Source organism: Scleropages formosus, chromosome 13 (genome assembly GCF_900964775.1).
Source record: "Scleropages formosus chromosome 13, fSclFor1.1, whole genome shotgun sequence".
Classification (NCBI taxonomy): domain Eukaryota; kingdom Metazoa; phylum Chordata; class Actinopteri; order Osteoglossiformes; family Osteoglossidae; genus Scleropages; species Scleropages formosus.
This window is the reverse complement of record NC_041818.1, coordinates 20,824,804-20,941,302: the sequence shown is the minus strand read 5'-3', so window position 1 is coordinate 20,941,302 and position 116,499 is coordinate 20,824,804. Positions and strand designations below refer to the sequence as shown.

Genomic DNA, 116,499 nt, shown 5'->3' with positions numbered 1-116,499 from the left:
GTGCATATTTATAGATAGCGAAGCAAATCGGCGCCAGTTTCCAATTTCGCTTACGTTCTGTATTTCTCTGTCTCACCAGTCTTCCCTGTCTTGGCAAGTGTGTTTTTGTGTGTTTGTGCACATGCACACATGTGTTTGTGTGTAAGTCCCAGTCCCAGGATTTTTTTTCGATGTTACTTTGGATCAAAACCATGTATCTGACAATGCAAACAGTACCCGAGGCGTCCCAAATGGCTGTGTACTTGGTCCAGTTCATTTCTCCATGTTTCCTACTGATTACTGTACAAAACTGAAAACAGACAACATCTATATAAATCATGTTGACAGTGTAGACAACATCTATACACGAGCACAAAACTTACTTGCACACACTGACTGAAACCGCTTTTCCCAAGTGGGATCACGGCAAACTGGAGCCTAGCCCGGCAACAAAGGATGTAAGGCTAGAAGGGGAGAGGACACATCCGGGACGGGATGTCAGTCCATCACAAAGCACCCCGAGCAGGACTTGGACCCCAGAACTGCCAAACAGCAGGACACAGTCAAACCTGCTGCACCACCGTGCCCCCCAAGCACAAAACTGACTCACAATTTGCTTTTTAAATAATACAATTGTTTAGTCACTGACAGTCATGAACTAACCAAAGCTTAGGTTTGATAAATCAGAATTATTAGTTGCTGGAGTCAATATAGTACTGAAAAAATATTATGAACTTCACATTAAGGACAGCGTTGAGGCGGCTAATTTCCATTTATACAACATTGACAGGATCAGACCGTCTCAATGATCTGGATTCAGTCATTGCCTGGTCTCGCTACTCTTAGGTGTTCATTCGAAATATCAGCAAAACCGCCAAAAAGTTTTCCGCAGTCTGAATTTTGGCTACTTGTGAAGTGTGGAGTTGCACTGACTTCATCTTAAAAAAGTGTAAACACTAAAAAAAAAAGTTTAAAAAACCGATTCCCAATTAAAGTGAGAATTTTTACAGTTTTTTTCATGTTTACAGATCTTTGCAAGGTCATCCTACCGCTCCAAACTTCGACATCTCTACCAAATACGGACACACTCAAGATATAAAAAAGTGTGTTGAAAACAAGTCTTTCTGTTTTGGCGATAAAGTGTTTAGTTACCAGTCGCCCACTTTTGAAATTTGCACCATCTTTATGTATTTCCTGCTTAGATTTATTCTCTTTTATGTGATTTTTTTAAAAACTTATTCTGTGTTTTATTTTCATTTCCTTATTTAATTGCTTGACTTACTGCTCTCTTGCTTCTAAATCACAGCATATCACTCAATTTTTTTTCAACAACTGTGCTTCTTTATAAAGAAAGCTTGGGTTTGAGGGAATGTTATGTCGTTAAGAAGAGCAGACACACAACTGCTATCTTTCCACTTAGACTCGGGCGAAGAATGACCAGAGGAGTTGCGTGTGCAGCCCCGCCGTGATGGTGTGAGAAAAACCAGACTTCCTTCTTTTGCTCCCATTCTAATTCACGCCTCTCTCCAACCCTCTCATGCTTCCCCTTCACTCCCTTCCTCTCTGCTGAGTAACACATTCACCTCTGGAACACCCAAACCTGGTCTTTTAGGTTATATTTCACAAATTCACTGGTTGCTTGAGAAGGCCCCTAATTTTATAAATAAATGGTTGTTCTATAAACAGCAGGAAAAAGTAAAATGAGGCCCCGATATGAGAGTGTGCAACTGTCGCCATCAGCATGACCCCGTCTCTCTACCTCACTCTGCTTCCCTCCTCCTCTCGTACCCCTTCTCACGCTTTCCCCTTCCCATTCCCTACGGCACAGCCACTGATGGGGGGTTGTTTGTCATGTCGTCCCCAGAGAGGGGGAGCGCTAGCGTTCACTGGGAGGTGGTTGACACCACACACACTCACCAAATGCACTACCAGACGCCTGGCCCAGCTCTCCCAAAGGAATGCAATAAAAGTGGAGGGGATGAGCAGGAGGCTGGGAAAGGGATGCTCTTAGAAGAATTGTTATTTCACATTAATGCAGGGAATAAATAAACTGCACTCATCTTTCTCTCTGTCTAGTGATGAGCGGTATCAATCTACGCTTGGGCTAATGAAATAACCACACTTATCATATTTCACTGCAGTTCCCTGGCCAATTTGATTACGGTCAACCCAAATATTGTTACTTACAGAGATACAATACACAGACATATGGCCTACAGGGGAGGGGGTGGGAGGAACCGAGCGTTGCTTGGTGGGTGATGGAAGACTTGATACATGCCAACCCAAAGGCCTTGGAGCAAACCAGGAGTAGTCTTTGTGGAGCCTGGGATAAGAGAAAAATTCGGGAGGGAGGGAGGGAGGAAGGGAGGGAGGTGCACGAAAAGGGAGCTCCATTAGCGCGGACGTGCCGTGGTTGACCCCAGCACAGGCCACTTCGGGCCAGGGAGAGGGAAAGCACAAAGCGAGACACGATTCCCCCCTCCCCCTTGCAGAGGCATTCAGAGTAGAGGCAGAGCAGGGGGGTGCAACCAGGGGACACCACTGACACCATGGCCACAACCTGGAGCTTAATTATCACCGCTGCGCTCCCTAGCAACCACCGAATTCTCAAAAGGAAGACCGCCCGCGCGCACACACACACACACACACACACACACACACACACACACATTTCACAGACAGAAGATAGGCAGCGCTTGCCTTATTAGTAGGTGGCCGTGTTATTGCCAAAGCGTCTACAGCAGCAGGCAGAGGGAAGTGGCTAAGGAACCGGAATCGTGAGTGGGAAGCCGCAGGTTCGAGTCCCAGAAACGGCCTTTGAAAAAAGCCTCTTAACCTGAAAGCTACTTAACCTGAGTTACCGTGGTAACAAACATCCATCTGCATAAACAGATAAAAAGTGTAATTGCAAGCCATGCAGGTTTCTCAGGATAAAAGTGTGTGTTAAGCAGCTGAGAAATAAATAATAACTATGGTAATAATATGCTATAAAATAACCATTAAGCCATTTTTAGATTTCCAATAGACTTTTGGCACACGGGGCTGGGAGAGCATCGTCTCGGGGCACGTCAGGCGGCGAGTCATTAGAAGGGATCCATCTCCGATGGTCTCCTGTGCTAATGCGTTCCCCTGTGTTAATGACAATGCTAATGACACTGGGTGGTCCACTTTAGGTGATGAAGTCATTGTCACTGCTGTGCTGCTGTGCACTGTAATGTCACCGCCTAATATACCTGTCCCCACACACCCACACACAAAGACACCCCCCGCCCCCCGAAATGCCACTTCCTAAGCAATCCGGTCGCCGCATACCATAGGAAACGGCTGAATTCTTTCATTATTATTATTCATCTGTATTTAACTGAGGCCCTTGTCCAAGCTGACGTACAACGGCGGGTATGCGACACCAAGCTACTTACGATCACCCACCGGTGCACACAAGAGAGCAGCGTAACCTACACGCTCACACGTTCACATGCTACGAGCAGCATAGAGTCGCCAGGTCACCCGAGACACGTCTTTGGAGCGCGGAAGGAAACCAGAGCACCTTGCAGGACCCCACAAGAACACGGGGAGAACATGCAAACTCCACACAGACCGGGCCGGATTCAACCCGCACCTGAAAACACGCCGCGGGAGCTGTGCGGCACCAGCGCTACCCGCTGTGCCGCCGAGCCGCTCCAGTACTTCTCACAGAAGCCACGAAAGACAGGGTCCTGCGACTTCAGCCGGCTTCAGCCCTCCAGTGTGTGTGCGTGCGCGCGCGTGTGCGGTGCGTGCAGCTCTCCCATAGCACCATTCCATCCCTGCGTGGAACAGATGTAAATGACCGGAGCTGGGTCTGTTTACATCTCAGCGATAAGTAATAAGCGGAATTAAACTGCAGAGCGGTATTTATCCAGCTACACAAATTACACAGAAACATGAAGTGCTTTCCATTACAGTATGAGAGGGCCTGGGGGGGGTGGGGGCGGGGGGTGTGGCCCGCACAAAAAGAAAACAAAACCGCTTTATGTTTTGGAATTAAAATGGTTTGGGTCGATGTTTACTGTCAGTCTGTTCTGAAGCCAGTTGCTGTCTGGCTATTAAAATCTCAGTAAAACAATAGTTTGTGCATTGCAGAGTCCTCGTCTTTAACATGCACCATTAGTCAGCATTTCTAAGATGGCTTTCAGTGCTGTTTAAAATGTATAATATTCCACAGCCCGCGTCCCTCTCTCTCCTTCCCTCTCCCCCCTCTCTGTCTCCGCTGTGAAATACAGACACGGCCGCCTCCTTTCTTTCAATTTCCTTCATTTCCTTTTATTCAACGGGGAGATGAAATGTCATGAAAAACAGAGCTGTTTCTGAGTGTTAGTAGCGTTTAATGTTTATTTCATTGTCTTCGGGGAAAATTAAATTTGAAGAGGAAAAAAAAGGACAAATCCCAGTGGTGTGTGCCGAAGATTTAATCAGGCCGAATTTGCGTGTGTTTATGTGTGTGTATGACTCCGTGTGTGTGTGTGTGTGTGTATGTGTGTGTGTGTGTGTGTGTGTGTGTGTACGTGTGTGTGCCTGTCCAGCGGTCTGGATGTTACTAAGCGGCACAGACAAGAACAAGCCTGGTCCGACTCAAATACTTCACACGAGTAAAACTATACGCACACACACACACACAGACACGTTTAATTTTGTTTTCCTGACGATTAATGCTTTTAAACCCCCATCTGAGCCAAAATCTGAGCAACACAAAAGTGTGCAACAACCAAAAAAGTTTTTTTCATTTATAGTTTTACCCCTAAGCTGACTAAACTTATTAAAAGCCATTTTGTGAGGGTTTCCCTTCCATATCTATTTTTCAGGGTTTCTTTACTTTTGATTGTGTGAGCTCTGCCCTTAAGGTATGAGAAAAATGTGCCAACACACACACACTCACACACACACTGCAGACCTGATGCTTTCCAGGCAGGAAAACAGTGTATATCACAGTAAGCACACAGAACAGCACCAAATATAGTACAGAAATAGACAGGCACATCCACTCTTATAACCTGCTCATATGTCGGCAGTGTCTGTGTGTGTGTGCATGAGCGTGTACCATCACCACAGACCTGTCCTGTAGCAGACCGATTTCCCTCGCCTCTCATGCCGTGCAACAACACACGCAGCTCAGGCGCACAGGGACCTTGATGCATCCCAAGAGCAATTGAAAAAATATTAAAGGGCAGCGGTGGCATTAGGCTCATTTGGCCTCCGCCGCACGTGCACAAAATTGTGTGTCTTCATTTACAGGTACAACACTGTTGCCTTGCGGACTACGGAAAACCATTAGAGCCGCAGTAATTACAGCAGGTACTGCGAATCTAGTGCGTCCGACGTGTGCGCATTAACACAGCTTCGGGGCCAAGGTGTCTGCAGAAGGCTATGGAGACGAGAAAGTCGAGCACAGAGAAAAGCATGGGGGGACAAGAAAGAGAGAGAGAGAGAGAGAGAGAGAGAAAGAGAAAAGAGATTTCGGAAATCGAGTAAGAATTTTAATAATCCCCGAAATCAATACTGCGAGCTGCCAACTAAAGGAAAAATGAGATTTCCATTGAAAGGCAATCTAGGGGGCTTTATTGTTGTTATTATTTATAAAGGCCTTTAACTTTATTACAGCATGTTTTGGTGTAAAATAAATGCAGCGATCGATTGAGGGGAATGTCCGTGGGACACACATTGCTCCTGATGCTCTCACCTTCCTGGTCCTGGACCTCACAGAGTTGCATCTATTGTGATATTGGACCACTGGTGTTGCGTGGGGGTTCTTCGCAAAAAAGAGGGGGAAAAAAATGCCGGTTTCCTTCCGATGCTGTGCTTTGCGCTTTGCAAAAGGATGGGGCTGAAGAGGCGAGGCTGCCTTTAAACCCTGTGTCTCCGATGCTGATGCTCCCCACTGAGGCTCCAGCCATCCCAAAAGGAAAGCGAAGCATTTATTTTACTGCACTTGCACTTCAGGACACGTGGGGGGGGGGGGGGGGGGAATGGCTTCTATGGTTTAACCCTTTTGCTCATTTAAATGCACGTAGCTGAGTGAATGCGTGTCTGTGTACGTGCGTGTGAACGCACTGCTCTTTATTGCACTCTTTAGTGGGCCTTACAGGAATGCCTATAATTTATTCATTCGGCAGACCCCTTTACCCAAGCTGGTATACAGAGGCATAGACTTAAGGGCAGCGTAGAGCACGCAGGCCAAAAGAACAATTACCAAGCGCACGCTGTGTAATGTGTGTGTGTGTGCGTGCGCATCTGCTGAACAGAGAGAAAGACGCAGAGATGGCGAGGAAGAGCAAAGGGGGCTCCCTGCAGAAGAGAGCTGGATTTAGTACTGTAAAGCCTCTGGCTCCAGCCCTCCGCATTCCCTCTCTCCAGCCCATCCCTTCATCCGCCTTGGCCGGCCTCTAATCCCTGGAATGTAAGTCAGCTCCCCGCAGGCCCCACGCACCACGGGCCCAGGGCCACGTCCATTAGAGGGACATTACAGTGCATCACCAACAGTCTGCTTCCCCGCACACTCGGAGGGTGGGAAGAACTCCACCGACCTTTCCTCGAAGCGACGAGGCCCGGCTCATCCCTCGCCCCTCGCCCACCCTGGTCACGTAAGGGCGGCCGTCGCACGCTGTGCTGCTCCTGCGGTGCTGCGGACCCACCTGGCATACAGACCCAGAGACGGAGAGAGACAGGCAGATAGATGGAGAGTGAGACCAGCAGCCAGGCAGCGGCACGCAGAGCCAGCGCGTCGACAGCTGCACCGCCGCAGCGTGTCGGAGGATCTCCAACAACCGCTTGGATTATTAATGCCACTAATTACCGAAGATGACATGGCACAGAATGAAAAAATAAATTAGTTTGGAAAATGTTGAAAATCTGCATTTTTAAAATTAGGTTTATGGCAAAAATGACCCTGACACAGATTCGAGGGCCTTCGGAAAGCTCTGGAAATTGACGGCACTGGAACGAACTTTAAAAGTAATAGATGGAGCCACATTTTTTTTTTTTTTTTTTTGGTGCACCTCATCAATACAACAATCCACTGCAAGCCAAGCTGCGAAACAACCTTCAATGAATTTATTTGGCCCTTTGTCTGCGGTACATACAATATGAGGAACACACACACACATATACGGAGATTTACGGAGTCAGCGACATGGTCTGATTGCCGTCGAGCACCTCGGCAGATTAAATGGCATTTTTCAGCGCACGGTGCCCCAGTACGCATGTCCACTGCATTCGGGGAGCATTACTTCCAAGACCCAAACACATGACTGCTAAAGTCATAAACCCCACCTCTACCAAAAGAAAAAGCTTAAAAAAGCCATTGTAGAGAAAAGTTCCCACAAAGGCAATGTCAGCAAGCCGCATGCTAATTAGCTCATTAAAGAGTAATTAGACAAATATGAGACTAATAAACGTAAACATTCTGCGAGATTTAATGGATCTTTTTCTTTCGAGTCTGTTTATTGGTGGTGAAAACACCAGTAGATCCCTTTATATTTATATATATATATATATATATATATAAAACATACACACATTAGTGCCTCCTATGTGCATGGGAAGGTTGGAGATTTGTGTGTTTGCATGTGTGTGTGAACTGTGGTCGTTTAGAGACGGGTCTAAGCAAACGGACAGTCAACTCAGATACATCACCATCACTTTAGCGGTGTCCACCCCATCGTGAGTGACAGGCCCCTGCTTCCCATGGGCAGCGGCTCATCCATCACCCAGGGAGAGGTGGAGAGAGGAGGACAGGGACTGGGACAGCGCCGGGGAAGACACGGAAATGACAGGAACCGGGCCAGATTTTGTGCACGGGCCGAGCCAGTAATCGATGTGTCGTTTAATCGGGGTCTCGACGGAAATGAATGAAACCGAGTCATAGTGAGAGCAGATTGAATGTTCCCGATGAGCGTCGGCCGCAAGGAAACAGTTCAATGTTAATTAAAGAAAACAGCGCTCTGTATCTAGTGCACTTATGTTTTGATTATCTCACAGTTTCGAAAGCTTTGCCAACAAACAGGAGGCCCAGAAGTCTGGTTACACCAATAAGACCAAATTCAGTGGAAATGCGATGGGCCAAACAGAGTGCCAAAAAAAAACACTGGGGCACAACTGCACAGGGTTTGGTCCCATCTGCTCTGTGTGTCTCTCTCTGTGTGTGTGTGTGTGTGTGTGTGTGTGTGTGTGTTACAGCATCGTGCAGCCTCGCTGACCCACGTAAAAAAAGAGAGAAAGAGGAGTAGCCTGGACACTTTTAGAGGAGTGGAGCAAGACAAGACAAGAAATAAGGCGGTAATAAAAAAGAGTGATGACCTGGGTAGAGAAAGAGAGAGGAGTTTTTTATTAATTATTTACATGGATTAAGGAGCAGACGGTCAATGTACAACATGTCAGCTTGTTTGAATATCGACCATCTCTCTGGCCCGATTATCTGCAAAGCCAGGAGTTTCTAAAACGAAAAGGAGGTCAGAAAACGATGGAAGAAAATGATCTATGATGCTGGAACGCAGATCTCCCTATCAAAGCTCCCGAATTCCCTCGTGTCCACGGATTACGATAATGGGGGAAAGCAGGAAAGGAGAGGCCCTGTTTCACTTAAAGCCTGGCTGATGGATAACTACGGCTATTTTGAAGTAACGTGGTTTAATGTATTAGGGGTACTTTGGCAACGGGAACTGGCACGCCTTTCGGTGCGACAATAAAGTGCATCTGATGTGAACTGAATTGGACAGAGCAGCAGGGGGAGAGAGAGAGAGTAAAATGCTGAGATTATTTTGTAAAACAGGTTCCATCAAAACTGTAATGTCAAAAGCACATCAGTGAAAAAACGTTCACTCCCCCCCATTAGGAAAGGGAATTCATCCCGTGAGTGTAAATAAAGGGAACAAAGGGGTAGAAAGCTGGATGGGAAAGTGGGAAAGGACGACAGGAGCAAAGTGTAGCCCCTGGAAGTTAGCGGTCCAAACAGAGGTGCTCAGTAATTCAGAGGGACAGAATGGAGGCCAAGAGCAAACGGAAAGGGGAAAGGAAAGCGAGGGGCCGGCGAAGCGAGGAGACGTGAATGGAGCAGAGAATGGACAAGCTGAAAAGGGGAAATGAGCGATGGATGAGGAGGACGGAGGAAGAAGCAGGAGGTGTAGATGCTGTGGAGAGGGGGGATGCGAGCGGAGAGAGCAGTGGACGATGCAGAACGACGAGGACAATGGACAGATCTGCAAAGGCGTGCCGAGAGAAAGAGAGGAAAAACACCAGAAGGAGTGCCGGGGGGGGAATAAGAGGGAGAGCGCTGACGCAGTGAGCGACAAATTTCAGCGACTGTTAGTCATGCCACCGACACACCTTGGTGTTGGAACGGGAGTCGAAGAGGGGGTGCGATGCGTGAGGGAGGAGGGAGCGACGGAGGAAACCGAGGGAGAGAGAGGAGCTGACAGATGGAGAGACAGAGCCAGAGGCCTAAGAGAAAGGTGACCCCCCATGCCCCCACCCCTAGAGGAAAGGAGGATAAAGCAGCGAGATGCCAACCGAGAACGAAAACAGAGTTAACAAGATGGAGGAAGGGCGTATACACGGAGACTGAGGCACGGAGAGATAAACAAAAGGAACGGGAAAAGATACGAGGGAGATTTTGACAGATTTATGGGGCGAGCGAGCGCGTCTCAGACGGGGAGAGAGTCGGCAGGGGACACATATGGACGAACGCAGGCCGTGCTGCAGCCAGGTGTATTAAACATGGCCGTATCTCTATAAAAGACAGACATTGTAAATAAGCACGCCACGACCGGGTGTCGCTAATAAAGCCGGCGGGGGGATGATTTTGGGTGGTTCCGGCAGCACCGAGCAGCGCCGCCGGACCCATACTAACGCGGCTGCCGACGCTGAACCACGTGGATGGGAAAGGGGGGGATGGACAAGGTGCCATTAGGCAGCAAACTAACCGTGAGAAAGGTGCAGTTCACACTGCGGCAAGCGGCTGATGTTTCATAATTGGACAGGGACGCAGAGGCAGAGAAAAAAAATAAATCACATGATCCGGCTGTCTGATCTGTAAAGGAAGCTAAGGTGCGGGCACTGGCGCCGTGAGGACACACCTGCGAGACGGGCACTAGGCTGGCTGCTGACAGCAGAGATGGGAAACGCGCCGAACGTGCGGCAGTCGGCCGGGTGGGCTGCGCGGGCAGAGGGCCAAGGGGGGCCAAGGGGGGCCAAGGGGAGCCAGAGAGGGCCCCGCAGCCTCAGAGTACCCAACCTCAGGGCCGTTTCATTCTAATGAAACCGCAGAGCACCGAGCGGATGGATGGGGGGTATAATGGAAGGCATTCTGTACTGCAGTAAACGCACTGCTGACAGCAATACGCAGGCTAATGCACAGAATTTATGAACAACGATAAAATAATGCAGTCCAAACGATACGACTGATGAGGGTGAAAAAAAAACACGGAAATATTAAAAATCGAAAAGAGTCGTATAACGGGCTGCGCGCGCACGTACAGTGCTTTAAAAAGTAACGCGCCGACAGGCAGAAGATGAGGATCCTGCATGTAAATGAACATCGGCGATAACAGCAGCCCCTCCGTTAATCCTGGAGTGGCTCGACATGCTGCTCAGCCGGAGATAACCGCAGTCCTGCGACACCAAGGAGTCCAGGACCAAACAGCACCGAAAGGTCGCGGGGCCTAATCTCAAATTTCACAATCCCCGGTGCAGTCACTCGCACACATTTTAAAGTGTGTTTTCTTTTCTCATGGTGAAGCGATACCTCCCTGTGAATAAACTGAGCTGGATCTGGAGTTTTCAGGGGTCATGGCTCATGCTTCAATTCCAGGGACGGCAATCTCTCCACTTCCAGCACACAGCGTTCATAATGTTTCTTTGTTGGAGAAGTTTGGGACTGGGGTCAAAAGTGGACAGAACTGCATGGCAAAGCGTTACTGCTGGCCTGCGAAGGTTGTCCAGAGCGGCCCTCGATTATTATTATTATTATTTGTTCATGTAGCTGACGAGACTTACAATGTTAGGTCTGTACACTAAGCTACTTATGGTGATTTACCCATTTATACATGTGGGTAGTTTTTACCTGAGCAATTCAGGGTAAGTACCCAGGGTGTGACAACAGGATGTGGAAATCAAACCTGGGTCTTTCAATCGCAAGGAGACGCCTCAAAGCACTATGTGAAGTGCTGATGGATTACTTCTCTATGAAACAATACAAAAATATACCCATAACGTTACACATAAATGTTGTATATGGTCACTCCATGAAGTGTTGAAACAGCCGAGTGGCTGATGCACCAATCTGGGAGCGTGAATATGGTTTTGGGCGTGTGTGTGTGTGTGTGTGCGCGTGTGTTTATGCCTGTTTGTGTCTCTGTACAAGGGTTCATGGGCGATGATGGCTCCCCCATCACATACCCCTGCATCCATATCCATTCCCATATCCTCCCCTGTAACCCCCCCCACCCACCCCCCCCCAGGAGGCCTTCAGATCAAGGCAGCGGTGCAGACTCAGTGCCGCGAGGGTTAAGTATCTCCTTCAGTATCTTCTCCTCCAGAGCCCCAGGGCTTTATCTGCTCCCTCTAAAGTTAAGCTGTCTGCTGTCGCCCTTATTTATTTATTTATTTACGACTGCACCTGTCGACGAATTTAATTTCTTCCAGTTTTTTTTTTTTTTATCTGTTTACGTTATTTGACTTTAGAGACAGAGGAAGAGGGAGCAGCGTTTAGGATCTGCAGGCAGAGATAACCGAGTTGTAGACCTCTTTCTGAGCAACCACACGCACACACACACAGACATTCTCACACACACACACATACACACTCACTGATATCCTCACACAGTAACACACAAGAGTGCAGAAGACAACCCATTCCACTCTCAGACACACACACACATACAGATGCACACATACTAAAACACACACTGACACACTTGGGCACACACACAACGAGTGCACACTGTAAGGACAAGACACACAGTCAGTCTGCAAATACACACATCTTGTCTGATGAGTTTCCTCGACTTTGTGGATTTAAGGAATTAATTAATTTGCATTGTGTTTTATGCAAAGCGCAATATTATCGAATTATAATAAGCATATCTTTTTATGAGCGTGCAGCATTATCAGGATTAAAATTTTATTAGCGCAAATTATGGCCATTGTGATGTAGGCCCCGAATTGGAACTCGCCTGTTTTGAAGGCACCACGTGGTTCGATTTCATTTGACAATTCTGAAAATTCGCACTTTTCTTTTCTCCCGTCAAACCTACGAGTTTATTCCTTAGACGGAGTGAAAAACACCTGAAATCACAGGTTCGTTTCCAGTGGAGTCTGAGCACAGCGACACAGATGTTTTCAATAATGTTCTCAAAACGGCACTCGACCTCTGAAATTCTGCAGCGACGATATTAGCGATTCATTCATAATCTGGGTGTTAATATTTAATGTTCACAATAACAAAAGCCTATTTATCCACGCAGTGTTATAACATTTTAATGAGGAACTTTCTCTTCCAAGCAAGTCAAATGGAGCCTAAGATGGTTTTGTCTGATAGGTGTTTTTTTTGTCAGAACACATTTTAATTAAGTTTACTTTACTCTTTTACCCCAGTTTTACCTCAGATTAACTTTCCTCGGCCCTCTTCCTCTTGTCATTTCCGAAATTTACGTTGCGTTCATTTCTCAGACGCCTACTTTTCAGTGTACTACATACTGTAGTACATTCACTTGTAAAATGGCTGCCTCTGAAGGGGCCAACAAAGATTTCAGTAATAAATCCCACTCAAACTGAGAAAATTTTACACAAACTGGTTGAAGGGTAAAGAGCATTTGTGTTCAGTTGTGCTGTTATTCTTTTAGCACAGTGCTAAGGGTAAAACACTTCCTTCAGCGCTCGCCCACTTGTAACTGTATGTATGCGTATACTAGCCTATATATATATATACAGAAAATATATATGACATATGTACTTGTTTTTTTTATTCTTATAAAAGCTTGCTGGTGCTATTTGGACATGAAATTGTTTCTATTCAATTGCACTTAACGCCTCCTGACTGTTCTGCATTGTTTCATTCCCTGTCACGGTGTTCGTAATTATGTGGAGACTTTGCGCGCGCAGACAAAGCGCTGCCGGAGTGACTCTTACACACACCTCCATTAACAGATTAAAAGCTTTGAGACGTTTTAAGTCGCCGTGAGGCCGTCATCCTTTCAAACCGGCGGAGAGGAGACGATGCAGAAGATGGATTCCCACCGGGGGAAGCAGGGAAGGAACCGGGGGAGAATCAGAAAGCTTTATCTCTGCGATAATAACTCCGGCAGACAGACAGCCGCTGAATCGGCTCTCGCGCGGCGACGAAACGTCCCAGGTGCGCGAGTCTTCCCGCCCGCCGAATTACCATGATAAGTACTTTATCGAGCACTTCTGCTCGAGCGGGTCCCCGGGCGCGCGCGCGCGCACACGCACGCACGCACGCTCGCTCGCGCCGTCGTCATCGTTGAGATGCTGCGTACGCTGGGGCTTTTTTTTTTTTTTTTTTTCCTTTTTGTGGAATGCTGAGCACGAGAATAAAAATCCACCTGCTCTGCATTCTCGCGCACAAGGTGCACATCCAGCCGCTCGGGGACCGTAACGGATTCGATTCACAGGGCTTTTGTTTTTATTTTTTGGCGTCTGTCAGGCCGCCTCTGTGTGTGCGCGCGCGCGCGCGCGCGTGTGTGTATGTATGGGTGCGCACGCTCTTCATCTGAGCCGCAGTGCACTCAGTTACGTTACGTTAACTAAGCACTAAAAATTTACAGATTGAAAATGCAGCTCTGCGTGTATGCGCCCACTAAAAAAAAAAAAAAAATAAATAAGTAAGGCAAAGAAGAACACACTGTAGACGAGCTCCGGCACAGCCAACTGAAACGTTAAGTGACTCGCGCGCACATGAAAGACCATTACAAGTCCGGCCAACGGGGGCGACTCGATTATATTTGTGTGTAATTACTCTTCTCAAATATAGAGGGCAGCAAAATCTCACCTTAAAATACATCGATAACATTCCCAACGGAAGACGAGTGATATTTAAAAAAAAAAAAAAAAACAGCTATGTTATTGTAGCATGTTTTCCCTTCCGAGCACCGTAAATACTTAGATATTAAACAGCTTCTACAGTTGCACATGAGAGAGGAAAGGGAGATTTCTTTGACACAGAAGCTCGATAAATATCACTATGTGCTTTTCACCTTTGAAAAAGGGTCTGGCAGGTCATGACAAACAAATGAAAGATTAAAGGTCTTCTTTAGCATCTCCCGTCCCTGTCGAAGCGTTTCTCTGTCATGCCGTAATGACACAAGATCAATACCGCATTACAGTGGCTGCTGTGACCAAATGACAGGCCGTCCTCCCATTGCAGGGGTGACACTGACAGCTCTGAAGCTTCCCCAGAAGCTATCAAACAGCCGATGACCTTAAAAGTTGCTCCCAGGAATTAAAAATGAATGTGATTAAAAGCAGCACAGTTTAAACTGGGATATTTAGGTCGGAGAATAAACATAACTTTTTAAAAATTCATTTTGCTACTCTTCACACCTTCCGGTTTTAAACGATTTAACCGACAACTTACAATCTGAATTTTTTCATTTCTAGTCCTTTCTGTCTTTTCTACCAGTGAAAAAGTCGCGACTCTATTAAATGTATCTTTGCACATTGCACGGTGAGGCATGAATGCTTGTAACTGTCTGATGTCCCTGAATTAACAGAATCAAATTGGAACGCCTTCAATAAGTAATTAAAATTTGTATGGGGACACTGAATTGTGTTTAACAAAATAAATCTTAAGCTGATACCTATGTCAGCTAATGAATGTAATATAATGTGAAGTAATTTCACATAAAAATGCCCCCCAGCAAAGGCAGGGGAGAGATGCAGGAAAGTGGCAGGAGTCCCAGCAGTGTGTTGGACAAATATCCCTCTCGTTCGTCGAGAGAAACCTAAACCTGGCCTTTGCGGAGACCGAGAAATACAGTGGATCGGAGGTTCTTAACTGTCTCCAGGCCACGGACTTCGTCAACAATCCAATGAAAGCTAAGGCCTCGCCTAGAAAAATGCCCATAAATAATTTCAGAGAAAACTCCATCGAGTTGACACTTCCCTCCACGGCAACTTACCCATTTACACAGGGGGTAATTTTTACTGGAGCAGTTTAAGCGAAGTACAGTGGCCGAGAGCACTACAGCAGCCGTGGGATTTGAAACCAGTGACACTGAGAGCTGAAGGCAACATCGCTAACCACTATACCACTTATTTATGTATCGAACTTATTGCACTGAAACTTGATTACCGTCACAAAGAATTATGTCAGAGTAAGAGCAGAGTAATATATTCATTTCATTTTTATTTTGTTAGTTATATTCAAAGGCAGTCCGTGTTTCACAGACCCCACAAAGCCCCTCCGTGGATATCCAAGGGGTGAATGGACCTCAAGTTAAGAACCCTACGCTGTAGATAATGAAGCACAAAGTCGGCATTCAAAAAGACAAATTTTATTGCGGAGCACTGATGCTACATTCCTAGATTTGCGTGGCTGATTAATGTATTGTATTTATTCACAACCTAATACAGCTGGACTTGGCAAAATTGTCAGACAAAGTGTTTTTAGAGGAATTTCATGCCCCGAGAGAAAACGACTGGGGGTGTTGCATTTAATTAACGGGGCCCGTTCATTTATCTTTCTTGCAGAAAATTGTATTCCGCCAGACATCTCTGTTGATGTGGAGACTGAATTATTTGTACTAATTAAGAAAGTGTACCATAGCTAATTAATGACAGAAGTGAAGAAGCCACAATTCTCCCGTATATAGGAATAGTTTTCAAGCTTTTGAAATGTGTCTCTTAGTTACTACTGAGGAAATCATTCCTTTGTACATCTCGTACCTCCACAGTGCTGCACAGATTTTGTGTGAAACGGCCGGGCTCCAGACGGGGTTTCACGCCTGCGTTGCGTTTAGCTGTGCTCTATTACGTCCGCGCAGAGATGCTTTCTCTGCGTCTGACCTCTGCGTCTGACCTTTTCTTGTCGTTTGTTTACACGAGTCCCATGCTCTCGCGTCAAAGTCCAAGGCATAAAGCGAACTGAAGATGCCGTAGGCAGCCGAACTCTGAAAAGTACCCTTTTCACTTCCTAAGAACCATCCCTCTGATTCACCCCTATTACCGCTCTATTCACGGGGCCCATTTAGCAGTGTCTCTCAATCTCACAGCTTTGTCTCATGCTCCCACACGTCTTTATGTAAATGGTGAACACCCTGTGCCTTCTGGGTAATTTAGGACACCGTGCCAGTTAGTCCACTGCGGTAAGTTTACTCTATTAGGCTGTCAGAGTGAGACCATAGTGTACCGAGACGATATTACCTCTGGATTATTCGCTGCAGGTAAAAGGAGATGTACAGTAGATGTTCCTGCTAAAATTTGAATGTGGATATGAATTCTTTATTTAGGGTAATGCTGTCCCATTGAGGAGTTCATCCTGACTTGCGAGGGTGACCCTGTGCTGAATACATACAATATAAATACATAAATAAAACCACAAGAGATAAAATACACATTATTAAAATATGAGCAAAACTATTAGTGAATACGTGTGGGTACGAGCCATGTGTGAATCCAGCAAGCTTCTGAAGGCCAATGCTCACCAGCGTTTTTAATACATTGGTCATTTCAGAACCGCAAGCCATAAAACAAGAATGAATGCGTTCCTCATCCTGACCTTAGTTAAAAAACATATCATTTATACACTGCATGTAGAGTAAAATGTGTTAAATCATGTATTAGTATATTTTACCTGATTATTTTCATGGCCTTGGAACAATTTAAACTGTTCATATGCTCACCTGTAAACCAAAGTGACTGTGTTCGTGTACTAATATATTTTTTCTGCAGCAGGTTTCCTTCAATCGTAAGAAACAATTATATAGTACCAGTAATATCTGGGAGTGTACATTTTTATAAGCAGCCAGCCGGACTGGAATTGTTACCCGGTCTTGCTGTGAATCTCCGAATTTCCCTGTACCTGGGTCAGTATGTTTCCCCTTTCGGACTTCGGCTGTGAACTGGACCAAGGCTAATTGTTCGCCTTCCCTATTACGAGCACGTGCCCCGAGAGCTCTCTTCTTTCCTTTCATGGACACGAAACTGTAGGGAAAAAAAAGGGATGGAATTCAATCTCGCGTCTTAAAATATAATCCTTAAATGTAATTCAATTCAACAGTTGAGGTCAAACCACTGATCAATTCTCGGATGGAAACGTAACAGGCATATTATTAGTTTTGTATGTTGAAACACAACATTTGCGAAACTGGGGGGAGGAAACATGTTTATTAACTTTGGTTTCTGTTGTTGAATGTTTTATGAATGTGGTGGTTGGGAGTCCAGCATCTGGTGTCTGCCTTCCAGTAATCACTGGCTGGCAGCACAGGGAGTTTCGAGATGCTTAAAAAGATGTTTACAGTGCGGAGGAGAATGTCACAAAGGAACAGATGGGCAGGTATAATCAGAAGGAGCGAGATTAGAGTGCAGCCTAATTGACTGTAATTCAATTCCACAATATGCACTAAAGACTTATAATAATTAGATATTCGGGTAACAAATCATATTTAAGATTAGAAACTAATAATGAACAAATTAATCTGTGCCGTGGAAGTCATTTGTATCCAGGGTCCTCGTGGTCGCACACGGTGCACCGTCGTAATTGTCTTGACAACTGCACGCACGACATCGGGTGTATTGAGGTCCGGTTCCTCTGGGAAGCAGCACAAGCAGGACTTTGGTTCATCTCACAACAGAAAACTGAAAATGCGCCCCTGTAAACGGCAAGGACGTGTGTTTTTTCTGAATTCTCCAAAGTTGTCGCAATTTACATTTGAAATTTAAAAAAAAAAAACAAATTAAATTTGCTCCATTTCTAACACCCCCAAGGAAGGAACTTACCCTGAATTGCTCCAGCAAAAATGACCCTGCTGTATGAAAGGGTAAATAATTACAAGCAGCTAATTATACCAACACTGGAAATCACTTTGAGCAAGTGTCAGCAAAATGTATTATTATTATTTAGTAGTAATAATACAAATAATAATCATCATCATTCAATTATGAGGACACTGCTGCCCAAAGGATGAGGAAGATGGGGAAAATTTCAGTACCCTGGCGAGTATTTTCCGGTGATATTTTCTCTATTATTGTTGCTATTTAGGCTGCTTTGGAGCCTGTGGGTGACCTGCTCCCATCACGAATCCCACGTTTCCATTTGAAAGGCGCTGAATACACACAGAGACCAGACACGATGCACAAGTAAGGAAATGTGAGGTTGCACTTCTTTATTGTCTCTTTCATTTCACACAGTGTTGTAGTTTTTTTTTTTCTACACCCGATAGAAAACGACACAGAACAATACCTGAATGCAAACTGACATCGAAGGGCACGAGGAGCCCCGCGGGCCGAGGCGCAGGAGACCTGCCGGACCCAAATGGACCGGGCGGCACGGCGCGATTCCAGGGAGCAGTCACCAGGGACGGCTGTCGCCGCCGCAATTTTAATTTTTCCCCCTCCGTGACTGTGGGCTTTAGTTACTACGTGTGCTTATTTCTACAATTTCGAAAGGTTCGCGTTATCAGAATTTTTTTTCTTACACGGATATGGATGTATAGCTCCAAACCATTTGCATCCAGCAACATGTATATGCATATTTATGTCAAGTAGAATATCTGCAATTTCTTTGTACACCTCAGCCCTCAGAACACCTCGCCCTTCGCAATTTTCGAGATCCGGGGAGGAAGTCGCTCCCGCAATTTGCAAGATGGCCACAATTTTGATCCCACACGGGTCAGAGACGGGGTTTGCAACACTTAAAACTTCCTTGCAGCCGTTTGAATGTCACCGTAAACAGCAAGAATGAGAGAAAATCCGTCAGGTACCGGACAGCGGCACTGCTTCCTTAGGATGGGCGTGGCTGGAGTCTGTACACAATATACACTCGAGAGAAACAGGTAGAAAAGGCCCCCCGGAGATGGAGATTCCCACAACTTCAGCCGTGATCATGGCAATAACCATAATAAAATAATGGAAATTATACATTTGTACTTTAATGTGTACACACAATATTGAAAAAATATATTTAAATATGTAATATACAATGTCGGGGGTTATTTTTCTACACAGTCACATTGGAAAAGCAAACAGGGGAAGAAAAACAAAAGTAATAGCAACGTGTACTCTGAAGCCGACTGATGTCAACACAGTTCGGCACCCAGCGACGGACCTTAAAGCGCCGGAGTAATGCGGCGGAACAGAGACCTGGCTCTCGGCTCCGGGCACGAAAAACCATCCGAAAGGCCCGAGTACAACGCTAATGGTACCCGGGACCCCCTCCTTCCCTCTCTCTCCGTACACAGAGACTGCTGATCACGCCACAGTGTTGCTGCAATAAGACGAGCTCAAGCGCGGAGAGCAGGAGACAATATTGGAAATTTCATAAAGAAATAGCATGGGGGAGCCAGGCCAGGCCACACCGCGGCGCTTTCCCAAAAAAGTGGCAATAAAAAAAGATTTATGCCCAACAAGCTCGCTCTCCGCGTCTCCTCCGCCGCGTGTTTATTTAACGCATGGCTTCGTAGCTTATTTCTAATGATTTCGAAAATATTCTAATATAAATCAGAGGCGCCGAGGCCCCTCCCTCCCCGCCAGCCGTCACTCACTGCCACGCTCCCGCCGCGGAGGGGTGTCAGGCGACGACAAACGACCGCAATAACAATTAAAAATAACAACAGCCATCATAAACATGGGTTTGCAAATTCGACAGAAGCATCAATCTCCCGCCGGGTCCTCAGCGAACTTAATTAACCCGTAGACTGTCTGCCCCGATCCAGCCGCTGACCCTGCAGGCCAGCACCTCAACCGCACTGTGACGGAACTGTGGCAGAAACGTTTTCTTAATTCTTTTTAAAAAAACCCATATCAATGAATTGAGGGTGAGAGGTCCCTTCGGAGAGCGCACGGCTCAGGGGAGTGGGGGATGGGATGGGATGGGATGGGATGGGAGGGGAGGGGATGGGATGGGAGGGGAGGGGGCATCACCTATGATTCCCCAGTTTTACACATCGCAGCCAGGGCTTAACAACAGACGGGGGGGGGGGGGGGGGGGGGGGGGTATGGGTGGCACCACGAACACCCACCCCCTCACCTCCCAGCCCCGCCTCCAACTCATCCCAGACACAGGACCAACCCCCCCCCCCCAACTCTCACCTCCATCCCCTCCAGATGGAAGTTAATTTTGCAAGTTCCAAAGAAGAAGAAAAAGCACAAGAGCAAGAAAACATTAGCGTCAGCAAAAGATTGATCAGGCGGGGGGAAGAGCGAGGGGAGTGTCTGGCGCTCCGCGGCCTTGTTTGTGCTTCAGGGTCTCCCGCCTCCACCGTTTCGCCGCTCCTTCTTCCGCCTCTCGTGCCATTTCTGCCTCTCGCTCTCTCGCACATGCACACGCGTGCACGCACGCACGGACGCACGCGCTCCCCTCGCGCCGGCCCTTCCAACACCGCGGAAGATAAATGTTTTGCTCCGCGGTCCTATTATCTGTCCGAAACTAAAACAACATCCCGAAAAGGGGACCGGACGCATCCAAATTGGTTCCTCCTCCCCGCCGGTGGAAACCCTGCCTCGCTCGCCCCTCTTTTGTTTTATTACTCATATTGTTTCTGCTTTTGTTGTTATTAAGTTTTCTCCTACTTATTGATGCCTGTGGTTAAACTCTCAGACCCGTGCAGTGCCGAAATTAAAGAGAGCGGCGGATAAAGCGATAAAAGGGAAGGTTGCCGTATCTGATGTTTAATAGCTGGGGGTCGGAGGTGCGCGCCAGCCGGGAGAACGGGGACTGGGGGGTGGTGGTGGTGGGGGGGGTCCAGTTTATCAGCGTTACGGGCTCAGCTCTGCCTCGCTCTCTGCCCCCTGCTCCCTTCCTTAACTCGACTCGGCCCGACGTTGTATATTTAAGCCATTGTCCTACAAACTTCAAGGCAACGTCCCAACTGGAGCAGCAGAGCTCGGAGGCCGGGAGCGTTAGCCGCGGCGGTGGAATCGGTGCCCTTCGTCTTTGAACGCGAATCGCAGCATGAAATGTGCGGTGGGCTTTGAGTCGACGGGCTCTCCCAGAAATGATGCCGGCAGAAAAAGAGACGGACCGTCCCGAAAAGAAAGTGTGTCCGAAGGGCAGGGGACGCGGAGAAGTAGAAAGAGCGAAGAGGGGAAATCTGTGTTGAAGAATAACGCCTCCCGCTTCCAGGACTCTTACGCAGCCAGAATAACGTAATGCGGATTAAACGCTGAAATTAGTCATTCATTCCAAACAAAAATATGTCGTCTTGTTTTTCAGCAGCCATTATTACCATTTAGCAATGTTTTTTTTCTTACTCCTACAAGCGTGACGGGATGTGAGGATGCTGGAGGGATCTGCGTCAGACACGCGTGTGTGTGTGCATGTGTGTGTGCGTGTGTGTGTGTGTGCGTGCGTGCGTGTGTGTGTGAGACACACCGATTCACCCTGACCACACGTGACCTTATCTACTCTTACTTTGCTACGCAGCAGTGTGTTTGACTGTTTGCTCATCCATGTCCTGCTGATTACAGCCTTCTGAGCGCCGGGAGAAAAGGCGGTTAATGACAGGTTTACACACTACGGACGATTTGTACGGGAGGAGGAAAAACAACGAAGGGGGGAGGGTGGTTCCCAGTCCCTCGGATCGCTCATCCTCTCTTTCCCAACTTCTCTGCTCTGCATCCTGCAGCCCCCTTTCTCCACTCCTTGTTCACCATCTCTGTGTGTGTGTGTGTGTGTGTGTGTGTGTGTGTGTGTGTGGCAAGGTGGAGGTGGTGAGGTGCAGAGGGGGGTCCAGGTGACCACCACAACCCTTAGCTCAGCATGATGGTGAGGGGAAGCAGCAGCAGCAGAGGCAACATGGACACAGCGGTGCCGGCGCCCCCCCCGGTGGACTCCCCGGGCTCCCGAAGGCTCGTTGGACTCGGTGGCCTTCTCCGAGTAGAGCGGTATCACGTTGAACTCGCCGCCGTCCTCCTCCCCCTCCTCCTGCGGCTCCACTTCCTCCTCTTCCACTTCTTCGCTCTTTTCCACCTGTTGGACAGAGACAGACACTTGGGAAACAGACACACACACATCGTATGTACATCTCACAAAGCAAGACTCAAGCATCGAAAGACTGGCACAGGGAGACACACACACACCATAGACAGAGACGCACGCATCACAGAGAGCCGGACGCTCGCACCTGAGAAAGACAGACACAAGCCATAGAAAAGCAGAGATACACACATCCGAAAGAGACACACGCACTCATATACACACAAAACAAAGGGAGACTAACACCATATAAAAATCGAAGGGACACGCGCTTTGGATAGAGAGACAAAGCGAGACGCGCACACACACACACACACACACACTGCAAACAATCCAAACAGAGACAGAGAGAGAGACAAACACACACCGTGTGCACAGGAGACAGAGACACACACTTTACGCAAAGCAGAAAAGGACCTTCACATCACACACTCCGCAGGCAGACCGAGAAGCAGAGAGAGACGGACAGGTATAAGGGGCCCGACGGCAACAGAGAGAGTGTGTGAGGAGGAGTGACAGAGAGGACAGCGGGGGCCAAAGAACGCAGGATTGGGTGACAGACGGAAATGAAAGAACGGCGGCGAGTGAAGATGAGTGGAGCGGACGGAAGGGGGTGGCAGGGGATGAATGGGGCCACGTACTGTGGAGGGAACCAGGCTGAGGAGAGAGGGAGAGTCGGACGGATTAAGACAGAGAGAGAGAGGGAAAGAGAGAGAGAGAGAGAGAGAGAGAGAGAGAGAGACAGATGGGCATGAATAAATGAATATTAATACAGGCTGATTGATGCACTGCCTCCTGCAAACACCTTTAGCTAATCCTCTCACATGGAGGGAGAGTTGGATGGTACAGGGTACGAGAAGGAGGTAGGCAAGGAGGAATCGAGGGAGGTGGGTTGGGGGGGGGGGGTCTCAGTCCTGCATTCACAAAACGGCACGGGAGACTGAAACTCCCTCCGGTTGCGGGGCGTCTACACGCTATACAGCGTTCACAGCGCAGTGTCACGCGCCACATTCCTTCCTGCATCCCGATTGGCTGATTCCACTTTTTGGTTGGAGAGATGGGTCCTGCTCACGATCCGAAAATCACTTTGAGTTTGTGTGTCCCACCGCAAGCGCCGGCACCGCGAGGCCTCCGTTCTCCTGCAGCTCAATATCATTATCGCCATCATCACCTTTTTACATGTATTGACAGCTGAGGCCACCTCACACTGAAGACCCCCCTCCCCCCCCCAAATACGTGTGAGATCAGGTGAGCTGCTGACTCTAAATTGCCTTTAGTGTGTGTTTGTGAGTCAATGCGTGTGTGTGATGGCCCTGCAATGGACCGGTGTCCCAGTCAGGGTGTGTCCTGTGTCTCGCCCTGCCTTTCCAGGATTGGTTCTGGACCTTGCATTGCTAATCCTTTCACAGCCTGAATGAATGATGATGATGATGATGATGATGATGATGATATTCCAACTGCTTTCGCAGAATGGGAATTCCCAGCCTTTTGATAAATGGGGTGCTTTCCATCCTCAGTCTCTTTGTTCTGCTCATCACAGCGCTTTATGAATAAGAAGATGTTGCCGTCAGACACGAGCGTGAGCCGGGCCGGGTTTACGAGGGCCGGCGCCGCGCTCCACGCGGCACCGAGTCACGCTGTGCTGTGCGCGGCGCTCTGCTCCGAACTCGGCAGGATCAGCGTCCCGTGTTGGGATACCCCGGCGGGGCGCTGAAAACTCACCGTGCTGAGCTCCGGGAGAGCGTTGCCGTTCACGTCCTCCTGCTGGATGCGAGGGGACGGCCGGGGGGGCGGGGGCGGGGTGCTTTCCACCGGCCGGGGGGGCAAGCTGCCCAATGCACTGATGGCGTTTCCTGACGGTTGGACACACGACAGCCGCCGTCAGACACAAGGGAAGGAACACGCGCCCATGCGACGCAGAAAGTTCAACGGGGCTTTAACGTGTGTCTCTGAACGGATCTTCTGGTCTCAAGAAGAGCAAGTGTGTGTGTGTGTGTGTGTGTGTGTGTGTGTGTGTCAGCCCGGGCCCGTGACTACGAACACACCCGGTGCACGCGGACACTCACGCAGGCAGCCGTTGTTGTTGAACATGTGCAGGATGCGGAAACAGTCCTGCCACTGGTTCCCGCTGCCCTCGCAGTTGCACCACTGTGACACCTCCACGCTGCTGTTGCTCACATAGTTGGGTGTCATGATGGTGCCTTATGGGGAAGGGGGGGGGGGGGGAGACAGCGGACACACGTCAGCGACACACGGCCGTTCCTCTCGCCCACGCTCCTCCTCCTCTCCTCGCCTCTCCCCGCATCCGCAGCGCTCCCGCGGCACCGAGACCCCGTGAGACGGCCGAACCCTCCGCCCTCCTCACCTATGAGTCCGGCGTAGGCCTTCAGACACACAGCGCCGCTCTCTCTCAGACAGCCCGAGGGCGACAGCGTGGAGGGTTGGCAGTTATGCTGGAAATCGGCCAGCCTCGACCTGTAAAACAGACCCACGCACGCACACGCGCACACACACAGAGTGAGAACACAGAGACACACAAACACACCACATTGCAATTACCATTTAGGAGCAATTTACAAAGCGCGAGACAATGATTACAATCGCAAATTAAATGGAGACAAAATATCTGCAGTGAAAAATTACATTTGAATTAAAAAATTCAAGGACAACACAATTAATGCGAAGACGGAAACGCGCCTCGTACGGCACAATTTAAGCGGGGGGAAAAAAAAAAAGGGGGCCCGACAACAATAATTGCGGTTGGGAAAATTCATGGGCTGTTGGAAGAAAAATCATATGGCCAATTAGAAAGATACAAGAGTCAAGTTAATTTAAGGCCTCAAATGAGGCGTGAATAGCGGAGAAATTAGAGAGCGGGGGAATCACAGAGGTGTCGTGGGACTGGGCCGCGACGACGCGAAAAGCTCAGAGGAGAAGGTGAGAGCGCCACGCGGCGGAGGGAGACCGCGAAGACGCGAGACGAGACGAGACGCGGAACGAAGAGGCGGATAGCGGTGGGCGGCGAGCGCCGTCCTCGACTCCTCGGCGAGTTCGAGAGCGACGAACGGAAGAGCAAACAGTCCCGAGCAAAGGGCGAGGGCTCCCGAAAGGGGTTCCAGTTTGGTTTAGTTTAGCAAACGGGAGGAAACGAAGGGCGCCGGGTGACGCCAAGGTCTGAGCGAGCCGGCAGAAGAGAGGAGTCGGGCAGAAGATATACGGAAATAGACGTCCGAGAGGCCCGCGCCCAGCAAGCGAAGGATCGCTCACGGGGGGAGATGGATGGAGGAGAGCGCCGCTGTGACTTAACGTTACAGTCCGCCAGCAGCGATCAAGTGGGCTGTAATGGAGATGATGGAGCCCGTCCACGCAAACAATACTTCTCCTCGGACGACTATATAAATTCATGGATTTTACGGCCCCCAAATCAAAGGCCTGTTCCTGGCTCCCACCTGCCCTCCCCTCCCTTACAATAAACATGGTGAAGAGGACCATTAAAGTGAGTAAACAGTGAGAAGACATGAGGTAATTCCCATGCTTCTTCTTCAGACTGTCTCCTTTAGTCCTTTTTCCCCCCTGTTGCATTGTGGGTAATAACGCTGAGCCACCTGTTATTGTGCTAAATATCTCTACTGACGCGTCTCTTTTTAAAGCACCCACAGCGATCCGCAGCCCTCACTTCCTTTTTTCTTTTCCTACGTTTTCCCCCTCTTTCCTTCCTTTCCACTTTCAAGACTAAGCAGGATTTTCCTCCGCATTCAGTTCGGGTTTTCAAAGAAGGTGGAGGGGGGCGGATCGGAGGCTCTTAAACCGCGGTCCATGGACTCATTAGGGTTCCGTGGATGGACTTCAGGGGGTCCGTGAATCCCAGGACTGCGCCGAAAGTAACCGAATAAAAGCCAGGTATAAAAGAAGAAACATCACCGCGATTTTACTCTCTATGACGTAATTCGGTGACGGTAACTAAATTTCACCGCTGTCGATTCGCCGAAATTTCCTCCAAATTTATGGACGTTTTTCTAGAAGGGTGCTGAGCTTTTATCGCATTCTTAAAGGCGCCCGTGGCCCTGAAAAGGTCAAGAACCTCCGGGACGGATGCAGACACTGGGGCACACGGGAAGGGAAAAGGTGCCGAAGGTTCCCCGTGTCCACGTCTACGAGAAAGGGCCCGCGGCCCGAGCGCGAGATGCGTCCTCCTCCGCGCGCGTCCGTCACGGAAGCGCACGCTCCCCCTTTCGGCGTCCATCGCCGGCCGCTGACCTGCACAGCTCGTCCTTCAGGCAGAAGCTCTGCAGGCTCAGGCAGTTGGGCTTTCCGTTGCGTTCCTCGTAGGAGCAGGAGGGCACGATGGTCTTGCGGCGTCGCTCGCCGCACAGCGTGTCGGTGCAGGGGCAGAAGAGCACGCCGAAGCTGTACTCCTCGGGCACGCGCTCCAGGAAGCGCCGCAGGGCCCGGTGGCACTTCTGCCGGTTGCAGTGGTCGGAGCCGGGCGCCCTCTTGGTGCAGGCGAGGACGTACTCGGAGCGCAGCGAGCCGCACTTCTCGTACAGGCCGCAGTCCTGCGCCGCCTTCAAGCACTGGTTCTGCCCGTTCGGGGGGAGAGAGGAGGCTGGGGGCGGGAGACGTGGCAGAAAACAGCAGCGCGTGAGCATGGCTACCGTGATGGAGGATTATCAATCACTCTGCAGAAACACTAATAGAGAAATCTGCTAACAAGCAAAAAATGCTTTCCATTATTAATACTCAGGAAATATAATGAGTCAGTACGACTCATTAGCCCAGAGCTGGTTCTCCTGCAAAACGACGCTCTCGCGATGCGGGAGTGGTTAACCCTCGGAGTACAGCGCTCGCGAGCCAGCGATGAGACATCAACGAAGGAAAACGCAAACGATTCTTCCGAGCCAAGAGCCTTTTAAAGACTCGTCGCACCAAAGACGATCGGAGTGAAAACAGCAGTAAAAAATCGCGTGTCCTTGTGGTTGGACTGCTGATGTGACCGAAGCGAGTTGCTGCGCCTTTGGACGCCGTGCGGTTGCGTTTGGGGGGGGGGGGCGTCACAACCGTGGTAGGAGCTTCTCGATTCGTTTGGAACAGCTCGGCGCGGCTGCGGTCGGAGGATTTTTGCCTCGATGCGGTTGGACCGTCTCTCCAACGTGACCATGGTCGTCGGGGTGTGACGGTGTGTGTGTGCGTGGATGGAGCGTGAGAGTATGATGGGAAAGTACCTGCCACAATGGATGCCATGCGTGACATTTCAATGTGTCTCACCAGCTCCAGTTCAAAGTCCTCGTATGGAGACGAATCGTACTCATCAAAGCCTGGAAGAGGCGTATGGGGAAGACGACAAACACACACACACACAAAAGAAGCATTGTAAAGCCTCACATGTACACATATGGGCAACAAACACAGCATTAAAATACACACACACTTCACACCAGCGGATATAAACATCCCCTTCGACAGCCCGCCGCTCGTTTCCGCGCCGAAATCGCCGTTTGCGGTTTTCCGAGAACTACAGGCCGTGCGAACATTAATCAGGCGGCGCGGGGAGCTCCGACTTATGGAGGAGAGCAATTGAGTAATCGGTCAGTCGTGCAGCAGTTCAAGTGTAACAATTCGCTGGAGGAGGCATTTTCATACGTGAGAGGAAGTGTAAAAATTAACCGAAACCCCATCCGAGCGCACGCAGGCTGCATTTTTTCATTTATGTTTTAGTGCCACTCTTCCTGTCCGCTGCGCGAAGACAGCAGAGCGGCGTCACCAGAACATCCGTTCAATCCGCACCGTTCCTTCGCTGTCCCTCTTCTCCAAAGCGACTAATAACGATTATCCTATTTTCACGGCAGGGTAAATTTTACCGTACCGATTCTGGGAAAGCGCCTCGATCACGGACGTGACGGCGGGATTCGAACCCGAGTCCTAGGCGGCAGCTCAACCGCTGCGCCACCTGCTGTTAATTGAATACATCTGTATGTGATGCCTGAACGAGTCCGAAGACGTGCACTTCAAGTGAAACTGAGAATGTGATTTGCACTTTATGTGTGTGAGCGCAGCACTCCTCTCCTATATGGTGAATTCAGGGAATTTACTACGGCGCATTAACCACTGTAAGTCATCATAAAAGAAGGTTTCAGCTAAATACGAGTTGATGACATGCAGCTTTAGAGAACAGCATTGAGCTGATGATTTTCTCCAAAGCGACTTACACTGTTAAGGTACTTGTAACTAATTACCCTTTTATACAGCAGGGTAATTTTGTTTTACTGGAGCAATGTAGGGTAAGCACCTTCCTCAAGGATACTTCGGGAGGAGGTAAGATTCGAACCTGCAACCTTTGGGTCCAAAGGCAGCAGCGCTAACCGCTACAGTAGCGGCTATCCCGACCAGTTAACCCAATAAATATAAAAATGAACATGAAGTGTGTGAGGTGGGCTGATGGACTGCAGCCAGGACATCCAGCACAGCGGAATACAGAGAGTTCAACGACCCCCCCAGCGGCGCTTGAACCGCCGCCTCTCCGACAGGAGGAAGGGGGATGTCTCACCCTGCGAGAACCTCACGTTCCAGTAGACCCTGAGGCACGCCTCCTCCATGCGTGAGCCACGGTGGCACTTGCAGGACAGCAGGGGGCGGTACTGCTGCAGGGAGTTCCGGGCCTCCAGGCACTCGCGCCCGGCGTCGGGCCCCAGGGGGGACACGGCCTCCTCGGAGGCGCAGTACTCCAGCACCCGGTACAGGGCCTCGCACCCGGGGTCCGAGGCGCAGCCCGCCACCGCATCCAGGCAGTCGATGACAGGCGCGGAGAAGGGTGCGGAGGCCTGTGCGCTGCCTGCAGGGGGAGCCAGGGAAGAGCGAGGGTCAGACACGGCCCCCAAAGGTCAAAGGTCACAGAGCAGGTCGGAGGTTAAACATAGAAAGTTCAAACTCATTGACTCATTTTTTTAAGTTAAGGCTTGTAATGCACTTTTCACATTGTTTGCCAAGACACAACACTCTGCTTCCATAAGGGGAAAAAAAAAAAAAAATTCTTTTAATGTTTTAAACCTTTGATTGCCATCCCGTACGAGGCAAAATGAAACACTCCCCTCGGGGGAAACAAGCGCTTATGAAATTGGCACACAGATGTTAGATTGACTGAAATGATACAGGCGGCAGCGGGAACACCTACCGCAACGGCGCACGCGGCGCCTAACCAACTGCCATCGTGATGGAAGGGGCGAGCTCTCCAATTAAGCCCACGCTGGCTCCGAACACACAGTGTGGTTAAAGTCCCATCGAGGCCCAGCGTGTGCACAATCTACAACGCCCCACGGGGCCGCATGCGTCTGGTTCGCAGCGTCACGGAGACGTACGCGCGCCCTAACGTGGCCCGGCCCGTCCGCCCAACGGCAGAGGGGAACGACGCCGGGATGCGGGATCGGGAGGGAGGGAGGGAGCAGGCGGCCGAGGGACGACTCCGTACAAGAGGAACGCGCCAACGCACATACATCTTAATGAAACCATTTACCGCAGTGCAGAATCGCGCAGAAACGCTCTAAAAAGTAGAGGCTCCGGAACTAATGGGACATGAACTCGCTCTGCAGAAGGGCCCGTGAGTGATTGAACGTTTAACGCACACGCGCCCGCCACTCGAGGGCTTTCGAACGCGTTCCAATCGAAGGTATATTTCGACAATAAAAAAGAAAGATCTGGGCGGATTGGGACGGGTGACAAATAGTGCCTCCTGCGTGATGCCCCCTCCATCCCCATCAATTCCACTGACTGATACACAGAATTCCACTCCGTGCAATATTACACATCTCGCTGTTGATTGTTCAGCCTCAAAGGCAGCTGCTTTTCTTTTACATACCATGTTTTTTTTTTTTAAACACTATTTCATTTAGCAGACACTTTTCTCCCAAGCGACTTTCAATGAACTCTGTGTAGTGTTATGAGACCACACACCTTATTCACCGAGGTGACTTACACTGCTAGATACACTACTTACACTGGGTCACTGGAACATACACTCTCTCTCTCTGTGTGTCACTCACACACTATGGGTGAGTTAGAGTCACCAATGAACATTTATTAATTTAGTTGCTACTTACAATTATTTATACTGCTGGGTAATTATTCTGGAGCAATTCAGGATTAATACCTTGTTCAAGGGTAGAACTACTGGAGGTGGGACTTAAACCTGCATCCTTCAGAGCCGAAGGCAGCAGCTCTAACCACTACGGTACTACCTGCCCCAATCACCATGTCTTTGGACAGTGGGAGGAAACCAGAGCACCTGGAAGTAATCCACGCAGACACGGGGAGAACATGCGAAACTCCACACAGACTGAGTGGGGCTCCAACCCACGTACTCTCACACCACCCACCCCCTCTGAGACAGCATCGCTACTCACTATGCCACCGTGCCGCCCGTATGTTTCTCCTACACATATGTACTTACTGATCCGCTCGACAGATGTCCCCATCCGCAGCTCCTTCCGTTACTTCCTTTTTACTCTACTATACAGCTGCGTGTTTACAGAGGCAATTCTGGTCGTAAAGAGACAGGCCCCCTGCGGCGTGAACCTGTAACCTTTCGGCCACCGGTCAGATTCCCGGGGCACAGTACCACCTGCTGCTGTCGAGAGCGAGGCCTGTCCTTCCTGCCTGCATCATTAACTCGACTTTTTTAGAAACTGATCAACTATTAACAGAAGGCCGATAATAAAACGGTTCAAACGGCAGCAAAGCTGAACCCAAACAATGTCATGTGACTACGTCCTGCTTTTGAGATCTTTGCAGAAGGTCACTGCTCCTGGACTGCTAAAGGAACTTAGCTAGACACCTCTGTGTGTGTGTGTGTGTGTGTGTGTGAGAGAGAGAGTGAGTACATCATTCTGTGGCTCTCTCACCGAGTGGAACAACGGAAATGAGGCGACAGTCTAAGGAATGTGTTTCCCATCAATAATCGACACCCTTAAGTCCATTAACTACCACACATTAAACTAAACATGGGAAACCAGTGTTTAAATAACAATCCTGTATCGAAAATCCAGTCACGTTTACCCTTAAAAAACATTCCAGGCCCAAATCTACCTAACATTAATTATCTTGGTATCATTTAAATATTTTGTCACATATAATGTAAATATTGCAACCGGGTATTCGGTGAAAGCGTTCAAGTTCAAAACTGGACTTTTATACACCCGCCTGTAAAAGATACCTTTGCTTTCATTTCGTGTTTATGAGGAGAGAAGGAAACGCCTTGTGCAGCGATGTGCCTGTAAGACAGGTGAATGTGGAGAACAAATGTTCCCAAACTTTTCCGTAAACACCGACGGTACCGCGGTACAGCTAATATTCGCGCAGCTTGGAGGCACGGTACTGGTTCGGGTTACACGCCAAGGCTGCTCGCGTGCGAGATCACCGTAGCCGGCCCACCGCAAGCTGTATGAAACACACATTCTTCCGATACAGCCTTTCCTTATTTACCCCCGCGGCCTTTCGACGCGTACCGCGGTCCGCCACGGCACCGCTGACCTCCGCTAAGCCCTCCATTGGGCTGGGGGCACCGAATGGAGTCAGAGGGATATTAAATGAGATTCAGCGAAGCGAATATCTCAGTGAAAATGCTGCGCGTCTCGGGAGAGATGTGACAAGCTTACATTGGCCCGCCTGCGATAGTAGCGTCATAGTAGAGCGTTCATCTCTGTCCCCTTGACTCAAAAGTTCATAATTAATACATTTTAGCCATTTCTTTTTCTTTTTTTTTTTTACGTGGGGGGTGGGTGGGGGACTTTTTTTTCGTAATCAACCGTGGGTCAGGATTTCAGGCCGAAGGACAAAGAGCAGAGGGGAGCTGGCGACAGACATCTCAGGACAGAGGGGTAAGAGGCTTGGGAAACCAGGGGGGTACAAGGTCAGCTCCAGATAAGGTTTCAAACGCTGCTGTTGCGCGGGGGGAATTCGGGGAGGACAGACACTGAGGGAGAGAGAAGCCACGGGGCTCCCGCTAACACGCTCTTATCTGACACATAAAACCCGTTCTGTGAAGAACCTGGCCTGAGGTGCATTGTGAAACATGGTAAAGAGCTTTTCCAAGACCACCACTTTTTCAAAGACCCCCCCACTGGATTGAACAGATTGAAGTAAATTTGCAGAATGTGAAATGTAAGCGGCGTAAGTGGTTCGTGAAAACAGCGTCTGCTGAATGAATAAATAATGCCAGGTAAGATAATGCAATGTACTGTGATAAATGAACCCTGATGTACCGTGGAAGCTGGCTTCCCATACACACACATACATCACGCACACACATACTGGGCAATTCTCCCAGCCAGCTCCGGAGCTCAGCGCCATCTGCTCAAATGTGTGCGTTCCAAACCAGGGTTATCGACAAAATACACACAAACACACACGCATACACACGTATGAGGCACAGGCGTCCATATGGCTCCCTCTTAACCCATTTGGCTTCATTTCTGCTGAACTCACTTGACAGCAAACAGTCTCCTTCTGACTGTGGATCTTACTCATTGCCATTATCTCATCTCCCGACTCTCCAGCTGAGGTCATGCAGCAAAATCTAAATAAAAAAATAAATAAATAAATAAATAAAGAATAAGCAAGCACGTGCAGGGTGAAGAGGTTGGCCTGCTTTGGTCTGCTGGTAAGTTAAACAATCATTCCTCCTTTTCTGTTTTCCACTCATTTTAGATCCAGCAAAACTGAGCTCGGCATAATAAAAAAACTAAACACAGGTTCAAACTTTTAATTCTGTTTTCCTTTCTTTTTTTTTCTCCCCACATTAAAGCGTATAGATTAGTCCACCTGACCGCACACCCGGGCCGCCTCGTACCTGCCTTTCAAACACGTGCTGGACCGCCGAGCGTCGCGCCGGCACAGACGCCCCCTAGAGGCAGAATGTGGTAACGCAGCACGGCGCAGTCTTGATCACAGTTCATACTGTTTAATGCGACTCGTTCTGGTCTCTAAGACCGACATTTAAATAAGACCCGCGGCTAGAATTACATTTTCCCCAGAAAAAAACATCTTTCAACCAGAGGAAAAAATGACAGCGCAGTGGGCGGAAAACGTCACAGAAAAATCCAGTGTTTATCGCTTAAATAAAAAAAAAAATAAAAATTCCCTACGGAATTATTCAAAGTAAACCTCGCACACAAGACAAGTTGATCTTCACATCACAAACCGCATGTCTGTTATGTCAGTATATTTCCTATAATCTCTAGCGTTATGTTCTTGCTATAATACCATTGCACCCTATTGATTTTCTGTGTCTGATCTAGGGCGCAATTTGCTCTGTTTTACTGATTTTTCCATTTACCATTTAAGAAATCCATATCAAACAGGCTGAGCGGTTTGATGCCCGGAGACTCGCTTCCTTCTGCTCACTGTCCGTTAACTTAAATACCGCTCCGGAGCACATTTTTAAAAGTTGAAAAATTATTTTCTTCATTTTCTATCTTTGCATCTTGGGAAGGATGACTCGGGGATTCATAGCAGGATCCCCGCTGATAAATAACAGGACCCCTGGGGGGGCGGGACGGGGGGACACAAATCTGCAATCATTAACACAGCTAATAAATATGTCCTGTCGATCCGGCGAACCATTACAGGGTGTAACTCCGTCGGGCTCCCCTTAACGACGCAAATCCTGGCCTTGCAAACATAAAAGAAAGCAAAAAAAAAAAAAAAATCAATAAAATAAATTGTGAAGCGCTCCGCTTCAGTGACAGTGACGCATCTGAACGACGCGGGAGTGTTTTTCTGGTTCTGCTCTGCAACGCATCGCCCAGACGCACCTGCACGAGCCGATCGTCCACGGCGCGCTCCAAGTGCAATCAGAGAGGGGAAATTAAAATAATTGGCCTGTACGAGATGAGCTCTCCGAGTCGCTATAAAGATGAATGATAACACCTCCTCCCAAACACACTCACACACACTCCCCGCCCGTACGGATCTACAGCCCCATTATGATTAAGGCGCTCTGTGTGTGTGTGTGGGGTATAGGTCGGACAGCGGCGAGGGGAGCTCAGCCCGCGATACTGCGAGAGGTCAGCATCACGGGGAAAGTTTGACAGCACGCGTCATAGCAGCGCAAATGTAAATATGACCATAGGTGCGCGTGGCTGAGTGAGCACGCGCTCTTCACTTCGATCACACCGAACCGTGACTCATGTTTCGGGCAATAAAAGGACGACGGCCGTAGTGTGTAAGACCTTGAGAAATGATGTCATCGCGGGTATCGGGAGTCATAATCACCATATCTCCGGCAGTAGATCACCGCTACGCGCGTGCCCGTATCCAGACAAAGACACGCGTTTATCACAGGGAACCTCCAATTAACCCCCCACCCCCCAATTAAAATAACAGAAACTTCATTTTAAATAGCCGATCCTCGTCTACAGATCATACACAGCACATTACTACTAGTGTCTGCGATCACAGGGCAGAATTTACGAATAAAATAAAATAAATCTGAAATGTTGCTAATAACTCTCGCCTTCTATTATGAATGAATTGGATGCTTTTCCACGGGGTGCTGAAGGAGACGCGGAGAGCGTAATTCCTGGGATTTACAAACACTACTTGGACACTTTGTGTGTGCCCCCCCCCCCCCCCCCCCCGCAATGCTGAGCCGCACGAGCGGAATTACACGGGGAAACTCGGTGGTGCGGATGAAAGCGGGAGATCGCGGACACGGAAAAGTTCAGAACCACGCTGTGCGACGACTCGACTGTGCGGCGGCGAAACGTTACATTATCTTGAGCTCTCACTTAACCCTATTAATATGAGAAAAATGTCAGACGCGGAGCCCATGATGAAGCACGTCACCATAACATGAAATTGTCTCGATTTCACGTTTTAAAACTTCAACATTAATTAAATATCCGATCAAAACAGCTGTAGTTCTACCGGCCGCGGTTCTGTGTCACGTGGAGACACGTCCCATCCTCCACTCATTCATTCATTGCGACTGAAAATAAGTTTAAAAACGCTCCGGCCGGGCCACAGTAATTTGTAAATGTTCAATTTTCGCGAAACGGACTTACCGCAATAGGAGCACGAGATCAAGGCACGAGATCGTGGGAAACAGAACATGCGAGGCGTGGACAAGTCACTTGTTCTCACATAAAACTACCGCAACCACAAGCAGACTTCAATCAATGTAACATATGTTACAAATGTGAACTACGGCGATGTTGGTGGTGGGGGGGGGGGGGGGACCAGTCTAGTCTAGTGGTGTCCTGGTGACTCCGCGGACGATCGGAGCTTCGGAACTCACCACGGACGAAAACGCTGAGCAGCAGCCCGACGATGATCATGATGATGAGCGTGGAGGAGCGCTGCGAAGGAGCCACGCGCTGGATGAGTGGAGCCCACGGCGTGGAGTTCGCGGCACCTCAGTGGCCCCCGAGCTGAGAGCGGCCACCCGGGACGACCATCCAGCCCCCCCCCGGCGGCGGATTTGCCCTGGACACCCTGCCTCGTCTCTCAGTCGGAGGCGAAGCCCACGCCGCCCGGAGATGCGCCAGGGAACAGAAGGATCGCGAGCCGCCGCGACCAAGTTTCTCTCGCGCTGTGCGTCGCTCCAGGCGCCTCGCGCTAGCGCGTATTGGAGAACATCAGGAATCCCGAGTCATCCGAACATCACATCGTCACCTTTCTCCGCTCCGCCCGCAATAAGTCAGCTTGTGCTCGAGTAAAAAAAAAAAAAAAAAAAAAAAAAAAAAAAAAAAAAAGAAAAAACTGCAAGCTGGTTCTTCCAAAACTTATTATATTGTTGTTGTTATTCACGGCGCTTGGCTCGCGCGGCTGCACAAGCCCATCGCATCGCTCCTTGCGCTCGCGCGGTACAAATCGCGACGATTATCCACGGCGTCTCCGTGGGGTCATTCCACACTGAGGAGGAGGAGGAGGAGGAGGACCGCTCGTGCGCCACTGCGCGATCGTCAGTGACGGACTGCGCGCGTTCAAACTGCACGGCGCATTTCACACCGGTGAGGGCGCGCGCCCATTGGTTCCCCGGGCAGCACGCAGGGAGCGCGCCGCGCAGACCAGGGAGGGAGGGAGTGAGGGAGGAGGGAGTGTTGGCGGAGACTCGCCGGTTCTGTACATGTTTGGAGCGGGAGGAGGGGACAGAAATGTCCATCAGGGCGGGGTGCGGCTGGAATACAGCGCTTTTGGCGGAGGGCGACTCGATTCCAGTTGACTAATTGTGTTTAAAATGTGGACGCAAAGTTCCGATCATCCGAGAGGCCGCATTCCCGTTGCCTGCGCTCATTCACTGCAAGAAGGGTACTTACAGACAGCACTCTGGTCACCCCCCCCCCTCAGAACTCACTGTAAATACCGCTCACTAATGTACCGTTATCTCACTGCATGTCTCAGTGTGTTTGTGTGTGTGTGTGTGTGTGTGTGTGTGTATCACACTGACTGTCACACACTGCGCGACTTGCTCTTGATCGGCGCGGATGTATCAGAATACAAACAACCGAAATGCTATAAAATACACAAAACACAAAATTATACCTGACTTGAGGACAAACTTGTGGAGAGAGTATGGGTATGAGCAAAGATAGAAACAAATACTCACGTATATATATATATATATAAAGCAATTGCGTAATAAATTAATCTAAACGTAGAAAAATTTCTATGTGCGGCAAATACTCAGGGTATACACTATATATATATATATATATATATATATATATATATATATATATTTGTATGTGGGTCCCCTCCTTGTCTATATATATGTATATAGATGTATGGATGAGTGACCCAGTGTAAGTAGTGTATATAGCAGTGTAAGTCACCGCGGGGAAGGTGTGTGGGATGATAACACTACATAGAGTTCATTGGAAGTCACTTTTGAGAAAAGCATCTGGTAAATAAATAAATGCAAATAAATAAACACACACACACACACACACACACACACACACACACACACACACACACACACACACACGGCAGTACTGTGTTAGAGGGAACCCTGCTGTGCCCAACCTTGGGAAAAGTCAATCAAAGTAGTCTGCTGGATGGGCCTCAACAATAAATGGTTATTTAGCTGGCAAGCAATATTTTGAACTGTAATTTTAAAGGGTCAATGACACAGAGGCATAGTGCTGCCAAAATGCTACACCAAATCCTTTCAGGCTGAATTACCCCAAATCTACGCACCCCCCGAACTCCGAATTTAGCGCCCCCCAGACAGCTGTCAGCGTCACAAGAATTGTACAGTAATCAGTAAAGTGCCACTCTAAGTCATCCCATGGTTGCCGTTTCATCCGGTGACCAGTTCTCCACGTGGTTTGGACTGACCCCCCTAGATGACCATGGGCACGGACACACACACACACACACACACACACACACACACTCCCCCATGCCCACCGCACCCCCCAGCCACCCAGCACTCCCTCTCTTTGTCCCCATTCTTTCCTTTCCTGCTCAGATTATGTCCAGCCCCACTTTCTCTCCATTATCACCCAGTTCTTTGTCTGTGCTGCCTCATATTTTTCCAGCCTTTTGTCCTTCCCTTCCTGCTCTGCTTCTGTCCACTCTCAGTCGTTATGCACGATCATGCAGTCCTTTCTCTGCGCTGCTTCATCTCTTCACACCCCCTCCCCACGTACCCCGCTCTTCAGGCCACACTTGGTTTATGACGCAAAGGGAGCCTTTTAGCAGCACTCGACTAATTACTCTAACGGCCGCGTTCATCTCAGCCTGCGGGAGAGGGTCACCTCGCGTCTCTTGCCACGGCACGTCCCATAATCCCCTGCACCATCACATTGTTTCCAAAACGCACGCGTCCCACCCCAAAAATACCTCCTCCCCACTCATCCCTACATGGGGATTACTTTTACGCTACACTTATTCATTTGGCACACGCTTCCCTCCAACGCGACACACAGCTCACCGAAAGCAAAAGTGTCATTTTGTCATTTCACAACAGACAGAGTTTTAGGTACAGACACACGATTACCGACGCACAGTCTGTTGGTCTGATACCGCCGTGTCTTTGTATGCAGATGTTTGTTCCAGATCTGTGGTTCCCCAAACCTTTATATAGTGTGTTTGCTCATCGTCTCATTGTTATTCTAAAGACTCTTAGAGGACAGAAAGAAGAGATTGATTGACACAGTGACACACACACACACACACACACACACACACACACTCCTCCTTAACCTTACTTTTTGGCTTGCTTGTTAGTTCCATTTGAAAATCCCTCATGGCCCAAATGAGAAGTACCCTGTTCATGGTGCGGGAGACTTGCAGCAGCGCTTTCCAAAACATCGGAGTGCAATTACCGCAATTCACACAGCTGGCTGAAAGCAAACACGCACACAAATACACACAGATAAAGAAAATACACGTATGCAAGTTAACACACACACACACGCACGCACACACACACACTGCCGGTCCATCTGCTACCGTTTTTATGCAAAACAAATATTTCTACCCAACAGGCAAAAGAGTCTGCAGTTACTGATATCGGAGCGATTTCTTGATGGCTTAGTAGCCGCCGCCGACGAAAACGCAACGCAACTTGCCACGCAAGGTGGAAACAAACAAGCCAGTGCACAAATAAACTGGCTAATAAATTAATAAGCAAATAGATTATAATTTATTAACTGAAACAGAAAAAGAGAAAAACAGGCTGGCGCCGAACTCGGGCCTCCAGGCGAGGCAGTTTTCCCATATGCCCCACACACACACACACACACACACACACACACACACACACAAATTCTCTCTTGCCAATAGCTGAATGTGTTTGTTGTTGTATACAGATATGGAAAAAAACAGCTAACATGCTGTATATCATCAGCCAAAACACACAAACACACAGATACACACACAGACAATAAATGAAAAGGTACACAGAGGCAGCGAAGCGGGAGCTGGGTGTGCAGTCAGGGTGGCAGTCACATCCACGCAGGATACCGCGGTGTGTAACCATACGAGCTCAAACAAGCAGCTTAATTGTTAACCACACAGGAGCCGCACGCACAAATAGCGGCTGGCGCTCGGGGTGCCGGTAACACGCTCCCCCTCGGGACAACACGCTCCAGGCTCCGCTGGGAAGCCGTGAGGACTGGCACTTGTGTGGAGGTTACTATGGTGCATCTCTCTAAACGTGGGGTTGGCACCAGGGAAATACATAAATTCCACTTTCAAAGAAGCTGAACAGTTTTGAGAATGGAGCTGTCAGAAATCCAAGTGACGTGATTTATGCGGTGAAGCTTCATCCTGGGTGCCAGTGCTGCCATCGCAGTGTCATTATCAACGTATCTAAGGATAAAACCTTGTGAGCTGGAGGCCAAGGAGGGGCTCTTGTGCAGTACCAAGGTATTTAACATGAAACGCTTCTCTATTAATTCGTACAAATTAATTCAAAAATTAATTTCAATTAAATTAAATTCTGAAAAACCTCCAAATAAAACAAATAAAAAGAACCGCAGCAAAATAATGAAGGATGCACCGAACAGGACAGGTTACCCTTTGGAGTTTCAGGACAATGAAAAAAAAAAAAAAAACCAAACAAACAAAGAAGGGACGGCCAGAAGATCTGAGAAGGGTATCTCTGCATTCTCTTTAACTCCTGGTCAATAAAGTCCCTTATCTGAAGTGACGCAGGGAGATAAGACCACAGATTTATGCATTTATTTATTTGTGGCCAAAGTCATTGTGGGCCCTTGCAAATGTACCCACATGCTCAATATCCTACCTCCACGCGCACAAACAGAAAAGTAAGTTCCAAAAAAATCGGTTCTGACTGTTTCCAGCGTGGAGCCGTCGCAGCGGTAAAGAAGGAGCGGGGCGCCGAGAACGGCGGAGGAACAAGGATGACGGCGACCCCCTCGCGCCTGAGCAAACATAATCTCTTAGAGAAAGGCCAATATTTACCCCCAAACGGAGCCGTACAAATTGGTCACAATAATGACACCGGGACAAAGAGCCAGCGGCACATTTTATCACCTGCCCGAATTAAGGCCACCTGTTTGCTGAGTGCCTGTGTTCATCATAAAAGGATAGTTTGACACGAAAGCCCCTCAACAGGCGCCCGCGCGCGCGCACACACACACACACACACACACACGCGCGCTGCACCGCTACATGCGGAAAAGCAGGCGGGAGCTGCAGTGATGGGGTATTTTTCACGCTGTTTTGAAGTGTGTTGAAAAATTTCCTCCCAGTACATATAAAGGAGGAGGTACAAAAAGAGGCACAAAACATCCTCCAGAACAGGAGGACTGTAATACGTGCAGTTTGGCAGGCGGGGAGCCCCTGGTGCACTTACCACGTTACCACGCTACTAGGGCACTTATTTGGACAAGGAGGAACGAAAAGGTGGGTGACTCAGGGCCATTTACATTTATTTATTTGGCAGATGTTTTTCTCCAAACCGACTTCCAATGAACTCTATGTAGTGTTATCAGGCCACACACCTTATTCACCACAGTGACTTATACTGCTAAGATACACTACTTACACTGGGTCACTCATCCATACATCAGTGGAACACACACGTATACACACACACACACACACTCTGTCACTCACACACTATGCGTGAACCAGACCAGCATGTCTTTGGATGGTGGGGGGAAACCAGAGCACCCAGAGGAAACCCACACAGACACAGGGAGAACATGCAAACTCCACACAGACTGAGCGGGGATCGGACCCACGTCCTCTTGCACCATCCGGGCGCCGTGAGACAGTGGCGCGACTCGCCGTGCCGCCGCGGTTCACCCATAGTGTGTGAGTGACAGAAGCTGTTACACCGTTTGCGTCACAAAGATCTTTAATTGTGTCCCAAGATTCGGGTCTCTTTTCATTATCTTTTCATTCAGCCGATGCTTTTCTGCAAAGCAACTTGCAGTATTGAGCTACTTATAGTTATCTACCCATTTATAGCTGCGAGGTATTTTTTACTGGGGCAATTCTGGCTAAGCACCTTGATCAAGGGTATTACTGTTGGAGGTGAGATTTGAACCCAGGCCATTTGAGAGCAAAGCAACAGCTCTAACCACTTTGAACCAAATCCCATCTTTCTCCTTATCATTCTAGGAGCTAATTTCTCCTGTAAGGCAATACTTTAAGTGACTCCAGCGGTGCCATTTTGACCGGGCAGCCCGAATCCCGAACCCGCACCCAACCGGAGACCGGAGAGTCGAAGGTACGACACACGTAAGGTATGGGTTGCAGGAATGGGAACAAATGTGGATGGGAGGGAAAAGTTTTGACTTACACAACTTCCCCCGAGTCGTGGGCGTGCTGGACGAAGATATGCGATGTGACAGCAAACAGATTGCGGCTCGTCATTCCCCCGTCGGGCGAGGGTGCGAGGCGCACGCACCCACCTCCCCCTCGGGCAGACGAGAGCTGCGGCGGGCACACAGCTGTGCTGCGCCCTCGGGGCCGGGCTGCTGTCGCCACACGGTCTCCTCAGCAGCAATAATGTCATTACGTGCTAAAAACTTGGCATACGCGTGGACCCCGGCAGGGTCCGATACCACGCTGACCCGTGTGGGTGTGGCGAACGCCAATTTTTTACTCCATTTAGCTGATGCTTTTCTCCAAAGTGACTTACAAAGTTAAGATATTTACACATTTATCCATCTGGGTAATTTCTACTGGAGCAATTTCATGGTATGCACCTTGCTCAAGGGTACTAGAGCGCAAGATGAGACTCGAACCTGCGACCTTTGCGTCGAAACGGAACGACTCTAACCACTACATCACCGGTCGCCGCTTTTTATCGAGCGGGCCTGTGTCTGGGCACCGTGGAAAACGGCCCTTTAAGGTCCCTTCGTGCCACCGAGCCGCCGCTTCTTCGGCGACGAACCGAAAAAAACTAATGAGAGGAAACGAGGGCATGTCGACGCTCCTTAAAGTCGCCGAAATTACCACAATAAATTGTGTGAATATACAAATTAAGTGCGCTGGCGAGTAAGAGGGAGCGCGGCTGACAGCACCCCCGCCCCTTTCTGCCGCTGCACCGGAGCACGACGTGGTGTTCAGCAGACATTACAGTAATTACAGGCCGGGCGAGCGAATGCATGGCTGAGCCGCGTGTGTCACGGAGAACCGCTGAGCGGCACAAAGGTAAAATGGCCGGAGCGCCACAGCGGGGTCCACGGCGAAGAGCGATGCAAAGGCCGGGCGTGTGGCCGGGCGCGTGTCCGGGTGCGTTTCCCGCACCTGTTCCACAGCTCTTCCCAACAGTCCCGGCGAAACCGCCCCAGTGACCTTCGCCCCGCTCACATCGGGTTTCTTCCATCGCGCAACCGTGTGTCAAGTCACGGCGACACTGACGCTCTTCAAAAACATTTACAACGATGCATTTACTTCTTACTTGGTCCTTTCTTTGCAGCACAAAACAAGGTACAGTCCTTTTTTCATAGGAAAAAATAATAATCCATCCACTTTTATTAACCATTTATCCTGATCAGGGTTGCGGTGGTCCGGAGCCTATTCCGGAATCAGTGGGCGCAAGGCTGCAGGTGGCGGGGGGAGGGGGCACACCCGTGGGATAGGATGCCAGTCCATCGTAGGGTAGCCCCCCCCCCCCCCCCCCCACACACACACACACACACACACACACACACTCACACTCATTCACCCGTTCACACACTATAGGCAATTTAGTGCCACCGATCTGCCTGAACTGCATGTCCGTGGAGTGTGAGAGGAAACCAGAGTACCTGGAGGAAACCCATGCAGACATGAGGACAACATGCAAACTCCACACAGACTGGGCTGAATGTGAACCTCTGCCCAAACGGCTCAGGCGCTGACTGTGTTTGGTCCCCAGGTTCAGCTGTTTGCCCTCAGTCTCCCTCCTCCTGCCCCTTACACACCCTTCCTGCCTGCTCTCCCAGAGGGTACGTTACACCTGCACTCTGTGTACAGTGTGCTGACAGACAGCGTACAGTGCCCCTCAATTACCAGGCAGCTGATACACCCACAGCGAGCAGGACGAAGGCGCCGTTGCCGCTGCGGCACATCTGGTCCCGACCCATCTGGAGCGCGAAGACTGTTCCGTCAGAAGGCTGCTTGTAGACTTCAGCTCCGCATCGGTACCATCATCCTCCATCGTGCTGGGGCCGCGAGGACCCACAGCGACACCTCCCGTACCGTTCCTCCGAACGGCGCCGCGCCGCAGGGTCGTGCGCTCGGCCCACGGCCGTACGGCCCGCTGACTCACGAGCGCGCCGCCAAATACACCAGCAAGTAATCATGCTATCGAGTATGCCGATGACACCGCATCCGTGGGCCTCGTCTCCAACACTGATGAGTCAGCTTGCAGAGGTGAAGCGGGGGACAGCGATCCGTCTCTCTGTCCACAAAACAAAGGAAATTATTGTTGACTTGAGACCGACCCGAGCCGCCTACGCTCGCTGCTCTTTGTATCGATCCTTTCGGACGCGGAGTTTGTGCGCAGCTTCGAGTTTCGGGGAGGGTGCGTCACTGGAGTCTTCCGCACGAAGCGCCTCGTCAGAAAGGCAGAGCGGTGTCTCCGTTTCTTGAGGAGACTGAAAAGAGATGGACTTCCACCCCATCGAGACCATCGAGAGCATCCCGCCATACTGGTCCACTGTCTGTAGTGGGATCTGCATTGTCTCTGACCAAGGAGCCCTGCAGCACATGGAGACGGTGGCCCAGTCCATCACCAGGACTCTACTGCCCACCATCCAGGGCATCTACAATGAGCTTTGTGTTCAGAGTGCTCATCATCATCATCATCATCATCACCAGGGGTTCGAGTCCTGATTGGGGTGCCTTGCAGCGGGCTGGTGCCCCCCCCCCCCTCGGCCTTGCGCCCTGTGTTGCCAGGTTAGACTCTGGCTCCCTGTGACCCCATGTAGGATGAGAGGTTCAGCCAGTGTGTGTGTGTGTGTGTGTGTGTGTGTGTGTGTGTGTGTGTGTGTGTGAATCCATGCAGACTCCCCACATCCTGGCGCAGCGAGACAGCAGCGCTGCTATAAAGACCTCTATATTACCCTACTTTTTACCCTGTTCCTATCCATACACCACATAGTTAGGGAGCTATAGCGCCTCGGTCTTGCGTTACTCCAGCTGCCATCCGACGACGACGGACCGCTCGGTTGCCCCCTTTGCTCTTGTGTGACGTCACGCTGCCTCATTATTCATAATGTCTGTACTTCTGTCTGAATTTGCACTTTTGCCAAAGTGTGCCGTAGCAATAACGAGAACTTTGAATTCGAACCCGAAGTAGTCGTTTCACTCTCTGCTTTCTTAACTCCTCAGCCTTAAGATTTTAATTCCAGAAATTTAAACTTCGGTTCCCAACATGACAATAATAAACTTCGAGAAGCGGAGACGGCCTCTGAGCTCACAGCCCTGCGAGGAGCTTCACGCCTTTAGCGGCCAGTCGGGTCCCGTGTCTCTTCAGTCCGGTGATCACGGCAAAACCGAGCATCTGTCCGCTCAACAGAACACACCAAGTTCCCGTCTCTGCTCAACAAAACGGTTCTGTTCTCCGGAGTCCTTTTAGAGCCCATTACAACTTCTCTCTCTCAATGCCTCTCCAGCTCTCTGCCCAAAGATTCATTTTCATTTGTGAAAAATCACAGCAACGGGACAGCGTTTACTTCTAACGGCAACTGTGCTCCTGTAACTTTTGCCTCTTCATTAATTCATTACCTGGTGCTTATATTACATTTACGTCTCACTTTTCTCCGAAGCGACTTACAGTATTAAGGCACTTACAATTATCACGCAATTTTACCGCAGCAACTCGGGGTATGTACCTTGCTAAGCTGGGAGTGGGATTCAAACCTTCAGCCTTTGGGTCAGAAGGTAGCAGCTCTAACTACTATACTACCAGCTGCCCACAGGGCAAGTACATTGCACAAAGGTACTACAGAAAGAGCAGGGATTCGAACCCATGTCCTTTGAAAGGTGACAGCTGTGATCACGTTGCCACTTGCTCTCCAACTGTTTTTGTTGCTTTATTTTAATTTTTAAAATAAAAATCTCTTTCCCGTAGAGACGCTTTCTCTCGTTTCTCCATGGCTCCGGGGTTCGGGGCTGGGGGGGAGTTCCCCGGTAACAGTACAGTGTGCAGGGAAGAACATACCATGTTTGGGTACTGCGATACACCCTTCGCTCCCCCCGTACCCCCCACCAGGAGGAAGGCAGGCAGGCAGGCCCTGGCGCACTGCTGTTCTCACCTCCTCATCCCACAATGGACCTGGTCTCGCTCTCCGCCCTCAGCCCGTCACTCAGCCGTGCGCCGCCGCTTCCTGGTCCCGGGTTGGAAGAAGCGGCGCTCGATTTGAGAGGATGCAGCTGCACGCACTTTGCACACCTGCACCGCTGACAGCAGGACCAGAGCAAACACAGTATGCAGGGAAACAGGAAGAGACCGCTCCCCACCAGTCTCTCTCTCTCTCTCACACACACACCCCCAACACACACACACACACACACACACACACAGAGGCAATTGCAAGGGTGCAGGGCCACAGAGGCAGCAGATAGGACCGAAATGCTGCAGATATCGCGACCGCTGCCGAGCGCCACATCCAGCTGCTCGCGCTCCGAGGACCTTCTAAGTATGCAGATGATCACAAGTGGAGCGCAAGCTGTCAGAACATCAGGTCACGGGCTGTCGGGAGCTTCTGAAACTCGATCTTGTGTCTTTGAGCTGCTCTAATTGGGAAAAGCGAGTTTTTCCACCAGCACCTCAGACAAGACGCACGAGTCACCAGGCGGCATCCAGTCAAATTAAAGAGCCCTTTAAACGGCCTTCACCTCGCAGCTCTCGCACATCTGGGCCTCCGAAAGCAGCTGGATCTGCTGCAGGTGCTCCCCTATAACATATTCCAGACACGGGCCAAGGAAATTCTCCCCGGAAATTACGGAATTGGATTAAGGGGAGGCGTCCGTCTGTGGATTTATTTCTGTGTCTCCGCGTGTTTGCATAAGTTTTGGAGCGTGGGCCGTCGCCATGGAGACGGCAGCGAGAAAGCTGACAGATTATGTCACTGCATCAAAGTCCCCTTCTTTTCATTGTTTTGTTTACACTCTTTCGCTCTGTTTGTTTTGTGCGACGCTCAGTTAGCCAATTACCAGGGGAGCTCTTCATGGGAGACGACCGACTGTAGAACTTCCCATCATGCCCTGCATCAGACATCCCTGCGTATCGGTGCTCCGGGTCCCTGCCTCTCCATCCTCCGTGTTTCCCTTTGGTTACTGTATACACCCCCTCCTCCTTCGTTCCCCCACCCCCGCCTCTGGTTGCCACCGTTGGTTCGGGTTCCTCCTTATGCTAAACTCTCTCTCCTTCAGCATCCAGACGGGCGCCTGCGACACGTTTCCCAGCATCAGATCACACGGCGACTCTCCATATTTTCTCCCTCCTTTTCCAGCAATCACACTTTTCCAAGCGCTTAATTAAGGGCAGTTTGGGCTCCTCGTGCTGCTCTGGACATGCACAGTTTTCCCAAACAAAAGATTCGGGGGACACTTAAATGCGATTTCCTCAACGAAACAAGAAAACATTAAGCGGGAGCCTTTCTTGGAATCCAGATGTGCAGTAATACGCATTCACATTAAACACAGCGAAGGAGGCTCCTCCGTACGGTGCCCCGAACCCCCCCCCCCCCGCTGCCAGTCTCATCTCAGAGAAAAGCCCGAGAGGGGAAGGGACAGATGCAACTATAAAACTACAAGTTTGTGTAACGTCAGCTTGTTTGCAAACGCTGAACGAATATTCAGCATGTAGGTGGAGCAGCGAGCAACTGCGCAACTGTCGTCTCCCCATTTATTGCGGCGCAGGTTAATATTCAACAGGTCCCCGAAACACGGGGTGAAGTCCATGCGGCCACACGCCGGCGTCTTCTGATGACAAGCCCATCGTCGATGTGAGCGTTAATCGCTGCAGGAAAGGAACACATTCGAGGAGATCCAACATATGCAACTGTCTGTCCTGACGTGCCATTTCTGGGCATGGCGGCGAAGCAAGGTTGCTATGGCAGCACGGCATTCACCCGAACCTAAGGAACTCTGCATGAACATCATTGCCTTTTAATGTAAAATATTTATCAAAAGAAAAAAGAAAGATCAAATGAGCACTTTTTTTCATGCTGGTCATTTTTAATATCCATACCGCAGCAACAGTGATTAGGCCCCGTCTGATAACTTCAGAGAACATCCCTGCACCGTCTGCAGCCTCTTGGATCATCATGCAGGAAACTCTTGGATCATCACGTAGGGGCAGCAGAGACGACGTGCCCGGCCTGTAGGGCAGAGCCGTGTGACACCTGACAACGTTCTGGTCATCGGTCCGCATAATCGCAACGAAGTATGATTTCCACATTTGCAGCATGGCCAGAACATTTTCCTTTATTATTATTATTATTATTATTATTATTATTATTATAACTTATAGCTCTATAAAAGCATTGTATTATGCTAGTCGGTACTCAGCTATGATGCGTTTGTTTTTCTTGCCTTATGCCTGTGTTAAAGTGCTCTGTGTCACTGGGTGAGAAGAGCGCTCTATAAAAATACACACAACACACACATTTTCTGAACCGCTTGTCCCATAAATTTATTATTAATTATTATTATTATTATTATTATTATTATTACTGCTACTAGGCCAGCCCACGTGGCTCCTTCAGCGAAATGTAAAATGCTACTATATTTAAAACAGATCAATGCAGCACCTGTTCCGCACGTGCCGACACAGCTTTAACGTTTAGACAAAGACGCATGAAAAAAAGAAAAGTCTGTGGCGCCACCCGATGGCCGGTACCGTAACTACATGCACAGTTTACAGTTTTGTGTGTGTGCGTAACAGTGTAAAATACACCGGTTTTACTCCTTGTGCTGCTGGTCAAAGAAAGGGAAAAATAAAGTAAATAAACGCTGGCGACTCTGTGGAGAAATGACAAATGTCTCAGTCAGGAGCATAAAAGTAAAAACGGTGATTTTTCTACATGCCCGATGGCCAACTTGACTTACAACGTTACAGAAGCAGCCACACGCACAAACTATGGGCTGTTGAGAGTCACCACTCCACCTGAAATAGGCGTATTTGAACTGTGGGAAGAAGCCCACGCAAAGCCCACAGAGACATGCAGAGCGGGATTGGACCCCGAGTTAGAAGCCGCAGCGAAGGAGATGCGAGGCATCAGCTCTACCCGCTGCACCACTGTGCATTTACATTTATTTAGCCAACACTTTTCTCCAAAGGGACTTCCAATATTAAGGTACAATTATTTACCCATCTTTACAGATGGGTAACTTTACCAGAGCAAAGTTAGGGTAAACACCTTACTCAAGGGTACTACAGCTACAGGTGAGCCTCAAACCTGCAACCTGTGGATCCAAAGGCAGCGGCTGTCCCAACCACCTGAATGGATAAATATAAATATGAAGCAGGGTGCCGATGGGGTTCCACCACAAAAGTCCCCTTTATTTATTTAGCAAAATGCTGGACTCCAAAGCAACTTCCAATGAACTCTATGTAGTGTTATCAGCACCCACCTTATTCACCGCAGTGACTTACACTGCTAGATACACTGCTTACACTGGGTCACTCATCCATACATCAGTGAAACACTCTCTCTGTCACTCACACACTATGGGGGAACCTGAACAGCATGTCTTTGGAGTGTGGGGGGAAACCAGAGCACCCAGAGGAGAACAAACAAACTCCACACAGACTGAGTGGGGTTCGAACCCACGTCCTCTCGCGCCACCAAGGAGCTGTGAGTCAGCAGCGCTACTAGCTGGGCCACCATGTTGCCCAACATTTATCAATATGTGACACTGTATGCTTTGGATTAAGGCCTCCGATGCCGAAGCCAATGAAACACTTCCTACTCAGTAGTTCTGAACAGTCTCCCTACTGGTTCTAGAAGCGTTTGCTGCAAACCGGCAACAGCCTTGGTGTCGCACCACTTGAGACTCAAGTTGAGTTTCAACATCGGGCCTCATGATCCCATCTGCCGTCGCCTCCGGAATCCGCCTCCGTGCCAATCGGTCACCCAATCGCTGATTGATGGATGAGGTCACGGGGCAGGAATAAGAGGCACGGAGTTAATAAAAAAGACACAAAAGTAGCGTCGGGAGCGCAGAACCTGGACGACATGGAGTCTGAGAAGGTCGGGGATGTTCAGGTGCGTAAAAGTGTCCCACCTCGCAGTAGGGTGTGGCGTAAAACATTTCCGCGGGCAGCTTCCATTGTGCCGGTGGCGCCGTGCGGCGATACGGACTGAAATATTAATGTGCGACGCGCACGTGTTTGGAGGGAGACCGATGACCGAAACACCCCGTTAATTGGGCGCGTGAGACGAAGCACCTGCGGCGCGCGTCGCTGCGGTGCTCGCGGGCTGGTCGCGCTCACTTTCTTTCACACCAGGCTCGTGGTGCTTTAACCACTTGAAAAAAAGAGTTGAGCTTTTTTTCTTTGGATGTCTGTGTGCTTGATTGATGGTGGCATTATTTTAAACTGTAAAAGCCTTGTCCTTCGTTTTCAGCGGAGTACGGGAGTGCCGAGTGGTTGTTGGCGCAGCGCGAGGAGCTGAAAACTTTTTTTTTTTTTTTTTTTCTTCCTCTCCCCTTTAAGTAAATTTTGTGTTTTAATAGTTTTTATCATACTCATAGCGCGAGCGTTTGGGGCGCCCCTCGCTTCCAGAGCCGCGTGTTAAGCGCGTCGTGTCTCGTTTCTGAAAATGCGCGCAGAGAAAGTTCTCCACAAAAAAAAAAAGTGGAGTGGAACCGTAATCGGAGTACAGAACAGTGTCAGCGACGTTTGGGAAAAAAAGAAAAGCTGGCGGTAAATGCGCGAATAATGTAAAACGCGGTATTGATCCCGAAATAATGTAACCGTTATGCTCCACGGTAATCTGATCTCCTGCACTGTTAAATATTCCTTTATCGTCACATAAAACTGCATTAATTTAATGTGTGTAAAAGGTCCGTCTTTACTGCAGCCCTGCTATATGGCTGCTGAAACTTTTTTTTCCCTTTTGCTTTTCCCCCCGCATGATAAGGCTTTGAAGCAATTTTTAAAATGTCTTAAGAGCTCAGTTAATAAAGTGTGTTTTGTGGGAGTGAAACTTGGTTGCTTGAGACCTGCTCTGCATGAGCAGGTAAATGCTGCCACATCTAGTTATTTCACTGTTTACTACAGTGGTGCACAGCTGTACCCCTAACCCCCTTCACAGATCTTCCCTTTCAGAAAGAAGCATCCAGAATGTTTGCGTCACTCCTACTCTGATCTGTTGTCTGCTTTTTCCCTCATGCCATGAATGTTTTGAGTTATGAATTTTTGGAAAAATTAAAATTTTCTCCAATTTTTTTTAATAAAACTGTGCTTTCTTGTCAAATTTCCAAAAATTCAGTCTTGCAGTGTGAACCTACTGATGCCCCCAGCAAAACGCATTCAAAAAGAATGGGTGGGGTACTTGATTCAACTCACTTCCACAGTTCTTACCGCTCGTCTGTGTTGCTGAGAGATGGTAACGAGAGAACATTGTACATGTTTATGGGATGGGTCAGTCAAAAATCCACATTGAATAGGAGTATGAAGCAAGCAGTCTTTATTTACCTTAATTCTAAATTAAAGTTGTAGTAATAGTTTTGAATTTAAAAAAAAAAAAAAAAAAAAAAAACAGTTGAAATTTGCCAAACACTGGACCAATTTATGGGATGGATCAGTTGTCAGCATTGATTAGGGGGTTATGGAAAAGGCACATTTTATTTCCAGTAAATTTGTATTAGTGTTAATGTTTTCATCAACTTGAAACAACAAACATATTACTTAAAAAAAAAAAAAAAAAAAATTACCTGAGGTTCATTTGCAGAATGTAACCAAGTAAATTGGGGCATCTGTATGAATAAACTTTGATAAACTGTGATTTGAGGGGTACCTCCCTCCCACCTTGTGCCTGTTGCTTCTGGGATAGGCCCCAGATAACTGTGACCCTTCTCAGGACAAGTAGCTCTTGAAATTGGATGGATGGAAATTAACTTTGAATTTATACACGGGTGGAGTTCTAGACAAAGTATTGATTATGGTAAGAGCAGTAGCCACTCTATTTTGGGTGGGGGGGGGAGATTAGGGAAAATATGTAATCATAAGTTATGAGAAATGCACTGATTAAAATGCTTTGCTTCCTCAATAAAACATCTTAGACTTGTATGCCCGAAAACATCAGACAAACCGTAATATGAATTTTCTTTTGGTGGATGGGGGGGAGTAAACTGATAATATGTACATGTTGAGTGTTTAATTTTTATATTGTACATAATTTAAAAATATTTGTTCTATGAAGATCCTGAACCCGAAGAGTCTTTCTTCATTAGAAGCCTGGGTCCAGAAGACATCCATAAAACTGGTCCAGGTCAATGGTCAGCGGAAGTACGGAGGTCCACCTCCTGGTCAGTGCTCTATCCATGTGCGTCTGTGTGTGTCTCTCCATGTATTGCTACTAGTAGCAGTACTGCTTGCATATTGTTTCAAAATTTCCCTCAAAGAAAATGATTTAGGTCATTTATGACATTATATGCACTTTGAGAGAAGTGTCTGCCAGATGCATAAATCTGATATACAGGAATATCAGATGGGTACAGGCTAGTCATGGTAGTGGTTCAGCTGAGATTTGGGCAAGATCTGAAATGAGACTGGTGCTGTAATATCTGCAGCCCAGAATATGGGCAGAAGTGTAAAGGCACAAGAGACCTGTATGGAGGAGCAGTGTATGGCAGCCTTGGGAAGGGGCTTCTTGACAGTGCTGGAGATGAACTAGTGATGGCTTTGCAGGTTGGAATGGACCAGCACCAGGGTCCGGCTGTGAGGTCTACATCAGCCGGATCCCGCGGGATGTGTACGAGGACCGGCTCATCCCCCTCTTCCAGGCGGTGGCCCCCCTCTATGAGTTTCGCCTAATGATGAACTTCAGCGGGCAGAACAGGGGCTTCGCCTACGCAAAGTACGGCGACCCCCAGAGCGCCGGCGCGGCCGTATGCTCCCTGCACGGCCACGAGCTGCAGGAGGGCGTGCACCTGGTGGTGCGCCACAGCACCGAGAAACGGCAGCTGTGCCTGGAGGAGCTGCCCACCGGCATGAAGCGGGAGCAGTTGCTCCAGGTGCTGCGTGCTCTTTCTGAGGGAGTGGAGTCAGTCACCCTGAAGGCCACCAGGGATGAGAAGAGCATTGCTGCGGTGGTTCTCTACGCCTCTCACTATGCCGCCTCCATGGCCAAGAAGGTGCTGTGCGAAGGTAGGAATGTGTGATCATGAGATGAACCGCTGAGTATTATGACTGGGTGGGTTGCAAAAACCCTTTCGCTGCTGCTTTCCTCAGAATTCAAGAGGAGGTTTGGAATCGCCATCGGCGTGAAGTGGCTCACGTTCGCAGGGAAGCCCAAGAAGGAGAGCGAGGGTATGGGGAAAGCTCTGGTATCTCCTCCACCAGGTTTTGCCAAGAAGGCTCCCAAGCCTTGCCCTCTACCCCATAGTCACAGAGTGGATGGCGAGTTGCTGCCCGTGAGATCCTTGCCCTTCTCCGCTGTTGGCCACCCCTTACCTCCGAAGCAAGCAGCCCCTCCAGGTAGAGAGATACCAGGGCTGGATGCTGTGTCCTTGCTCCAGGGTGTGTGCGATCTCTTCAACTTGGGCCCACCCAGGTACGACGTTCGGTATAGCCACGCGGAGCCGGGGGGCTTCCTCTGCTTCGTGTACCAAGTGGTGGTCCCGGGTGCTGCGCTTCCCATCACCGGCACAGCTCACATCCTGCCGGGCAGCAGCCCTGGTGCCATGCGAGAAGAGGTGTGCTGCATTGCTGCGGAACATGTTCTAACATCACTCAAAGCCTGAGTGGCCCTGATTTTACTCTTTTAATCTTATTTATGGAAGTTCTGATTTCTTTAACTTTGTTTAAATTTAATATTTTGCTTTTTCTACTTTTGGTTTGACTTAATGCACTGTAAAATATGAACAATTGAAAGTAGAGGAATGGTGTTTGATTTGAGTATTTGGATGTTTTTGTAAATAGTTTGGGTTTTTGCTTTTAATGTTTTTGTTTGTTTGCACTTAGTGGAGGAATGTGTGTACACTAAGATCAATGGTTCCTTTTTTACTTTGCTTATTAAAAGTTGAAACCAAACTAAAAGTGTGCAAATAGTGATTGAGGAAAGCTAAAATAGTTTGAAGTCCACCAGATAATGCAACAATTTTGGTTATATTGATTTTTCATGTGGATTATTAGTGTACTCATTAGATATACCACTAGGGCCTTCATAGGGACAGTTTAATTTACAACTGTTGGAAGATTTCTAAAAGGCACCAGAACATTCTAGAAAGTATCAGATGCTAAAATGTACTGGACTGTTTGCTTTGAACCCAGTGCCAAGATTTGCCAATTTCTAGAATGTGGGTTTTTTTTCTAAACTGATGGCACACACTGCCATGTATAATCTAAAGTGCAGAAATTAACAATTGTATAAGCAAAGGACTTGTATGTACCCTTCTGCTGAATCCTATGAAATATTTTCTCAGTAAATGCTTGTTCCATGCTTTGGCCACTAAAGCTGAAACATTTGTGAACTCAGTCCTCAAAACAGCAATGAAACTGCTGCAGCACCTTGGGAAAGGCTCCCCTTAGCAGGCTTAACTATACGCTAAGGCTGTTGCACTGGATAGTAAGTGGTAATTTCACTTTTGACAGCAGGTACCTATTCACTGCCTGCTGAGTTTTCCTCCGCAGAGCTGGTAGAGGCCATGTGTCTTCCATAAAAAAATATATTGCATTTACCACTATCTCACTGAATCTCAGTCATAGCCCTTAATGAAATAAACTCACTACTTTTTCCATTACCTAGTGCTTTTCCACAAATCAAAAATTACTGCAGCAATTCAGTTTGGTTACTGTGTTCAGGGGCACTACAGCACAAGGTGGGATTTGAACCTGCAACCAAGTCCAGATGTGATTACTAACCACTACTGCCTAAATTACCCCATTAGGTAAGAAGATGGTGTACCTATATTTCACAAACAGCAACAAGTGACAAAAACAGAAGTTGCTGAAATATGAACTGTACTCTAGAGGGAGTCAAGATAATAGTTCCTTTCAAGACAAATAACAGCAATGTCTGTGGTGTAAAAACCCTGAACACATCTGACTTACAGGCGAAACATCACTTTCAAAAACAACACAGAGCAAATGGGCCAGAAAGGAATAAGAAACTGGCACTGAAAGGGGTATTAATGAGACACAAAATTTTATTTGTTGGATGAACTGCACAAGTGAGCTTGTGGACGGTTGGTGAGCTGTGAAAGTACATTTCAGCCGGAATGGAAAGTTTTGGGGATCCGGTTCCCTTTACTAAGAGCATACAGACTTTGACAGGCCCGACATACAGGTAGATGGATGCGCCATGATTCCGGATGCTGAGAAATGGAGAACTTCCTTTTAATTGCCCAGGTCAGCTCACCAGTAAGGCAGATTCAGAGTCTATAACTGTTGACACCGCTTCTTTACTTCTTCCACCAACTCAGCTCGTGACACGTCGACCTACGAAAGTTAACATTGGCGTTATTGAACCACCACTCGGGCAGATCGCAGTTACAGCACACAGCTTAAGAGGCCACATTATTCTACACTCGCTCAATAGGCTATTTTATAGCCGAGCGCTTTAACCGTTCTTCCATTCAGTGTCAAATCACAGGGTGTCGGTATGATGTAGCCTGTGTCTAAATGGCCCATGTTAGTGGTGCCGCATTAAGTGTGTGAAACAAAGTGACTGATGGTTGCGTGTCTGTGCGTGCACGTGTTTGGAGCGGCAAGGTAACCAGAGGTGGCAGTGTACACGAGCGGACGCACCTCCTCTCGAGTGGCCACAGTCCGCAGCTTCACCACTCCATCCTTGATCTCTTGCTCGCCGAGGATGGCTACCAGGGGGATCCCAGTCTCCTCACAGTGCTGCAGCTGGCTCAGGAGCTTGGGGTTCTTCTTGTACAGCACCTCAGCCTGGCGAATAGAGGGGAACACGACATTGTCGGTAAACTAAGACAAGTGACTGCCTCGCTAAAAGGCAGCTGACCAGCCCAGAGTTTCCTGCTCAGTACCTTGATCCCAGCATCCCACAGCTCTGCGGTCAACTTCAGCCGCTCCTCCAGGAGGTTCTTCTGCGCAGAGGCCACCAGCACCTGCGTCTCCGTGGTGCGGATCTTTTCGGCCTGAGCCTGTGGATATTGTGGAGACATGCTGAGTGCTCCCATCTTTGCCTTGACTTGATAAATCAGTCACGTACCTCGTCATTTGTACAAAATGTGCTGCAGGGAAAGTGAAATACCTGCATAGCTGTGCAGTGCTTGCAGTTTGCCCCAGATTTTAGTAACAGTGCATAACTTTTGATTACCTCCAGAGTTCCAGATTTTACCAAAACCTGGAGGTAAACTAAGAGAAAGCAGGGAAGCGGTCTTACCTCTGCTTTCTGCTCCATGATGGAAAAGACCCGCTCGATCCCGATGCTAACGCCAATGCAGGGAACCTTGCGGCCCTTCAGGTCAAACATGCCCACCAGGCCATCATAGCGGCCACCCCCGGCCACACTGCCCACGCTGACGCCCTCCTCTCCGGCAGGCCCGTTGCGCTCCTGGGTGGCCGGCGCTGAGGTGGTTTGGGTCAACACTGCCTCGCAGATCACTCCTGTGTAATAGTCCAGACCGCGAGCCAGGCTGAGGTCAAACACCACCTGGAGACGGGAATATGAGCAGGGCCAATCAAAGGCGTGATGCTGTGCCAATCACGAAAGATCAGCTGCAGCAGAGATAGTCCAACAGTGCACTATTGACGCACAAGGCATTTCATACATCCCAGTCTTCCCCGGCACAGATTCCCCTCAGTTATCACAAATCGATCTTTTAACTACTCTTTCTTCATTCCTCTCATCTGCTTACTCCTTTGTAATTTGCAGTCTGTTACCTCGACAGTCAGCAGTTTTGTCCTGAAGCATTCGCCAAATAATTATGATGATAATGTAAGTGTACGGCATCGATCGCTCTACCTGAATATGAATCACGAGTAGTAACTGGGAAACTCGATGCACAAACATCACACTTCCATGAAGGTGGAAGGGGGTGGAAGGGGATGGAGGAGGATGACATTGTGTGACATTCAGAAACCCACCTTGTCTGTCACATTGAACAGTTCCAGGTAGCTGAAGAGCAGCTTCATATCGGCAAGCCCAGCACATGCCTGCTTGCTCTGGGACAGCTTGGGGTCCTGCAGCAGCTTCTCAGCCATGTCCTTCCCTCCTGAAAGGAGAAACACGTTGCTGATGCCATGGTCACATCTGACCTGCTCTTGAGGGACAGATCTGTCCATTCAGAAGTGACACTTAACAAAAACATACCTTACACCTCAAAATAATATCAATAATACAGATAACAGTACCCAAATGGTATCTAAAAAAAAAAGAAATAAACAATTTCGCAATTTTAATTTAAACCAAAATGGTTGAAATACAAACAATATCCCAGAAAATGTTTTCTGGGAAACAGGTGTGTTCTGCATTTCTTATCTGAACCATAGGCAATCTGAACTTTTCATCTCAGCCAAAGTGGTGTCTGAAAAACCTTATCTGATGCAAGCTCTTGTTACCATGGCAACAAGATTAGGGAACAGAAACTGAAGAACAAGCAGCCTATGCGAACCCTCATAAATCATGACTTATCAGGGTGACCCGAGTCATCTCTACATCAACAGGGGTCTAACGAAAGACAAGGAGCCCCAATAGTAATAGTAGTGTGTAACGGTACACACACTTCAATTAAATGAGATTACTTCATTAGATGAAGACCAACCAATTTCAAACATAACATTAAAAGACAAGCTATAAATATTTTAAGCAGCTCACCAATAAGCAGCTGTGGTCCTATGCAAGGATGTAGTGATCTGGATTTTTTAGGATATTTTAAGCATGATTTGAAGACCAATTAAAATAGCAACTGCAGAGCTTTTCTCCTTTTTTTTTCTGCATTTACATTGACTCATTTAGCTGCCCCTTCTCTCCAAAGCAACTTACAATGTTAAGGTACTTACAATTATTTACCCACTAAATTTTATTGGGTAAGTACCTTGCTCAAAGGTGCCACAGCTGGTAGTGGGATTCCAACTTGTGACCTCTGGGTTTAAAGGTAGCAGCGCTAATCACTACCAACTGTCTTAAGTGTCAAAGTGTCTTTTTATATTTTATCTAAATTTATATCTTATTGTGTTTTGAAAAAACGCTGTTTTAAACTACCTGGACAGCTTAGCCTGAAATCTTAGCAGCAATTGCGCTGCCCATGGAATGACTTATTTTTGCAAAAACTACCGGGCGAAATAATGCATTGTTGTCCACAATTTTTATGATCGGTTTTCTGTTATGTATCATTGTGTAAAGTAGCTAAATGGCGCTGCACTGGGACTTAACAGGACATTACAGTAATTTAAAATACCTGCTACTGGCTCAATTGACACAGCAGCAAAAGCAACTGGCATTCTTATATGAACTCCTTTCCCAGCTATTTTGGAAGTAAAATGACAGCTTAATGAACAAAAAGGCTACCACACTAAATTATAAACCTGTTTAAAAAAAAGTGTATGTATACAGAAGTCGCTGAGGCACAGAACATTCTTATACAAGGGCTGAGTGTACAAAAGAATTCTCCAGCAAAGATGCCGAGTGTTGAATCAGGTTTACCCTGCATGCTGACGTACTCCCCAATCTGGTCTGCGACCTCGGAAGCAAGTCCTTTCTCATTCACCATCTCGTTTTTTACATCCTCCCATGACATCTGTATTGGCAGGAGACGCTGGGCGTCATTCTTACTCGCACAAACACATGTTGTTCACTTTATATTTGCTTTTGACAGATTAAAAAATAAAAACTGCTAGTCAACAGAATTAACACACAAATAAGAGAGTCTACCTGGTGTTATGTAAACTGGTAAAATCACAGAAGTTCAGAAGCACAAAGTAATCAGTCGTTCTGCTGGCGCACTTGTGTGTGCATGCATGTGTGTGTACAGCCAGAGCACCTTGTCCAGTTTGTCCACCGTTGAGCAGATGGTACGAAACTTGTCGTCAGGAACACCGCATACTTCAAACATTCCATCGAGGATGCGTCTGTCATTGACCTGCACAGGAGGGCATAGAAAAGAAAAGACTGACGCACCTGCTGTGGTACACCCATACATCACATGTCCTTTCTCTCGCAGACTGCATGTATACAGAAGGAGAACTAGGAACATAAAAGCGTGGTTGCTTTTGCACTCGAACCTTGATGCGGAAGTCTCCGAGGTCCAGCTCACTCAGGATCTCGTGGACTATCTTCAAACACTCGGCATCAGGAATCATTGGGTCATACTGCCCCGCAATGTCAAAATCCTGAAGGTGGGAAAGGCGCATAAAACAAGGTGTCGTTACCATTTGGTAACAAAACAGACAAAAGAAAAACTCAGATGTGAAGGAAGACTTGGAAGCAAACTTTATGATCTGGGGTCAGCCTGGCTGTTGTCCTTTAAGTGCTAAATTACTTTCGGCAGTGGGTGTAAACTTGTGTTCCATGGAATTAGAATTGTTTAGAAATGCATATCAGCTCTATGTTTACAGACGATACAACCTTAAAAGAAAAAAAGAAAAAAAAAAAAAAAAAAAAAAACACACCCTCCCAAAAGTCCAACATAAAGAAAGTCCCATAATGCTGCAGGGTTGTTTATCTGCCTCTGGTGCAGAGGGTCTTTATTGTGTACAAGACATGATGAAGATTATCGATGCATTACGGAGTGGAGTGTCCAACCCGGTGTTTTCAAACTGGATCTCAGTGAAAAGGTACAGGGTCCACCAGCAAGGTAATGATGCAAAACAAATTCAAAACCCAGGAAGGATCCTACAAGAAGTTGTGCAACTAGGTACTGATTCTTGAGTTCCAACGACTTGCCACAGTCTTTTTTCCTACACAAAAATGCCAAGCTTTGAAATGTTTTTTTTTTGCCCCCATGAATCTTAGTTCTACCTTGTCAGTGAAGCTAATAAAATAACATTCTGCTTCTTTTCTTTTAAAATAAATGGCTGAAATCACTAGGGTGCCAATAAATTTGATGACACTTTAGCATATCCTGGATCAAAAAAAACCTCAAATGGATTTGCATAAGTAAATTGGTCGGAACCTTTGATCTTCAGTGTTTCTGAGGGACATTTATTTCCCACCCAGCACACTTTAAACGATAGCTTGTGAAGACACTCGATTTAAAACTTTTATTACTACTTTTATTTCCTTTTATGAGATCTCAGACAGTGATAAGCTTTTTGTCTCCTTGGGACCCAAAAAAAAAAAAAAAACTTTGACTGAAGTGCATCATAAAAATTCAGAAGGGTCCTCTGAACACATCTTTAGGGTATCTAAAACCAAGATACCATGGATCCAGCCATGGAGAATTCCAGAAGAACTTGAGAGAAACATTATTCTGTATAGCCACTCTTATAACAACACTAAAAAAAAAAAGTTGCAATGCTTTCAATATGTGTTGAGAGTTATAAAAACAAATTTAATGCATTAAATCATTGTTGTGTGGACATAAAAATATCATTCAGACAGTACAATGATGAAAATATACAATGGCAACTAATAAAATCTGAAAAAATTGTTTTAGATTAATAAATACTGTAAAGGCTGACTTAACATGTTCGTAAGTAGCATAGAAATGTCCAAATTAAGGTGTATGACATTTATTAAAATACATGGCAGAACAGCATCATTAACAGTGATCATGAACAAAAGGTCTGTTACACGGGTCAGAAGCAAAATCATTACACTCAAATCCACCAGGTGAAGCCTCCTCGAGCATGTTTAATCATCATAAATTGTTCTCTTGAGAGTTTCATGAGGCAAATAAAATGGCAAGTGATTTTAACTTACACACTGATAGAACTCCCTGTAGCGACCCCGAGTCATTGCCGGATTGTCTCGTCGGTACACTTTTGCAATGTGGTATCGCTTAATGTTGGTGATCTTGTTCATGGCCAGGTAGCGTGCAAAGGGAACCTGTGTGACATCTGGTTAAGGAGAAACACTATGGCAACTTTCGTTGAGCCCCCCCCCAGTGTTTCAGCCACGAGAACATATTCTGACAGCACAATGATAAAGCCACTAGTTGATAGAAGTACGGTGCACTTCAGTCTTTGTTATAGGCATGGAAACTTTGCATCTCAAACCCAAGGATCTACACAGACCTGAAGACATCTCTTGTTAGAGGTGAGGGGGTTCGTAATGGGACTGTAAGGATACAGTGAGGTCGTAACGCAGTGACAGCAGCTCCCCACCTTGGTCCTTCAGGTCATAGATGAGTTTGGAGTCTTCACCATATTTCCCTGTCAATGTTTCCTGCAGCAGAACAGGAAGACAAATATTTCATCTGTGGTTCAGGGTCTCCTTCCTTGGAGCCAAGAGCAGGACTTTCTCCTTGTCGTCATTCCTTGATTCTGCAAGCTATACCTTCAGCTCGAACACAGGTGTGTCAATAGTCTCAGCTCCATGGCGTTTAAAGCATCTGATAATGGTGTCAAAGACTTTCTCCCTAATGGCCATCTGCTTGGGATTATAGTCTCTGGTGCCCTGTTGGGAAAGTAGGATAAATTCAACTTCTAGATATAGCGCCTTAGAGAACCCCTACCTGGAGCTTCAGGTGCATGCTAACTTCAGACCATTCCCCTCCAATCAGCCCCTTCCCTCCCAATCCCAAATTTCACTAAACCCACCTTGGCTGTCTTGAGCACAAAGGTATGTTTGTCTTCATCTCCTCCCAGCTGTGCCTTGAGCTGCAGGAGCTTGGAGACCTCCTCATCAATCTGTTGGGCACACAGACAAAAATACATGCAGCAATCAGATGCCTGCCGTATCATTACATACTCATTATTTATTAGTTGATTACATCTATGCTCAGAGTGTGAGTTTTGAGAATGACCTGTATTAAAACTGAAGTAATTACCAAATGTCTGAACACCTGTTCTACTACACATTTGACATTGGACTTAGGGAGGCTAATATAAAATATACTGCATGCTAATACCATACTTAACAGCACATAAAGCCAAAACCGAGAGCACAGTCACACTATGACTGGTGGGGTCCTTCTGTAGCACCACACAAGAACCTACCTGTGAGATGGTCATCCCAGAGAAGGACCGCCATGACCGCAGGCACAGCGCATTCCGTTGAGCAACAAGTCCAGCAATGAGACGCATAGATATCATTCCCATTTTATTCATGTTGCCCACAGTAAAAGATCAGTGAAAGTCCAAAAAAAAAAAAAAAAAAAAAAGAAAAAAGAATAAATTTTCAGTATTAGGAGGATATATCCAAAGTATTCAGATGAGTCAGTGAATACAAAAATAGTCCAAAATACAAAGGTAGATCCACGGTGTAGATACAGCAGATGGACGTTGATGCATGATGAAATCCCCCCCAGGTGGTGATGGCGGTGTCGCACCGAGCAGGAAGAACAGGAGAAAAGTGGTCAGCGACCCTAGCAGTAGAGGGCACAAGCGAGGCATCACCGCACCACATGGAGGCAAAACATGGAAGGGAGTCAAATCAGCTGGTCAGAAATAATGAAGGGGACACAGAGGCTGAAGCCATTGTCTCCTTATTAGAACTGCCTCTGGACCACCAGTGACACATAGCTGTCCTGGCTGCTCACGGGGTAATTCTATTTCGAGTCAATGGCACCAACCCCCCTTAAGTAACTCAATCAAATGATGAGATGGACCATTAATACGGAGGTAATAAACAGAGCTGAGACTCTCTCAAAAGAATAAAATTTTCACAATTAATGATGTCTCTAACTTTTGCCTTTAACATCAGTCACAGTATATGAATTTGACAATTTACTGAAAAATTAATATTAAAGTGAGACAACATTTTTACATATGGGTTTCCACTTTTGCATAGCCGAATTTAATTAATTGGCCCATTCATAAAAGTTATCAGTCAATAGATACCCCAGGTACTAGATACTACCATACAGAGGTCTTGTATTTACATTTCAGAAAATTTTATGCAGCCACTGACTGTAACATATACATGTCGGGACACTGCACAGATATTGTTTGCCTTTCACAGTTTTCTTGGAAATACATTACTGCTATAAAATGTATCACCACGTCGACATCACAATACATGGACAGTTTCAGCCATCATTACCTTAAAATGTTTTTTAACGGTAATGTCATTTATTTGGTAATGTAGATACTACATGGACATTTCAGCTGTCACTGTCACACTTTAATTTAAAAAAAAAAAAAAAAAAAAATCAAAGGCAACTTTCTCATTCCACCTATAGGTGAGTTTCACTGGAAATTTCGTTTCTCTTTGGAACTCTGCCTGTGCCAGATTATATAGGACATAAACTATAGTGCAAGGCAAGCGCACATAATTTATATTACGACAGTGCCGCGGGTATTGGTGCTGCTGTCAATTATCTCTACCTGTCAGTGTTTATAACAGAACTTGTCATTCGTATCAATGATACCGCTCAGGTGTCAATATGTTTCCCCCCAACGGCACTCGTATCGCGACAGTGACGTCACACTAGATCACATGCCTGCATCTGCTGTCGTCACTGTCCTTACGTATCCAGTATACGTATAACGCACGGTGTACTAAAACGTAACACACCCCGACAGTGACGTCACACTACACTGGGATGTTGTTTCCGCTGACAGCTACCTACAAGTACTGTGATTCGGGTCATTGTACCGACAACATGGTACAACAGCAATATACTTCGTTCAGCTATCAGTTGGCTTTATGTTCTACGTTACTTTTGGTATCGTAACCAACGACACAATGAATGAGTCGCAATCAATGTTGTAGAGATGTTGCGTCAGCTGTGTGTGTGTCTCACAAACGAGCTGCTGGTAACACAGCGAAAATGCAATGTGATGTCCGGATTACCAGTGCAGTGCTGTGTATGTAATAATTATGTTGCTCTGGTTAGGCACCATGCTGCACACCTCAAAAAATTAATAATAATAATAATAATAATAATAATAATAATAATAATAATATGACATGATGATAACGGAAGAGCACACATGATGATGATGATGATGATGACACTGTGTGTGGCTACAGCGCACTGCAGCATGAGAGCTCGCCGACAGTGTGCAGCAGCAGACACAGTCAGTGCACCGCGGTGGGCAGGACCAGGATACGGCCGACCTCGCTCATGTAAAACGCTTTAAAACACTCCAAATATGACCATTTTCATTATTACGTGGATGCCGACAATGCGGGGCCTCCGGCGCGCTCCTCGCTGACTGCGGAAGCTAGACCCCGGCCGGGCCTCTCGAAAGAGCGACGTCGTGACGACAGTAGCCACATCTGACAGCGGCACTCTCTCAAACTGACCTGCTCTTTCGCAGCCTTCTCGGCCTTCAGTTTCCTGACCAGCTCCCCTTGTGTTTTGATCGCTAGCTGCAACTGCGCCTTTTCCGCCATTGTGCCACCGCAAGCCGTGCCGGTGTTCCCGAGCGAGCGAGTCCTGTCCTATGCGTACTCGCGTACATTGACGTTGCACGCAGATCACGTCATGACGTACTCCTTGCTATGCCTGTCCGGACCAGTCATTGGTTGCGCTGCTACTGCCACACTTCTATGTGAAGTGCTATGTTCGGTTTATGTTGAAGATTAAACGGCGAATGATAAAATGCTCATTTATAAACTAAGCTAATTTGACCCATTGAATGTAAACATATTTATTTAAGGTAAACCGTCTCCGTGTTATACTTTCTTTAAACTTGGTACACAGAATACAAGTTTTTTAAGCTTTGACACCATGATCAGATCACAGTGACTTAATTCGAAAAACTCTACATCTGTATTGTATTAAGAAATGTATTTAAAATATTCCTCATAGAGGTGTGTTTGTATGATCTGGTGCATGAATGGGCTGTGTCAGTTAAGATTGTGTACAGTTTATGTTGCAAAAACTGTTTTTATCTAAATTGACTTAATCTTTAACATGTTTTTAATTTATTTTTAAAACGTTACGTTAGTGTGGGATGTTCTGCTTCAGTTCTAATTCAGGATTACGTTAATAATAAATTAAGTTGGGCAATGTGATTGGGGTTGTTGGGAAGTAGGAAGCAGATAGTTGATTTGGGAAGAAGTACGACGTAAAGGACTGTTTGTCTTCAGCAGTGACTGTATAGAAATACAAGACACAGCATTTGATTTGAACTCTACTTGTAGATATTTTTCTATGCCCTTGTGCACACTCCCTCATGGTAATAGTGTTTGCAAAGCCATCCATATGGCATATGTAATGTTTTCAAACCAAAAACTGAGCCGTTACTTTGTAACTACAAACCTCAAACACTCCACTCATCTCTGCACTTATATTTTAAACTTGAAATGATACTCAGCTCCTTCTCAGTTACGCCAAAACAGTATGGAATCCCACCCACTTGTGTCTTCAGGGTTAAAAGGAGTATGTCCATTGTTGCTGTGACCGAGCCCATTAAACGTGGTGATAATGTAAGAAAGAGCTTAAAAATGTACAACTTTTTAGATGTGTTTTAGTGAAATGAAAGCACTGCTGATCATGTGGACACTTGAGGTCATTTTTTAACTGAAAGCATTTCATTTACACATTTAGCTGATGCTTTTCTCCAAAGTGACTTACAATGATAAACTACCTACAATTATTTACCTATTTATACAACTGGGTAATTTTACTGGAGAAGATAGCACCTTGCTTAGGGGCAAAACAGGGGGGATTTGAGCCTATAACCATTGGGTCCAAAGGCAACATCTTTACCCCCCCACTCTACCAGATGCCCTCAATCTCCACTTCATCCCATTTCTGCTGCACAGCCAAATAAACTAGTTTCCTCTATGGCCCTAACAGTACAGATTCCCCCACCCCATTTGAATTAATGGATCTGCTCACAGTTTTCTGCTTTCTTTCATAAAATTATGAAGAATGGAGATAGTGTGGTTGAGTTTACCTACTGTGCGCAAGCTGGTATCTTGCTGAGGTTGATGAGCTAGAAGTACATACTTATTCCCATAAACAGAGCCAGAGTGTAACTCTTAACACCAGGGTTAAAGTTACTAAGCAGGCTACTCTATGTTACCCTATAATGTCTGTATTTGGGGGTGATGGGGAAGGATGTATTTCACATGATTAAGCATTGTTAGTGCATTGGTTAGGAGACAGTCATTTCTGTAAAAAAAAAAAAAAAACACACAGTCATTAGAAAAGAAATAAATAGAAGGTCCCAAAGCTCAAAGAGAAGGGTGTTCCCAGTTACTTCACTTCCCATGTCATATTTGTGATGACCCACCAGACCACCACACCCCATCATTTCATTGCATGTCTGAGGTCTCCCTGTGAGGCACACACATCAGTGGGGTTTGTTATTTAGCAACTAACACATGGCATCATCTTCTGGCAAGGGTTTCTTGTGGGTATTAAAAGGAACAAGATGGCAGGGCCCTTGTGCCTACTAACAGTTGTGAAATGTGTTGTTTCATCTCACAAGGCATTCTTTTTGTCCCATGTTGCCATTAATTTCTCTGTTGTTTGGCTTTAAAAATAAACAGATTCACTGTTGTCAATGGTAATTTGCAGTGGTATGTTTCACTGAATTAAAAAAAATCCATTAATACAATTTACTATTTCTCATCATACAAACCTAGCTGACAACAGGCTTCTGTCCCATCGATGGATAACCCTCTTGTGCCAGACAAATGTAATGATTTCTTGCTGATCATTAAGAGCTGTCAGAGACCCAAAGCCAGAAATTATTAATTACACCTGGCTCTTTCATGCTGCATTTGGCAGCCACCCAAAAGAATCAGAATAATAAGTCATAGGTCTTAGACATAAAGTAAATGCAATCATGCTTGAGCAGTGCTACAGATAAATTGCTTAAGGGCTGTATTGAAAAAAATACCACAGATGAATTCTGTTTCTTGCCCAGTAGGCAGAAGAATTTTATGATTACATATGAAAATGATGGGTCATCTCAATGGACTCTGAGGGACTAGACATTCCACCTAAGCAGGACTCAATCATGTGGAAGTCATCCATGTTCACACACCTCTTGATCAAGTCATCTTATAAGAATCAATGAGCTCTGACTGCATCTCAGTGTGTGAATCCAGAATGAATATTAACCCTAAAAATGTTACATAAGACATTTTAATTTAAACCTACAGCTGAGTTATGTCAGCCATTCACACCCCTGCATCAAAGGATTTTAAAAAATTATGACCACCAACAGACCATTAAGTGACTATGCTTTGTCATAGTCATTTCAGGAAGAGGTATGAGAGCTATGCCAAGGTGAAAATGTTTTATGCACTACTGCCCGAGAAAAATTCCACTTGCTTTCAAAACAGTTCTTTGTTGTCATGCAAGGCTACCCTCTAACAGAAAGGCCTTGATAAGATTTCAGTTTATCTAGGCCACTCATTTCAACGTGATGGTGAAAAATGTGAATGGTTTCTCTTTCAACTTTGGCAGAAGGTACTGTTCCTTTCCAATCTTAAAAGACATATTTGCTTGAAAGGTTGAGGACATGGCAGGGTAGACAAGTGCTGGAACTTTCAGGAACCTATTCGATGGGCAGCTGGATGTCAAGATCCAGCAACAACCCAGGGCTCAAAACGGTTTGCAAAATCATAACTTGCAGAGACCAAGGGGCAAAATGTGTCAGCTGTGAGGACAGCAAGGACACTGAAAAAACCAGAATGTGTGCCAGGGCTATCAATTCGCCCCATCCACCCATTAAGCAGCAATGAGGAAAGGACCAGAAGCATCACTCATAAAAATATTTAAGAACTTTCAGTATGCATGCCATTCATAACAAAGGTTTTTCAAAGATTTTATAAGTACCAAGGACAAATTCTGTGGACACCATCTGTAGTGTGATGTTTTCTGGAGCAATCAGAGCTCCATCTGTCTGCCTGGCTTCGAGTCCAAATCGCTATAAACTGCAGTCCAAGCGGAATTAGTTCGAGCCTTACAGCTGTATGTCTGTGTATTTCCAGCCAGCCAGGTCTCAGTCACCTACACACCTCTGATGGTTTTTTCACTGACTATTGTAGGGGAAAAAAAAAGACACAAAAGTAAATATACAAAAGATACATTATAGTATGTATGTAAAACATTTGTTTAGTTTACATATACATCCTTCACAGTTTTATGAAAATAGATATTGCTGGGTTGCAAACTTTTACACTCAACCCCAAAACACGTACTGGATGGGGGAAGGTCTTGGATTGAAATATAATAAGCTTTATCAGCAAAATAGAGAATCCACACATACTTATTTGAACATCATAATCCAGTTATATGAATTTAAAATACTAAATTTAAAAACCAACATATTTACATTGAAACAGTGGGTGGAGAGATGTCACTTGACAGCCAGTTTGAACAATACAGGTCAACAAGCACAACATAAGTAAGATACCACCCCAGAGGGGGGGGAAGAAAAAAAAAAAAAAAAAAAGTATGCATTAAAACTTTTGGTGTTTAAAAACTGGTCCTTAAAAAAAGTGAAGAGGTTAAGCTATTTATGAAACTCTGATGAATGGGCATCTTTGGGAAAACAAAGACCTGGGTGTACAAAAAAAATAAAATAAATTATGATGCTATGACAAAAGCTAATAATGAACCTCCTGGAAAGCGACACCATATTTTTTCCCAGCGGACAACAATTCCTTTGCTTGAAGAGATCACCTGGAAACAGCTCATAATTTGATTTTCTTGGGAGGGGGCTGTTGGTCTGATTTTGAGACATCATTACTTGCAGTGAAGGGAATCCTCTGGCTTACCCTCTTGCCAATGGTCTCCACCTGCAGGATAACACAGATCACTTTAATGGGAATGTTCTTAATGGACAAGAACTCATGCTTCAGGCTTCAGTAGCAAGCTCAGGAGGCTGCTGAAGGACCCCAGTGCTAGATGTGGTACCTGGAAGCCAAGATGTTGGAGCTGGTCATGAAGGCTGTCAAGGATCCTTCGGCCATCGAAGATGAAGGCTGGTTTCAGCATGGCCTTGTAGATTCGCTCATAGTCCAGCTCCTGTTGTACATACATCATTAGAGGACTGAAGATTTTGGGTTATAATGTCACAGTCAGCAAAACATTGCTCAAAGTCCACTATGTTGCACCTGAGCACCCAAGTGGAGACCAACAAGTCTGATCTTGTTTCACTTAGAAACAGTCCTTTTCCAACCCAAGTAAACCCCAAAACCACACACCTTGAACATGTCCCACTCTGTACAGATCACAATGGCATGGGCATTTTCACAGGCAGCATATGGGTCTGTGGCAATGGTGACCAGCTGTGACACTGAGGAGAGGCAATGACAATGGACAACATGCACCAGGTAAGTTCAACTGCTAGCAGAGTCTGTGGCAATGTAATTATAGTCCATTTCAAGGTTCTCCAGCATTCCTGGGACAGCAAAACACCCAGCACTTCTCCACCCAGAACTCTCTGTAGCTACTGGCTGAATGGGAAACATTTCTTTGGGACATTCTGGATGAAATGACAGTTTGTATTTTATCTTTGCTCATTAAGATCTTTTTTATTAGCAGGGAGAAAAAAGAAAACAGCTGACCCTACCTCTGTGGGCATTGTCTCTGTCAGATACCGTGGACTGTGAAAGATCTTGAATGATCTGCTCCTTCTTTACTTTTGGGTCATAGATGTGCAGCCGGGCACCTTCATCCATCAGGTACCGACTGATATAGATGCTGGACGACTCCCTAGAAGACAGAAATGCGAGCAACAGATTGTGTAACACCAGCTCAGTCCCAACACTGGACACAAAATGCAACTGCCATCACCACCCAGCCATTGTCAGTGAGCAGAATGACAGTGATGAGAAGGTATAAGATGGGATGGAGTCCTACCTGGTGTCACCGGTGTTCTTCTTGAAGGCAAAGCCCAGCAGTGCTATCTTCTTGTCTGTTACTGTGTTGAAGAGACACCCGATTATTCTTGAGGAGAAGCGCTGTCGTTGGTAGTCATTGATTTCGATAACCTGTAGCAAAACAGAGGAAAACTTTATTCGCCCAGTAGTATACATACATAAGCACATATTTACACAACTCAAAAGGTTATGGGATTCCACACATTTAAAATGATATAGATGCTATAAGTTTAGCTACTAAATCCAGATAAACAAAAGTTGGATCTTTTTATTGTGTTATTCATAAATTCCAAATCAAACAGAGGTGGGGCTGGGTAATCCATCCAAAACTCAAAAATATTAACCGGACAAACTGCTTTGTTCTTGCTCACCTGTTGCCAATATCTGGCCACCTCAGGTAGGTTCAGAGCCTCGCACAGGTACACCAGGTTAAGAACATCTTTCTGAAAACAGCTGCCACCAAACCCTGTCAAAGATGCAATGAACTCAGCTGAACAGAAATGGTCTGCTTTGGGCACATCTGTTTGCCAACACCATTTGTTGCTCCTTTAGAGAAATAGCAAAATTATGAAATACAGTTTTAACAAAAGACAATCAGCACAAAGTTCACAAAACACTGATGAAACCCCTTACACTGCACATCTTGTTTCTTGTTTTTAGCACCACTAAAAGTCACTGTTAAATGGGACTTGAGGTTCAGTAAGAGCTCAGACCATGAATCCACTGAATGTTTTACAGCTGCACAGCAGACAAACTGCCGAGCCTGACATTTAACTGAACTGTGATTTAATTTTGTACATAAAGACAATGAACACACTGAACTATATTATAATACTTTCATTAACATTAGAAATAAACTGTTACTGAAACATTTACGGTCAGACAATGAAAAACTCATGAGGCTATATTACTAGCATACAACATAATACCTAAATGTAAGCACCCTGCTTTGAGGAACTACAAGAGTTTCTTTTCTGGTTCTTGTTAAGTTCAGGGCATAAATTAACAGCAGCACCACTGGATGCCCCACTGTAGAAATATGCAACAAGGTATTAGCAGCTTTGGCTACCTTTATTCATGACTGACTCACTCACCCACACTGGCTTTCAGGAAGCAGCTTCCAATCCTCTGGTCTGTGCCAATGGCATGTGCCACTTCCTCAACGTCTGCCCCCGTAACCTCGCACAGGGCACTGATGGAGTTTATGCTACTGATCCTTTGGGCCAGGAAGGCATTTGCTGCCTACAAGGGGACAGGCCATGCAAAGAAACAAAAGAGGAGGGTAAGATGAGCTGAAGTGTGGAAAAGAAAAAAGTTCAATATCTAAGTAAAAACATGTCAAAGCTAATAAGTAGGCTTCCAAAAGATAAAATAAAGGGATAGTAAAAATGTAGCACTGTTTACTAGGCGTAAAGCTGGAGAGGAAGGCGAAAAGTCAACTACGGTACATCCATCCCTGAAACAAGGGGTAATTTGTTCTAGGAATCACCCCTGTGAATCAATGCAGTGAGAGGGAGTCAAATTACCATTATTTCTTATGAGAAAAAAATTGGTTTACAGGCAATAAATGTCACCTAAAATAAATTAAAATAGTAAAATGGTATTTTATGTTTGCTACCGATAACACATATTTAATATTATGTTGTAATCGTTGTGTGCATTTTAGTGTTATATTTTCATTTATTCAATATCAGTTACCACTTGTCCAAAGCAGGACTGAGGTATTCTGGAACTATGCTGCTTTTCTCCATTGGTGAAAGCAGTGCAAGTCTTTTTATATCTCATTGTGTCCTGAATAAAACTGTTGTTTTAACCTATGTCTGGATAGCTCTGCGTTTTCACTATTTTTTTTTATTGAGCTGTCCTTATACTGGCTCGCAGGCAGCCTTAAAACTGAGCAACAACTGTGCTGCCCACCAAGTTACTTGTTTTATATAAGAACTACTGGTTGAAATAGTGCCATTAGAACTACTGGCTATGTTTACCAATTCTTGTTTCCCAATTTTGTATTGTGTTCCCACAGTGTGTAACGTAGCCTGAGTGCCATGCAGCAACTAAACTGGATAGGGACTGAATTATTCCTTTGAAAAACTTCATATGACAACTTTCACCTGTTGTGAATGTAAAATGACCACATAAAAGGCAAAAGTGTTGATGTACTGAATCGAAAGCAATTTATTGTACAAACTTGTATTTTATTACAAAAGGTATATATTTTCATTACACTTTAAAGCAGTTTATCAAAGATTATTCAGAACACACCTAGTTTGAAACTTGGATTAATACTTCTTAAGACTGTGTGGTGGCGCAGCAGGTTTGGCCAGGTACTGCTCTATGGCAGGTCTGGGGTTTGAGTCCTGCTTGGGGTGCCTTGTGATGGACTGGCATCCCATCCTGGGTGTCCCCTCCCCCTCCAGCCTTACACTCTGTGTTGCTGGGTCAGGCTCAAGCTTGCTGTGATTCCGATTGGGATAAGTGGTTTCTCTGTGTGTGTGTGTGTGTGTGTGTGTGTGTGTGTGTGTTCTTGAGACCACAGGGGTACAGTGTGTCTTACCAGCTTGGACAGCTCAGAGGACCAAGTGTTGGTGGTGATGATCTTTTCCTTGGGGACCCAGTGCTCATAGATGCTACGCAAAGCCTCAATGGCTCGTTGGCCTTCAGGAGTTTCATCCCCTCCAATAAGCACCCGGTCTGGGTTTTTAAGGTCTGAGATGGCTGTTCCTTCTGCCAAGAACTCTGGGTTAGAGAGAACCTGAGGGGAACAATTTGGATCTTAAATTAAGTCAAAAACTCAATCCCATGCTATTTTATGACCAAGGTTTTAGAAATGATATTAAGGTACTGCAAGTTAATGAGTGACTGACCACATCTGTTATAACTTCAACAAATACAATGCAAGATATGTAGCATGAAGGCAAGGATATTAAGACCTACAGGAATATGGCTTCACAAAAACCACTTTTAGTCACCTGAAAGCTCAAGGTGCTCTTTGTGTTGGCATTGAAGATGCGGCGAATGCTCTCGGCGGCCCTTACGGGCACCGTGCTCTTCTCCACCACAATTTTACAACCATTGGAGACATCAGCAATGCGGCGTGCACATGCCTCAATGTATTTCAAGTCTGCTGCCCTTCCCTTTCCGATGCCGAAGGTCTTGGTAGGGGTGTTCACCTAGCATATCATTAACAGTTGAATGCAATGCAGTAGAAATATTGGCCAAGGGAAAATCAAGAAGTCCACTACTAAAGTGCTGCAGATTTTCAATCACTTCACAAAGTGAATGGTGAGCTGCACATAGTACATATGAAATGGATATAACAGGGTTCCCAGTTAAAGGTCAGCAGGTAAAATTTAATCTGTTAGACAGCAGTGAGAGAGTTTTAGAGCATTTACCGATATGAATACCAGGTCTGCCTCCTGGATTGCACTGTCTATGTCCGTGGAGAAGAAAAGGTTAACTCCACGACATGACTCCACCACTTCCTGGAGCCCAGGCTGCAAATGGAAGGAGGAGGAGACGGAGGGGCATGTAATTGAATACACCTGAACAGATGAGCTGCTTTTAACAACCTTTAAACTAGGCAGGAAAATAACTGATGGCAACAGTGATATATTCATATTTTATATGGCTTGAGCGCAAAAAGTAGGTGCAGTTAAAACATTCAACATTACTACCTTAACTGTAAGTGAAACAGTTTATACTTAATTTTAAGCAAATGAAAAAATAATACGAGCATACCACTCCTAACCAAATTAGACGCGAGGCTCACCTCAAAGATGGGGAGGTTTTCCGAATTCCAGGCTCGTATTCGCTCCTCATTCACATCCACAACTGTGACCGTTACCTCTGGGCACATCTGGGCAATGACGCTGCAGGTTGGTCCACCCACATACCCCGCCCCAATGCAGCAAATCCTCCTCACCTGCACCATGCTTGCTATGAGGGTGAAAAAGAAGACAAATTCGGAAGGGAAGGCAGCACAGATAGAAGAAACAGTATGGATCAATTGGTGATCCTAATGCTCTTCCTATGAGAACACACAGCATGTGCTGGCTGTTCCCCCAACCTCAAATCAAAGCTATTTTACATTTACTAGTTTTCCAAGACGGGGTGCAGTGGCACAGCAGGTTTGGCTGGGGCCTGCACTGTGGTGGGTCTGGGGTTTGAGTCCTGCTTGGGGTGCCTTACAGTGGACTGGGGTCCCATCCTGGGTGTGTCCCCTCCCCTTTCAGCCTTGTGCCCTGTGTTACCGGGCTAGGCTCTGGCTTGCCGCGACCCCTCTCGAGACAAGCGGTTTCAGACAGTGTGTGTGTGTGTGTGTGTGTGTGTGTGTGTGTGTGTGTGGGGTTTCCCAAGTATAAAGTGCCAGCTGAACTGCCCCTGCATTTCAGACAACCAACAAGAGGCAGACCATCATTAGATTTTTAATACTACAAAGGATTTTACCATGAAATGTTGTTTCTAGTGCAGTATATCTACAGTGTACACCATTTGTAAATGTTCCACTTATGCACCAACTATAAGTAAGCTTTTATTTATTCACTCATTATCAATAGCCTCTTGTCCAATGCAGAGCTGCATTTGAACCTGCACTCAAACAGCCCAGGCACTGTAAGGAGGCAGAGATACCTGCTGGGTCAACATTTCAGATTCATAATTTTACTTTAATTCCAATACGCTCTCACCCAGAATAAAAAAAGATACATATTCTTAAACATTTTAGACATGACTGGTCTAAGTTATTTCAGAGATGCTGTAACAATACCTCAACAGAAGAAGGTACAAACAAATCTACAGTAACATTCCATAAAAAAATTTACTTTCCTAAAAATGAAAAAAAAAAAAAAGCTTCCGAGCCACATCATCCTCAAAACCACAAATTCCTGTATATTATAATCACCACCTTCTCTCAAACTCATGTGCTCTATCCATTTCATTCTATGTAGAAATTTTAAAAGTGACAAAGAGAAAACAGTTTAGGATGATGTTTAAGTCTGTCTCCTTTAAAAGTTTTTCTCTGTATGTTAAATCCCTAAAGGACTATTTAATCCCATCTGCAGGATCCCCCCCACAAGTGGTGCATTTGGAAACCTCTGACAGAGAGCTAAACCATCTGTTCTACGTGTCCTGGGGCATCTCTCTGTTCTTAGAAGATAATTTAAAAAAAAAAAAAAAAAACACAGCAAGCATCTTTGGTTACTTCTTCTGTATTTAACCCCCCCACTCTGTTCCTATGTACTTACCAGCCCTTTAGAGACTCCCTGCAGGTATCCAACCTTATTTATTTACTCTAGCTCTCTGGTTTGTCAGTCACTGTTGATGAGAAAATTACACCTTATTTGCTCAGTTGGGCCTTATGAACACACCATATGTTGTTAAACTAAAAATACACTGATCCTAAACTCAAGTCTCCTTGTCCTTCCACGTACACAGAGATCTCCTACCTATCCACATCCCCCATTCCACCACCCATCCTTCAGCACACCGCAATCCCACATTTTACTGCACAAAGTTTCTCTCCTGGGCACACAAGCCACAGTGAGTGTGTGTTCACAAAGCCATCCCATTCCACAGGTCTCTCAGCACACACAAGCAATTCATTATTCCAGTCTCTCACATTAATATGAAGGCTGGTCCTGAAAGAAGCAGTCTGTCCAGGCTTTGGCAGCTCAGTGGACAATAAGTCTCCAGAGCTGAAGTGGCAGTCTGTCCAAGAAAAACACCTCCTGACAAGCCATCTGAGCTCAAATCCACCAATACACTTTAAATGGAAGAAGAGATGTGAATTGGTCCCATTGACTTTAAAGTGTACAGTTTCATGTTGAGCTCATCAGATTAGTTATGGAGTAAATTATGAATATTACTAACTGAATCTTGTAGACTGAAGGTGAAATCTCGTAGATTAATTATACCATCTTAACATAAATCAGAGTTACCTGCTCATCTGGGTTCCAGTAATCTTACCATATTGCCTCACTGAGGTACTTTCTCATCAACAGACAAGTTTGGACACCTTACCAGATTTACCCTTTGGCAACTGATCAAACTTCATGGTTTGTTTAAAAAAAAAAAAAAAAAAGACGACACCACGCATGTGTTACTAGACGGCACAAGTTGTCCATTTAGTGTAAAACGTAACAGAGGTAAGGCAACACAAGGTAGTACAGTATTATACACTCCCTCCTCAACACCACGGTGCTACTGAAAATGATCAACACAGCTAGAGAATGGAAATATTAATATTACGTTCGTTCGGTAACAGTAATTTAAAGATGAGCCGCGACGTAACAACGGAACGCCTTCCAATCTGCCGAACACAGAAACGGAAAGTTAAAAGTAATTTAATAAGTGTTTCCCAAAAGCTGTATCATACGCGAGCTGTGCACTAGAACAGCGGGAGAAGTGGTTTTTGAGGTGTGAGGCGAAGAAAAAAGAACAACTCTACCGTCTCACTGAGGCAAATTCGCGGAGTTAGTCAAGCCGCTCCGGCAAACCACTTTTCACAGTGAAACTGTACAAATACTCGTCTAAACAACAAAGTTAACGGTCACGAGCAGCCAAGAGACACAAACGATTTAGTTTGTTCGTTTTGAACTACTATTTATACTGACTACGGCTGGCAGGAGACTCTCGACGTCGGTCGTCCCAACATTCGATTCTTACCGTTACCCGCTTCTACTTCTGGTGGCTGGGTCGCGGTGAAAACGGCTCTCGAACTGCTACAGAACCCACTCAACAACATCATCATGCCTCTGACTGCTTTGTGTGGGTAAAACTAACCAGGATTATCCGACTGAAACCTTCAACTGATGTGTCCGAGGAAACCGCAGGAGGAGCTCAGGAAAACGTGGCGAGCGCTGCGCTTCCCTGGACGGAGAGAAGATGCCCGTACGCGTGTCTGTTCTGGAGCCGCTGCGCTGCGTTCCGCACCGGCACGGAAGGGGGGATGGGAGGGGTGTCTCGTTCGCTGACATCATTTCCTCACGCGGCCCCGTCCCGGGACGAGCCAGTGCTTGAAGCCGCCTAAATGAATAAATAAATAAATGAATGAATGAATGAATGAATACCTCTCACACTATCTTATCGTGTCATATAACTTCGCGTCTTAGTGCGGTTGACGGACGTGTTGAGGTTGTTGGCAAATTAAAACCGTGTTCCTCTGTAAACTAGCTGAAGCGCCATATACGCACGAGAGAAAAGTTATCACCCTTGCCTCAGGTAAAACTGACGTGCATAATTTTTCCCAGACAAAGTAAATAAAAGTATTTAGCGAATTTGGCATTTGGGTGTATCTAGATATACACAATGGCCTGCCAAAACTCGAAGAATCACAGACGGGCCTCAGGAAAGAGCTAATCTCTTCCAGAAGGGCCTGTAATCTGTGTTGCCATGATTCTGTCCTCCATACCCCTCCACCCCCCAGTCATTCACCTACTTCTTCTTTTCACTGAGCTTTTTATCCCTCCATTTGTCACCTCCTATCCTCAGAATGCAGCGTGTCTTTCTGTGAAAATTTATTTTTACAAACCCGAGTTATCGTTTCATTTCTTCCCCCCTCATCCATCTTACTTTTGCCGCACATCTCCGTTCTTCTTTTTCACTCTCGAGCGACACACTTCCTGTCACCATTCAGCGACCTTTGTCTCCATTTCCTCCCTTCTTTTTCTTTACCAGCAGTTCTTTACAGCTCAAGTATGAAATGATCTGAAAAGCAACCCCAGCCCCTCTTGGGGGTGACCATTAAACTCAAGCGAAGGAGTGCGATCACAACTTAGCGCATTTGATCTTTGGCCAGGAAGTTGAACACCTAGGGCACCAAACCCTTTACACCTTTATCCAGCTCTGCTGAAGATCTACTTCAGGTTTCAAGTTTCAAGTTTATTGTCATAGGTACAAGTACTGTGTACAAGTATCGTGAAATTCTTCTTGAACGCTTCCCCACAGACTATGAACAAAAAACAATAGAAATACTGCACAAAACAATAACAATGACAATGAGTAATGCTAATAAACAATAACAATAAATAACAGTACTTCACGTGAAAGCTCCAATGTCAGGGCTTGGATCTGAGATGCCAGTGTAACAATTTGGCTATTCTTTATGCCCTTCGGGTCCAATTTAACACAAGATTACCATCTTCAGAGTTCAGATCCAGTCACTTATGAAAATCACATTGCTTCCCAAAAAGCCGTGCCCAGTGAGGCAGGATTAGTGTTAGTGTAATAAAGAGTACTCACATCACAGAATGTGTTTTAATAGATTAAAAGAAAATACTTGTCCTGTGGTTATAAAGTACGTAGAAAAAAAGAAACGGGGACGCTCCCATAAGTTATTCACAGTTTGTCATTGGTAACGTAATGCAAGAATAGCATCACATTCAAGACTGTTAATTGATTCAGCTCGAAAGGAAGCTTAACAAGCCCCCAACAGTAAGAACAAAAAATACATGAGAAAATATTTAGTTTGTCCCAGTTTCCATGGCTTTCGCGGCATTGCTGATGGATGGAGTGAGTGTGCCGACCTCGGCCCCATTAGAGGCTCTGATTCAGCAGTGTGTGTCCCTCTGGGTGGGGGGAGGTTGTGCCGAACAACGGGGCAGACTCAGCTCGACTGATGAGAAACAGAAGGCGAAGAACATACCCCATGCAGAGGTTTAGACCCGGGGCTTGCGTCACTTAAACCCCTGCCGACGTTAACGGGGACGCTTTTTTTATGGCTGTGATTTGGAGTTTCAGAGAGGAACATGGCCTGGTTAAAGAGCTGGAATTGTGAGGCAGGTATTTAAATTGGGCACAACATCACAAATGACATTATTTGGAATATAAAAAGAAATTGTGTGAGTTTCACATTTGTATGATGCTTCATTCACTTAGACCAAGCGCCTCAAAGGTGTCGATGAGAAGCAGTACTGCTCAGCTTGAACATCAACGGAGAGGAGTGCATGCAGGGTTTAAGCTCTGCTCCACTGTGTCCATTTCAGCCCCTCTATTTAGGCCTCATCCCTAATTTTTAGGTCTGGTTACTATGGCAGCTCAGCAGTGGGGCCTTTAGAGAAGCTTTGGAGGCTTGCTTTACAAATTATTCAAACAACCACCCTTCTTGATCCTCCTGCTCCGCTACACAGTGGGAGAGAAGGAGAGCCGAGGGAATTAGACAAGTTTTTGCTAGAGCAAAATGAACTTTGTCGAGGAATTTCCTCCTCCCAGCTTTGGCTGTTTATAACCACTCTTGAATGGCACCAACATAATGAGCCTTTCTCAGACTTTAAACACACAGCACTGGTGCAACAGCTGTTCTTCCTCTCAGTGTGGCTACACCCCCCTGCAGTTAAGGTTTCGAGATGGGGAAAAGTGAAGTCCCAGGAAGAACCTCAAAGATCATATTTACAGGCCGTTGTCATTCAAGTTTTACAGCCATAAATTGAATGACTGAAGCACATTCACTATATAAACTTGCATTACATTGTATTGATAAATATCTTCAATTTGATGAATTAGAAAAAGCAGAAAACACATTTTGGATCACAATTATCTTTTTGGGGGCTAGGTAACTCAAGGACATGGTGCTGTATCAGGTAATGTTGGTCCCTCACAGTGCCTTGGGTGTAGCCTTTGAATGTTCACAACCAAACAACTTCTGTACCCTCCTTTACTAAGAAAACCATGTGAGTAGTTACCATGAGTCAAATTTGACTCAGTGGCACTCACCCTGCTCAAGGGGCCTCATAGTTATATATCTGCATATGAACACACTGGTTAATAAAAAAATTCTATCATCTGATTCTTTCAGATTATGTATCTTGATAAAATAGGTCCAAACAGTATCAAATTTGTCTCCCCATTTTTTTTTGTATCCATACTGGTCTCAACAGCTCTGTGACCCACCGTTTTGTTCCATCCACTACTTTCCTGCGTAGAAATAGCCCACCTATGTTCTCCACAAAGTTTGTATCAATGCTTCCTCTTTACTGAGCATCACAACAGTCATATTTATAGGATCAATGACAGGGATGAGCTCACATTCTGCCTGTCTGTGATGTGTCCTTTCTGACCGAACGTCTAGCCTCAGGATTTTCTTCAAGCATTTCACAGGTCCAGGGAGGACACAGAACTTGTGTGCAGCCTACCATGCTTGGAAATTACAGTTTTGCGCAAGAAAGCAAATGCAGCAGATGAAATACATTTTTTAAATGTCTGTGGAGGAATGCCATTATATGTAGTCATTTAAAACCAAACCAAGTACAGAGTCCACGCCATAACTTAATTTTGCAACTTGTGGTTGTTACAAAGCAGGACTACTGTGTGAAAAATTTTGGGCTACCTTTAGATTTCAGGCTATAGACCCTACCCTGCTAAGACATGAATTATGAGGCTGAAAACGCTGAAGCAGTACTTAAACAGTTTTGGGGCAAAGAAACTAAATGATGTAGATACTGGAGACTGAAACAAGCCCTGACACGACCTGGACCCCCATCACAGTTGGAGTGCTGATCACTTGACCACCTAATTAACATCAGATGTACTCCTAATCTTGTTTGCTCACAGCAGTCCTTGTCCTTCCCTTTGGCTGCACATCCAGAATTCTTTAGACCTTATCTATAATTACTATTAAAAACCCTTTCTTGTAACATCATTCTTTCATTTGTGCTAGGATTAACCATGAATTTCCGATTAGTAATTATTAATCTACCAGAAACCAGACAGGCTTATCTTGGAACCACAATACAAACCATATGTACTGATTCAGTACTGCAAAAGACTGATAAATGCATTTCAGATTGCACAATATGCATGTATTTTTCTGGAGAAACTATTATTTATATGTTCAGCCAAATGCAATCGTATTGCATGACTGTATGAGTCAACAAAATTACAACGTTACTACCACAACTACTGCTAATTCATGTCTTCAACCTAAGTAGTCGTCAACAGAGGTTCTTGTCATTGCTGCCCTTTTTCTACTTGTGAAAGGAAAGGTTGCTGTTGAAAAACTGTGAGGCAGTTGGTAGTATAGTAGTTGGAGCTGTTGCCTTTATCCCTGAAGGTTGCAGGTTTGAATCTCACTTATTTCTCTAATACCCTTAAGCAAGGAACTTACTATGAATTTCTCCACTAAATAACTACCCAGCTGTATAAATGGGAAAGAAGTTGTATACTTCTTTAACCTTGGTTATTGTCTCCAACTGCATCAACAGGACTGCTCTCAACTATTTACAAGACTTGATCAACCGCTACACGCCAACCAGACCCCTTCGCTCATCTACTTCTGCTCGCTTGGTGGTCCCCTGCATGAAAAGTAAAGCACAGAGGTTCTCGGTTCTGGCTCCGTTGTGGTGTAATGATCTCCCCCTCTCACTCAGAACTGCCTAAATGCTGTCTACATTCAAGAAGGGTCTGAAAACTCACCTTTTCCAGACTCACTTCGCCCAAGATCTTTCCAGCTCATGTATGATGTAAATGTTCATGCACGTTACGATCAACCCCAGATAAGCCTATAAAGCTGCTACTCCGGCACTGTATGTGAATGTTTGTGTACCTTATTAAAAAAATGTAGGAAGGTTATCAGGATTCATCTATCCTTCGTTTTATGCACCTACTTGAAGAATGAACATCGGTAGGTTTACTTGAGAATCACATGTCTGCCGCCATGTCTCTTTCTCTTAATATAATGCATACATTTGTATTTCTGCTGAGATGTATGTCGCTTTGGAGAAAGGCATCTGCTAAATGAATAAATGTAATGTAATGTAATGCTTTGGAGAAAAGCATCAGCTAAATGGACGATACTATATGTAAGATTAGCTCTTTTATGCAAGATGTCCTACTCAACAGAGAACATCTCCAAGAGTGGAAAATGCCCTCATGATACAGACTCACTGCTGCACAATATGAAAAGCTGCGTATGCGGTTCTTTACTATAGTAAGGTGGTGTTGCAGCACTTTGACAGTGCTCAGGGGGCTGGATCAGAAGGTATTGAACCTATTAATAGTCAACAGTTTTATAATAATATTATATATATAATGTAATATTTATTATTAAAACGGTTTAAAAAGGGTATAAAAGAAACCACAGTACAGTACTATGATGTGTTGAGGGACAGATTCAGATTTGCTGTTTGGGGAACGCGCCCTCTAAAGGCAGACAGAGGTACTACACTGTACACCAGGTCTTGAAAACTGTGTGTGCGTGTGCGTGCGTGTGCGCGTGCGCGCGCGGTCTGTAAGTCAAAGGTGAGACTGTTCTCCGCTCCCCAGAGAAAAGACCGGCGTGTTCTCTCCCGACCCGAGGCTGCAAAGCAGATGCCAGAGAAAAAGTTCCACACAGTTTCCTTGGGAAAACAGCTCAGCTGTCCCTCTCGGCCCGCTCCGCGTTTTCACCTCTTATGATCGACAGTCGCGTTCTTCTCCAGAAAACCGTTCGAAAATATTTGAGAGCTCTCGCCACGTGACTCATTTCTGAATGAGTATTATCGCTTTCAAATCAAATGACTGCAGCAAAGAACAGTCCGAACGACACAGTCCCCGCGTGGACACCGCGAGACACATTTCCACGTGTTGCGTCCTATCCAGATCGCACGTGGGCCGTTTTTAAAATATATGTGCACTGCTGTAGTGTAGTGTGGCGTCCGGTCCCCCGCCTAACGCGCATGCTTTCGGGAGCGGCTCCGCACCACAGTGACCCTGCAGTGTAGACGTGGCTGATAAAAAATAAAAAAATACATACATCAACTTCTATATATATGAAAGTAAAATTTTAAAAATATGTTTAAAAATTTTGGAGGGAAATAAAAGTCTGTGCCCCGTGTGAGGCTCGAACTCACGACCTTCAGATTATGAGACTGACGCGCTGCCTACTGCGCCAACGAGGCATCTGACGAGAAAATGGGACATCGATCTTATATTACACTCCAAACTATATAAAATAAACACGCAACAGAATAAAATATTTTAAAAATTCAGATAAGATCAATGGACTTAGTATATAAAAATTATAAAAGCACACACACACACACATTTTCAGAACCGCTCGTCCCATACGGGGTCACGGGGGAACCGGAGCCTACCCGGTAACACAGGGCGTATTAAAAGCATATTTTCGCAATAATAATTAATAAATATTTTATTCGGTAAAATCGGGCCTGGGTAATTATATAAACTGGTAAGAAATTTCATCCTCTGAGTGACTTTGCCGTTGAAAGCCTATTATTACTATTATTAATATAATTTTATTTTTTATTTTATCCTACCGTTAACCCACATAATTTGTATCAATATCGCCGATGTCAGTAAAATAACTTTAAAAGTAAATAAAATCCATTCAAAAGCAAAGACCAGCACAACAGATTATTATTTGTATTTAACACATATTAATATTACACAATTCTCATTATTATAAAACATACAGTAAATAGCAAACAACTGAGAACTGCTGCAGAACTGCACTAAACCTAAGTAGGGCCAGTGTTTTTGTCTTTGCCGAATGAGTATTTTGCTTTCTTACCCAGACTAGGCAAAATCTACCCCGACCCCGTCTCTCCACCCCGCCCTCCCGGAAACAGCAGCCTCGGTTTGGGTGCGTTGCCATGGCGACGACGGCACGAGAACTCGCAGGCTTTTTTGATAAGGGCGCTGTAACAAAAGTGTGAAAACAAGGTGTCTGTAAATCGGGTGTCCGGTTCCTCGTTACTGATGACTGCTCAGTCTTTTGCTGGGCTATATGGAGACCATAAGGTTTACAGCTTTAAATGTGAAAAAATTGTCCATAAACCAACAGGTTTCAGCTAGTTGCTTCTATCACTGACCATAATATATTGATTTTTTTTTTCTAAAGAAATATACACTCACTCAGCACTTTATGGGCTGGTCTGAGTATTTCTGTAACTGCATGATCTCCTGGGAGTTTCACACACAACAGCCTGTTAACTCAGAATGGTGTGAAAAACAAAAATTATCCAGTGAGCGGTAGTTCTGCGAACGGAAATGCCTTGTTGAGGAGAGGTCAGACGAGAATGGCCAGACTGGTTCGAGCTGACAGAAAGGCTACGGTAACTTGGAAAACCACTCTTTACAACTCTGGTGAGCAGAAAAGCATCTCAGAATGTAAAACACATCAAATCTTGAGGCAGAGGGGCTACAACAGCAGATGATCACATCAGGTTCCACTGTCAACCAAGAACAGAAAACTGAGGCTGCAGTGGACATAGGCTCACCAAAACTGGACAGTTTAAGACTGGAAAAACTAAGCCTGGTGTGATGAATCTTGATTTCAGCTGAGGCACACAGATGGTAGGGTCAGAATTTGGTGTCAACAACATGAACCCATAGACCCAACCTGCCCTATGTCAACAGTCCTGGATGGTGGTGGTGGTGTAATGATGTGGGGATGTTTTCTTGGCCCGTTAATACTAATCAGTCATCAGTTGAATGCTGAAGCCTGAGTATTGTTGCTGACCATACACATCCTTTTATGGCCACAATTTACCCATCTTCTAATGGCTACTTCCAGCATGTCACAAAGCAAGTCATCTCAATCTGGTTTCATGAACATGACAATGAGTTCAGTGTTCTTCAATGGCCTTCCCAGTCACTGGACCTGAATCCAATAGAACACTTTTGGGATGTGGTAGAACAGGAGATTCGCAACATGACTGTGCAGCTGACAGATCTGCAGAAATTGCGTGACACAATCATGTCAACATGGACCAGAATATCAAAGAAATATTTAAAACATCTTGTGGAATCCATGCCATGAAGAATTGAGGCTGTTTTGAAAGTAAAGGGAGGCCCTACCCAGTATTAGTATAGTGCTCCCAATGAAGTGCTCAGTGAGTGTATTTAGCTTGAAGTTATACCAAAGATATCACTTGCTTAAATTTGGATTGTTCGTAAAAGTTGAAACAGGAGCTATTTTGTAATAAGCAATGATACTTAGAAAGCATTTTACATACATCCAAACTGTGTACTTACATCACTAATTAATTAAATGTTCATGTTGATAAATATTTGCGAAAAAACAGAGATTGCAATACTCTGGACTTGGGGGGTGTGGTGGCACAGTGGGTTTGGCTGGGGCCTGCTGGGTGGTGGTTCCAGGGTTCAAGCCCTGTGTGGGGTGCCTTGCTGCAGACTGGCCTCCTGTCCGGGGTGTGTCCCATGCTGCCGGGTTAGGCTCCAGTTTGCTGCAAGCCTGCTTGGGACAAGCGGTTTCAGACAGCGTGTGTACACTCTGGACTTTAGTGTAGAATTTCTCTTTGGTTTAATAAATAGCTAGTCTTCTGGTTAAGGTACTTTACCTGTAATGTGCTAACAGTCTAAAAGCTACAGCAACAAAACCAGTGATAGGCTATGAATGTTAATAAGCCAAGTGGCTTGTTATTCTTCACTGCTTTCTTTTACCAAGTTTCATGAATTTACAATATGAATTTTGAGCTGACAATGATGCTGAAACCTAGGAAACCACCATTTGTTAAAAAAAAGTGGTGATGAGTAACTGAATTTCTCATAATTTTTGTAACACCCCATCTGAATGATTACTTTTGATTCAAAATAATCTTTTCTTGCAACATTTCAACGGTGACGGGATCACAGCTATGGCCCTTAAGATGTGTACTTCTCAAATCTCAGCGAGTGCAGTCTGTCTGAATGACTTCCATTCTATTACCACGGAGCAAAAGCGGGCTGCATTATGTTTAATGCCCTCCACCTAAGCCTCAAGACTGACTAAGCTTCCCCTTCTGTGCTGCAGGTTTTGGCAAGAAAAGAAACGTTTCTCTGGGAAACACAAATGATGATCAAGTGACAGAGTCTGCAAGCAGTGGATGAAGCCAAATGCGAGGTCTCTCACTGCACTCAGAACATTATTCAGTTTTAAGAGTACTTTTGGTGTCTCAACATTATTGGTGTGTGTCTAATATATCAGCATCTATCATTACTCAATTGTTTCAGTAAGTACTTCTACTATATAATGAATCAAAATAATGTGCGCCTTTACTGAATATAAATCCATGAAAAATCTGAAACAGCTCTCTCAGTGTATTTAAGCTTCTCTCCAAACTCAAGGGCTTTGTCAAAAAGCTTATCGCTGAATTTTCAAAGACACAGTTAGGAGCACACTGTCAATGCCTCATTGTCCTCTTTTCTGTTTTAAATTCTGACTCATGATGTTGCTGTATCCACCTTTAAAATGGAAAACACAAATTAAACACGTGACAGACATCAGACTATACATGTTCTGACTAGATAAACATTTCCTCACTCAAAGAGACTATGAACACATGATGCTGTTTTGTATGATTTTGAGATAGGGATACATTTACAAGTCAAGTTTTATTGTTACAGAAGTAATTTAATGAAAAGGTTTAAATATGACAACTTTGTCTTTGTTAGAAACTTTTCTTCTTAAACCCAACAAACACATAGTTATTCACATGTGGCCATGAGTAGAGAGAAGATGGTCAAGAAGGTATGAAGCCCTGAGCCGCATTTCAGTTAGGCTGTTATACTGGATAGCTTCCAGAACTGCTGGGCCCCTCAGTTTCATAAACTCCTCCGCAGCCTGAAGACAAAGAACCACAAATTCACAGGTTATGAAGTGAGGATAAACCAGAACAAAGGATACAGTGAAATGCGTGAGCTGCCTTACAGCAAACAGATGGCAACAGAATCGGCTCCTCAGTGCAGGATTTACGCTTTATATTTGGACCTGAAACAGCAGCTCTTGGATGTGTGGCTGTTTGATTGCTGTTCTTCAACCACGTGGCCTTGTCTGTTTCTATTATTTACATCCATGTACTTGTTAATGATATTCTACTGCACACTAGCACAGGGTGTTAGGCTGGGTTCACCCTGGACAGGATGCCAGTCCATTGCAAGGCAATCACACACACACATACATTTACATTTATTCATATAGCTGATGCTTTTCTTCTAAGGGTCTTAGAATGTTAAGCTACCTACAACAATTATTTACTTATTTATACATTACATACATTTACATTTATTCATTTAGCAGACTAATCAGTGACTAATCTACCTGATACACATCTTTGGACTGTAGGAGGAAACCAATGTGAAAACAGAGTGAACGCGCAATATCCATAGACCCCAGAAGATAAACCCAGGTTTTAATCCATAGCCCAGGAGACGTGACACTACTCTCGGTGACTTGATGCTGCCACACTTATTTGCAGACAGAAACATTTGCTTCTGCCGTGCAGTTTTATCTGCAAAAGATCCCATACCTGTGAAGTGCTGAACAGCGCAATGTAGAGCACTTCCAGGCTGAGTGTCACCACATCTGGGTCGGCCATTTTGAGAGTGGCACACAATGCGGGAAGAAGGCCTCTGTGGACCAGCTGAGAGCAGTATTCGGTCCCCTGATGTGCAATGTTAGCCAGGATCCGTAGGACCTAGACAATTGGAGCAGAGAGATTTGCACATCTGTGTCACCTCCTCAAAGCTTCATCTTGAAAAAACACTACTGTCTCGGATTCCAGTGCTAACCATGGTGTTAATCCCCAGCGAGAAAGGCAGGAGCTGGATTAACACTGGGACCAAATTGAGGAAGAGTACAGCTGAGCAGAAAACACTGGAATCCGCTGTGGGAGAGGACAGGAGTGATGGGTCAGGTCATTCTACTTCATTGTCATTGCAATGCATCATCTCAGCAGTTCATTCTCATACCTGGAAGAATTTAATCCTTTTTGCCTTCAAAGATTTTAAAGACTGGTAAAATGAGCAAGTTTTGTGTACATAGATTTTTATGTTTTCTGTTTAGGAGATCATTTTCCTAATAATATTTTATAATACATGTCACTTGTACTTTTCAGAGTTGTTAGGAACCCTTACTTGCCAGACTCCCTGTTACCTGTGAGATTGTTTAACACCCAGAGACATTCCTTGGCCAGGGAAGGATGGGAGTGCAGGAAGGCCTGGGCCAGCACACAGAGCGCAGCCAGCAGCCGGCTGTCCCCAAGCTGTGGCCCAAGGCCGTCCAAACCATTGCCTGCCAGAAGATTCCCAACGCAGCGCAGCAGGGGCCAGATCAGCTGTGGAGAGGTGGGGGTACATTCACTGCAGGAAATTATGTGATGTACTCAGCAGGTTTAAATCTCCACACCTTGACAACTTACCAGCTCAATGCCTTCCTCAGTATTACCTTTGGCCACAGCACCACCCAGTGTAATCAGCAGGGAACTGCACTTTGATACAGTGCCCATGTCGACCAATGTTCCATCACCCCTGTTGCTATAATACAGGAGAAGGAGTAGCGATCACACAGCTGAGTGAGAATTTGTCACTTTTGTCACTGTACATGGTGGATCAAATGACCCTCTAACCTGCAAGTCAGGTAATGCAGACACCATGCACATTCGATGGCTGCGCCCATTCCAAACTGGGGGTCAGGCTGCAGAGTGGCCACCAGGTGAGGAATTATCCCAGAAGCCATGATGATCCTGTCAAGTGCACCACACTGCTGCTATAGACCAAGTTCTTTCTCGACTACAAGACTGCCACAATACTGATGACTATGTAGATGCTGGCAATTGTTTCATGTTCTAAAGACTCAACATTTGTATAGATTACATTTATTTATTAATTCAGCTGATGCTTTTCTCTAAAGTGACTTACACTGTTAAGCTACTTACAGTTATTTACTGGGTAATTTTACCAGAGCAATTTAGGGTAAGTACCTTCCTCAAGGGTTATTACACCATTAGATTTGAACTGTAAACCTTTGGATCCAAAGGATCCAGTGCTAACCACTATACTATCAGCTGCCCCAAGGGATTGATGACAGAATGTGTTTTACAATGATGTTAGTATGAGAACAGTGTAAAGGTTATGCTGGGGGCATACAAAAATGTATGATGGTGGAAGGAACTTGTTACACTCACGGGACAATTTTATCTGGAGCATCTTTCGTCTGGAGCAGCTGGGAGACTGTGAAACCAGCTGCTTCCACCACTGCAAAACTGGGTCTCTGAGTCCGCAGAAAAAGAGGCAAAGGTCATTTCTTTCACATGGAGCTTTGAGCACGCACACACCCATCTGTCAGACACAAAGTGCCCTTGAAAAAGATGACAGCTGGTTGGCCCTTAATGAGCAGTGGTCCAGAACGGTGTCACACCCAGAGAAAATGGACCTAGACACACATGGGCTGAACAACAAGTGGGCTCACCTGCATACAGATGGCTAGCGCTGGGACAATCCCCTGGGCCAGGAGCTTGTCTCTCACTGCCACACTCTCTGCACACAGATTCCCCAATGTGTACAAACACAGCTCCTGCAAACACACACTGCAGGAGTTAATTATACACAAAGACGCATAAGCTCTATCTGACCTTCATGGTATGTGGCTGTGTTGCTTACCGTGAACTTGGCACTCTGTCCAGACAGGTAAGTGATCAAGTAGGGTGTGGCAGGCAGGCAGACAGGGGCCACTGTGGGTTCTGGGGAATGAGAAAGCTCGTGCAGACAGTGTGCTGCCTCCATCTGACACTGAGCATCAGAGCTGCTTAAAAGACCCACCATCACATGGATGCTGTTCTCCAACCTGAAACACATGTGCTGATCTTACTCCAATTAACTTTCTTTTGCCATCTCTTTAACTGATACCATGTGTGTTACAATCTCAGACTGATAAAATAATGGAATGAAAAGCATAACCTAAATATCTATGTCTGTGGTTGTTTATGGTGACAGTCTAAGGTAGGCTAATCACTGTGCAGGCAGTGGTCTTTACTGTACTTCGTGAAGACGAGCTGGGCCTCTGGACTTCGCAGGGCCTTCCTCAGGGTTTGCAGGTAGTCCAGCTTTCTCGCCCCACCGTGCTGCAGTCCCTGAAACAGTTCCACAACCTAGTGCAGAAGGACAGCATTAATCAGCTGATCTCATATCACAGAAGACAAAAAAAAGAACACCACTGCACATGCATGTGTGATGACAGTACTTGACACAAAACACTGTCTGAACCCTCATACTTGCTCCTTCGACAGAACATGGCCTGCAGTGTCCATGGCTCCTTCCTCTTCAGCTTCATCATTATCCTCTTGAACTCGTCTTTTACTCACAAGCTGTTGGTCCCTTCGTGCCTGTCTCAGAACTATAGAGAAGGATGACATTTATAAAAATTCTCAGAGATCATTTTGTTATACAAGGTAAACAGCCTTACTCACGAAGACGGGAATGCACCAAAGACGAGTCATCCTTATTGATGATTAAGTACCGATGATGACTGAACTCATGTGTAAAAGTCTATCCTGAAGATGAGGAGTTTATTCAGAAATGCAACATGACGAGTCTGGAGTGATGACAGTAAGTACTGATGACAAGTCTGTACTGATCATGAGGAGTCTGCTTTCAAGTGTAAAAGTTTTTACCCACGACAAGTCTGGAGTGATGACTGTAAGTACTGGTGATGTGTTAATACTCAATGTAAAAGTCTGTACTGAAGATAAGGAGTTCTGTCAGAAGTGTAAATTTTCTTATACCGAGGAGACTGCACTGAAGTATAAAAATGTTTACTAATGATGACTGGAGTGGAGTGATGACAGAAAGTACTGATAATAACTGTACTCAAGTAAAAAGTGTGTTCTGAAGATAAGGAGTCTGTTCTGAAGTGCAAAAGTGTTAATGATGAGTCTGGACCTATCAGTACGGAGACGTCATCATCAGTACTTACTGTCATCACTCCATGACGGTAAGTACTGATGATCATGATGACGAGTCTGTACTGATCAGTGATAGGTCAGAGTGTGCACTGATGAGCAAGAGTCTGTACTAATCAGAAGGGCCTGATGACGACCTTTCTCGCGCTGCCGTCTCGCGGATCGGAGTTCCTCTCCATCGTTGGGCTCTTGAGGACGCGCTTTGTGTCGAACAGCCTTCAACCTCCACATTCGATTCGTCCAGAAACACACTCAGTGAGTGACTCACACTCTGCCACCTGTCTCAGCTTTCTCTCCCCATTTCTTCCGTCACTTTAACTTAAGAAAACACGATGCCTAAAGCAGCTATACACTTTCATTTATTGCGACGGCAAGTCATCGTAATTTTACCTCATCATTACTAGTATTACTTAAGTTACTTACTCACTCTCTGCCTTGCTTTTAGTTTTTTCCACTGCACTCGGCTCGCATACCGACGAATACACACAGCGCATAGAAACTACGAAATCGGACCATAAGTTAAGTGTCCCTATCAAATTTATGTAACTTAAAACAGGGATTGTATAGTCAGATTTTTTTTCTGTATTTACGGAGCCTACTCTCACATATTATCACTTACAGTTCTGAAGCTGTACGTACTAGTGTCGCAGGATTATTACGTCAGTAGCAATACACGAGTAACGCCCTCTTACAGCGGTTATGAGCGTCGCAGGAACATGACGCAGAAAACACCGAACGAATTAAAAAGCACCGCTGGTGGAAGTTTTTTCTGACCATTCATTCATTAATTTATTCATTCATTCACGCTTGTGAAAATAGCGGATCGCTTCCTTTAGGCGATGCCTAAGGTGACTCAAAATGCTAAGTTTGTACACTGAGGTTCTTAAAATGATTTACCCATTTAGGGTATTTGTGCTGCTGCGCAGTATATGTACTTCCCACACTACCCCTTACATTTGTTCATTTAGCTTTCTTCCAAATCTTATCATTTTCCCCCTTTATACAAGTGGGCAATTTATTTACTGGAGCACTTGCACAAGGGTATTAGTAGCTGGAGGTGGGATTAAAACCTACAACAGGTGGGCCAAAAGGCAGCAGCTATAACCACTACCCTACCAGCTGTACAATGCATTGTGAGCTCAGTACAGTACTGTTCAGTTCTCGCTGGATACATTTTGCTTTTGACTACAACTTTTCCTTTTACAACACAATTTCAAATTAATATTCATTACACCTTTTCACTGTTAAATATGAAAATATTTAATTCTACAAAAAAGTTTAAACAAATGAAGTACAAACATTTTACAGATGTTTACAAACCTGAAAACTGAACACTTCAAAAACCATTTGTTTCCTTGAGCTTCAGTGCTTTTTCACATTTTTATACAAAGTGGAACTTCCCCCCCCCCAAGAGTATTTGCACAGTAACGTCATTGAAGAAGTAGTAGTCCAGATTTCCCCATGGAGCAGTATATCAGCGACATATGAACTTTGTTTAGACAAAGCTGAAAATCAACACAAAATCAAAATTTAGGTCCACATTAATCGTCCGAACTACCCATACAAAAATAAAAACTTTAAGCAAAATATACAGTAAAAAAAAATTGACACTCATGGACAAACAAGAATGTTAGTAGCAAGATAAACACTAATTTTCATAATCCATTATTAAAAAGCCACAGAAGTATTTTCAGGAGATACAAAATTAGAATATCAGTTGTTTCCTTCTTTTGTGAAAAGGTCTTTGTGTAAATGACAGTCTGACGGTTTTGTGCTGCCAGGTGACAGTCTTCTGAGGTGAACCAAACGGCATCACTGCTCTGATCATCACCACGCTCACCACCACACCTCCACCACTGAGTTGTTACAAAGGTCTGGATCCCAATGCTGGAAAATGACAGTGCAGTCAGTATGATGTCACAGGACTAGAGTAGTACCAATATAAGGATCTGTTCAACCTGAAAACTATTATACAAAATTATGTAACTATACATAATTGTACTCACCTGAAAATTCTTTGACTATTTACTCTTGGATGAGTTCACTTTCTGGAGGGAAAAAAAAGACCATGTGACATCTGGTAAAATACTATATTTCATGATTAAATTCAAACTGACATGAAGACAGATAATGCCTTTCTTATTACAGCCTAAAATTACTGCAAAAAAATTGTAATTATATTGTTATACATAATTACTATTATAGAATAATATATTGTAATCATTTGTTTTGGAATTACCTTTTTAGGGCTTGAAAGCACCGGATGGGTGTTTTTGATAACCATTTCCTCCATTTGAAAGCTTAGTCTGCTTTTTTCTGGAACACATGTTCCACAATGAAATATAGTGTATGAACAAATTTTACATAAAGAAATATTCTCTTTACACATCATTCCAAAATACAACTTTTTGGTTAAAAGAAACTTACTTCTACAGTTCTCTCCAGGAGGCAGACTTGTTTTTGATGGGGAAATCTGATGAACACTTGCTTTGTCTTCCTTCTGCTTAGCTGTCTCCTCCTTATCCTTCTTCATGGTGGCCTTCACATCCTTCACCTTTTTATTGGGCTCTAGGAACATTTTTTCTTTGCCTGATTTTTTGATGGACTTTTTGTTGGATGTCTTCCTTTTCTTGGGTGTGTGCAGGCCATCCTGCTCAGGATTGCTGAGGCTGGACAGTGGCCTCTTTGCAGATGTCATCTTTGCTGTGATGGAGACTTTGCCTTTATTTTCTGACTGGAGTTCCGTGACAGTAAGTGCTTTTTCAGCCCTGCTTTCGCTGGTGTTACCCTTTTTGCTGATAGCCCTAGTGTTCCCTTTCTCCCCAGCCTTTTCCTTCTCCTTAGCCTTGATTTGAGTTGGAGAGCTCAATTCCGCAGAGGTGACAGCATCCATCTTTGCAGTGTCAGAATCTGCAACATGCCAAATGTCGTATATAGATAGGGGTGTAATGGCTGCATTAATATTACGTAGTTCATTCATTCTGTTACATAGTGGCTTCCCACTAAAATGAATCTAGGTGTATGTTACCTGTTCGCCTATGCTACTGCAATGAGGTCCACTCATAATGAATAGAACAGTCTTTTTCAATTTGTTACCTGTGAGCTGCAATGCCAGCTTCTTCCACTTCTCCACATCCAGACTACTGTCTGAATCTGAGTCAGAGTCTCCACCTGCTGGAGTAGTTAAGGGTTGCTCCAGTAGACTTCCAAAAACTTTGAAAGTCTCAGTTTTCTTCTTTTGGTTTGTTTGGAGTTGGTTTCAAATTTTTCCTGGCTCATCTTCCTCTTGAATGTAGCTGTGGTTTTGATGGTCTCATTTACTTCTAGGACAGGCTTCTTAGCTAAAGCTGGTTTCGTTACCTGGGAACGAACCATAGACAGGCAGGATACGGATTTAAATTTAACCTCATAAAAACATGCAGGAAAGACATAAGTACACTTCTGTAAACATTTTAAACATCTTACCTTTGTTTTTGAAGAACTATTTTCAGGATGCTTATTTCCTTTGGATGTGTTTTCAGCAACTAAAAACAAAAATAATGCATTCTTAACAACAGAGGACTGATTCCTTGTAGTGATGTGAACTCTATCAATCCATCCATTCATTCATTCATCCATCCATAACTGCTTGTCCCATGTAGGGTCACAACGGTCTGTAACCAATCCCAGAAACGCAGACTGCAAAGCAGTGTACACTCTAGATCACAGGGTAATCAAAAACCCTCAATTCACAGACACATACCAATAAAGGACAATTTAGAGTCACCAATCCAGCTGAAGCATAGCTTTGAACTGTGGGGGGTACAGGGGCAACCAGACACCACTAATGAAAATACTGTGAGAACAAGAAAGCTTTACACAAACTGATTATTTATGCAGAGTGGTTCTGCATAGATATGATGTTATAGATTCTTACAGTCAAAATGTACAGAGGGTAAAGAAACAGTCCATACCTGCAGTATCCCTCACCCCACCAGATGTGCCACCACTGCTCTTGTCCTCCTGCTTTGCAGGTTGTGGACCTTTGGGTGCAACTTTGCGTATGGCCTTAGGATTGACCAGTGCTGCCTTTGTCAGATCAGCCAATACAACCTTCTGCCAGCAAAAGATGAAGAAAAAATTAAGTCACCAGAGTACAAAAAGTACAATTCAAATAATGAATAATTCTGCACAGCTACCACTGTGTCCTTGTACTGTGTGTTTAGCTTGATTAGGTCTCATTTTAATAAAAACCCTGCTTTTCTGGGGCGGATAATATATTGTACATCTGCTCCACATAAATGAAAAGCACGAGGGCCAAACTCCCAAAATAACCCAGAAACCATAAAAAATAGTACATCTTAAAATAGCAATCATGGAAATCAAAATATGCAGAACACCTTAGTTGGAGTCTTCTTGTTTTCCGCATCACTGTCAGAGTCATTAGTGCTCTCGCTGTCTGAGATATCAGCCTTTTTCCCTGCAGCTGTCTTGAGAGTAGTTGCCATCTTTACAGGTACAGGTGCTGTTTTTGCAGGTTGAGGTTTGCTAGGTTTGACTGGGATTCCCTTTAACAACACTTTTTCTACTGTAGTTTGGACCTTAGGAACAGCCACTACTGGAGCCTTAACTGGAGTTCCTTTAGTCAGGACTGTTTTAGACAAAGCTTCTTGCTCATTATCAGAGGTCTCACTGCTTTCACTGTCTGAGCTGTCAGCCTTTTCCTCTACAGCTGGGGTCTTGGCTACAGTTGCTAGTTTTATGGCTGTAGTTTGGCTAGATTTGGCAGTGGCTCCTTTAGTCAAACCTGTTTTTGTTGGACTTTCCTCCTTGCTTTCAGAGTCATCAGTATTCTCGCTGTCTGAGCTTTCTACCTTCTTCCCTGTAACACGGTCCTTAGGTGAAGCCGTTGTAAAAGTCTTGGGTACCACTGTAGTCTTGCTAGCTGAAAGTTGGTTAGTTTTCAATAGTGTTTCCTTAGCTAAGCCTATTTTTGCTACATAAGTCTTTGCTGCAGCTGTCTTTACAGGTGTTGACTGGCTAGCTTTTGTCAGGGCTCCTTTACCTAAAAATGTTTTTGCCTGAACCTGTCCCTCGCTTTCAGAGTCATCAGTGCTCTCACTATCCGAGCTTTTGTCCTTTTCGCTTGTAGTTGTGGCCTTAGGTACAGCTGCTGTGGAAGTCTTAAGTCCTGCCGTAGTCTTGATGAGTGTAGGTTGGCTAGGTTTGGTCGAGATTCCTTTAGATAAGACTTTTTTTGAAGGAGCCTCTTTCTCACTTTCAGAGTCATCAGCACTGTCGCTATCTGAGCTTTCATCCTTCTTCCTTGCAACTGATGCCTTATGTGCAACTGCTATGGAAGTCTTAGATGCTGCTGTAGTCTTGATGGGTATAGGTTGCCTAAAATTAGTTGGGGTTCCTTTAGATAAGACTGCTTTTGTTGGAGCTTCTTCCTCGCTTTCAGAGTCATCAGCACTCTCACTGTCTGAGCTCTCAGCCTTCTGCACTTTAATATGGCCTTTAGGTACAGCTCTTGTGGAAGTCTTAAGTGTTATTGCAGTCTTGGTGTGTGTAGACTGGCTAGGAATGGATGGCACTCCCTTTGCTAAGACTATTTTTGCTACAGGAGTCTTTGCAGCTGCTGTCTTAATCTGTGTTTGTTGGCTAGCTTTTGTTGGGGCTCCTTTACCCAAGATCGTTTTTGCAGGAGCCTCATCTTCACTTTCAGAGTCATCAGTGCTCTCACTACCTGAGCTTTCTTCCTTCTTCCCTGTAATTGGTGCCTGATGTGCAGCTGCTGTGAGTGTCTTAGGTGCTGCTGTAGTCTTGATGGGTGTAGGTTGCCTAGGTTTGGTCGGCATTCCTTTCATTGGAGCTTTTTTCTCACTTTCAGAGTCATCAATGCTCTCACTATCTGCGCTTTCATCCTTTTCCTTTGTAGTTGTGGTCTTAGTAACAGCTACTGTGGAAGTCTTAGATGCTGCTGTAGTCTTTATGGGTGTAGGTTGCCTAGGTTTAGTCAGGGTTCCTTTAGCTATGACTGCTTCTGCTGCAGGAATCTTTGTTGGAGCTGCTGTCTTTATAGGTGTTTGTTGGCTAGCTTTTGCTGGGGTTGCATTACCCAAGATCATTTCTGAAGGACCCTCTTCTTCACTTTCAGAGTCACCAGTACTCTCACTGCCTGAGCTTTCTTCCTTTTTCCTTGTAACTGGTGCTTTACGTGCAACTGCTATGGAAGTCTTAGATGCTGTTGTAGTCTTGACGGGTATAGGTTGGCTAGATTTGGTCGAGGTTCCTTTAGCCAAGACTGTTTTCGATGGAGCTTCTTCCTCACTTTCAGAGTCATCAGCACTCTCACTGTCTGAGCTTTCATCGTTCTTTCTTGCAACTGGTGCCTTATGTTCAACTGCTGTGGAAGTCTTAGGTGTTATTGCAGTCTTGGTGGATGTAGACTTGCTAGGATTGGATAAAGTTCCCTTAGTTAAGACTGTTTTCGCTACAGGAGTCTTAGTTGCAGCTGCTGTCTTTATAGGTGTTGACTGGCTAGCTTTTGTCAGGGCTTCTTTATGGGAGACCCTCTTTGCTGGTGCTTCTTCCTCACTTTCAGAGTCATCAGCACTCTCACTGTCTGAGCTCTCAGCCTTCTGCACTTTAATATGGCCTTTAGGTACAGCTGTTGTGGAAGTCGTAGGTGTCATTACATTCTTGGTGTGTGTAGACTGGCTAGGATTGGATGGGGTTCCCTTAGCTAAGACTGTTTCTGCTAAGGATGTCTTTGTTGCAGCTTCTGTCTTTATCGGTGTTTGTTGGCTAGCTTTTGTCAGAGTTCCTTTACCCAAGATTGTTTTTGCTGGAGCCTCCTTCTCACTTTCAGAGTCATCAGTGCTCTCACTATCTGCACTTTCATCCTTTTCCTTTGTAGTTGTGGTCTTAGTAACAGCTGCTGTGGAAGTCTTAGGTGCTGCTGTAGTCTTGATGGGTATAGGCTGGCTAGATTTGGTAGGGATTCCTTTAGCTAATACCGTTTTTGCTGGAGCCTCTTCCCCGGTTTCAAAATCAGCACTCTCGCTGTCTGAGCTCTCAGCCTTCTGCACTGTAATATTGCCTTTAGATACAGCTCTTGTGGAAGTCTTAAGTGTTATTGCAGTCTTGATTGGAGTAGACTGGCTAGGAATGGATGGTGTTCCCTTAGTGAAGACTATTTCTGCTACAGGAGTCTTTGTTTTAGCTGCTGTCTTTATAGGTGTTTGTTGGCTAGCTTTTGTTGGGGCTCCTTTACCCAAGATCGTTTTTGCAGAAGCCTCTTCTTCACTTTCAGAGTCATCAGTGCTCTCACTGCCTGAGCTTTCTTCCTTCTTCCCTGTAATTGGTGCCTGATGTGCAGCTGCTGCGAGTGTCTTGGGTGCTGTCGTAGTCTTGATGGGTGTAAGTTGCCTAGGTTTGGTCATGGTTCCTTTCGTTGGAGCTTCTTCCTCACTTTCAGAGTCATCAATGCTCTCACTATCTGCACTTTCATCCTTTTCCTTTGTAGTTGTGGTCTTAGTAACAGCTGCTGTGGAAGTCTTAGGTGCTGCTGTAGTCTTGATGGGTGTAGGTTGCCTAGATTTAGTCAGGGTTCCTTTAGCTAAGACTGTTTTTGTTGGAGCTTCTTCCTCACTTTCAGAGTCATCAGCACTCTTGCTGTCTGAGCTTTCATCGTTCTTTCTTGCAACTGGTGCCTTATGTTCAACTGCTGTGGAAGTCTTAGGTGTTATTGCAGTCTTAGTGGGTGTATGCTGGCTAGGATTGGATAGAGTTCCCTTAGTTAAGACTGTTTTCGCTACAGGAGTCTTAGTTGCAGCTGTTGTCTTTATAGGTGTTGACTGGCTAGCTTTTGTCAGGGCTTCTTTATAGGAGACCATCTTTGCTGGTGCTTCTTCCTCACTTTCAGAGTCATCAGCACTCTCACTGTCTGAGCTCTCAGCCTTCTGCACTTTAATATGGCCTTTAGGTACAGCTGTTGTGGAAGTCGTAGGTGTTACTACATTCTTGGTGTGTGTAGACTGGCTAGGATTGGATGGGGTTCCCTTAGCTAAGACTGTTTTTGCTAAGGAAGTCTTTGTTGCAGCTGCTGTCTTTATCGGTGTTTGTTGGCTAGCTTTTGTCAGGGTTCCTTTACCCAAGATTGTTTTTGCTGGAGCCTCTTCCTCACTTTCAGATACATCAATGCTGTCACCATCTGCACTTTCATCCTTTTCTTTTGTAGTTGTGGTCTTAGTAACAGCTGCTGTGGAAGTCTTAGGTGCTATTGTAGTTTTGATGGGTGTAGGTTGCCTAGATTTAGTCAGGGTTCCTTTAGCTAAGACTGCTCTTGTTGGAGCTTCTTCCTCACTTTCAGAGTCATCACCACTCTCATTGTCTGAGCTTTCATCTTTCTTTCTTGCAAATGGTGCCTTATGTTCAACTCCTATGGAAGTCTTAGGTGTTATTGCAGTCTTGATCGGTGTAGGCTGGCTAGGATTGGATGGAGTTCCCTTAGTGAAGAGTGTTTCTGCTACAGGAGTCTTTGTTGTAGCTGTTGTCTTTATAGGTGTTTGTTGGCTAGCTTTTGTTGAGGTTCTTTTACCCAAGGTCGTTTTTGCAGGAGCCTCTTCTTCGCTTTCAGAGTCATCAATGCTCTCACTGCCTGAGCTTTCTTCCTTCTTCTTTGTAATTGGTGCCTGATGTGTAGCTGCTGTGAGTGTCTTGGGTGCTGCCGTAGTCTTGATGGGTGTAGGTTGCCTAGGTTTGGTTGTGGTTCCTTTCGTTGGAGCTTCTTCTTCACTTTCAGAGTCATCAGTGCTCTCGCTATCTGCACTTCTTCCAGTCTTAAATGCTCTGGTAGTCTTGATGGGTGTAGGTTGCCTAGGTTTAGTCGGGGTTCCTTTAGCCAAGACTGCTTTCGTTGGAGCTTCTTCTTCACTATCAGAGTCATCAGCCTTCTGCACTATAATATGGCCTTTAGGTACAGCTGTTGTGGAAGTCTTAGGTGTTATTGAAGCCTTGAGTTCAGGCTGGCTAAATTTGGATGCAATTTTTTTAGCTAAGACAGTTTTTGATGGAGTGTCTTCATAATCAGAGTTATCACTGCTCTCAGTGACTGAGCTTTCATCCTTCTTTCCTCTAGCTTGGACCTTAGGTGCAGCCATTGGGAATATCTTTGGTGCCACTTTCACCTCTTTTTGCTTTGCTAAGATTGTTGGTGTGGTTGCTGATGTTCGGGTGGTCTTCTACAAGAATATAGTTTAAAGATTAAAAAAAAAAAAAAAAAAAAAAGATTCTTGGGTGATTTTATTTTACTTTCATCTCTGACAATAGCCAACAAATAAAATATTTTATTTTAAACTAACCAGTGTAGCAGCATCATGCTCACTGTCTGAGTCTTCACTGGTGCTGTCTGAATTTTCACAATTCCTGGTCACAACAGGCAGGTGCACTGGTTTGCTGGGTGTTTGTTTAGGAGTGAAAAGGGGTACCTATTGCAAAAAAAGCACTACCCACTTTAATAATCATTACCAAAATAGAAAAGAAAAAAAAAAAATATATTCATCATTTTGAATAACTTCATCCAGTCTCACCTGTGAGGGCTGAATCTCATCTTCAGTCTCTGAACCACTCTCAGTACCTGAGCTCTCTGCCACTTTCTTTACTGGCTCTGAAGTGAAGGCTATCTTTGCTTGGCTGTTTACTGACACACAGTTTACTTTGGGTGTTGACATACCTTTCTGTAGACAAAACACAAAACCAGATGATCATACCATTATAGTACAATGCAGTTAAGACCTTCTTTAAAACTAGGCTTTACAAAGGAGGAAGAGTATGAAGAGGCTTTAGCTATTCTCTTCGACAAGCTCAGAATTCGACAAGTTCAGAATAACATTATATAGACCATACTCAACATCAAATGTCCAGATGACACTAACTTGGGATACTGAAGTCTCTTCTTCATTCTCACAGTCATCAGTACTTTCACTGCCAGAAATCTCAGATTCTTTTGCTGCAGAAATGGCCTTGGGTGCAGCTTTTGTTGAGCTGGGTTGACACTTTTGTCGAGTTGGTTCAGTGACACTTTTGGGTGTTTGGGAAGCTTGGGGAAAAAAAGCAGGCAAAGAATAGCTAAGCATATGCTACAATTTTAATCTTTATTTAGCTGATGCCTTTGCCCAAGGCAACTTAAAATGCTATAAAAACAATGCTATAATGATGTACCCTTTTATGCAACTGGGTATTCTGACTTTATCATCATAATTGAACAAGCTTACAGCAGCAAGGGTGGTATGCAAGCCAGTGAACCTGCACTAACACCACTTACCTGGACACTACCTGCTACCGACAGTGCACCCCACCAAAAGGGGCTCGAAATCAAAAGTCCATAGGCTCTCAATTTTGGCTCTGATGTCATGGAATGAACTTGATTTGTACCCTAAAACTGATGAATCCCAGCGCTCCTGTCTCATTTCTCTCTATGGGCAGATACTTATGAAAACTCAGGGAAACTCAAGAGAGGCATCAGGGATGCAAAGCGCATGTACAAACGGCGTATTGAGGATCAATTTGACAACAACCCCTGCAGCATGTGGAACGGCATCAAGGCATTGCCTGACTATAAGACCAATCTGCTGCCCAGTGATAATGCCAAACTGCCTGATGCTCTGAACCGGTTCTTTGCCCGCTTTGACACTCAGAACAGGGGAGTCTATTCCACTCATCAACCCACCTGCTGGAGAGTTGACGCTGGTTCTACAGCACCACCAGGGGAGGATCACTCTGAAGAAAGTTAATACAGGCAAGGCAGCAGGCCCAGATGGAGTGCTCAGCCGGGTACTGAAAGCATGTGCCGACCAACTTACAGAGGTGTTTACTAAAATATTCAACCTCTCATTATAACAAGCTGCTGTTCCTACATGCTTTAAATCCCCCATCATCATTCCAATGCCCAAGAAACCAACTGTGAAGTGTCTGAATGACTATTGCCCGGTGGCCTTAACACTCATAGTCGTGAAAGCACGATTTTCTCAAAGCACTTCATATCAGGACCATCATCTCACCTGATCTGGATAAGCACCAGTTTGCCTACGGAGCAAACCGCCCTGCAGAGGATGCCATCTCCATACCGCTCTGATACACTTAGAGGAACTAAACAGCTATGTGAGGATATTTGTGGACTTTAGCTCTGTATTTAACACGGTCAACCTCACAAACTGGTCAGCAAACTGAACAACCTAGGTCTAGGTTCTTCTCTGTGTTTGTGGGTCATGGACTTGCTCACAAACCGACCACAGCAAGTCAGAATTGGTAACCACAACTTCTCCACCCTCATCCTAAACACAGGAACCTCACAGGGCTCCATGCTGAGGCCCATGCTCTTCACACTCTTCACCTACAACTGTACCCCCTCCTCCACACCTCCAACTCCAGAATTAAATTCACAGACTACACCATGATAATGGAGCTGATTTCAGACAACGAGGAGACAGCCTACAGGCTTGAGGTGGAACATCTGGTTGAGTGATGCCAGGACAACAACCTGGTCATTAACACCTCTAAGACAAAGGAGATGGTTCTGGACTTAAGGTGAAGAAAGGATACATACATGGAGAAGCAGTGGAAAGCATGGAAAACAAAGTTCCTTGGAGTCTATGTGTCAAAGCAGCTGATGTGGACCTGCAACACCTCACACCTGGTCAAAAAGGCCCAACAAAGACTCTTCTTCCTCAGGAAACTGAAACAGGCCCAGCTCCCACAGAAACTCCTGCTAAATTTTTCAAGGACCGTCATTGAGAGCATCCTGACTAACTACACCGTTGTGTGGTAAGCCAGCTATGCAACCACTGAGCAAAAGGATCTGCACCGCATGGTGAAGGCGGCCGAGCACGTTGTTGGGATGGAGCGCCCTAACTTGGACACTACTTATGGTATCCCACTGAGAAAGAAGGCTGGCAGTATCATCAAGGAGACCACACACCCCGGTCACTCCCTGTTTGAACCACTGCCGTCTGGCAAACGGTTCAGAAAAATAAAATCCCACACCAATAGACTGAGGAAAAGCTTTTTCCCCCAGAGCCGTGGCCTTCATCACACCGTCCTCGCCCAACCAGAGAACTGATTACAAAGGTCAGCTGCCGCCTCCATTACTCCCCCACATCCACCCTCCCAAGGCTGCTAAGGACTAAGAAATTTAAAGTTTTAATCTAATTCTTATCTGAGTGTTCTCTGCTGCTGTTGTTCTAAGGGCTGCCACACAAAATTTCACTGTATTCCATACAATGACAATAAAACATCATATCTTATATGTAATTTGCACCACCAGAAATACTGGCACTGGAAAAACTTTGCTTCAGAAATTGTGTTTCTGTATCTAAAGCTATTTGTCTGTTGCAAAGTACACTTTAAAACCTTGAGCTGTATGCTGCTTTGGAGAAAAATGTCAGCTAAACAAATAAATGTACATAGAGCAAACAAAGTAACATGGAACCTCTTTGCCAAGATTAACATACCTGAGAACACAGTGGTCTTACTTCCCCCACTGCTTTCATTGTTACTGACAGGGTTCAACGAGAGGTGTTTCTTCACAGGGCTCACGTTATGTTCTCGTCTTTTTTTATTGCCCTCTACAGAACTGAGAAGCATAACATTTTTTCATTAAGAAACATAGAAAATAAATTGGTGCAATAAAATACTGAACTACAATAACATCAATAAATTTACTGTGTACTCACTTGAGCCAACTGGTATATATGTCTTCAAGTGATGGCAGTGGTGTGGACGTTTCTTTCTGTTCAAAATCAAAATAATGAAGCATTGGAGAAAAGATTGTCAGGCTATAAACGGTTCCACAAGAAGGTTAAGCTAAATTAAAAACAAATGTAATGAGTTGGAAACTTGACATTAGAGTATTTTATTATTCTTAATTTAGCTGATGGTAACTTGGAACAACTCAACTGTGTTAGACTGTGACAACAGCATAGTGTCTGGAGACACAAGCTCTAAAACATGATCAGAGACATGCACACAGATTAACAACTGCAGGATGATTTTTATAAAGAAACTATCCTCATTCACAAAAAAAAAAAAAAAACTGTACACCACAAAATCATTACGGTAAACTAATTTAATAGTAACACAGGAGAAACTAAGCACTGTCATCGATACCGATCAAGTAAATCAATTTTAATAAGAATTTAAGGCATTTACAAAATATAAATACTCATCACGTACATGAATATCCCAGTTAAATAAATGAAGCAGGGAACCATGCCCCGTTGCGAAAAGAGCAGCAGAGGGTCGGAGGTTCCCTGATGCTCAGTCAGTGCCAGTGATCTGCAGCTGAGCTTACCTGGGTCAGATGCTTTCTGAGCACGCCCGCAGCTTGCTGGTAACCATGCCCCTTCAAGTGCTGGTAGATCAGAAGCAACAACTCGCTTTTTGATGAACTATCTTTAGACGACATAGCTGTTCTAGTAAAAGTCGGCCGTGTAAAAATATCAGTAAAATTTCTGCGCAAAACTTTCAAAAGCGCCCAAGACACATTAATCTACCACACGCAACTATCGCCGAACATCCACCACCTCCATGAATTTGCCCCCGTTGACCTTTGGTTTTGTCCATCCGGTTTCCGTCCCTGGTTTACTTTGCATCATGGGATATGTAGTTCAGCGCAATCAAACGAAACAAAAGAGCTTTGCTAAAATATTTTCTTGTATACTTCATTTATTGTTGACGCACAAATACAGAGTGAATTCTTTAGAGTTCATATCACTGAAAATGTTAAATTAAGATGCTAAAGCTAAAGACTAAACATAAATAAATGCAGAAGTGAAAAGAACAAATTTTACTAGTGGGCTTAGGTGAATTGCTTGAAAACTGCACTATATTTCACTTTAGCCATTACCTTCTGTCACATTCAGCTGTGACGGAAAATCTCTCCCAGCTTTTTCCCTCTCCTCTGCTGTACTAATCTCCCTCCTATCCACTGCAAAATTCTCTGATTTGTCCACAGATGACTGCAGTAATATCCCCCTCCAGCCCATGGTTATCAGACACACTCAGTCAGTGCGGACAGAACCAAATTCCAAGCTGCTAAATGGAAACGGCAGAAACTAAAAATTCTCACAGACTTAGCAGTTTATAAGGAACTTCCTTTCACTCTACTGTCTCCTTGGCAAAAACTACCTACTTTTAGAATAAATGACATTTTGCAGTCAATAACCTCTACAAACTTCTTTTTCTTCACTCCTTACCTCCTCCTTATCCTTCCTCCCTCACTCTGACAGTTGTGCCTCGCTCTTCTGAGACAGTCACTTCCATCACCGAATAATTCTCAGCATCCACCTACCCTGACAAGGCTGGAACTCCCAGCAAAGCCTCGTTCTCTGCATTCAAACCCCCGATGATGAAATCTCCCACCTTCTGCTCTTACACAGAGTCACCACCTGCTCAGTTGACCCCATCCTTTCTCCTCTCTTAAAAGCCATTTCCCTGAAATGGATTTATGCTATCTCCTCTATCTCCGGCTTTCAAAACACCTCACATCCCATTGCTGTTAAAAAACCCTCTGTGGACCAAAACTCAAACTACAGGCCTCTCTCTTATCCCCTCAGAAACTCTGAAACGTGGAGTTAATAACTAGTTTTCATTATTCCTGGCCCAGAATGATCTCCTTGCCTTTATAAGTCTGGATTCATGACTGGTCATTCCACGACGACTGCTCTCTTTGCAGCATCAGATGTGCTCCAGTCAGCTATAGTTGACCACTTTTCTGGTGCTCATTCCACTCAAGCCCTCCGCAGCATTTGACACCATCAACTGCCGGATCTCATGTTCCTCTTTTGGTTAGCTGGGAATCAACAAAACAGGTCCTTACTGTTCTTTGAAAAAGGATTAACATTTGTCTCCCAATTTACAATTCTATTCTATCCCCATTTATACAGACAGGTAATTTTACTGGAACAATTTTTGGGTGAACACCTTGTTCAAGGGTACTACAGCTGAAGGTGAGATTTGAACCTGGACCCTTTCAATCCAAAGACAACAGGTCTAACCAGTATGCCAGCAGCTACCCTGTTTTTATTTTTATTAGTCATTGCAGCCAGTTTTCATTGTTCAAGACTCATTAAATCGCTCATATACAGGCAGACTGTACTGCGCATACATGTGCTACACGTACATATACATACATGCGCTGTACATAAATGTACTAAAATCCACTGAAGTCCACCACATGCAGCACTGCAGGCAGTCCACACAAGGTGGCGTAAATGAAGCATTAAAAGGAACATCACTGCCATACCTCCAAACATTTTCGCTGCTTTCTTAAAAAATGAATGTATTTTTTTCCTCATTTGTTCTTTTCATGAAACTACTATAACAGAAAATCGAAAAACCTTTTCAGCTGCACTGGCACCGACTGAAGAACAACACAAAGTTTTTTTTTTAACTTACCCTCATTACTTTTTTACATTATTGGCACCACCCACATCCTCTTAACTTTCCAGTCACAATTGCATTTGTTTGCAGTCTTAAATACACATTTAGAAATCTGGGCAGAGGGGAAAATTAGTATTCACAAACAATCCATGTCAGCTGTGACACTTGGAGAAACTACTGGTCATTTAAATAGCTAACATTTGAGACGTCTGAGAACAATACCTGGTAGGCTTTCTCTGCTGGAAGAGTCCACATTCAGGACACCATGTGACCTGTATTCGTTCAAAGGTCCAGCGACTTGTCTTAGTTTGTATTTGCACTGGTCACCCACTGCAGAGGTGTGTGTCAGCTTGTCTTTTCAAAAGGGCACCAAACTCTAGCTTCACTGCCATTCATAAGTAATGACTGGAGAGGTAAGAAGCAAAATTAATTCCCCATGGCTTAAAGAGAAACCTGCATATAAAGTGGGTTATATGTTATATTTTAGACATTGAAAACACCTTTGATTCTTCTACACTGTCATTCGATAGAGTCTGTGATTGCAGCTCTCAGGAATTAAGCACAGCCCAAAATAAAAAGAGTCACAGATTAAATGGAAATTAATTAATTAATTAAATAAATAAATAAATCCAGACTTTATATGAGGACAAAATATCACGGAAACAATGCAGCAAGCCCCAAAGCCATTCGAAGTATCCTAACTATCCACTGCAGGCCTATTAATCAAGTTTATGGTGGCTGATGGCAAACGTGAAATTAATGAGTATACTTTTCTCCGGTGATATACGATTCTTTATGACCAGATCCCTCCTTTACAATCTTCTTCACCAGATGATATATCTGAGTCAGTGGCGATAGAAATATGTGGGTGCAAGGAACATGCAATGTGACCACGCTGACAGGTTAATATGGATTCTGGAACATGTTCATGCATTCACCCATGATCTTACTGCTTTAGTTCACACACACACACACACACACACATCTTCAGAACCGCCCGTCCCATACGGGGTCACGGGGAACCGGAGCCTACCCGGTAACATAGGGCGTAAGGCCGGAGGGGGAGGGGACACACCCAGGACGGGACGCCAGTCCGTCACAAGGCACCCCCAGCAGGACTCGAACCGCAGACCCACTGGAGAGCAGGACCGCGGTCCAACCCACTGTGCCACCGCACCCCCTCGCTTTAGTTCATTTTTTCTGTAAAACATCTGAATTCATTTTTTTCATTATTGACAACAGCTTGTCTTAATTGAGGATTTCAGTTGTCCTTTGCCTATCCCAGAAATACTGGGTGCCAGGCAGGGAACATCCCGGATGGGATGCCAGTACCCCGCAAAGCAGTCACACACACTTGTTTACTCACGTATACACACATTAAGTTCTATTCAAATGTCACCAGTTCACACGTCTTTGGGCTGAAGTAGGAAACCAGAGCACCTATAGGAAACACACACACAAAACATGGGGAGAACACTTCACTTTCATTTAGAATCTCCAAAATTTCATAACAAATACAAACCATTGAAACATTACATATTAATTGTTCAGGCCATTGACGGCAAGTCAGATACAAAGTTACTCGCCTGTGTCTTACATTTACATTTACATTTATTCATTTGAAAGAAGAGGCTATCAGTACTAGACATGCCAGGGCAGAGGGCGATGTGAAGAGCTTCGACGTGCTCTTGTCCTGACTCTTCCAGTTCCAGCAAAGGGCTGACCCTCATCCGAACTGTTTAAAAACTGTGGCCAAGGCAGTCTATCCAGCATGACATCATGGAACAAGCGGAGATGATCCAAGCTCTGCTGTTCAGCACCTGTGGTTGCTCAGATATGATGCTTCATGCCTGCCATTTGGCTGGATATGTATTACTGTAAATCTTGTTTTATCTCCTTATATTGAGTGATTGTAACATGCATGATTGATTGAATAGTTCAAAATAAATTATCATATGTAACAGCTTTGTCAAGACAAGTCCCTTAAGTGTATTCAGGTTTTGTGCTGAAGTCCACACCCCATAACTCACCCTCAGGACTAATGAGATGAGAAATAAGAACCTGCAGTTCATTAGTGTCCCCAGCAGAAAGTGAGAGGAGTTTGCCATGGTTACCACATGACCTATGGCACTGCTGGGGTGTATACAAGCCTCTGCTGCATCTCCCATCTTCACCTAAAAGTGTGAAAGCATCCTGCCCGGTCCAACACGGCTTGACAGAGTGAGACGGATGCTGTTTTTTTCAAGGAAATCTGTTAAAGATTATTCTGTGGGCTGTATGCTAATAGCTGTTTTTGACAGATAGCTTTGGCGTACTTCCCTGGATGCCTCGCTAAGCTGATTCTTAAGAAAAAAAATCCACAAAGACTTTCAGGGATCTCTGCTTCTCCTCTGACACCTCTCGCTCGCTCCAGTTCTTGCTGTGTTTAATTTGCGTCTTTATAGATGTTCTGCAATTTGGCAGGGTGGCAGGAGAGTACGCAAAGTGTCCAGCACTCTAAGGTGTTAATAGACACCCCCATCCCTCTTACCTGGAAGACTTCTTGAGTCATGCCCCCGTTATTTCTTTATTCCTTTCTTTTTTTTTCCTGCAAGAACAGGAAGAGCTGTTGGTTTTGACAGAAGCAGGTGTGTTTGGACTGGGGTGCTCGAGGCAGGAATGTAGGTGCGGGGTCGATGGCACAGCTTTCAGCAGTATGCGGCTCTTGCAGGAGAGAGCTAAAAGTGTGCAGTCTGGAAGCCAATCTGAAGCATTCTGCCTCTCCCGTGGGATGATGAAGAAGAGGGCACTGGATGACCAGGGGGTCACTGGGAGCAGGACGCTCAAAGAGCTCCTTTCACCAGGGTGAAAACAGGAAAGCAAAACAACGTTCATGCCAAAACCAGTGCCAGGCCTCACAGTTTGTCTCATCAAGTCTGCTTGAAGCCATCTCACTAGCTCAGCAAACATACTTTTTTTTTCAGTCTCTTAGTGCCGTGCTGCAACGCGTGGAGAGTCTTCTGAAGTGACTTCTTCTAATACAGCTCTTACAGCTGAGAAAAACTCTTGGACGAAGTCAGCTGTTCAGTTTCTGTGATGTCAGGTTTGCTGCGACAGTACTCAGCATGGAAGAACAATTCATAAACTGGCACATACAAGGCTTTTGAAGTTGGCCAGAGACATGTATAATAACTGTTAAGTGTGGCACGATGGTTCAGCGAGTAGTCATGTTGTCTCACACTGCCTGGGTGGTGCGGGAGGACGTTGGTTTGATCCCTGTTCAGTCGGTGTGAAGTTTGCATGTTCTCCCTGTGTTCACGTGGGTTTCCTCCCACAGTCCAAAGATGTGTGTTTTAGATATACTCATTCTGTTCTTTTGTGAGATGTACGTCGCTTTAGAGAAAAGCGTCTGCTAAATTAATAAATGTAAATGAAATGGTCAGTGTGCTCATAATAAATGTGAATGGGGGGCACAGTGAGTAGTGATGCTGTCTCACAGCACCTGGGTGATGTGAGAGAACATGGGTTTGAGCCCCCTCTCAGCCTGTGTGGAGTTTGCATGTTCTCCCCGTGTCTGCGTGGGTTTCCTCTGGGTGCTCTGGTTTCCTCCCACAGTCCAAAGACAGGCTATTCAGGTTCACCCATAGTGTGTGAGTGACAGAGAGAGTGTGTGTGTGTGTGTGTGTGTGTTCCACTGATGTATGGATGAGTGACCCAGTGTAAGTAGTGTATCTAGCAGTGTTAATCACCTTGGTAAATAAGGTGTGTGGGCTAGTAACACTACATTGTATCCATTGCAAGTCTCTCTCTCTCACACACACACACACACACACACACACACACACCATCTGAAGCTGCTTGTCCCATATGGGGTCACAGGGAGCCAGCACCTGACCTGGCAGAGCAGGGGGAAGGGACACACCCAGGATGGGACGCCGTCTGTCGCAAGGCACCCCAAGCAGGACTTGAACCCCAGACCCACCGGAGAGCAGGACCTGGTCAAGCCCACTGTGCCAGTATGCTACTGCCCCCCCCCACCCCGCCTTGTAAGTTGCTTTGGAGAAAAGTGTCTGCTAAGTGACTAAATGTAAATGAGTGTGAGAGAGGGTGTGTTGCTCTGGTAGTGGTTGTGGTAATGTATCTAGCATTCTAAGTCACCTTGGGTGAAAAGAGGTGGACTAAATACTACACAGAGTTCACTGGTCAGTTGAATTGAAGAAAAGTGTCTCCTAAACAAATTAATTTAAATGTTTTCGTCTCATTTGTGCATATCAACGTTAAAAAACTGCTTGTATACTCTTGGCTGTGCGTCACTCTGAAGAAAACCATCTGCCAAATTCATAAATGTAATGTAAATGTAAACATAATACAGCCATTAAATAAATGAAAAAACATGCTGACAAAATGTTAGACAGACCTTGTCCTTGAAGAAATTATTGAAACCCACAGCCAAGTTATGACACATAATTTTTTGAGTAAAACTGCAGTGTGGAGTTTGACTGAACTTTGCCACAACAAATTAATATAAAGAGCCCATTATCCATTAATAATAAATATGTTTTAAAAGGTATTTCACTTTTTTGAAGACAGAAAAAACAAAACAGAAAGCCTCTCATGCGTTTATGAAAACTCTCATTTTTGTGTTATTTTTCTTTGGTTTGACAGTTTTTTTTTAAACACAACCCACCAAAAACAAGGGCTCTATGTTTATACAGTAGCACTAACTGATTCTTTGCAATCTTTGGATATCAGGATTAACACAAGAATTACACATAACATGTAATGTGTTACATGACCAACCGATGACAGAAATGGTACTGCCTCACATAAAAAGACCAAACAGGATTACACAAAAATATTTATCATAATCCTTCTTTAAAGTATGTTATACTAAAAATGTATACCATAACCTCTGTGCTGGAAAAGAGCCATCGGGCAGCTTACTGCATCCTGTTCAAACACACAGAGGAATGTGATATTAATGGCAAGTGCAGGTGTTAAAATAAGCCCTACCTGCCTGAACACAGGTCTTTGGTGTGAGACCCAGAGCGGCTGCTGGCAATGGCAATCAAACAAACCTCATGGAGACAAACTGTGTGTGTTTGTATGTGTGGTGGTGGGGTGGGGGGTCACCAGTGCAGAAAGCTGTGACAGGCCAGGCGCTAGCTGTTTCCAGACACCAAAAAGCTGTCACTCTCTGAAATGAACCTTGGTTGAGAACCTTCTTGGAAAAGCAGGGACATGATTTCACTAATTTGCGCAAAGTCAGATGGGGAGTCTTCGGCTTCCTCGGCTGCTGTTGGCTTTGGGATTCTGAGCTGCGGCAGACACTTGTACATACACAGAGGTAAAGGAGTAAGAAAACAGTTTACTCAAAGAGCCCTGGTCTACAAGGCTCCTGTAAAACCAGCTCTCAAGCCTTGCTTTGTCTGGCACCAGGACACCAGAGGCACCAGCTGTCCTATTTCCAACATCTGAGTCAGCAAAATTTCAAATTTCATTAAAGCGATGTCAACATATATGATTTATTATTCCGCAAAAATTTATCCTTTTTACCTTTATTCATATTCATCCATTTACACTTTTCACCATCTAAAATCAATTTCGTTGCTGTCTGTGTGCTTTCAGTTATAAAAGAGAAATGCACACATTGACACGCATACAGAGTGCACTTCTACTGAGTTCAAGATTTCCAACACAAGGAAAAGCTTTTTCGCTGAGCTGTAATTCCAAGAAACAGGCAGAAGTATTTATGGCAAGTTATGGTCAAAATTTGGTGGTCTGTCTTCAGGAATGAACCTCTTTACCTAAAAATGAACTTTACCACATTAGCATATACCAGTTCATTAACTTAAGTCTGAAGTATGCTTGGATCCCAAGTTAATCCTATGTATATTTTCTCTCTGTAATAAAACAAGATAATTAATACGTTCGTTGGCGCTGTTCAGCATGCTTGAGTTTGTAGACATTCTGGAGTGTCTCTTGTTCCTTTCTTTTCCTCCTTCTTTTCCATTTTTGAACTTCTCCATTAAGGAATTAGTGCGGAATACTGTCTTCTGAAGTCTTACCCCCCCTATCCTTCACTCCATTCCCCACTCTTTTGTACCTGAAAGACATTTCTTTTACCACAATAGAGCCATGTTTTGTATGAACCTCTTTGCAGTCATGTCCTACATCTACTCTCAGGGTGGATTGCAAGGCCACTGAAATGCCAGCTTTTTTAGAGAGGTGTGCTTTGTGGTTCAAAGCCTTTCTTCTAAGACCAGCATCCTAAGAGTTACTGGTCCTGCGGCGGTCTATCCAGAAGCTCTGCTATAGCCTGCCTCGTCGGACCCAGAGTCCCAGGTGTGCTGTAAATAACCTGCACAAAAACCCATAAGGCCCTTGGCCTCTGCAGTCCCAAATGAGGCCGCTTAATTGTGGAAACAGAAGCGGAGGAGGGAGGTGGGCAGTTAACCTGGTGGGTGGAAATGTGCAGCAGCCAGACGGTCATTGGAAATAATGACACAAAACTGACAGAAGGGTCCAGGGAGTGAGTTTATTTGAGTGGTGGTCCCCAAACTTGCTTTTAACTGCCTCTCTGTTTGGAATGCACCAATATTCAGGATCTTGTTGCATGTCCATCTTATTACAACATCACTACAGGTGTTGAAATTCCAAGATGGGGCTAAGAGTCCGACTCTTCTCTGCTATGTGTGCTTTACAGGCTGGACGTGTTAAACAGCCCATTCAGAGTTTTGGCTTCTTATATCCTCCAGTCTCATAGTCTGAGTATGAATCATTTCTTCATCATGTTTCTTCATCTTCCTGGAATTAGTTTCAGCAGTTATAAACATGACTGACTGGTGAACATTGCTGAGTTACATGGTGAGGCATATACTGGGCATGCACAGTGCTAGCAGAAGAAGGAAAATGCATGTCTGACTAAATCTATCACATACGATGAGCCTGCGAAGGGAGATACACATGTGCTAATTACACCCTTGATCTTAGGAAGGTCATACAGTCATTGCGGACGACAAAGACAGCTCAGCGTGGGACAAAGCAGCTCAGACCGAGGGAGAAAGGGGAACAGTGTTCTCATGCAACTTGAATAACACAGCCTTTCCCTCAGCCAAGTACAACATCTGGCAGGGGCAGAGCACAGTATTTAGCTTTTCAGCTAATTGCCTTTCATCTCTTCCAACTTTTCTCTGAACACAGAAAAATTGCTGGTATCAGATATAAGTGAAACACAACAAATGACTTACTTGTATAGCATGGAATAATTTGATTAATCAAACTCAACATTGGTTCAGTCTTAATAAATTACATGATTGATAACAAATCATCACTACTATGTAGTCATAATACCATTGAAGGAGCTGTATGCATTTAAATTAATGCAGGAATTATAACCCATGATGCTTCATGCAGCTGACTGCAACGGAACTATGAAGACTCAGTGCTGCTGTTGACCCTCTTCCTACAACACGTATATATACTTGGGAAAGAGGTGGTACCTTTGACACAGTTTGAAATATTTTGTCATGTTTTATTTTTGAAGAAACCAACGACTTTCTGCCAACATTCTTGTCTTGAACAGAGGTCTCGTTGTATGCTGAAATGGTCTGCCTAAAATGTCCCGTGGCACGCTTAGGCATAGATTTAGGAAGAAAAGTGGGCAATTAGAAAGATGAGTAGACCAGCAGAGATACAAGACAGTAAGAAACCTGTCCAGTGCTGGCAGATAAAAGTCAAGTCACAGACACAGTAAAGTAACAAACATTAAGTAATGGTGAAAGCACCTCCTCTCACAGGGATCTCTCATCCTTCTTCTCTGAGAAAGTGCTTAATTTCCACAGACTCTATTCACTTTTTTGCTTGACTGCGTGAGCATCACCTTTGGAAGGATCAGTGGCATGTTTGGAATCTCTGTTTTCAGCTCCAGTTGACTTGTGCTTTCTGGCTAAAGAGTGAAAAATCTATATCGCATTTGATATGTTGCAACACTAAAATGTAAAATAAATAAACAAAAAAGCAAACAAATATATAAATGTATTCCTAGCGTAAAGCCCATGTTTGCAGATTTCCTGAGATAAGGGTTATGTTTTATATAAACCTGTTTATTCCCATTCAATATGTTTCCCAAACTGCAGGTTATATAACACCTTGAATGACGTCCGTTTGTTCTGCACTTTAAGCCGACAACATCATCCACATGCTGCAGCGGTTCAGCTCAGGAGGTCTTTCATGTGGTCAAACAACGAAGAAGTTCACATTCAGAGCACCTGCAATCATCACCTCATCGGCCATAGAGCGAGTTGTTCCTGGTGTGTTGTGCTTTGTGACAACCCCTCTCTCTGCGACCTTCCCCCTGTGTAAACAAGGAGCCATGCGAGGCCTAGTGAATGGAGAGAATGGCAGTGCTGTTGTCACCGTTCGGAGAGAGTCCGTAGGCCTACTCTGTTTAAAAATTGAACGTAACGAGCCGGCCAAATCAAAGGCCCCATGGGAAGCGCTTTCTGGCTGGATACTAATGAGCCCCGGGAAACTGCCTGCCTGCTCGGCACATTCTCGACTATTAACTCGAAAGAAACTCCAAGTACTACAGTACTTCAGTAAAATTGCCATATCCCTTTCTATGTAAAACAGATGTGTAATAAAGCTAAGTTCATTACAAATATTAACAATAAAAAGGTGATGGCTTTTATAGTTGACTATGTTTTTACTTGTTAAGAAATGGCACATCTTTGATTTAGCAAACCGCTGCCCTAATAAACCAAAAATTGCTTTTAGAGTTGCAAAAAAGACTGGACTTGCTATTCATGATTGAAACTTGAAAAATGGCATCAACAAAAACCATTAAAGAGACAGAAATCTACTTCCTATTCTTCACTTTTTCTTGAAAACACAATGCAAGATCTAACTGGTATAAGATGTGAATAAGTCACACTGAAAAAAGTGACATACAGAATAAGAAAATGTCATCTCCCTCTATAGTTTGCTGATTCCGCAGTCACAAGTTTTTACGTCCACTGGAAGGCTGATGTTGTTCAAGTAATTCATATTCACTATGCGAACTTACAACTGTGGCAGGCATCCCGAAATGAGACCCTACGGCCCTACTGAATTGCAACACTTTCTCGGTAGTGAAACTCTGCCGGCGAAACGTGCGCGGATTTACAACCCGAAGAGCAGACTCAGCAAACGGAGAACGATGTCATGTAATTCATGCCGTTCTTAACATCCTACAAGATTTAGGACCCCTCCAGGCTGTAACTAAGGCTGTATTCCATTCAGGTCCACTAACAGTCATTAACTTCAAATGTAAATACAATAGGGCCTTTCAAACAGACACAAGTCAAACAAACGTGAAAGAAGCACAAAACATCTGTTCTTTCCTTCCTTGGGTTAGCATTCTGCTAGCAGTCAGCAAAAGCTCATATTCTCAGTACTATTGGTAAGAAAAGCAGCGGAAATGCTGGAGAGCTAAACTCCAGGAGATATAAGTCCTGCTTCTTAGTATAATGTAAAAAGTGACTGAGAGGTCACATGGCTTCCTGTTTGGATCACATGACTCAGAGGAGACATGAGAGAGGCCATTCACGTTCCTCAATGTTATTTTACAATCTTCATAGATCTGTGGGCACTCTCATGAAGTACCCGTATGTGTTTGAATGATTTCTTGTAGTCTTAACAAATGAGCCCTTGGTTTTTTTCAATATAATATAGCTTGAAACGACACAGGGTGTCCTTTCACGTTACTCTGAGCAGCTGACAGAGGCTCCCAAAAGACTCAAAACAGTAAACATCTGGTTTTTCAATGCAGGTTGTAAACATATAATAAGCAGTAATACTGAACATATAACTCTCGAGATGTAAGTGTTGTAAGTACAGAACGCCTTCTCAAATTTTAAGGTTTTGGAAATTAGAAGGAGGTTAGCTAAGGACTGAAATAAAAACAACATTAAATTTGCAACTTCTGTTATTGTCTCATTGTAGACAAATTTACATTGACCCAAAATAGTATTATTTATCTTCCGAGGTGAAGTAAACAATATTAACAAGGAATTCTAAACCACTAAACCTCATGATGGCCACAAGCTGAAATATTTTTTAAAACATGACCATCCTATGTACCCTTTATTGCGATACCATTTTGTGATTCTAACTTTAGTGTGACTAAGGGCTGTTCTGGCTGGTGAAGATTTTTGTATGGTTCTTTAGGAGTACAAATAAACAGGATATCTTAAACCCATGTAAGATATCCTTAGTTTTCTGAATTCAGTTCAGCGAACCACATGTGATTCTCTGTAGCTCTTAGCTATTTCTGTAATATCAACTTCCTTACCTCTGGTTATTTGACTTGAGTCTTTTCAAGTGGTTCTCACTTCCCCGAACCTCAGTACTGTTTGTTTTTTAAAATCAACATTGCAAATTGTGTGTCAGGTCACAAAATATGTTGTCTATATAAATATGCTCTGCTTTCAAAACTATAACTCTATTTCAATACATTTTACTATTATTATATACACCCACATATTTCAAATATAAATACAAAAAAACAAAACCCATAAAGAACACCAACTTATTGCACAGTGACTCCATGTCTATCAAAGTTAATTACTGTTTTGTACATAATTACTATTATAGGCCTGCACTGTCAAAAACTGGCAGGAAATTGTGAGAATGTCTTTCTGTGGGGATCCTACACACAGTGGTGATAGTATTGCAGTAAAAGTAGCCCTTCTCTGAGATGAGTTGTAGAAACACTTGGATACTGTGGGATATGGCAGCCTTTGGTTCTGCAAAACACACAGAAATGTCAGCACCACTCTTCTTATTGCAGTTAATTACAAAGTTAATTTATGATAAATAAAGACAAACGTCAATCATGCAATACATTCAAACTCTCCAGCGACTGTCATGTGAGAGACATTCAACCTTATAATTCCTTGTTTTTACATTTACTCATTTAGATGACTCTTTTCTCCAAAGTAACTTACAATGTTGAGGTATTTACAATTACTTACCTATTCATACAGTTTTTTTTTTTACTAAAGTAATTTACAGTAAGTACCTTGACTAAGGGTAACACAGCCAGAGGTGGGACCCAATCCTGCAACTAGTGGGTCTAGAGGCAGTAACTCTAACCACTATGCTACCAACTGTACCCAAAGTAATACTGATGCTGATGATTATAATTTATTATATGTGCATATGTTGAGATTAATATTTTTATTTTATGTTTTAGGGGTGTGGTGGTGCAGTGGGT

At 45.2% G+C, this 116,499-nt stretch overlaps 6 protein-coding genes and 1 non-coding gene across 14 annotated transcripts; 1 reads left to right on the top strand and 6 right to left on the bottom strand.

Annotated features, from left to right (window-relative positions):
* Window positions 1-20,343: 20,343 nt before the first annotated feature.
* gfra3 (GDNF family receptor alpha 3) lies at window positions 20,344-35,850 on the bottom strand. The gene is made up of 8 exons (XM_029257561.1): window positions 35,445-35,850; window positions 28,704-28,988; window positions 27,382-27,474; window positions 26,417-26,765; window positions 24,525-24,634; window positions 24,226-24,360; window positions 23,882-24,012; window positions 20,344-22,153 (listed from the first exon to the last, which is right to left on the bottom strand). The coding sequence occupies exons 1-8, from the start codon at window positions 35,482-35,484 to the stop codon at window positions 21,698-21,700; spliced, it is 1,599 nt and encodes a 532-aa protein (XP_029113394.1). The 5' UTR covers window positions 35,485-35,850; the 3' UTR covers window positions 20,344-21,697.
* A 13,415-nt stretch (window positions 35,851-49,265) lies between these two features.
* On the top strand, window positions 49,266-53,333 carry dnd1 (DND microRNA-mediated repression inhibitor 1). The gene is made up of 4 exons (XM_018733474.2): window positions 49,266-49,341; window positions 51,502-51,607; window positions 51,990-52,448; window positions 52,533-53,333. Exons 1-4 carry the CDS (start codon window positions 49,312-49,314, stop codon window positions 53,042-53,044), a joined length of 1,107 nt encoding a protein of 368 aa, XP_018588990.1. The 5' UTR covers window positions 49,266-49,311; the 3' UTR covers window positions 53,045-53,333.
* Window positions 53,334-54,430: 1,097 nt separating this feature from the next.
* hars (histidyl-tRNA synthetase) lies at window positions 54,431-63,774 on the bottom strand. 2 transcript variants are annotated; one of them, XM_018733218.1, is made up of 13 exons: window positions 63,625-63,774; window positions 60,972-61,061; window positions 60,709-60,828; window positions 60,502-60,597; window positions 60,133-60,258; window positions 58,494-58,601; window positions 58,253-58,351; window positions 57,916-58,009; window positions 56,358-56,485; window positions 55,654-55,923; window positions 55,295-55,411; window positions 55,050-55,196; window positions 54,431-54,740 (listed from the first exon to the last, which is right to left on the bottom strand). In XM_018733218.1, the coding sequence occupies exons 1-13, from the start codon at window positions 63,712-63,714 to the stop codon at window positions 54,681-54,683; spliced, it is 1,545 nt and encodes a 514-aa protein (XP_018588734.1). In that variant the 5' UTR covers window positions 63,715-63,774; the 3' UTR covers window positions 54,431-54,680. The 2 variants fall into 2 exon arrangements, with proteins under 2 accessions (XP_018588734.1, XP_018588733.1); XM_018733217.1 differs by lacking the exon at window positions 63,625-63,774 and adding an exon at window positions 61,371-61,525.
* A 3,954-nt stretch (window positions 63,775-67,728) lies between these two features.
* LOC108922846 (UDP-glucose 6-dehydrogenase-like) lies at window positions 67,729-76,096 on the bottom strand. 2 transcript variants are annotated; one of them, XM_018733232.2, is made up of 12 exons: window positions 75,835-76,096; window positions 72,941-73,107; window positions 72,564-72,665; window positions 72,141-72,341; window positions 71,726-71,923; window positions 70,266-70,413; window positions 69,543-69,637; window positions 69,152-69,282; window positions 68,862-69,004; window positions 68,494-68,585; window positions 68,204-68,314; window positions 67,729-68,085 (listed from the first exon to the last, which is right to left on the bottom strand). In XM_018733232.2, the coding sequence occupies exons 1-12, from the start codon at window positions 75,917-75,919 to the stop codon at window positions 67,981-67,983; spliced, it is 1,578 nt and encodes a 525-aa protein (XP_018588748.1). In that variant the 5' UTR covers window positions 75,920-76,096; the 3' UTR covers window positions 67,729-67,980. The 2 variants fall into 2 exon arrangements, with proteins under 2 accessions (XP_018588748.1, XP_018588749.1); XM_018733233.2 differs by having other exon boundaries at window positions 75,952-76,096.
* Window positions 76,097-81,967: 5,871 nt separating this feature from the next.
* On the bottom strand, window positions 81,968-82,040 carry trnam-cau (transfer RNA methionine (anticodon CAU)). Its single transcript has one exon. It is a non-coding gene; the product is annotated as a tRNA-Met (tRNA).
* Window positions 82,041-85,506: 3,466 nt separating this feature from the next.
* Window positions 85,507-90,487, bottom strand: tmco6 (transmembrane and coiled-coil domains 6). Of its 5 annotated transcripts, none has more exons than XM_018733742.2 (13): window positions 90,264-90,487; window positions 89,978-90,063; window positions 89,154-89,275; window positions 88,921-89,030; window positions 88,543-88,726; window positions 88,352-88,456; window positions 88,068-88,153; window positions 87,510-87,626; window positions 87,303-87,417; window positions 87,038-87,218; window positions 86,674-86,768; window positions 86,412-86,579; window positions 85,507-85,726 (listed from the first exon to the last, which is right to left on the bottom strand). In XM_018733742.2, the coding sequence occupies exons 1-13, from the start codon at window positions 90,332-90,334 to the stop codon at window positions 85,595-85,597; spliced, it is 1,572 nt and encodes a 523-aa protein (XP_018589258.2). In that variant the 5' UTR covers window positions 90,335-90,487; the 3' UTR covers window positions 85,507-85,594. The 5 variants fall into 5 exon arrangements, with proteins under 5 accessions (XP_018589258.2, XP_018589261.2, XP_018589260.2 ...); XM_018733745.2 differs by having other exon boundaries at window positions 89,978-90,158; window positions 90,268-90,344; XM_018733744.2 differs by having other exon boundaries at window positions 89,978-90,158; window positions 90,264-90,340.
* A 2,278-nt stretch (window positions 90,488-92,765) lies between these two features.
* Window positions 92,766-103,414, bottom strand: LOC108923162 (treacle protein-like). Of its 2 annotated transcripts, none has more exons than XM_029257407.1 (10): window positions 103,174-103,414; window positions 102,557-102,612; window positions 102,335-102,456; window positions 99,737-99,924; window positions 99,416-99,562; window positions 99,188-99,313; window positions 94,220-99,067; window positions 93,794-93,935; window positions 93,306-93,364; window positions 92,766-93,200 (listed from the first exon to the last, which is right to left on the bottom strand). In XM_029257407.1, the coding sequence occupies exons 1-10, from the start codon at window positions 103,285-103,287 to the stop codon at window positions 93,024-93,026; spliced, it is 5,979 nt and encodes a 1,992-aa protein (XP_029113240.1). In that variant the 5' UTR covers window positions 103,288-103,414; the 3' UTR covers window positions 92,766-93,023. The 2 variants fall into 2 exon arrangements, with proteins under 2 accessions (XP_029113240.1, XP_029113241.1); XM_029257408.1 differs by having other exon boundaries at window positions 99,761-99,924.
* Between the last annotated feature and the right edge of the window lie 13,085 nt (window positions 103,415-116,499).

Coding starts and splice junctions, on each gene's coding strand:
- dnd1 (XM_018733474.2), top strand. CDS start 49,312: ATGGAGTCTGAGAAGGTCGGGGATGTTCAG. Junction 51,608..51,989: donor GTACGGAGGTCCACCTCCTG/GTCAGTGCTCTA, acceptor ATGGCTTTGCAG/GTTGGAATGGACCAGCACCA. Junction 52,449..52,532: donor CAAGAAGGTGCTGTGCGAAG/GTAGGAATGTGT, acceptor TGCTTTCCTCAG/AATTCAAGAGGAGGTTTGGA.
- gfra3 (XM_029257561.1), bottom strand. CDS start 35,484: ATGATCATCGTCGGGCTGCTGCTCAGCGTTTTCGTCCGTG. Junction 28,989..35,444: donor GCTCAGCGTTTTCGTCCGTG/GTGAGTTCCGAA, acceptor CTCCCCCTGCAG/GCAGCGCACAGGCCTCCGCA. Junction 22,154..23,881: donor CTCTCCCGGAGCTCAGCACG/GTGAGTTTTCAG, acceptor TCTGTCCAACAG/GTGGAAAAGAGCGAAGAAGT.
- hars (XM_018733217.1), bottom strand. CDS start 61,481: ATGAATAAAATGGGAATGATATCTATGCGTCTCATTGCTGGACTTGTT. Junction 58,010..58,252: donor CGGTGGACAAACTGGACAAG/GTGCTCTGGCTG, acceptor CTGCCAATACAG/ATGTCATGGGAGGATGTAAA. Junction 56,486..57,915: donor GGAGTACGTCAGCATGCAGG/GTAAACCTGATT, acceptor TTCTCCTTTCAG/GAGGGAAGGACATGGCTGAG.
- tmco6 (XM_018733742.2), bottom strand. CDS start 90,334: ATGCGCTGTGTGTATTCGTCGGTATGCGAGCCGAGTGCAGTGGAAAAA. Junction 90,064..90,263: donor AAAAGCAAGGCAGAGAGTGA/GTAAGTAACTTA, acceptor TCGAATGTGGAG/GTTGAAGGCTGTTCGACACA. Junction 86,769..87,037: donor GGTGTTAAACAATCTCACAG/GTAACAGGGAGT, acceptor CCTCTCCCACAG/CGGATTCCAGTGTTTTCTGC.
- LOC108922846 (XM_018733232.2), bottom strand. CDS start 75,919: ATGATGATGTTGTTGAGTGGGTTCTGTAGCAGTTCGAGAGCCGTTTTC. Junction 70,414..71,725: donor CCTCTGAGCTGTCCAAGCTG/GTAAGACACACT, acceptor GTCCCCTTGTAG/GCAGCAAATGCCTTCCTGGC. Junction 68,086..68,203: donor TCCAACATCTTGGCTTCCAG/GTACCACATCTA, acceptor GTTATCCTGCAG/GTGGAGACCATTGGCAAGAG.
- LOC108923162 (XM_029257407.1), bottom strand. CDS start 103,287: ATGTCGTCTAAAGATAGTTCATCAAAAAGCGAGTTGTTGCTTCTGATC. Junction 102,613..103,173: donor TCAGAAAGCATCTGACCCAG/GTAAGCTCAGCT, acceptor GATTTTGAACAG/AAAGAAACGTCCACACCACT. Junction 99,925..102,334: donor TAAGACCACTGTGTTCTCAG/GTATGTTAATCT, acceptor TTTTTCCCCAAG/CTTCCCAAACACCCAAAAGT.